The sequence below is a fragment of the Ochotona princeps genome, chromosome 15 (genome assembly GCF_030435755.1).
Source record: "Ochotona princeps isolate mOchPri1 chromosome 15, mOchPri1.hap1, whole genome shotgun sequence".
NCBI classification, from domain to species: Eukaryota; Metazoa; Chordata; class Mammalia; order Lagomorpha; family Ochotonidae; genus Ochotona; species Ochotona princeps.
The window spans coordinates 6,653,627-6,778,047 of NC_080846.1; the positions used below are offsets into that span (position 1 = coordinate 6,653,627).

General features: G+C 57.0%; 7 protein-coding genes across 10 annotated transcripts; 1 reads left to right on the forward strand and 6 right to left on the reverse strand.

The window, feature by feature from the left end:
* The first annotated feature begins 730 nt into the window (after positions 1-730).
* Positions 731-8,735, forward strand: ANKRD54 (ankyrin repeat domain 54). Of its 2 annotated transcripts, XM_058673064.1 has the most exons (9): positions 995-1,145; positions 1,244-1,309; positions 3,478-3,525; positions 5,136-5,234; positions 6,443-6,514; positions 6,981-7,028; positions 7,109-7,233; positions 7,402-7,509; positions 7,630-8,735. In XM_058673064.1, exons 1-9 carry the CDS (start codon positions 1,127-1,129, stop codon positions 7,702-7,704), a joined length of 660 nt encoding a protein of 219 aa, XP_058529047.1. In that variant the 5' UTR covers positions 995-1,126; the 3' UTR covers positions 7,705-8,735. The 2 variants fall into 2 exon arrangements, with proteins under 2 accessions (XP_004589573.1, XP_058529047.1); XM_004589516.3 differs by having other exon boundaries at positions 731-1,309.
* A 6,422-nt stretch (positions 8,736-15,157) lies between these two features.
* Positions 15,158-16,973, reverse strand: GALR3 (galanin receptor 3). The gene is made up of 2 exons (XM_004589758.2): positions 16,564-16,973; positions 15,158-15,930 (listed from the first exon to the last, which is right to left on the reverse strand). Exons 1-2 carry the CDS (start codon positions 16,920-16,922, stop codon positions 15,162-15,164), a joined length of 1,128 nt encoding a protein of 375 aa, XP_004589815.2. The 5' UTR covers positions 16,923-16,973; the 3' UTR covers positions 15,158-15,161.
* Positions 16,974-21,264: 4,291 nt separating this feature from the next.
* GCAT (glycine C-acetyltransferase) lies at positions 21,265-26,830 on the reverse strand. Its single transcript, XM_004589518.3, has 9 exons — positions 26,457-26,830; positions 25,286-25,416; positions 23,707-23,808; positions 23,229-23,375; positions 22,576-22,730; positions 22,407-22,489; positions 22,077-22,248; positions 21,670-21,791; positions 21,265-21,496 (listed from the first exon to the last, which is right to left on the reverse strand). The coding sequence occupies exons 1-9, from the start codon at positions 26,650-26,652 to the stop codon at positions 21,345-21,347; spliced, it is 1,260 nt and encodes a 419-aa protein (XP_004589575.2). The 5' UTR covers positions 26,653-26,830; the 3' UTR covers positions 21,265-21,344.
* A 1,166-nt stretch (positions 26,831-27,996) lies between these two features.
* Positions 27,997-28,816, reverse strand: LOC101529056 (histone H1.0). The gene has a single exon (XM_004589519.2). It carries the CDS (start codon positions 28,783-28,785, stop codon positions 28,189-28,191), a length of 597 nt encoding a protein of 198 aa, XP_004589576.2. The 5' UTR covers positions 28,786-28,816; the 3' UTR covers positions 27,997-28,188.
* A 14,941-nt stretch (positions 28,817-43,757) lies between these two features.
* On the reverse strand, positions 43,758-98,460 carry TRIOBP (TRIO and F-actin binding protein). Of its 3 annotated transcripts, XM_058673207.1 has the most exons (23): positions 98,403-98,460; positions 97,072-97,246; positions 89,326-89,465; positions 87,873-87,954; positions 87,085-87,244; positions 79,485-82,191; positions 74,937-75,051; positions 73,411-74,412; positions 71,531-71,611; positions 69,161-69,298; positions 59,185-59,241; positions 57,133-57,201; positions 56,949-57,038; positions 56,520-56,629; positions 55,069-55,594; positions 54,432-54,542; positions 48,709-48,856; positions 47,149-47,251; positions 46,568-46,727; positions 46,369-46,476; positions 45,461-45,547; positions 44,688-44,856; positions 43,758-43,953 (listed from the first exon to the last, which is right to left on the reverse strand). In XM_058673207.1, exons 2-22 carry the CDS (start codon positions 97,183-97,185, stop codon positions 44,695-44,697), a joined length of 6,270 nt encoding a protein of 2,089 aa, XP_058529190.1. In that variant the 5' UTR covers positions 97,186-97,246; positions 98,403-98,460; the 3' UTR covers positions 43,758-43,953; positions 44,688-44,694. The 3 variants fall into 3 exon arrangements, with proteins under 3 accessions (XP_058529190.1, XP_058529187.1, XP_058529189.1); XM_058673204.1 differs by lacking the exons at positions 69,161-69,298; positions 71,531-71,611; positions 73,411-74,412; ... (5 more) ...; positions 97,072-97,246; positions 98,403-98,460 and adding an exon at positions 63,466-63,771; XM_058673206.1 differs by lacking the exons at positions 43,758-43,953; positions 44,688-44,856; positions 45,461-45,547; ... (12 more) ...; positions 97,072-97,246; positions 98,403-98,460 and adding exons at positions 53,686-54,220; positions 63,466-63,773.
* A 5,088-nt stretch (positions 98,461-103,548) lies between these two features.
* On the reverse strand, positions 103,549-106,344 carry NOL12 (nucleolar protein 12). Its single transcript, XM_058673586.1, has 6 exons — positions 105,932-106,344; positions 105,554-105,659; positions 105,359-105,407; positions 104,846-104,988; positions 104,082-104,176; positions 103,549-103,767 (listed from the first exon to the last, which is right to left on the reverse strand). Exons 1-6 carry the CDS (start codon positions 106,189-106,191, stop codon positions 103,605-103,607), a joined length of 816 nt encoding a protein of 271 aa, XP_058529569.1. The 5' UTR covers positions 106,192-106,344; the 3' UTR covers positions 103,549-103,604.
* Positions 106,345-109,248: 2,904 nt separating this feature from the next.
* Positions 109,249-113,843, reverse strand: LGALS1 (galectin 1). Its single transcript, XM_012928284.2, has 4 exons — positions 113,718-113,843; positions 112,389-112,468; positions 109,923-110,094; positions 109,249-109,449 (listed from the first exon to the last, which is right to left on the reverse strand). The coding sequence occupies exons 1-4, from the start codon at positions 113,721-113,723 to the stop codon at positions 109,303-109,305; spliced, it is 405 nt and encodes a 134-aa protein (XP_012783738.1). The 5' UTR covers positions 113,724-113,843; the 3' UTR covers positions 109,249-109,302.
* Positions 113,844-124,421: the final 10,578 nt, after the last annotated feature.

A 124,421-nucleotide genomic window follows, 5' to 3' on the forward strand; every position in this document is an offset into this window, starting at 1 on the left:
GCTGGGACGTGTCCCACTCATTTCTGTGTGCCAGCCTAGGGACAGCCCTTCCCCCCGTATGGCACAGGTGTGAAGCCAGAGGGTGGACAGTGCTGCAGAGACCAGCACTTCTTGCTGGACACAAAAAGGGTCCCAAGAGCGTTTGTCCTCTGACAGCAGCGCATTGCATGTGACACACGGACCTTCGTGCCCAGCTTCTAGAAGTGTCTATGGGCTGTTCTGTCAGGACATGGTCCACGCCTGACAGCACACTTCCCGTTTTCAGGGCCCGTTTTTCGGTGCCGAATGCAGTGACCAGCCCTTGGCCTTGACCGCACCTAAGACATATTTTACTTGAAGTAGATCAGGGATTGATGCGGGGGGTGGTGACGGACATAACCAAATACAAGGAAATTTGCATTTAGAAACGTGTTCATAGTTTGTGGTAATACCGTAATATCTCAAAGTTTCACCACACTTCCCCTATCCTGCTTACATTATGCACTTGTGGGAAGTCTCTTTCCATTCGTTTATATATATTAATATAAATATATATATATGTATCTCGAGAAGAGTGTGGCTTCCTCATTTTTCTTTGTGATTGGTTGAGGCATCTGCCCGTTATGTTCATCACGCTGGGGGATGGGAATAGAGAGAAGAAAGCGATTTAAACTCAGCTTTTATTGGCTCCGGTAGTGACGTCTGGCGAAAGACCTTGGGCATCTCTAATTTCGGATTGGTTATTACGTCCGCCACTCACGCTGCCGGGAACTCTGTCCAATCCTCTTATTCGTACCAGTTTCCCTTCCCGATTGACTTCTGGGAGTTTCGGCTAAGGCGTTGTCATTGGTCACCAGACGGCCAGATCTCGCCCACGCCCGACGGTAGGCTGTAAGCCCGGCCCCCCAGGCGAGTGACTGACTGTGAAGCTCGGGGCGGAAGGAAGTGGATCCGATCCTGTGTCGGTCAGGAACGAGGCTGCGGCGGCCAGACCGGCGCCGAGCTGTTGCCATGGCAGCTGCCGCCGGGGGCGCGGACGAGGAGCCGCGCTCGGGCCGCTCGAGCTCGGAGGGCGAGTGTGCGGTGGCGCCGGAGCCCCTGACGGGCGGTGTAGGCCTCCTGTCCTTCGTGGGGTCTGCGCTGGGAGATGGCCCACGTCTCGAGTTCCGGCCGGCCGGCGGGTCCCAGTCCCCGGTGCGCTACCTGCACGTCGTGTGGCAGGAGGATGCTGAGCCGCGCGGCGAGCTGCGCTGCAAGATGCCCGCCGGCCGGCTGCGACGAGCCGCCAGGGCCCACCGGCGCTTCGGGCCCATGGGCAAGGAGACACACGGTGAGACGCGCGGGGTGGAGCGCGGCGGGGCGCGGTGAGCCTGCTGGCGTCGTGCGGGCCACCCTGGAACCCGCGCCCCGCTGGGTTCTTGGGTCTCGTTTTAACAACCTTTCCACATGTAGTTGCTGTGCGTCCTGCATGTTTCAAAGCACCAATTTCTTTTCACTGAGTTATTCCTGAATCTTCACACTCTGGGCGCTTCTTAGTAGCTGGTGAACTGAGAATTCCTAATCGGATCCAGTGCTTTCAGTGTATCCAGGAGCAACCCTTGTCACCCTTGGGTTTGCCATCTGTAAAATGGACACAGCGCCCGCCTTACAAGGGTGTGACAGGAAGACCATGAGACCCCCGCCATTTTAGACCCACAGCTGCCTTAAACAGTTGTTTCCCTTAGGTTTCATTTCCCTGTAGTTTCAGTTGTGATTTGATTTTTGTAAATCTCGAGCTCATTTTAGTTCCCTGACAGCCCTATCCACCAATCCCTTGTGACCCATATCCCTGGCCCCGCCTACCACCATGTCTACCTATCCCCGCCACCCTCTACTGCTAGTACCTGCCCCTATACTAGAAAAAGCACACTCCCTATTCTGGCTGCTCCTGGTTCTCCTCTTCTCCGTGTCCCACTGCACAAATAAAGACCTGTGTGTCCGCTGTGTCTGGTGCTTGGGTTTGGGCGCTATTTCCTACCACCAAGTGAACGGGCTCCTGCATCCACATGGGAGACCCAAAAGAGGCTCCTGGCTCCCAGCTTCAGTTCTGCCCAGCTCCCGCTGTTGTGGCCATTTGAGAAGTTGAACCAGCGGACGAAGGAACTCTGTCCCTGCTTCTCTTTTTTTTTTTTTTTTAATTTATTTATTTTTACTGCAAAGTCAGATATTTATATAGAGAGGAGGAGAGACAGAGAGGAAGATCTTAGGTCCAATGATTCAACCCCAAGTGACTGCAATGACTGGAGCTGTGTCAATCTGAAGCCAGAATCCAGAAACTCTTCTGGGTCTCCCACATGGGTGCAGGATCCCAAGGCTTTGGGCCGTCCTCCACTGCTTTCCCAGGCCACAAGCAGGGAGCTGGATGGGAAGTGGAGCTGCCGGAATTAGAACTGGCGTCCATATGGAATCCCGGTGCGTTCAAGGCGAGGACTTTAGTCACTAGGCCACGGCGCCAGGCCCTCCTGCTTCTCTTTCTGTAGTTCTTCCTTTCAAGTAAAAATAAATCTTTAAAAACAACAACAACAAAAGTTTGAGACCTTGAAAATGCTGTATAGACGATGAAGTAGAGAAGTATCTGGCCTGGCATTGCTGGGTGGGATGCAGGGCTGCTTGTCCAGCTCTGGTCCTGGGGCCGCATCCCTGCAGCAGTGGTGATTGGGAGACCACAGGGACGGCTCGAGGATCTGGAAGTCTTGCCACTGAGAGGTCTGGACTAAGTTCAGGAAGAAGCAGAGAAAGATCTGTGGTGGTTCACTGCTCAAGTGGCTGCAATGGTCTACTTTCAGCCCATCTCAGCCCGGAGCTTCAGGGTCCCAAGGCTTTGGGCCGTCCTCTACTGCTTTCCCAGGCCACAAGCAGGGAGCTGGATGGGAAGTGGAGCAGCTGGCAGACGAACTGACAACCATATAAGATCCCGGTGTGTGCAAAGTGAGGATTTAGTCACTGAGCCTTGGGGCTAGGTCCCGGAAATACATTTCTTCTCAGGAATTACAAAATTCAGATGATCAACCTGATGGCCTAATTGTAAATAGTCTATTTGAGGCCAACCTTTTTTGGAGGCAAATGCAAGTGTAGGATGGTCTGTTGATGGAAGCAGCCTGCAGAGTCTCCACATGCAACAGCTCATTTTGTCCTCAGAGCCGCTCAGCTGGCACAGCCACTCCGCCTCCTTTACTGATGATAGGCCTCAGGGGTTAGCTTGCTCTGTGCTGCCAGCCATCAGAAGGGACAGAGACGAGGTCTGGCTCCCCGAGTTGGGCCAGTTGGCTGAAGAATATGGGTTTAGGGACAGTAGATCCTGTCTACACACCTGCCTGTTCCCAGGGTAGTGCCGCTCATGTCCTGACCCCTTGTTTGAAACCGTGAGAGCCCTGTGGTTGAGGGGTGGGTCACCCAAGATGCTGTCCTGTCTTCATTTTGTCATAGCGGTTTCCTAAGTGACATCTGTACTCTCCACAGCACTGAAGAGGCTGAGGGACTCTGCCAACGCCAATGATGTAGAAACAGGTGAGTAAGCACCAGCGGCGCCGGGGCTGGTAAAGGAGGGAACAAGCCAGGTCAGTGACACCTGGGAAGACCAGCGACCCACTGCCCTGATCACCACCCCCTGCCCAGAGCTGACCCGTTACTTCCTATAGGCACCTTGCAGAGGTCACACTGGGACAGATCCTGTACCCTGCCCACGGGCTCACCTTTCACCTGCTGCTGCCAATGGCAGAGCATTCCTCACTCTTTGGGCTCCCTGGTGTTGACCCTGTGTCTGCTGCCAGGTCCCTGGCACCCAGCACGGTTCCCTTGTGCTAGCCCTATGTATGATGTTAGGTCGCTGGCACCTAGCACGACGTCACCAAAGGGTCGGACATTCCACTTGAATCTTCCTATTGGTGGTACCTTGACTGTGGTGAGAATGGGCCCAGGGCCACCACCTGCTGCTTGGTGAGGACAAGCAACTGGCACAATGCTGAACTGGTGGCACCTGACTCTGACCAGGACTCTGCTGGCTGAGTCCTCCTTCTTGCTCTCTAGCCCTCATTGGTGGCTGGGGTGGTGGCAGACAGCAAGGACAACTTAGACGACCGTTTTCTTCATCCAAGAACAGCCTTCAATTTCTTTATTTTTTTAATTTTTTAAGATAATTTTTATTTGTAGTTCAGATTTACAGAGAGAAGGAGAAACTGAAAGATCTTCCATCTGCTAATTCACTCCCCAAATGACCACGAAGTCCAGAGCTGAGCTGTCCTACTTGTGCGTCTCCCACATGGGTACAGGGTCTAATGACTATGGGCTGTCCTCGACTGCTTTCCCAGGCCACAAGCAGGGAGCTGGATGAGAAGTGGGAGCAGAAGAGATAGAAATTGGCACCGATAGGAATCCTGGTGCATGCAGATGGAGACATTAGCCGCTAGGCTACTGTGCCAGGCCCTAAGTACTTATTTGTGTTTGTGACACTTGGGTTGGGCCAAGCTGAGGCCCGTGGCTCAGGAGCTCCAATCAAGGTCCCTGGGAAGAGACGAAAGTGGTCCTGGCTGTAAATGATGATGTTGGTGGGCAGCAATTTGGTGCACTCAGGCTGAACGTGACCATTAGTGCATAATGCCGGCCATCTTCCTGCCTCTGTGGCTTTCAGTAGGGGAATGTGCGTCTATTCCTCATCCTAGTGGCACTCAGGGGTGGCAGGACTGCGCTGATGGCCACTCCCCGGGGCAGGGGCAGTGGCTGGGGAACTGGGCTCCATGTCTAGGCCTTTACTCTCCCCTCCTGCTCTCCCTGCTGTGGACAGTGTGTTTATACAGGGCCTGTGCACTGTCCCCAAGGAGCAGAGTCAGACTCAAGAGTTAAGACAGGCATTTGGGTGACCGAGTCCATGTGGGGGTCTGTGTGACTCAAATGGCCTCATCATGAGGGCCAGGAGTCCCCAGTGACTTTCTGTCCCTACAAAGATCAGGGACCTCGGGCCACGCCCTTGGGCAGGACAGCCCTGTCACCAGGCAGCCAGCCCTCAGGAGGGGCCAGCTCTCAGCCACCTGCAGGGCTTGCAGCTGGGCTAACCCTGCCGCCTGTCCTGCCCTCCCTCTCTACCACCTTGTGCCTTGTGCCTTGTGCCTTGGTGAGGCCAGTGCAGCAGCTGCTGGAAGATGGCACGGACCCCTGTGCAGCCGACGACAAGGGACGCACAGCTCTCCACTTTGCCTCCTGCAATGGCAATGACCAGATCGGTAAGTCTTTGGGGGTTGGATTATGCGAGACGTTGCACCCACATGGCCTCCAGTTGCCGAACTGCCAGAGCTGGCACCCAACTGAACTGCCCTGCACCCTCCCTCAGCTTGTGCAGCTGGTACTGCCAGGTATGGGAAGCAGGGAGCTGCAGCTTGGGGAGACCCCGGAGGGACACAGCCCAGGCCTTGAAGTTAAACTTTGTGACCTAGCTTCTAAACCGTGACTCTCTGTGTGTGTTTGTGTATGTGCGTGTGTGTGTGTGTGTGTGTGTGTGTGTGTGTATGCCTGTGTGTGCAAACTGGCTGGGGCGGGGGGAACTGCCACCAGATTAGGATGGTGAATGCCTCTCAGGCTGTCCCCTTGCACGTGTGGTGTGACCTACCTGTGGAGGTCACCTCAGTGGAAGCCCTCCTGCCTCCTTGTGTGCTCCATTGCACATGCTCTGTTCCTCCACTGCTGTGTCTGTGGGCACCATGCTTGGGTCTCCCCGAGTTTGCCTTTTGCTGTGCTGGTCCCCACATGAGGTGACACACCCCTTGTCCCATCCTGCTGATGAGGGACATTTACATCATTTCCTGGATTCAGCCTTTACCAGGCCATTCCATGACTCACCTGTAGGAGGCGAAGCGCGGTGTGAGCTGCCAAGGCATGCCTGTAGCTGTAGCAGGTGCCACCAGCCTGTCTCCCAAAGTAGCTGGGAAGCTGAGAGACACACCCTCACCCAGCTTCTCTCTGGGTCTTTCTGGGTTAATAGCATCTCCTGATGGTTTCATTTGCATTTCCTAGGCAGAAACTGGCTTGTAGGCTGTGAATTTCTCTCGTGCGTGAAATGTCAGGTCAGGACTTTGGCCCGGCAAGCTGGCTCCTGTACCTCAGTACTGGGTGTTCTGGACACGGATGGCAGACCACGGGTTCTTGGTGTTCTTGGTGTTCTTGGTGTTCTTGGTGTTCCCTGAGTGTCACCTTTCAATTTATTTAAGGCCTTCATCCTTAGCAAGTGCAGCTTGCGGGCACGTGAGTGTGAGTGTGAGTGACAACTGGGGAAGCAGGGGTGGGTTTTGCCATGCATCATGTCCCACACTCTGAGCAAAGCTGCTGGCAAGGCCGGGTCCCTCATCGGACCTGGTGCTCAGCTCTCTCCCTCAGAGACAAATGGTGGGGGTGGACAGACACCCCTCACAGGCCCTCTTGGGATCCCTCCTTGCAGTGCAGCTGCTCCTGGACCACGGGGCCGACCCCAACCAGCGAGACGGGCTGGGGAACACTCCACTCCACCTGGGTAAGCACCTCAGAAGTCACTGGGGAACACTTGCTTGGCTTTCTGCCCCTGCACACTGTCACCATGTGTGGGGACAATCCAAGCCCCGAAGCAGTGCTCCTAGCAGCCTGTGTCCCTGACTTTCCCATCGTTTGGCAATCAGCTCTGCACTGGGCATTACTGCTTGGCAGCCACAGCTGGCTCAGTTACACCCTTCCCCGGGCAAGTATAACTTGAGGCCTGAGCTGGTTGTGGCCTCGCTGACTCACTATCACTCATATTGGGACAGGTGGCAGGCGAGCCTCAGGGTGCTCAACTGCACGGGAACGGAGGTAGAATCCTGGCCAGCTGCTGCCCTGCTGACTACTGCTCAAGGGGCAGAACTTGGCACAGGCATGCTCAGAGACCCAGCCCTGCCCTGCCCCAGCGTGAGGACACAGGGCCAAGACCATGGTCACTGAGCTCTCCCATCTGCTTTCTTCCTCAGCGGCCTGCACCAGCCATGTCCCCGTCATCACCACACTACTCCGAGGAGGTGGGTAGTCTTTTTGCTTTCCCGCCCCACCCCCGGTCTCTCCCCTGCTACCCAGGGTGCTCCTCTGCCTGCTCTCCCAGGGGCCCGTGTGGATGCCCTGGACCGCGCTGGCCGCACGCCCCTGCACCTGGCCAAGTCAAAGCTAAGCATCCTGCAGGAAGGCCACTCCCAGTGCCTGGAGGCCGTGCGGCTGGAGGTGAAGCAGGTGAGGAGTGCCAGACACCTGGTGAGCCCTTCACACAGCTGCCCTCCCCACCTCCTGCACACACCTGCCTCTGGCTCCTGGTATGGTTCCTGCCTGCATGGGCCTGGGGCCCTGTCGGCAGGGGCCCTGAGTGGCACCCAGGCAGCCTGGCTTGCACTCTCATTCCAGATCATCCACATGCTGCGGGAGTACCTGGAGCGCCTGGGGCGCCACGAGCAGCGTGAACGGCTCGATGACCTGTGCACCCGGCTACAGATGACCAGCACCAAGGAGCAGGTAGGCTGCGGCCTCGGGCTGCACCCTACATCCCACCCCCAGATGATTGGATATGTGACATTGGGTCGGTGAGTGAGTGTCCCTGGCACCCTAGTGCAGACCCCGGGTTCTGTTCCACAGGTGGATGAGGTGACTGACCTGCTAGCCAGCTTCACGTCGCTCAGTTTGCAGATGCAGAATATTGAAAAGAGGTAGCAAGAGGGGACCCTGCCGCTGCCCCTCCCTGTCCCCAGTGCTCTCATTACTAAGTGACAGCCCCGGGCCCAAGCCCAGGGAACTGCCCTTGTAGGGCCAGAACCTTTGTCCCCACATGCTGGGGGACAGAAGCATGATTTCCAGGACCTCAGAACTGAGCTCACCCCATCCCACCGCCGCACACCCCACCCCTGCTCTCCATCCTCTCTGTGAGCTGGGACCATTATCCCCCACCTGCTTGTCCGGCTCCTGCAGCATCGGACTAGTCTCTGAAGCCACACTTGGGTCCTGGGTGACTTGTGACATGCTGTGTCCCAGTGGGCCTCACACACCTCATAGCATCCCAAGAGCTGTCTCTCTCTTCCTTCCCCACAATAGAACTGTTGTAGTCCACACAACACAGGCTTAGGGTAAACCAAAGACAGCCACCAGGGCCTCCCGGTTGGCCCTAGGCCTGTCACCAACGCCAACACTGAGGCTCGTCCCCTGACCCTGTAGGAGTTTCTGTGTTTGTAAAGGGAGGGTTGGCAGTGCCCAGGCCCTGCCAAACCCAATGCAGCCTCTTGCCCCTTTCTTCCCAGCCCCTGACCCCCAGGGACTGTGACGGTTGGCAGCCAAGGGACAGGAGGCAGAGAGTGGTCTCTGAATGTCCATTAGGAGTTCCAGGGTATGTGACCCTGGCCGAAGTTGGTGGAGGGACTCTAGCTGTGGATGTCCCTGAGGTACAGGGCCCCAGGTGTTCGGATGGGCCGTGCAGTCACCAGGGTCCCATGGAGGGAAGCAGGAGATGGGTGAGGAAAGAGGAGTAGGCTGATTATCGGAAGCAAGAAACAGATATCGCTGCTGGAAGGGGCCGCGAGCCAAGGAGTGCAGGCTGCCTCCATGAGCCAGGAGAGGCAGAGAAACAATCGGCTCTGGCCCCACAGATCCAGAAGAAGCTGACCCTGCTGCCATTTGGACTACAGCCCTTTGAGAGTGCTTCCAAAATTCTGCCCTCCAGAGCTGTAAAAAAATAAAGCTGCGTTCGGGCACCCAGCTGTGGTCATTGCCTCAGTGCACATGCTGCCAGAGTGAGCACAGTTATGGTCCCTGGGAGACGAGCCTGGTGGGGAAGGTGGGAGACTGAAGGCAGAGATGAAAGCTTTGGTCCTCCCAGGAATGGCCACCCCAGTCTGCAGGCACAGCAGCTCCCCTTGCTGTAGGCAGGGTCACTGGGGCGGGGGTCTGGGCTCTGGCTGCAAGGGAGGCCAAAGGGAAGCCTGAACCTGGCCTGCCGCTCTTTCCTGGGGAGATCTCCGACTGCAGACCTCACAGATGACCAGTCTCCTTGGAGACGCGTGCTGCCCTGCCTCAAGCACCTCATTAGAGACCCCAGCTGCCTGCGGAGGACAGCATGGCCCTCAGCTCTCAGTTCGCTGGGACTCAGATCCAAACTACAGAAGCATTTTTCTTTTAACATTTATTTATTTTTATTGGAAAGGTAAATTTTTTCACAGAGAGGAGAGACAGATTTTTCTATCTGCTTATTCAGTCTCTTAAGTGGCCATAAAGGCAAGAGCTGAGCTGATCCAAAGCCAGGAGCTTCTTCCAGGTCTTCCATGCAGGTACAGTGTCCTGAGGCAGTGCCTGCTGCCTCAGCAGGAAGTTGATCAGCAATGGAGCTGGGACTGGCACCCTGGCACACTAGTGTGGGATGTGAGCAGCCCAAGCAGCCATTCACCCAGATCTGAATTCAACCCATGGAGCTGGTACCTTTTGTGGGTATGAGATTCAGACCTTGGGCTGCCCCCAGGTCCTATGGGAATGGGGCCAAGCCTGCCAGGACTGCAAGGATGGTGAGGGGATGGAGGTCCTGAAGCTACTGCCAGTGGCAGGGGTGCTGAGTGCGGGACGGATGCAGGGGTGCAGCAGGCAGGACACTTCTCTCCCTTCCTTCCTCACCCAGGTCACTCTTTTTTTTTTTAAGATTTATTTATTTTTATTGCAAAGCTAGATATACAGAGAGGAGGAGAGAGAACCTCTTCCAGGTCTCTCACGCGGGTGCAGGGTCCCAAGACCTTGGGCCATCCTCAGCTGCTTTCCCAGGCCACAAGCAGGGAGCTGGATGGGAAGTGGAGCTGCCGGGATTAGAACGTACCCATAGTGGATCCCGGCGCATTCAAGGCGAGGACTTCAGCTGCTAGGCCACGCCACCAGGCCCCTCCCCAGGTCACACTTGACTCCCTCCAGGTGAGCCTGCCCACTTCCCACCCAGGGGACCTTTGAGCTTGTTCTCTTGCAGGATCCTGCTGGGGCCTGAGCCCCAACACAACTTGCTTCCTCTGGGGAGTCTAGAGCCATGGAGGTTCAGGATCAGGAGGGAGGGGGCCACTCCTCTTGGCACCTGCTCCCTTGGGCCTCCCCACCCCATTCCGGGCTGGAAGGGGTGGCGGGTGAGGGGGGAGATCACCCAGGAGAGACAGTTGAGGCAATATTTCTCAACCTCTGTTGCCAGTGAACAGGTCCCGCGGTTGTGGTGTGGGGGTCTGTGCCCTCAAGTATGTGTGCCTGTCTGAGCCAAAGGGCCACACACAAAGCTGAGGGGCCAGTGGCTGGGATCTCCTGGGCATCCAGAGGCCCCATGGATTCTCTTGGGTCTGTCACTCACTGGGATGGCAGCCTTGTGTCAGCAGAGCAGGGCACGCTGGGGTGACTACCATGTGTGCATGTGTGGAAAGCTAATGCTGGCACTAACTTGCTGATGCCTCTCAGGCCTCCTCCCTCCCAGACCCTCTGGGGCTGGAAGGGGGCATCTCCTGGAACAGCCCCCACCACTCCTAGAATCTACAGACTAACTCCCTCTCTGGCCATCTAGATGGTAAACAAGTACCAGACAAAGGAAGGTGGCTTGCAGGTCAGTCTTCAAACCCCTGCCAGGCAGCCAGCTCGTTGGCCTCACCCCATTTCCAGCCTCAATACAGACTTCCTGTCTAAAGAGCCAGCCAGAGAAATGGGGCCCCAGACACAGGAGTGAGTGGGCTGTGGGTTGGCTGGAGTGGGCTGGGGGCAGGAGTGCAAGCATGGCAGAAGCTATTCTCACGGGTGGCAGACTGGTGGGAGGCGAAGCGGTCACTGACAGTGGGCGGGCCAGGGGCGGCAGGAAAAAGAAATGCACATTTGGGATTTCACTCTCAGTGCCAAGATCCTTTGTTTCTGACTGAACATGTTAGCTGAGCGATTAAGACATGCCCTCAGCACACAGAGTGGTCCCTGGGTTCAATTCCCAGCTCTGGTTGATGCAGACCCTGGGAGGCAGTAATGGGGTACGGGATGTGTTGTTCAAGGTCAGACTGGTCCAAGCAGGTGCCCCTGTAGTCAGGGTTAGTGTCTCCCAAAGCACAGGATCCCAGGCGCTCCTGGGACACAGTTGTTGGGAACAGGGACTCTTCCTGAGTAGATGCCTCTGTGACCAGCTCACACCTGAATCCCTGGGGCAAGGATGACAGACCAACAGCAGATGATGGAGCTGGACTGGTTCCACAGTGGGCTTTGCTGAATGGGCAGAGGAGAGTTCAGGCTGAGCCAGTCCTGAGGGGCTGGAGGACAGGGATGGGGTGACTGAGGGCCAGAAGGAGGGAAAGTCAGGCTGGAGGTTTTATAGTTTTTGTTTTTGTTTATTTCTTTTTTTTTTTTTTTAAAGATTTATTTTATTTTTATTACAAAGTCAGATATACTGAGAGGAGGAGAGACAGAGAGGAAGTGGAGCTGCCGGGATTAGAACCAGCGGCCATATGGGATCAAGGCGAGGACCTTAGCCACTAGGCCACGCTGCCGAGCCCGTTTATTTATTTTCAAAGATTTATTTATTTTTATTGCAAAGTCAGATATACAGAGAAAGGAGACAAAGAGGAAAACCTCTCGTTAGATGATTCATTCCCCAAGGGACCGCAAGAGCCGGTGCTGAGCTAATCCAAAGCCAGGAGCCAGGAACTTCCTCCCGGTCTCCCACGTGAGTGCAGGAACCCAAGGCTTTGGGTCGTCCTCAATTGCCTTCCCAGAACACAAGCAGGGAGCTGGATGGGAAGTGGGGCCACCAGGGATAGAACTGGCGCCCATATGGGATCCTGGCGGGTTCAAGGCGAGGACTTTAACTGCTAGGCCACCACGCCAGGCCTGATTGTATTGATTTTTATTGGAAAGGTAGACATACAGAGAGGGAAGGACACAAAGATCTTGCATTCATGCATTGGTTCACTCCCCAAGAGGTCGCAACAGATTCAGCTGAGCTGATCTGGAGTCAGGAGCTTCTTCCAGGTCTCCCATGCAAGTGCAGGGTCCCAAGGCTTTGGGCTGTCCTCTACTGCTTTCCCAGGCCACAAGCAGGGAGCTGGATGGGAAGCGCAGCAACTGGGACACAAACTAGTGCCGATATGGGATCCTAGGCATGCAAGGCAAGGACTTTGGCCACTAGGCTACCACGCTGGAGTACTCTTGAGGTCTGAAGGTTTGCCAAGCCAGTCAGTCAGTTAGCTAGCCAGCCAGTCAGAAACCAAGCCAGATGTGTCCTTGGTGCAGAGCAAGCACCGGGGAGCTCAGGCTGGAGACGTAGCCTCAGGCTTGGGCCAGGTGCCAGGGAATGCTGGCATGGGAGGGATCCTTTTTCCATCCCCTTGGAAAGCCTGTTCCCCAGCCTACTGCAGGTGCTGAGCCCGAGCAAGGGTCAGGCAGCCGGATGATGCCTGAGGCCATCCCAACTGCCCTCATGTACCCAGGCCACTGCCCACATCAGCACCACAGCCACCCAGAGCCAGAAAAGCCCAGGTTGAGTCTCCTGCTCAACCTCCACCCTCAGACTCTGCCCACTCTCCCTACCCCAGCCTGGGCTGCTTGACTGGTCACCAAGCTGGGGTTCCCTTAAGCCACAAAACACTTTGGCACCTGCTTATCCAGTGCCCCAGACCACATGCCGCTTTGGTTGCAGCCAGTGACTGGCGACTGAGCCTGCCTTAGGGCTGAAGAACAGATGTTCATTAATACGGAGCCTCAGGCAGCTAATTGGTGTGTATTTCTCCAGGTCCACACCTCCACCTTCACAGATGAGGCTGTTGCTGAGAGCCAAGGGCAGGAGAAGCCTTGACTCTCACTTCAACTTCCCTCCCCTGGGCAGAGGGGCAGTTCTGGCATGGTCACTTCCCAGGCGGGTAAGAGAGGTCACATTCTTGACATATTCAAGGGGCCAGCACTGTGACCTAATAGCTAAAGCCACCACCTGCAACATCTCCATTCTGTAGGGGTGCCGGTTCCAATCCAGCTCCCTGCTAATGTGTCTGGGAAAGCAACAGAGGATGGCCCAGATATTTGGGCCTCTGCATCCATGTGAGAGATCTATAAGAAGCTCCTGGCTCCTGGTCTAGCCCAGATCATTGAGGCCTTTTGAGGAGTGTTAGCCAGTGGATGGAAGAACTCTCTGTCTATGTCTCTCCCTCTAACTCTTTTTTTTTTAAGACTTATTTTGTTTTTATTGCAAAGTCAGATATAAAGAGAGAAGGAGAGACAGAGAGGAAGATCTTCCATCCGATGATTCACTCCCCAAGTGACCGCAACGGCTGGTGCTGTGCTGAGCCTAAGCCAGGAGCTGTTCCAGGGTCCCAAGGCTTTGGGCTGTCCTGAACTGCTTTCCCAGGCCACAAGGAGGGAGCTGGAACTGAAAGGAAAATGGAGCATCCGGAATATGAACTTGCACCCATATGAGGTGCATGCAAGGTGAGGACTTTAACCACTAGGTTACCACGCTGGGCCCTCTAACTCTACCTTTCAAATAAATACATTTCTTTTAAAAGGAAGAGGGTAGTGTTGTGACATAGCAACAGCCTGTGACACTGGTATTCCATATGGGTGCCTGTTCTATTCCTGGCCACTCTACTTCCAATCCAGCTTCCTGCTAATGCACCTGGGAGAGCAGGGGCTTGGGGTGGGGGTGATGGTCCAAGTTCTGGGATCTCATTTGCTTCAGCGTTTGTACATGCACATACTTTCCCAGGCTGCTGAAAGTGTGAGCAGCAGCCACACTGGGCTGCTAGACAGGAAGCACCCTCACTGTGGTATGCTGAGCTGGCCATGGGGACCTGGACAGCGAAGTAGACATAGCATAGGGAGCCTGTGTTGGTCCTGCAGGGTTTCTGCCAACTGGCCTCTGTCTCCTGCTGTCACACCCCTGGGTCTATGGCAGGTGGCAGGCAGCTAGGTGAACTGGCCCAAACTGACCTCCCCCAGAGCATCCAGCAGCTGAGAGGACATGGAGAGTGCAGAGTTAACACTCATTATTGATGTGTGGGGAGGGAGGCAGGTGGCTGGCGCTAAAACCATGGAGGTCAGTTTATTGGTTTATTAGTCCATTTCTGCAGCCATCGATGTCCACAGCCAGTTGTGTGTGGGATTAGGGCAAGTGGGGGAGGCCACACAGCAGCTGGGGCCACTGGCAGACCAGACCATGTGTGGCTTGGCGTGTCTTCCAAGCCAAGAGTCCCATGTGGCTGAGGGAGGATCAAGAAGTGTGGGGCCAGGACATGCATCTGCTGGCCTGAGGACTGACTGCCACAGGGAAGGGTCTGGGAACCCTCCAAAGTTCCTAAGGGATCCCATGGGAGGGGGGAGCTGTGGGTCTGGAGAAGGGTCTCAGGAAGAAGCAGGAGAACCTGTGGGAACCATGGAAACAGAGAGATGGAAAAGGACCCAGACAAAATTTAAACAGCCATGGGCGCAGCAGGCATGGTGGTCAAGTGGCTGCTTGAGACACCTGCATCCCAGGACAGAGGGACTGTGTTCAGCTCCCACTGCCCTCTTCATTCTGACTTCCTGCCAGTGCACACCCTGAAGAGGCCACAGGTGATGGCTCTGGTGGGTGGATCCTAGTCACCCACATGAAAGATCCGATCCTGGCTCCTGGCTTCCGCCTGCTCCAGTATTTGGGCCAGGCAAGCATTTGAGGATAAACTAGCAGACAGAAGATCCCTCTTTCAAAATATATATATATATACACACACATATAATTTTATATATAGTACATACAGACCTGGGTACAGCTATGTGACCACGGATAGGTCCCCAAACCCTTCTGACCCTTTATTCCAATAAAATCTGGTTTAACATGGCCACTTTGCAACCTCTCTTCACGGTTGAAGGACTCAGCACCACGTGGGACCGACAGCGAGCTCTGAACTCTTTTGGCTCTTAGCTGCTCATTGCAACTCACCTAGAACAGGCCTTTGGACCTTAACAGGCGGTTGGAAGCTGGGTGAAGGAAGCGAGCCCAGGAGGTGGCCTGGGAGAAAGTTGAGGGACCGCCCTCCCTCCTGCCTCCCGCCAGCCCAGGGGGGTTTGGAGGGGAGCATCCTTGGGGCTCCACGGGCACCCTGTCCCTTGAGGCGAGGGACGGACAAACAGACACATCCTGCAGTTGTCCAAGCGGGCAAGGTTTATTAGGATCTCGGGGCAGGCAGGGCGCGTCCAGGCTCTCCGCCTCTGGCCAGCTCCCAGCCCCAGCCGCCTGGCGCCTGTAGCCTCCCACGAGATTGGGGGTCTGCAGGGCAACTGGGAGGAGCCAAGGCCGCGGGGCGGACGCGCCGGAGAGCATGGCGGGCTGCCGGTGGACAGCGCGACTGGTGGTGCTGGTGGTGGTGGTGGCGGCGGCTGCAGGGCCAGAGCCGGCGGAGGCGAGCACGAAAGTGGCGCGAGGCGAGGGCGTAGACGAGCGGGTTGAGGCAGGAGTTGGCGTAGGCGAGGCAGTGTGAGGCCAGGCGGCAGGCGTAGGTTGCCGGGCTGAAGGCGAAGCGTCCGTACCAGAAGCAGAGGATGAGTGCATGATGCGGGCCCCAGCAAAGTGCGTAGAGTGCGGCCACGGCCAGCATGGCGCGGCCCGCGGCCCGTCGCCGTGCCTCGGCCGCCGCCGCGCCCGCGGGGCCTACAGCGGCCCACAGGAAGCGCAGCGTGCGCCCGTAGGCCAGGCTCACCACGGCCACCGGCAGCAGGTAGCCGGCCGCGAAGGTGGCCACGTCGAGGGCGCGCCTGCGCGCGTCCTCCCAGGCTGGCACGCAGAGCTCGAGCGCGCCATAGCGCACGGTGCCATAGTAGCTGAGGTAGGGCGCCGAGAAGAGCGCCGCCAGTAGCCACACGAGACCCATGGCGGCGCGAGCGTTGCGCGGCGTACGCAGGGCCCGTGAGCGCAGTGGATGGCGCACAGCCAGGTACCTGCGGAGCAGCGATTGGGCACCTGGTCAGCGCGGTGGCGGGAAGCGCCCTTCCCAGCGCCAGTGACCAGTTGCTCTCACGCACCTGCGGCCCCATGGGATGGTGCTGGTGGTGAGGACTAAGGGTGTTAAGCACTGGTCGTGTGCCTGGAGCAGTATCTACCCAGCTCCTAGCAGCGGTCGAATCGCTGTTGGATGCTGATAGACTTATTTTACAAGGAAGTCAAAGGAAGCTCAGAGAGAAGTGACTTGCCTAGACAAAGTCATGGGTTGAGGAGGCAATTGGGTTGGAGCCATGGAGGCAGGTGTGAGTGTAACCTAGCGCTGATGGGATAAAACACCTCATGGTTGCATTCCAGAATGTTCCTTTATGGAACACCTGCCCGGTGCCTGGCCCTGTGCTGATGCCTGAGACACAAAGACACCTTCTGGAAGCTTCTAGTGGTGGGGAGGGAAGGCAGGAGAGCCCCTCTCCAAAACATGCCCTGCAGGTGCCCAGAAGCTGACTTCAAGGGCCATAGGGTCCCCCTCTTCACACACCCTTTCCCTTCTGTCCCCCCTTCTCTGCTTCCTTAGGCCAGTGACAACCTGTCCGTGCCTTCCTCCCCCGCCCTGGCCCCAAGGCACAGCGCACCTGTCCACCGAGACGGCGGCCAGTGTGAAGCTGCTGGCATACATGGTGAGGTAGATGAGCAGGTGCACAGCCTTACAGACGAGCGCCCCGAAGAGCCAGGCATCCAGTGTGTAGATAGTGGCCTGGAAGGGCACGCAGCATAGGATGAAGCAGAGGTCGGCCACGGCCAGGTTGAGGATGAACAGATCTGTACTGGTGCCCGGCTCCTGCCAGGCGCTCAGGCCGGGCTGTAGCAGCACTGCCAGCACCAGCCCATTGCCCACCGTGCCCAGGAGGAAGATGAGGGCGAAGACCACGGGCACCGCCACAGCCCCCACACTCCCTGGGTTCTCCAGCGACATGTTCTGGGCGTCAGCCATATCCCCATCAGATGGGTACCTGGGGGAGAGAAACTGGAGCCCTCAAGCAGGTGCACTTGGTTTCCCTCCCCTACTGGCTGCCAGCCCCGGTCTGGCCAGGTATCCCCAGCTCATGGGAGGGAAGAGGAAAGTCACACGTGAGCCCTTGCTGGTGTGTTGGGGGGTAGATGGGGTGTCTTGAGAGGCTGTCCCGGTTTCCTAGGCAACACCATCATACCCTGAGACTTGGGGGCTGCGTAGGTCCTTGTGGGACACCTTGAACACGAGAGGCAGGGGAAAATGCAGGCAACTGGGGGAGAGGCGACTCCACCACTAAGAGCTGCTTTATTTTCTGGAATTTTCAGTGGGGACTCAGCCCGGAATGACCCTTAAAAGCAGCTGCAAGACTTTTGTGACAAGCTGTGGCCTTAGCAAAGCACAGGGTGCCAGCCCTGTGTCAGGGCAGAGCCTAGTTTGGTGATAGTTCCTATGATGGCAAAGCTGGAAAACCCACGCAAGGGCCCCCACTCCTCTCTCACACATTGAGAACCTGAGGCCCAGAGAGAGCAGGCACATTGGGAGGGGCAGACCTGAGGCTGCCAGCCTCATTCCACCCTGGGCTGGAGGGCTAGTCTGAGGGACAGTAACAGGGGATGACTCGGGCAACCGTGTGTGTGTGTGTGTGTGTGTGTGTACACTGACAACTCATGTGCACCCTGACAACCCACGTGTGTGTGTGTGTGTGTGTGTGTGTGAACATGGGGCACCTGCACGCACCTGTGCCACACCTCACCCTGCCCCTCCCTGCAGCCCTCATCGGTTGCCACCTGTGGATCCCCTTGTCTGCCGGGGACTTCGGAGAAGAGTAGGGACAAGTTAGGGGCCTGGAGAGCCTAACAGTGAACAGGAAGGGAAGACAGTCTGCCCCCTCCACAGCACCCAGCATGCAGCCGGTCCTCTCCCCGCCTCCCCCGCAGGCACAGGGTGGGCCATACCTACCTCAGCCCAGGGCGCTGGGCCCCTGCTGGATGCTGGGTCGACTGGCTGGCTGGGGCTGCCTCCTGGCTCAGCTGCGAGGCTAAGCCGTGCTCTGTGCTTACTTCTTCTTAGCTCTGGAGAGCCCTCCTCCCCTCTGGCCTGCTCAGATGAGCCCACTCAGGCCCTCCTGCCACCGCCTCTGGGTTCCCGATTTCCCCTGGGGCAGAGCAGGGGAGGAGGCACACACTGCTCTCCTGCCTGGCTCCCCTCTGCCTCTGCGTAGCTGGCTGTCATTGATCTGGCTCTCAGAGATTGGCTTTGTGGTTAACCCTTGCGTATCTGCAGCCCAGCTCATCCCTAGCTCACCCACCTCTGCAGCCTGCAGCCTCTGCCCCATCCTCCGGGAGGCCAGCAGAGACACTGCCCAGTCTTGATTGGGGTTTTCGTTTTCGAGGTGGGGAAATCAGGATTTGTTTTTTGTTTGTTTTTTGTTAAAGATTTATTTTTATTACAAAGTCAGATATACAGAGCAGAGGAGAGATAGAGAGAAATATCATCCATCCAATGATTCACTTCCCAAGTGACCGCAACGGCCGGTGCTGCGCCGATCCAGAGCCGAGAACCAGGAACCTCTTCCAGGTCTCCCACGCGGGTACAGGGTCCCAAGGCTCTGGGCCATGCTCAACTGCTTTCCCAGGCCACAAGCAGGGAGCTGGATGGGAAGCGGAGCTGCCGGGACCAGAACTGGCACCCATATGGGATCCTGGCGCGTTCAAGGCAAGGACTTTAGCCGCTAGTCCACACCGTTGGGCCCGGAAATCAGGATTTGAATCCCGTTTGCACACTGTAGGTGGGACCCCTTCTTGCAGACCCATTACCTCCCTCCCCACATATGCAAACTTCTAGGGATTTAACAATGCTGGAGAGGCTGGCTTTAGTCTGAGGGAAACGGGGAGCTAGTGAAGGTTCTAGACAGGGATGTGACTTGTACGTTGCATTTTGTAAGAAGCACATTCGTGGCAGAGGGTAGAGGTAGGGTTGGGGGATGGGAGATATGGCTGTGTGGCTCGGTGGGGGGCTTCTAGCCTTGAACTTCTTGGAGGAATAAGCCAACATAGGGTTGGAACCCAGCAGTTGGGGTTTAGTCACTAGATTTAGCAAGGTGGAAAGGGAGGCAGGAACAAAAGGCAGCCTGCCTGCCTAGCAGTAGAGGACAGCCAAAAGCCTCGAGACCCTGATCCCTGGATGAAGCTCCTGGTTCCTGATTGGCTCAGCTTTAGCCATTGTGACCATTTGGGTAATGAACCAGCAGGTGGAAGATGTCTCCTCTCTAAAAACCCACCTTTCAAAAAAAAAAAAAAAATGCAACCTGTGACCAGCTAAAGAGAGAGGTAAGGACAGAATTCAGTCCTTCCAAAAGCTAGGGCCAAGGGAGGAGGCATTACGGGAGCAGTACTGGCATCCCCGGGGAGCTAGGGAGAAGGCTCCTGGGAAGTGGCCCCTGGCCCTGATGTCAGTGCCCACAGCATGCTGGGAAGCTTAGAGGCTATTGGAAATCAGACCTAGACCTCCCCACACCACTCATGGGGAGATAGACCACCTACCCACTCCATGGAATGGGAACCACTGGGTGTGGGGGGGTGTCCTGAGTCCCAGGCAGGAGCCCAAAATTCCTGAAGAACTCTGTAGTCACACCCAGTTCTCCCACCCCTTAGGAGCCCCCCAGGTTTTCCTCTCATGGAGGGTGGGCTCTGGCAGTACCAAGACAAAGAATAAGTAAGTGCCTGGCAAGGCTGAGCTGACAGTGGTGTGGAGGGGAGGAAGGAGGGCAGAGGCGACCAGACAGCAGTCCTGGCTGGAGCACAGGCATGTCCTGCTGCCACCTTCTCCCATTGCTCCTGGTGCCTGTGGCTGAACAGAGGGCACGCCCTGGCAGCGGGTCTCTCAGAGTTGTGGGCTTGGCAAGATGCAGACCTGCAGCTGATCTGCAGCCAGACCTAGGCTCGTATGACTATAGGGTTTGTGCAACTACCAGTATGTGCCCCAGGCCTGCCAAGGGTGCCCCAAGAGGCTGCTGGGTGCAGCAGGGACACTGAGGCAGGAGCTGGTAGCTTGTGGTGAGCACTGCTCATAGGGGATGCAACCAACAGCAGTATCTGTCACTGGTGGACCTGCCTCATGCAGCCTCATGTCTCCTGGGAGGACCTGGGCCAGGTGTTCTGGCCCCTCTGGGTGTGTCACACCAGCTGCGACATGACATTGTCCTGTGGGTGTTCCTGGCCACTGGGCATGACCTGCCAGCCCGCAGGAACCACCCACATCAAGTTGCTGGCTTGGCACTATCTGGCACACCCCATGTAGCAGTGTACCTGCAGCTGATGTGGCCATGGCTACCCACTCCCCCACATGCTCCCTGTACCCTAGTTTTAATGTTCTCCAGCTGGTAGGCTGGATTCTGAGAATCCCAGCTGTAAAATCCTGGAGATTGGGCCACGGGGGCGGGGGGGGGGGGGGTGTCAGAAATGTGGGCCCGGCTTCCAGTCCTTAACGAGAAAGGGCCTTTGTTATTCTCTCTACCCCGCTCCAAGCAAATGCCGCCCTCACCAAGGCCACATCATGAAGAGGCCGTGACTCAAAATCCACTGCTTGCCCCCACCTCAACTGCACTGGGGCCCATGCGGTTGAGCAGAGGCAGGATCAGGTCCCCCCTCCCCGCTCCCTAACCAGGGGTGGTGACCAGGGGAAGAGAGTGGGCAGCTCCATCTCCAGCACTAGAAAGGTCAGGGGTTGTGGGCAGAGAGAGAGGATTGGCCCTCACCAGTGGCAAATTCGCCCTCCTGGCCTGGCTTGCAACAGCCAGGCTCCTAGCCTACAGGGACAGAGTAAGCAGGCCACATGGACTGGATTCCCTGGTGGCTAATTGTCAGGCCATGGAAAGGGAGCCAGACGGAAGGGTCCCAGATCTCATGGTCGTGACAATGGGGGAAACTGAGGCACATTCAGGGAAGAGGGCTGGCCCAAGGCCAGGAGTCAGGGACAAAGTGGGCTGGAATGCAGGGCTGTAGAGTGCCAGGGGCTAGGAAGTGGAGGTCCATGTTCTCTCTTAACGCTCTGCCTCTCCTGTCAGGTGGGTTTGGGGGTCCCAGCATTGTCTGTGCAGGTGGGGAATAAAGGAAGAATTGCTCACCAGGCAGGGGTGGTGGGCTGGGGTTCACCAGCAGCTCCTGCACCCCCTCCCCACTGCCTGGGGCGGCACCTTGCCTCGGGGATGGGATTAGCGCTGAACTCCCCAGACCCCAGATCAGCGTTGAACTGCCTTCCAGGACCCAGCTCCCATCCGGTTCCACAGGACTGGGCACGCTCTTCAGAGACAAAACACATGAGGCATCATCATCACTTTCACAATGTTGCTTCACACTCGCACCAGCTTCAGACCATCCTGGTCCTGGGACGGGGACTCAGGGCTCAGGGCAATGCCCTGTGCAGCCGCCCCACCTCCACGAAGGCCTCCACGCAGCGGTCAATGTCCTCTTCGGTGTGTACTGCTGAGATCTGCACCCGGATCCGGGCCTTCCCCTTGGGGACCACAGGGTAGCTGAACCCGATGACAAAGATTCCTGGAAGAGGGGGAGCCAGGGCATGTGGGAGCCGGCTGGGCTTGGGAGTATAACACATCACCCCCTACTTTCCTGTGAGCCACAGAGGACACAGCAGGGTGGGAGAATGTTTGGCCTAGCGGCTTCCCTTGCTCTTGTTTCAGCCCTACTGCCAGTCCTCCTGGCACCCTTACCTTTCTTTAACATGTCGTCGGCTATGTGAGATGCTAGCCGGGCATCCCCCAGCATCACAGGGCAGATGGGGTGAGCGACACCTGAGATGGTAAATCCAGCAGCCTCCATCTTGCTGCGGAACCTGTGGACACAGCTGGAGGTCACAGGCAGCTGGTGGCAGGGGGATCAGGCAGTGAATAATCCTATCCACTCCTACGGGATGCCACCCAGCTTTGTGCCCAAGCCCGCTGGGGGGCGGGGGTGCCAGAGACAGAGCAAGTACAAGGCAGACTGATGAGGGAGGCAGGACACGGAGTAAGAGCGGTGGGCAGGCAGGGAACAGGCATGGAGCTAGGGGCCCTGGAGGTCCTGCCCACAGCTCCCGCCTGTGGGCGCCCGCAGGCACTAGGGGTGCCAGGAGCCGCACCGCTGGGTCTTGGCAGCTATAGACTGGACGATGGCATTGCTCTCCATGAGCAGGTCCAGGGCCTTGGAGGCGCAGGCAACGACAGCAGGAGGCAGACTGTTGGAGAAGAGGTATGGCCGGGCACGCTGACGCAGCAGGGCCACCAGCGGCGCAGGCCCTGTGGTATAGCCCCCTGGAACAAGAGGTAGAGGGGGAGTGGTCACGAGCCAGAGGGGACCCCAAGCCCTCTTCCAGGCAGCCCGGGCCTGCCCTTCCCAACCTCCTGAGACCCCACCACCTCCGGGGCCCTGCATGTGGGTAAAGGGTCCCGGGCACAGGAATTTGCAGCACCTGATGCTCCACCCAGTGCCTTCCCCAGGGTGGAGTTGATGATGGTGACCTGGTCCATCACGCCCAGCAGCTCATCTGTGCCCCTGGAAAGAGAAGCCGCTGCTGTCACTGCCACTGATTGCCCACCTGCCCTTCCCCCCACCTGGCTTCGGGTGCCATGCTCACTCACCGTCCCGTGGGCCCCAGGAAGCCCGTGGCGTGGCACTCGTCCACAAAGACAAGAGCACTGTACTGAGAGGCGAGGCGGCAGATGTCCTGCAGGGGCGCGATGTCGCCGTCCATAGAGAAGGCCCCATCGGTGGCTACCAGGCGGAGCCGATGCTTCTGCAGGAAGGATACAAAGAGGTAGCAGGTAGGTGGAGTCAAAGTGCAGGTCCTTCATGTTGCTCGTGGCTCTGAGACTCTACCCAGGCTCCGGCACAGACACAACCGCGTCATGCCTGGGCAGCCTCTCCCTCTTCTGTGCCTCTCTCAGCCCTCCCCAGCTCTTCCAGGGCTATGTACAGCAACACTTCACCCTGGGCAGGGAGCAGGTCTCACAGTCTCATGTCAGGTCCTAGGGTGCAGGCTAAAGCCAAGTCCAACCACATACCTAGCCCGTGTGTATGCCCAGCCAGGCACCTGCCACCTCAAGGGCATTTGCCAAACTCCAGGCAGCATGGAGCAATGGGATGCAGCCCCAGCCGGAGGGCTCTGACTTCCCGCTTTGGCAACCTCAAACTCTCAGGTTGAGTCAGCTACTGCAAGCCTCGTTGCCTCCAGCAGGGGTAGTCTGCCCTACTGGTCCCTGACCCTGCAACCTAGAGGGGCCCTATCCCGGACCTGGGCCTCCTGCAGCTTCGCTTCTAGATCGGCCATGTCCAGGTGGCGGTAGCGATACTTGTGGGCCTTGCACAGTCGGATGCCATCGATGATGGAGGCATGGTTCAGCTCATCTGACAGGACTGCATCCTCCGGGGTCAGCAGGGCCTACAGGGAGGTGGGACAGGTACAGCCAACCACCATGAGGTGCTGGGGTGGTTCTCTGAGAAGGGAAGCCAGGGGGCCTCTGTCTCTAACTGGGTCCCCAGGGTCCCAGGACTGGAGGACAGGTGACCCCAGGCCTTCCAGCTGATGAAAGTGAACCTTTCAATGTTCTAGAAGCAGAGCTCCTTGTAAGCCTCAGGATTTCTCCTGCAGCAGCTAGCTGGCCCAACTTTGACCTCCAGAAGAAACAGGCCCTGGAGCATGGTACTGACATCCCGCCCACCCACCCCCAGGCCTTCCACAGTCCAGCACCCCTGCCCATCTCTCCACACACCTCAAAGAGGCCGGCGTTGGCATCAAAACAGCTGGGGTAGAGGATGGTGTCCTCCCGCTGGTGGAAGCGGGCTAGCTTGGCTTCCAGGTTCTTGTGGATACTCTGAACAAGGTATGACAGGTAGGTGTGACTGCCCTGGCAGGACCCTTCTGGGAACAGAACTCTGGAGGGCCACATCCCAGCTACATCTGGAAGGCGGGAACCACAGCATCACCCTTGAGCTGGTTTAAAGTGGTGGGGCAGGCTCCCACTAAGCACGAGCGCCCCCTCCTGGTGGATCTCCACTGGCCACCGGAGGTCTCAGGTCCAGGTGTGGGCAGGCCATGGGCAGGGAGGCAGCACTGCCCAAGGTTTGACATGGCCTTCATTCTTAGGCCTGATAGCTGAACCCTCCAGCAGGCAGGCAGCCAGGCTAGGAGTCAGGAGTTTTGCCTCTGACACTCACTTTATCCTCTTGCCAATAGGATAAAACCCACAAGGACTTGGGAACGTGGCCCTTGAGTTCACTACCCACTGCCAAATCCCACCATGGTAGGCTGTGTGCCTTCGGGCAAACCATTTAACCTCTCTGGGCCTCCCTGTCCTCTCAATAATAGGGATGTGACCAGCATGGGCACAGCAAAAATACTTAATAGGCTAATCCTCCTCCTTCAAGTGTTGGGATCCCATATGGGTGCCAGTTTGTATCCTGGCTGCTCCACTTCCCATCCAGCTCCCTGCCTGTGGCCCAGGAAAGTGGTCAAGGATGGCCCAAAGTCTTGGGACCCTGCACCCACATGGCAGACCAGAAGGAGGCTCCTGGCTTCGGATTGGCTCAGCTTTGGCCACTGCGGCCACTTGGGGAGTGAAGCAGCAGACAGAAGATTGTTCTGTTTTTCCTTTTCTCTGACATCCAGTTTTACTCCCCCAGACACCTACAACAACAGCAGGGCTGAGCCAGGAGCCTGGAGCCTGCTCTGGGCCTCCCACCTGGGTGTTGGGTGTGCATTAGCAGGAAGCTGGAACTGGATATGATCCAGGACTCACATCACACACTCGGATGTGGTGTCTTAGCTGCTGCATGAAATGCTTGCCTCACACCTAGAACCTTCTCCAAAGGGTACTTGGCAGGTACTAGCATATCAGCCTAAGGCTTCATACAAGTTAGCTGGTAACATTTACAGAGCAAGTAACAGGAACATTTGTGGAGAATTCTGGTGGGCCAAGCGCTATTCTCTTTCATCTGTAATCACCCTAGTGATTGCTATTTTCCTGCATTAGACCAGAGAGGTAAAGACACTTGCCCACAGTAACACAGCAGCATGGGAACAGAGCTCTAGAAAACAGTTCCAGAAACCTCCAACCTGATCCTGCTTCCAACCCTTTTTCCTCCAAGAGTGACAGGTGTTCTGCAGAATTTGAGAAGTTCAGGAAGGTAAAGTTTTTGGCCCACACCCAGCCCTTCTAGAAAGCAGCTCTGGTGCTTATGCTAAGCCTACAGTCCTGGGATGAGCTGAGCTGAACTGGCCAAACCAGCACTCGCTGCTCCTGGGAAGTTGACGGCTGGGGTCGTGCCTGCACCCTCACCCCCTCCGGGTACCTGTGTGCCACAGATGAAGCGGACGGAGCTAAGGCCAGCTCCAAACTCCTCCAGAGCCTGCTGACCTGCCTCGATCACCTTGGGGTGGCTGCTCAGGCCCAAATAATTGTTGGCGCAGAAGTTCAAGATTCCTGGGAGTGAAGGAGAGAGGCACATGGCAGCTGTAGCATGGCAAGGGCCTCCACAGAGGTGCATGCCAGGCCCTGAGGAAATGGTACAGGGGCTAAAGGACTCCAGATGCCCCTCCGAGGAGGCAGCAACGATGTATTCATGGACAGAGACCATGATAAGGGTGGGGGGTGCCAGAGACCCCTGAGCCAACAGCTCCACTGTGAGCAGCTAGTCCCTTGGCTTCGAATCTTGTTCTCCCGGAGCAGGAGTCTGGTCTTCCCCACAGGTTTCTCCTGTCTCCAAAAACCACCCTCACTCCCCATGCTGGTTTGATCCAAGAAGGCTAGGACAGGTGCCCGGACTGCACAAGGGGGCATGGCTGCCTGGCATCCAATGGGCTCAGTCCAAGGGGTGCCTCTGAGCACATGTGCCCCAAGATCCTGCAGCTTTGGGGGCCTGGGAATGACCAGAACCCACAGGTAAGCCAGGCAGTGATTACAGGTCAGAAAGAAACGATGGAGCTGTGGAGGTGCCTGGGATCCCGGCAGAGTCGTGGACTCTCACCTACACAGAGAGGGCCTGGCACCTGACCTCCCTGGCTAGGTGGGAGGTGGACCTTGCAGCTCCAGTACGCCAGCTCTGCCTGGGGCTGCCTGAGGCTGCCTGGGGCTAACCTCCGCATGGCCGCGTTTCTGCACCCTTGGGTTGGAGCAGGAGTGCCCTGTTCAGCGCAGCAGCTGGTCAGCAGCTGTGGGTTAACTTCCCGGACCTCTTTGTGGAGGCCGCTTAAGGCCTGAGTGTATCCTCAGACCCCACCTAACTGCCTAAAGGCACCCAAAGGCAGATCCCCTCCCTTTGTGGAGACAGGTTTAACCAGTTAACCCAGCGAGCGTGAGCGGGACAGGACCGGGCGCCATGAAAGCAGAGGCCGCTTGCCCCGCCCCCAACCCGCTTTCAAGGACCAGCGTCCCAGCGCCAGCCCGTCCCCCGACATCCGGTACGGACCCCAGAACAGCAGAGGAAGGGAGGCCGGTTCCCGGGAGGAAGGAGGCGGCATTACCTCCAGAGACGCCGTTCACGTGGATGTGCGGCCCCTGGCGCGAAGTGATGACCCGCTCACTCTTCCAGGTGCCAGCGTCGCGGATCCCCTCCAGCTCCCTCTCCAGGATGCCCCGCAGCTGGGCCAGCGCCGACTGAGTGCGGCGGCCGCAGGGGGCCCGAGAGAGCGCGGCGCGCCACGCGCCACCGGTCCACATCGCTGCGGCCACTCCACACAGGCCGGCGCAGCCGAGCGCACCGCCGACGCGTGATGTGTGGGGGCCGGTCCCCGCCGACCAATGCGAGCTAGGAGTTGCTGAAGGGGCGGGGAAGAAGGGCCGGGCCGGGCGGGGCCCAAAGTGCACCGATTGGCCAGTGGAGACTGGGGACGTCGGGGCGGGTACAGGGGGAGGCCCTAGCCTCCCAACCCAGCTCCTCAGTCTTCCCGCCCCAGTCAACTCCCCCGTGGCGAAGCAGGGTGGCTGTCCTTGGGATCCCCACGGCTGTAGCCCTCCGGAGGTTTTCCGGTTCCTGTCGCGTCCTCGGCTCCCTCCCCCACTCTCAGGTGCAAACGCCCAGAGAACTCCTCCCCCCGCGTGCGCCGGGACCTCCAAGCAGAAGGCAAAACACACCAATCTGGCTTTTGTGCATTCTCAATTTTATTTTAAAGTTTTAAAATTACAAAGGCAGCAAAATATTCCGGGCATAAATAACACTTGTTCCAACAAAAAAAGGGGGAGTTGGAAGAGGGGGACACGCGCAACTGCGCGATCTTCCTATTTTTTTAAAATAAGGGAAAGAGTTCTGTACAGATTTTTTCTCCCAGCTCCTGATGTGCACGACAAAGTCTAGCCATGTACACACACACACACACACACTCACACACACACTCACATCCCTAGCTCTGCGGGATTACGGGGGAAACAAAGTCACAGGCGACAGGTCTCCTGGGGACTCCCCTCCCTCACCCCTCTCCACCGCAACCTACAAGACTGTGGGAAGTGAAAAGATCTGGCCAGATCACTTGAGCAAAGCCCCCTTTTATAGAGGAGAGGGGGAGGGGAAAAACCTGGAAAAGAAAAGTCCTCCCAAGACACAATCCACCAACTGCGTGGAAAAATCCAAGTCCCCCAGGGCTCATTGAGGCACTGGGCGGGCGGACTCCCTACCCTTCCCCCAAAGTTTCCACTGGGCCCAAGCCACAAAGACAGCCCCCTCCCCCCAGGTGAGTGCCAGCTGCCCCTGGTCTACCCCTCCTCTTCCCTAAGACAATGGGAGGGCGGCTAGGGCAAGGAGAGGGAAGTGCAGCTGTGGGACCCCAAGCTGCTCTGCTCCGGGAGGCAGCCAGGCAGGCAGCCGAGGGATTTTTCCACGTCCTTTCTGGGTTTTGCACTGCTGCCTCGGCTCCGGGCCAAAGGTTCCCAAACTCTCCCAGTGCGGCGCTCCCCTGAGAGCCCCAGTTCCCCGGGACTCTCCCTCTTGTAGCAACCCCTGTACCTCCCTGATGGCTGAAAACAAAAAGCCACAAAGCCACCCCCCAAAAACCAGTTGGATCCGTTGGATCCGTAACAAATCCACAGACCGTCTCCTTGTTATTCGCAACCAGCTAAGGAGAAAGGAAGGACTCCCAATGCTGTCTTTGATGAAGTCAAAATAGAAAGGGGGTACAGGGTTGAGGGGGGCAGGAGAGAGTAAGAGAGAAGGAGTATTTACAGGGAGGCGGGAAGGAGTGTCCACTGCCAGCGACAGGGCTGTCACTTCTTCTTGGCGGCCCTCTTGGCACTGGACTTGGCTTTGGGCTTCACCGGCTTGGCCTTCTTGGCCTTGGCCGCCCTGACCGGCTTGGCTTTGACCGCTTTGGGCTTTTTGGCTTTCTTGGGCGCCGCGGCAGCGCTGGCTGGCTTCTTCTTGGCTTTCTTGATTGGAGTCGCTTTGGGCTTCCTGCTCGGGCTTTTGGAGGACGCCTTCTTGGATCTGGGGGTGGCCTTCTTCGGGGCGGCCGCCTTCTTGACTTCCTTCTTGGTCTTCTTGAAGGCCACCGATCTCTTGGGCTCGTCGCTCTTGGCCAGCCGGAAAGACCCCGAGGCCCCGACCCCTTTGGTCTGCTTGAGGACCCCGGTAGTGACCAGGCGCTTGATGGCCAGTTTGATCTGCGAGTCTGCGTTCTCCCCGACCTTGTAGTGGTTCTTGATGTATTTCTGGATGGACTGGCGCGAGGAGCCCCCGCGGTTCTTCTCGGCCTGGATGGCGGCCACGATCATGTCCGAATACTTGGGGTGCTCCGTGGACTTCTTGGAAGCCTTGGCCCGCTTGGGCTTGGCCGCGGGGGCTGACGTGGAGTTTTCGGTCATGATGCCCCTGCACCTGTCCACCAGGGCACTGGGGGCTCCGACTGGCCGTGGGGCGGTCGGCGCCTCTGCGCCCTAGGCGCGCGTCCCGGGCGGGCTCCGGGTGCCCCGGCCCGGCCCAGCCCCGCCGCTCTGTCCCTGGGCTCAGCCTGCCTGTCTCCGCCTCTTCGGCTTCCCCTTTTCCCAGCTTCGCGTCTGGCGCTCGGGCGGCGCATCCGGGTATTTAGCGGCGGCGGGCGGACCGCGGTGAGGACAGGGCTTCTGGCTGCCTGCTCCCGGCCCAGAATGGCGCTGCGCCGCCGCCATCTGTGTTTCTTCTGCCCGGCAAATCCGATCTTTGGCACCGGCCTGAGCCTCCCTGCTCCCCGCTACCGCCCCGGGCCGCTGCCTCGCCCTCTGGCCTTCCTCAATAGGCCTCCCGCCGGCCCTGCTGCCGCCCACCGCGCCCGCCGCGAGCCCCGAACGGCGCCGAAGACGGTGGATGCGCCGGCACTTTGCCCCTTTGCCCGGGGCTGGGTCCGCGGGCTGGGGAAGCTTGGCTGCGGGAAACCCCTCGTAGGAAACCTCCCTTCTGGGGCTACCGGGGCACCCGGCTCCCAGCTCGCTGCGGGGTCCCCCAGGCCGGCAGGACGGCTGAAAAGGGACCCCAACTAACACACACCACCCCGAGCTGGGCGACTCCCAGCCGGGCTGAGCTGGGATATGGGGAAGGGTCGCTCCCCTGGGGTCCCATCACCTCCCCAGGGACACCCCATCACAGTCTTCCCTGCATCACTACCCTCTTTTTGTCCATGGGGTCCCTCAGGAAAAATTTCCCTGGCAGAGTTGGAAAGCTACTTTTAAACTTCGGCCCTTCCCCCTCTCCTGTTGTTGCTTCCCCTACCGCGCCCCCAGAGAGGACCTCTTCTAAGGTGGAACCCTCAATGCTGCCTGGGTCCCTTGAAGGGTGAAGAGGGGTCTTACGGGTGGCTCCTCTCATAGCCCGCCCCCATCTCACATTTATCCTAGCCAGGAATTCATTTACATGCCTTCCTTAGTCTGACAGTTTTGGAGTGTCAGAAATAGAGCTTGCTGCACCTCCACCCTGAAGCCCAGTCCACACACAAGGCCCTTTGAAAGCAGAGTGTATTGGGAGGGAGCCGTTTCAAAATACTAATCAGAAATAACCCTGGGGGCCTGTAGGAGGAGGAAGCCTAAATGCTTTGAGGACCTGGGAACACTGGGTGGCAGGTGGTGGGTGGTGGGTGGGAACACACTTTGCCAAGTGTGTTCACACTTCCTTGGCCCCACTCCTACCATTTTGTTCAAAGGCGGATGTACGGTGGAGCTGCAAGTGGTCAAAAGGGGCTATAGCTGGACTGGCCAGTGGGACTGTTTGCTGACAAAGTAGCCTGAAGAGGAGGGAGGAGGTTTGGGTAGGGAGAGAGTCCCAGGGGGGAAGTGCAGATACTACTGGACTCCTGGATCTCCAAGGCTTAAGCATAATAACAAGGTCCCCACCACAAATATTCACACACAGGATGAATTAATCCTATATGACCTCGGTGGCACTGGCCAGGAAGGGAAACCATCAAGGGCCAGGTGAGTTTGGTAGGTTTGCTTTGGTACTGATCAAAAATGATACCCCAGGGTTCCCCAAAAGAAGTGGGTAGGCAAAGCAGCAGCCACATAGCCACCCCTACATGGGGGATGTTGACCCTGCACCGCACCCCCCCCCAACAGCTCAGTGTCCAGCGAATCTCAGACTAAGTGCTGAATGGATCCTAGGCCATGTGTGGGGATTCTGCACAGTACCTTACTGCTTGCAAAGTGTTCCTCCTGCAGTTTCCTGGGAACCTATTGGACCAGGAACCTGATGATTGCTACTCCAGCATCCTACCCTCTTCGCCATGGAGAGTGCCAGACTGGGAAGGATGGATTGGAGTGGGCACCCCAGGAGTCTCAGGGACCCCAACCTTCATTGCACGTTGAGGCTGTCACAGCCTGGATCCCAGCCCCTCCCAGCCTCTGGCAAATTCTTTCCCTGAACTGCAGAAGAGAATGGGGAAGGGGTGGGTGGGCTCAGGTCATGGGAGTCCCAGCCACTTACACCCCTTCTCCGGCAACACCGGCTACAGCCGTCTCCCCACTCCCTGCCTCCCACAGTGGTAGTGGTGGGGAATGGGTGGATTGGAAAGGAAGGGTGAGGTAGGGGGCCCGTGAACTAGGGGCAGGATGAGAACAGCTGTCTCCAGGATGGTGAGGCCTCGCCTCACGGGCAATGCAGAGCTAGGAGCTTCGGGGGATACCTGCCTGGTGCTCCCTCCCCGACTCACAGCCACCACAGCCACGCACAGTGCAGACTGCTCCTGGGAAATGTAGTCCCGGTCCCGGACCCTCCTGCGTCTCAGCCCGCCTCCTTCCTGGCCTCCTCCAGAGTCACTGTCCTGGCCTCAGTGTAACACAGGGACTCAGTCTGCCTCAGGGGTCAGTGTGAGTGTGTAATGGGATCCTGCATTACACTGTCCAGGGCACCTGTTTGCAATTCGAGTTGTATTTGTGCCCATGTGTACCAAGCCCTGGGCACCTAAGAGCTCCACTTGAGGGACAGGAGGCCCAAAGAAGCTTCAGGAGTCCCTAGCCAGTACCCTTTCCACACCCCACCTGCAGTCTCGTTTTTAGTACTACTCACTGGGTGTGTGCCAGCCACGACGTGGGCACTGCACATGCCCCAGACCATACAGCCAAGAGCTCTTTGCCTTTGAGGAGCCAGCATTCCTGCGGACAACTGACGACACCAAGTTGATAATGACACAGTGCAGTGCCAAGTATTCACAGCAAAGCAGTAGGGTGAGAAAGCTACAGGCGATAGCAGGTGGAGGTGGCTTGGCGTTCATTATTCTTTGTGTATTCAAGAGGGAGACAAAGAGATCCCATCTGCCGGTTTGTTTTCCAGATGTGGACCATTTGGACTGGGTGGGCACTAAAGCTACAAGGCAATTCCATTCTTCATGTGGGTGGCAACCCAGATAGTTTGGGGCCATCTTGTGCTGCTGTCCCAGGCACTTGAGCAGGAAGCTGGATGGGAAGTGGGGCAGCTGGGGACTTAAACTCATCTGGGATGCTGGTGTTGAAAGTCACAACTTTGTGCGCTGAACCAGTCTCCATTCAGGTTCTTTAAAGGAGAGTTGGGCCCAGTGTGATGGCTCAGTGGCTAAATCCTCACCTTACCTGTACTATGATCCTGGTTCATATCCTGCCTGCTCCACTTCCTATTCAGCTCCCTGCCCGTGGCCTGGGAAAGCAATAGAGGATGGCCAACAGCCTTGAGTCAACTGCACTAGCGTGGGAGACCAGTCAGCCAGACTTGACCATGTCCCATGGTCTTGGCCCACCTCCACATCTCTCTCAGCCATGTTCAGCCTAATCTGATTGATGGAATGATTTTGACAGGCAGAGTGAGTGACAGCAGGGTCTCAGCTCCTCTGGGAGGCTCTGGGAGCGTTCAGGGCCAGTTCCCTGCACCCCACCCACCCCCAAGAGCAGTGGGAGTTCCCCTGAGCATGGGGACCAGCAGGATGGTAGGGCGTGGGCCCCAACTCCCAAGGAATTCCTGGGCCACACACATGCTCTGCCTATGGCTCCTCAGCTGGGGCGCTATGGGTGTTCGGGGCTCAGTCTGTTTCCCAGGGCTGGCATCTGGGGTCCCAAGGCTTCCTGGAGGAGGCAGTCCAGGACCCAGCCTTGAGCCTGGCCTTCCAGCAGGGCAGGTGGTCGCACTGCCTGCACTCTTGCCCACCTCCCCTCCATGTCTTAGGTGGGCTCCTCTTCCTGTTTGATCCTGAAATGCTCATTCCTAGGCCCGTCCAAGGCCTTTCCGCTCTCCCTCCACACTTCCAGGGAGTGTTCCTTGCCGACTTTTCCCAATTCCTGGCTCCAGATCCTGGAGTTTCCTGCCAAGACACCTCTGCCCAGAGCCCTCTAGGATCTGCAAACCCATTGTGGCCAGGAGGCTCTACCCTACCCAAATAGCCTCTGCTGACTTGCCCCTCCCCCTACCTTGGCACCTGGTATTCCTCAGTTTTCTCTCCCTCAACCTCTTCAAGAGTTATGAGTCTGGGGTCAGTGAGATGGCTCAACTGGCTAATTCTTCACCTGTAAGCATCAGCATCTCCTATGGGTGCCAGTTCATGTCCCAGCTGCTCGATTTCCCTTCTGACTCTGCTTATGCCTTCACAAAGCAGCCGAAGAAGGCCCAAAGCCTTGGGACCCTGCATTTGCATGGGAGACCCAGAAGAAGCTCCTGGCTTCAAATCACTAGCTTGCTTTGGCCATTGTGATCATCTGGGGAGTGAACTAGTGGATGGAAGAGCTCTTTCTCTCAGTCTTTCTTTCTCTTTCAAATAAATCCACCTTTCAAATAAAAATAACAATTAAAAACTCTTTTAAAAAAAGTATCAGTCTAACCACCTGAATGTCCCTGAAATCCAGCCCTCATCCTCACTCACTCCCCAGGGCCTAGACAGACCCCGTTGTCCTAGGGGACACCGTTTCTTTTTGTTTTGTTTTGTTTTTAAAGATTTACTTATTTTGGGGCCTGGCGGCGTGGCCTAGTGGCTAAAGTCCTCGCCTTGAATGCCCCGGGATCCCATATGGGCGCCGGTTCTCATCCTGGGCAGCCCCACTTCCCATCCAGCTCCCTGCTTGTGGCCTGGGAAAGCAGTCGAGGACGGCCCAAAGCTTTGGAACCCTGCACCCGCATGGGAGACCTGGAAGAAGTTCCTGGTTCTCGGCTTTGGATCGGCGCGCACCAGCCATTGCGGCTCACTTGGGGAGTGAACCAACGGATGGAAGATCTTCCTCTCTATCTCTCCTCCTCTCTGTATATCTGACTTTGTAATAAAATAAATAAATCTTTTAAAAAAAAGATTTACTTATTTTGGCCAAGTGTGTGGTGGACAGAGACCCGACTCTCCTCCCTCCCTGATGGGTTGCCACCTGACCAGTCAGGGTCAGCCACAGTGGGCATCAGGAACTCTGGGAGAAGGGGGTATGCCCAGAAGACCCAAGCTCAAGGTCATCACCATGTGTGACTGGGCTGGAAGCCATGCCCAACTCCCCTCCTCACCCACCCCCCTCACCTTTCCTGCTGCGGGCAGCCAAGGCAGAGGTCATGATGGGAAGGAAGAGGGACCCACTGGTGCTGCAGTAGAACCTGCCTCCTTTCAGTGGAGGCGCTCAGCTAGTTCTGAAAGAGACCTCTAGAGGGAGACACTGAACTGCATGCTACCAAATGCAGGAAGTCAAGGGCAGGTTACAAAAAACACAGAGGACCTGGCACCATGGCTCAGTGGCTAAAATCCTCGCTTTGCAAGCACCGGGATCCCATGTGGGCACCAGTTCATGTCCTGGCCACTCTGCTTCCCATCTGGCTCCTGCTTGTGGCCTGAGAAAGCAGTAGAGGATGGGCCAAAGCCTTGGGACCCTGCATCCACATGGGAGACCCAGAGGCCCCTGGAGCTCTGGACATTTGCAGCCACTTGGGGAGTGAACCAGTGGATGGAAGATCTTTCTTTCTGTCTCTCCTCTCTGTGAAGCTGCCTTTCCAATAAAATAGTGCAGTGTATATGTGTAAAGCCAGTGTGCATCCATGTGTGCACGTGTGAATGTGTGTGTGTGTGTGTGCGCACATACTCCACATCACTAAGGAGAAGTACAGCCAATTACAGCAGGCTTCAAGTTTTCACTGTATATGCTTTTACATTGTTTTGATTTAGAAATATGCATCAAGTATAAAGCCAAGGACAGCCAAGAAAGGAGCCGTTGAGGGGTGCAGGGGCAGCGGGTGAGGACAGGGCTCGGCACTGGCCCTGGTACCGGCCCTGGCACTGGCCCCGACACTGGTTCTGGTACCCACAGGAGATAACAGCAGTCCTCAGGCAGGAGGGTGGTACCAGGTCCTTCCTACACAGGAGTTAGTTTGCACAAAGGAACAAAGGGCTACAGCTTTAAACACCATGATGCTGTGATTTTGCTTTTTTTCAATTAACAGGAGCTGGTTTGGAAGCACAGTAGCTGGGACTCAAACCAGCACCCATACGGGAGGCCAGCGCCACAGGCAGAAGTTTATGTTCCAGACAAACTACGATTTTTGGAGATGATAATAGTGTTAGCCAGAGTAATATTAACACAAATACCTCATTACCTACCTACAGGATCAGGTATTCAATCAACACATATAAAGTTTAAGATTTACTTATGTATTTGAAAGGCAGTACCAGAAAGAGAACTTCCATCCTCTGCTTCATTCCCCAAATGGCTCTTATGCCAGGGCTGGGCAAGGCCCAAATCAGGTCTGCCACATGGGTGCCGGGCCTCAAGCACTTGGGCCATCATCTGCTTTCCCCGGGCACATTAGTAGAGAGCTGGATGGAAAGTGGAGTAGCCGGGACTTGCATCAGAACACACAAGGGATGCCCACACCGTAGGTACAGCACTGGCCCTGATCCATGTGTTTGGACAACAGTTTCCCACTGCGCACAAGGGCCTCAGATTGTTCAACCCCAGCGTGGATCCCCTGAAAGGCAACCCAACCTGAGCGATACTCAGTGGGGTGATCAGCCTGGAACACAGTCACAGTAGGCTGAACTGCCCCAGGAGACGAGGCGACAGAAGTCCCCTGCCACCCACGTGTAATAAAGCTGGACGGGACCCAGCAGTAAGCACCGAGGGAGGTGGATGCAGATTGACTAAAGAGGTAGCTCTGGGTCAATGCCACACTATGCTTGGCTCTGTTTTCTAGCGCACAGCCTGGGTTCCAGCCACGCAGGCATGGGACTAGGAGGGGACGGCATGAGGTCATGGTCACCATCCCTCACAGCTTCTTTAGGAGAAGCCCAGGTCAGAGGTGAGGGGACTGAGGCCCAGGGAGGGGTGTGTGGCACACTGGGGTCACGCAGTTGATCAGCCTGCAGGAGGCGCCTGGCGTAATGTGTGCCCGGCCAGGGTGGGGGTACATGGATGTAGGCACCCCGGCGCATCTCCAAACCTCATGTAAAGTGCATGGTGCCCAGCGGGAGGATTTTGCAGGCGTCGGCTGGCTCTGTCCACTCTGCCCCCCATGCCTGGGGCGCCTCCTCCCCCTGGCCTCCTGGTTATGCCAGCTTCTCTTGGTGGAGGTGCCATTCCAGCCAAGCCGCCTTCTCTGGTCCCTGCAGCTGGGCTGTGCCATCAGCTTCCCCGCCCTGGAATTGGCCTCTTTCCTCGGGCCCTCGGGCAGGGATGGGGTGTGATCCTTCACCTCTGCGTCTCCTGGCTGGGACAGTGGCTGTGATGGTGACGGCTGCCCTCCACACGCATACCCCACTCCCTGGCTCAGGGCAGGCAGGCAAATTGTGGGGGAGGAGCGAATTGAGGGTACTGTGCTTGGCCCTAGCCAGGCTCTCCCAGCCAGGCTCTGCTGGGGGCTGTTTCGCTACTCCAAACGCTTATTTGCTTCGGACTGGAGAACCCACGCACAGGGTGTATGACAGTATTTCGTGTCCGCATCAGTATGCTCTTGATGTGGCCCCTCCCTGAGGAGGACACACTCCTCCTGGCTCCCACTTGTTCAGGACTCCTTCCCACTGGGTTGGCTCCCTGGGATGGAGTGTATGTGTGCACGTTTCATGCTGTGTGGTGTGTGTATGTGCTATGAGTGCAGGGTGTATTGTAGTACATGGATGTACACACTTGTGGCATATCTACATGCATGCAATATATGTGCATACGTGCATGTGTGTGGTTTGGTATGTGGATGCATGTATACCTGTGGTGCAGGGTGTGTAAGCATGTTGCATGTGTTGTAGTTGTGTGTGTATACAAAATATGTATATGCATATATGCAGTATGTGCACATGCAGATGTGTGTGCCCTTCCCAGGAGGATGTTAGCATCTGTGAACACGTATGTAATCTTGGGTCAGCCATATTCCTGGTTTCCTTCTTTCACACTAACAGGGGCCACGCGCTTTGTTCTGCTGCTTCCCAGCACAGCCTGGCACTGTGTCTACACCACACACTTGCTGGCAGGAAGCCCCTTAGCTCCACCCTTCTGCTGACGTGGGCGTGCAATGTGGCTATAACCTAATGCCGGTACAGCAAGTCCACCAGCAGCCGCCTCTCACACCCCTTTGGCCAGCACAGCCTGCCCTTGGGTGTATGGGGGAGGAGACACAGCCTCATAGGGGTGACCGGGGCCCAGCTATGGGGATGCCCCAACCAGGTCCCAGGGCCATTGGACAGCCAAGCTGGGATGGACTTTGAGACACAAGGTCTTCCTTGTGTGCAAATGGAGGCTGTGGCAGTCAGGGATGGCCACGGGTCTCACCGAGCCTCAAGGGAGCTCACGGAGGTTTGGAGCAACTGTGGCCAGGGTAGTGGGAGCTGGGGTGGGTCTGGCCTGAGTGCTGAGAAGGCTGGGGACGGGGCCCTGGGCAGCTCAGGAGCTCTAGGGAGAAAGTGTGGTTGATTCAGGTTGGGGCTGTGACTGGAAGTGGATACTGACACTCCTGGTGTACCCCTCGCTGTGACACATTAGCAGGGAGTTGGACTGGAAGTGGAGCAGCCAGGACATGAACCAGTGCCCTTATGGGATTACACAGATGGAGGTTTAGCTTGCTATGCTACCATGTTGGCAACTCTGCAATATTAGGTAAACTGAGGCAGGAGAGCAGGATGGCTTGTTCACGTTGGCCCTATGGAGCTGCCCTCAGATCTCCCCTGCCCCTCAGGACCTATGAAGCACTTGGCTTCCAGGGGTCTCCAATGGGAAAAACTGGGTGAGCTCAGGGTTAGCCCAATGGCTGTAACCTACAGTCATGAGGCCTGGCCTCTCAGGGGAAGAAGGAGAAAAAGCATGTGGGAAATGCTCATTCCAGGGCCAGGCCCACCATTGGCAGCCATCAGCACTTGTCAGGGAGGGCAGCCTAAGTGAGCCAAAAGCTTGGGCTCAGTCAGGCCTTCTGGAAGGCAAGGCATTAAATCATTAACCTGGGTGAGTTACAACCCTCTAAGTGCCTCAGTGTGCTCCTCCAAGAATGGGAAGACAGCAAGACTTCAAAGGTTGGGGTGGGCACCCAGCCAGGGAGACGCCTGGCCCCATCAAAGCGAGCCCCGCCTCACCCCTCCCCGGGCCTCAGCCCCCGCCCCGGACAGGACGCTGGGAAGACAAACATGACTCACAGTGACGGCCCCACCCTTGCCTGTACCGGAAACGCCAGCAGCTTCCTGACCCTGGGCCGGTAACCCAGGCTCGTGCCATTTGGCCTGGAGCCTCTGTCCTTCCTGGAGAGTGCCTGGCTCTGGATCAGTAGTCTCCAGCCAGCCAGTCGGCTGGGGTGAGACCACACGAAGTGCTGTGTGGGCACTGGGGACCCCAGGTGGTTTCAGGGGCCCGCAGCCTGGGGGAGCCATCTAGAAAGCACCTCCCCCTTGTTGGGCATGGGGGGTGAGCCCTGGGAGGTGGCAGATGATGACTGAGCCAAGTCCTACCAGAGAGGAAAGTGTGCGTATGGGAGAATAGTGAGGGCAGACAGCATGGCTGAGCTGGGGGACCTGCATGCAGCGGAGGTCCAGAACTCATAGGACCTGGAGGGGGGGATGGGGTGGACAGGCAGAGGGGCTCACAAGCCAGGATCCAATCCTGAGGTCTCAGGGGCGAGCGGGATGAGGGTCCCCTGAAGCCCATGCACTGGAAAGGGAGGGCCAGAGGCTGGGTGGGAACTTGGGTGGAAGCTGCACTGGGAAGAGGTGAGGTCATGGTTGTTGGGACAAGGACAAGCAACAGTGTCCCGGAGAGGCCAGGGGTGGTTGACTGGGGGCAGGGGTGGGAGGAGTCAGGTGGCACCCAGTGGCCAGATGGGGACATTCAGACTGCCAGGGCCACTGTCCCCCCTGCCCCATTTCCCCAACCACCTCTCCCACCCACCCTCTTCCCCCTCCCTCCACCCTTGTCACCTGCCAGGGGCCAGGAAGTTGCGGGCTCCATAATTGCAGCCTGTGGCTGGCGATAATCCACCTCTGAGACAGCCCTGATGGGTGACAGGTGGGAGGCTTGCCTCCTCCCAGCCAGGGCACTGGGAGCAGGGCAGCCAGCTGGCTGCTGAGCCTCTTCATGAAAGGCCAGCTCCTGTTTGTGGAAGGTCTGCATTCTGGGCCCCATGCCAGGCATCTTGAGTCCCTCAAGGAGTTTATCCCTCACCACGCCCCATCTCAATAACAACCACCACGGGAACAACAGTGCCAGTTCATGGCGGTGTCACCACCAGCTCGGTGCCAGGTGCCCTGCTTTGGCGTCTTACACGTACTGGACCATGGTTTGAACTGTCACACTAATGCATCGTGGGTACAACTAGCCCTGTTTCAGAGACGAGGATGTTGAGGCCCAGTGAGGCTCTGTAACTTTCCCATGTTGTGGAACTGGGAACAGAGAGGGCCATTTGCCCCGCTGGACTGGATGAATCTACCTCTTGGGGGCACCTGTGTAAGGGTTCACCTGGGTAAAGGGGGTAAGGATGGCAGAGAGAGGGAGGTGACTTCTTGGTGACCAGAGAGGGCTGAGGGACAATGACCTCCAGGAGGAGAGTGGACTGGACTGCAAACAGCCCTGGAGAGGCAGCTCGGTCTCCAGACCTTGTACCTGCACCAGGCTGGCTTCCTCTCCCAGCCACACCATGTCCCCACCCTCCAGGTCCTAGTGAATCCTAGCTGTCCTACCTGGCTTCTTTTCTTGCCCCACCCCATGAATGCCCCTTCCCAAAAGCATTCTGTGCCCTCCTTGGGTACTATCCGGCTTTCTCCACCTGCCGGGGCTCTGTGGCTTCCCCCTTCCTCTGCCATGAACCATCACCTGCTGCCTCCCAGGGTGTCCATCAGCAGGAAGCTGAATAGCGAGCAGGGCCGGGACTCAGATGCAGACACTCTGGGACGTGGTGTCCAGGGTGGCCTCTGCCTATCTATTTATCTATCTATTATCTATGTATCTATTTATTTATTTATGAGAAAGAGGCTTTCTATCTGCTGGCTCAGCCAGAGCACAGCTGCGTCAGTCTGAGGGCAGGAGACCCAGATGAAATTCTCCAGTGAAATTGCACATGGGAGCTCAGTCTCTCTACCTCGCCATTCTGGAGCCAGCCTGGACTCAAGGGGTGAGACAGTGTCACAGCCTGAATGCAGCCATCTCTCCGTCTCTGTAAGCTTCTCCGCCTTCCTCTGTCTCTTAGGAGGAGTTCCTCTCTGCCCCGCCCACTCACAACACAGCCATGTCTTTCCTCACAATAACCTTGACCTCCTACATCAGGCTTTTGTTACTATCTGTGCTAACCACCCGCCTCTGTCTGAGGAGTTCCAGGTCACCCCTAGAGGGCCTTGTCTTTCTGCACCCTGCTGTCCTTCCATGTGTGCGTTGGACCCCTGCCTGGGCCAGTCTCTAGGGACACAACCCCCACCCTAGCATCCTGTCTTCATGATGTCCCTGCCTGGGAGGGAGGTGAATGGGGAGTCAGGCCATTTGCTAGAACAAACCACGTCAGCAGAGCACAGAGCAAGTATAGCCTGGATAGGGAGACAGGAGCCAGGAGCTTCTTCTAGGTCTCCCAGGTAGATGCGAGGTTCCAAGGACTTGGACCATCCTCTACTGTTTTCCCAGACACATTAGCAGGGAGCTAGATCAGAAGTGGAGCACCCACTGGTGCCCATACAGGATTTGATGCAGCAGGCGGTGGATTACCCGGATATACCACTGCACTAGATGCCCAGATGGCATTTTAACCACTTCCCCCTGGCACCGGACTCTGGGACTGGCACTGGGCTCCTGTGATGAAAGCGATGTCCCAGCACACCTAAGCCTGACCCATAAGGTGTGTGCAGTCTGGCTGGAAACTCCCTAAAGGAAGGAATGCCCATGTAGGAATCAGACTTAAGGCCACCAAGCTGTCAGGAAGCCCCAGGGAAGGGGCGCACATGGAGAAGAGGCGGAGTGAGGTGGGGAGGGGAGGTGGGGTGCTCAGTCAGCTCCCTGCTCACATAGTTGCTGCACCGAGGCACCAGACATAGGAGGGACAAAGCCATCTAGGGCGTCCAGCCCAGCAGGGCCAGGTCAGCTGGCTGGCACGTGCGTATTACAGGCTGCAGCCCGAGCCAGAGTGTGTGTGTTTCTATGTGCTGACTGTTGACTCAACAAAAAGGTAATACGTGATTTAATAGGCATGCCAGCCTCTGGGGTAGATGTTATTGTTCCCACTTAACAGACAGGAAAATAAAGCCGGGGAAGGATGTGACTCAGCGTCGTGTAGAGCCAGCAGTTGGGGGTATTTTGCTTTGCACTAATTTATTTGAGACACAGAGCACATTCCTCTGCTGGTTCACTCCCCAAACTGCTGGCGCCTGGGGGAACTGGAAACACGATCCTGTGGGTGGCAGGAGCCCATGCTGCTGGGGTTTGGGGCAGGTCAGCCCAAACTCTGTGGCACACTTCCAGCTGCCTGAGGCTGTGACCATCTCTTGGAGTCAAATCAGGTGGCCCTGGTGGCATTCCCTAGCTGGTGGCGGCCACTGTGGAGTTCCCCGCTGTGGCTCGCCAGGGCATCGGCTGCTGTTGTGTTCTAGCTTGCTGTGTCTCCAGCTTGTTGTGTTCTAAAGCAGGTGCTTGTGTTTTGCTATTGATAAGTGATGATGACTCACACATTGGGAAATGCAGAAACCTAAGTTCACATCGTGCTCGCTTCTTTTGTGGGTACATGCCTACGTACACACCACCCACATCCAGAGAGTGGACTCAGGGCCTGGTGTAGGGGCACTGGGAGGTTAGGCCACTGCTTGAGACCGTGGCATCCCCTATCAGGGTGCTAGAATGCTGTCGGCTCTGCTTCAAATCAAGCTCCCTCTGATGTGCCAGGGGTGACAGAAGACAGCTCAGGAGCACTATGCAGCACTCAGCTCTGGCACAGGTATTCCGGGAGTCAACCAGCAAACAGTTCTCCATTCTCTGTTGCTTTGCCTTTAACCCAATCTTTTATAGAGCAGTTCTGGCACTGAAGTGTTGCTCTGTGCCACTGGGAGGCCTGGACCCCTCCCTGTCACAGCCCACAGCTGCCACCTCTCAGAAGAGGATGGTTGCTGTGGTGACCTTGGCCTATCTTCATGGATCTTGTGTTTGCAGCTTGTGGTCCTTCTTGGCTGCCTCCTCCTTTGACTCAGTGTCAGGCGTAGGTTGGACCCGTAATCCTGCATGCAGCAATAATCCTTTCCAAATCACCAAGCAGGCATCTCATATGGGAGTGCGACCTGGCCTGGGACACTGTGACCTATTGCCCATGGACACTCCTGGGGTCTGGCTGCATGGGCTGCTGGGAGCAAGGCCAGGCAGATGGCCAGGCCACGTACTTCTCTGCGGTGGTGCCAGGCCGTGTGCTGCACACAGGCCTGACTTGACAGGCAGGAAGCTGCAGGCTGCCACAGAAGCTGGAGGGGCGGCAAGCTTCCATCCTCCACACGTGTTGCCAACACTTGACGTGGTCAGTGCTTCTCCTGAGACTTGCTCCTGGCAGGGGCGTGGGGATGCCTTGTTTCAGTGGCTGACAGGGAGGCAGGAAGAGGCTCTCACAGCCCATGGAGAACCCCACCCTGACCAAGACGTCCTGTGTACCTCATAGCTGGACTCACATCACAGTTGCAGTCCTGAACCAATCAGGTGCCAGCTGCTCCGCAGTCTCAGTGGATGCTCTGAGCTCCTGTTCGTGAACTCTCCAGGGATATGGCACTTACTCACACTGGGCTTGCCTTTTTTGCTCTCCTCTCCCCATCCCGAGAGGGGTCCTAGCTCAGCTGCTTCCTGAAGCTTCCCACCAGGTGGCTGGCCAAGTTAGGGTTTCCTCTGGGGCCGCACCGCCTCCTGGGCCCGTGGTGCAGGAGCAGGGTCATGGCCAGCACTGCCAGTGATGAGGAGGACACCTGGCCTTGTGTGCCTGGCTTTGGGGGGCCCCATCCAGGCTCAGGCACAACCTGTGGGCATTGCCTCAGTATAGGACCGAGTGGAAAGAAACACAGACCCATAAGTTGGAGAAGCAGGCTGGGTGTCAGACAGGGAACGTGGCTGGCCCAGGGTCATGGTCAGGGTCTTTCCAGGCTGGGAGGAGCCCCAGACTCTTGGCACCAAATCCAGGAAGCAAAGGAAAACAAGGAGCCGGTGCTTCCCCTAGCCTTCTCGGTGTGGCTGCACCATCAGAGGGCTTGCCCTGGCCTCACAACTCCACCCTCAGAAGCTGCAGCTTCGGGAAGGACCAGGTCCCACAGGAGTGCGGGGGTGTGGGTGCAGAAGTCACCTTCACAGGGAGCCCAGTTGCCTCTGCCCACCCTGCTTGCCATCCAAGATGCTAAAGCTGTCAGAATTCTTTATTACAACAAGTAGGTCCCCAGGGCGAGGCGAGGAGTCTGCAGGGCCAGAGGCTCCAGGGCCTGAGCCCGAGTGGTGGGACCAGGGGCACCTCCCTCTGTCCGTGTGTCCCTCGGCCAGAGTCCCAAGGGGTGGGTCTACCCAGGACAGGAAGTAGTCAGTAGGAGGTAGGGCAGGAAGAGACACTGGCACCTGCCTCAGCCAGCAGTCAACTCTGGGTCTCCCAGAGTCCCTTGGGGCAGGGCCATGGCCCAGAAGCCCAAGCGAGGGGTACAGAGGCGGGAGCAGGGGGGTGGGTGGCGGTGATGGAGGCACACAGCCACCAGGAATGGCTTTTTAAAAAAGTATCAAGTGTTTCTGGGAAATAAACAGGGGAAAAATCTATATAAAAAATCTCTTCACATATAAAATCCTGGAGAAGGTGCAAGGTAAGACCCAGTGCGAGGGGTGCGCTCAGATATGCAGAGTGTATGTCCAGGTATGCGCCTGTGTGTCCGTGTGTGCATGTATGTCAGTGTGTATATGCCAACGTGTGTCCATGTGTCAGTGTATGTATGTCGGTATATATCAGTGTATGTCTGTGTTGATGTGTGCATGTCCTTGTGTATCTGCGTGTGTATGTCCATCCGTGCAGGGTCAGGGAGTGCCTGTGCAGCCCACAGTTGAGGAAGGACCCTTGGCTCCTGACTTCACACTGCTGGGCAGGAGGGTGACGGGTCACCACAGGCTGGTGGGTCTGCAGCTCAGCTGGACTTCAGGGACCTGCAGGACAGGGAGAAGGCGCTGAGGGCCGGAAATGCCTGAGCCCCAACCAGGCATGGACCAGGACAGGTGACAGTGTGTCCCTCCACCCCTCTCAGGTCTGATGGCTGGGTCACTATTGCTTCTCTGGGCAGCTCTCCAACAGCCATGCCCGTCCTGGGTGCGTCAGCAAGCCCTGAGGACCTGGCAGCTAGCGGAGGCTCCAGGTAGATGTGGCTGTGGAAGGCACAGTGCAGATGGTGCCAGGGCAGTGGCTGTTTGCCTGGCACCCAGGAGTGCCTGGGCTGAGACCCAGCTTGGGCTCTGACTCCAGCTTCTTGCAGGTGCACCCTGGGAAGCAGGAATGATGGCTCGGGCAGCCAGACTGAAGTCCTGGCTCCTCGTGATGGCCTGAGCCTAACCCTGGCCCTTGGGGGCATCTGGAGAGTGACCCAATAGATGGGAATGGTTCTTATGACTCAGATAAATAAAAAATTTCAAAAAAAAAACCAAAAAACCAAAAAAACCAAAAACACTTCAGGCCCTGCAGAAGTGGGAACGACTGGCAGGCAAACAGGGGTAGGGATGGCCACAATGGTGGTGGGGAGGCTGTGGGCAATGTGCCCATCCTGGGTTAGTGCTGGCCGTGGGACTCCCTGATGCACAGGCAGTGCAGGTAGACATACAGCCGCTGGCCTGGGGTGGAGGAGACCAGTGAGTCCCACCTCCAGGCAGCCCACCTACCCAGCACCCACCTCTCCTCTACTCAGCCAGGCTGCCGCGCACCGCCTCCTTCTCCTGCAGGGCAGCCATGGCCAAGCGCAGGTGCTCCTTCAGCTGCCCAATCTCCTGTTCTGAGCGTGTCTTGATGTGATTCAGCTCCACGTATACATCCTGGTACTTTCCTGAGGTGAAGCGCTTGTCCTAGGGGGTGGGGTGGGAGCCGTGAGGCCAGAACGCCCCATCAGCTCTGCCCCGCCTAGAGTCTGCAGGGTGCCCACTCAGGCACAACCCTCCCACACCAACCCGGAGTGGCCTTCCAATCTCCTTGGGGGATTGAGGACGGGGGCTGAGGAAGGTCATGTCTGCCCAAGGCCACAGCCAGTACCTGGCTATGAGCAGAGAACCAGCTTGGCCAAGCCCAGCACCAGGACCCTGTGCTGAGTCTTCCAGGGCAGCCCCCACAGTGCCACCAATGGGTCCCCTTCAGGGCAGGAACATGGCATGGGGACACTGTAGCCCAGGGGGTAAATCTCAGCTTTCCCAACCACTAGCAACCAGGCTTGTTTGGCAAGGGGTACAGTCTGTTTTGTCACCCAGGACGGTGTTTGGCACCTAGGAGGTGCTTAATAAATTCATAAAATAACACTGAATCCATCAGAGTCTTGGTCTGTCTCCTTGTCTGTGACTGGGGCTGACAACCACAAGGGAGGGCAGAAGGCAGGCTAGGAGGGGGTGTGGCACAGAGCAGGTACACTGGCGCCTGTGTACAGGTGGCATTGCCACCTCCTGCCCCGACTGCACGCACCTGCTGCAGCGTTTGCAGCTCGTCCCGGAGGCACTGGACCTGCTTCTTCAGGCACTGCAGCTCCTTTTCCTTCACCCGCAGCAGCACCTGGCATCACGAAGACACGGCCACTCAGGCACAGAGACCAGGGCTGCACCAGCACCAGGTCCCCAGCACCCTGTGGTCTAGCTTCTCCCCACCCCTATACCCCAAGAACACAGCCCAACCTGCACAAAGACCCACGGCATTCCAGAAGCTGACTCCTCCAGGAAGTCCTCTGTAAGTCTCCACTTTCATCCCACCCCACCCACACAAGCAGGTTCTCTTCCCTACACAGTCCTGGCCCCCAGCTGTGAGGCTTGGGGGACATCCTGGGGCCTGATGGGAACCTCAGCCGCCTGGGCCTCTACTTGTGCCCCTTGCACAACCCGAGGGGCAGATGTAGCCAACTTGACTGAAAGGGGATGGGCTATGCTGGGGCTAGAACACTTGCAAGGAAGATCCTGGTCTGCTCCTGCACCCCTGGGCCCCAGCACCAGATGCCCCGTGTGAGCTGGCAGGGCTGTGCGGGAGACAAGGGGATAGTCAGGACAGGCTCACAGAGGCTCCCTGGTACACAGAGCTCTGTGGAGGTGGCATCTATCAGTGAATGAAAACATCAGGAAGACGCCGGGAAGGCACATGCACGGACCCACTCTGACCTCTCCCAGGCTCTCAGAGGCACTAACGCAGTGCCCACCAGAAGAAGGAGTCTAAGAGCAGGCAGATGACTGGGCAGCAGCGGGTGGGAAGGCTGCAGGTGGGCGTGTGGCAGGAGATCCCGCTGTGCCTCCTGGGGCAGTGACCCTCCCAGCCTGCAGGCAGCTCTCCTTACAGCCCCAGGCCCCAGGAGGCTGCTGCCAGGTCAAGGGAAGGTGGGGTGTTCTCACCTCCAGCTCGCAGGAACTCCGCTCGCTGTGCCCTGAGCCGCCTGTACCCTGTGAGGCCATGAAGCCCCGCAGTCGGTCAATCTCCTCCGACAGGCGGGCATGCAGTTCCTGGTGGGGTGGGGAGGAGTGGTCAGGGTTGGGGCGCAGAGGCAAGGCCAGGCCACCTGCACAACATCCCACATCCTGGGGCTGGGCCCACCTGGTTGTGGCGCAGTAGTTCCTGGCCCTCCTGTTGGCAGCGCCGCAACGTGTGTTCCCGCTCTTCAGCCTGCCGTGTGAGCGCCCCAATCTCGAGGCACTTCTGTGAGTACTGCTCCGACAGCACCTGCAGCTCCCGTTTCAGCGCCTCCACGTCTGACCTGGGCAGTGGGCACAAAGAGACGCTGCCGCGGCCCTCTGTCTCTGCCCAAGCCTGGGGTGTAGTCTGGTGGGCTCCCTCCCCAATGTGTCAGCAATGGCCTCCCTGGACTCCAGGGTGAGTCGGGGGTCCCCTGTAGGCCCACGTTGTCAAACTAGGCTGTAACATGGGAATACCTACTGGTCATAAGTGACATAGCAGCTGGCTCTAGGGAACACTGTGGAAGCGACGAGGCACAGGCCAAGACAGGCCTGACAAGGAGGGGCCTGAACCTGCGCCTCCAAGCACTGGCTTGAGAGCTACCCAAGCCCCGTGGCTATTCCTGGGGTCTGGGATGCTGAAGGGAGATTCTGCAGTGGACACTATATGGACATTTCTTCTGCCCTCTGCACCCTCCCGTCCTCCCAGGCCCAGTGTCTTACTGGTGCTGCTTGCGGAGCCCATCGGGTCCCTGCTGGAGACAGCGCGTCTTGCTTAGCTCGCGGCTCAGCTCTTCCTGGTAGGCCTTCTTCATGGCTTCAATGGCTGGAAGCAGGGCAGAAAGGAAGAAGAGGAGCGGGAGAGGAGTGAGCATCTCGCGGCTGCACGCCTGGGACCCCAGGGGCACCAGTGCAGAACACCAGGCTCTGTGCGTGTGTGCGTGCATGCATGCAAACAGCTGTGGAATCCTGGCAATGAACTGAACCCCCTGAACTGTCTGACCCAGTGGACACTGCTGGAGACACGCCTCAGCCTCTGTCCCTGGGAGCCCCTGCTGGCAGTGACTTCTGGAGAAGACCACCCCCCATGGTGTGTGTTCCCTAACAAGGCCCACCTCCACCTGCACAACGCAGCCTCGGGCTCTGCAGTCGGTACAAGTCTATATGTGACTATGGACAGGTGACCACCCCAAAGGGCCTCGGACTGTCTTCTCTGGAGACTGCGGACCTTTCCTTTGGGGGGGGGTACCAAAAGATGGGGGGGCAGGGTCCTGGGAACAAGGCCTACCCGCTGCCCGCTGGCTCCACCCCTTGGCCGTGGGCTACAGAGGACTGGGTGGCTGTGAGGATAATACAGGACACCAACTGGGTTCCGTCTGCAAGCCCAGGATGCTGCAGGCTTCCCATTGCTCTTTCGGGCAGAACTGAGGCCAGAGCAGCAAGAAGCTGTTGATAGTCGGCCTTGTTCCCCCAAGGTGAGATCTCTGTCCACATGACAGCCGGAAGGTCACAGTGGAAGGGCAGGGCCAGGTGCCAGGGTGAAGGCCGTCACTGCTGGGGAAGGGGCTCTCACACACGGTTCCTGCTCAAGGGCCAGGGGGCACAGATGGGGCACCGGCAGGTTGGAGGTCACCGTTCACAGGCCTCCCACCTCTTTGTGCTACCCTGCAGACCCCTCCCGCAGCAGGCGTGCAGACCACCCAGGGAGGACACTGCAGGGTGGGGCTCAGAGCATGGCTTTGTATCACTGTGCTACAGAGGCTTCTGCCTCGGCTCCGCCACCTCCAGCTGGTGTCATCTGGCATGGGTTGCTAACCTCTCTGAGCCATCCCAGCTGTGAATTGTGGACACTCCCTGGCCACCACAAGGGCACTCTTATGGGGGAACATATTGGGGGGTGCAGAACCTGACTCAGGCAGCAACCTTGCCGCCCCGGGGTCTATGTACCCTGCATATCTAGGGGAGATGATACCCTGCAAAGATAGGGTCTACAGCCAGTCAGTCACTGTCCCAGGGTGTGGGCAGCTGATGGGCATGAGGGGACCTTTCAGTGGCTACAGGGGACAGGGTTCACAGCCCATGGCAGCAGTCAGGGGACTCTTCTGCCTCAGTTTTCCCTTCAGAGACTTGCTCTGGGAGCTTCTGGCTCCTCTTGCCCACCTGCTCCATGAGCGGCACTGAGACCCCTGCCTTGTATTCTGAGGCCTCCCGAGTCCAGTCAGGTGGAAGCCACCTTAAGGCTAGGCCCCCCATGTGTCGTGTGCCCCTGCCAGGGGTCCTCACCCGCGGCCGTAGCCGCCGTCTCCTCGGCCAGGAGCCACTCCTTCTCCTGCTGCAGGCGCTGCAGCTCCCGCTCGTGGTGCCGCTGCAGCTCCTCCATCACCTGCTGGTGTGAGGACTCCATCTGCGCTAGGCTGCGCTCACACGCCTCCTGTGGGCCACAGGCCGGCAGGTCAGTTCCAGAAACCTGGAAGCTTCGGGGGTAGACCCGCTGACCAGCTCTCCTAGACCCCACCCTGCCCCTGCTCTCTCCCCTGGCACTTCAGAATCTTCTCCTAGGCTGACCCCATGGCCTCCATCATGCCCCTTCCCTGCTGAGTAACTTCACAGTTAGAAAACAGAACTTGTGACAGGTTCATGCCTTTGAGTGTCAGCTCATGCCGTTTCCACTGCCTGGAATGTTCTATGGCAACTTTCTCTTCCTGGGGAACTCACTAGGCTGCAGCCCCAACTGTAGATCTCCCAGCTCTGTGCCCAGCAGCCTCTCTCGTGTGTCTAAGGGTTTCTTCCCTGCCAGACCCAGGTCCCTGAAGACCTGGGACAACAAACCCAGCATGGTCCCAGGGTGTCAGCCAGAGTCTACCCCTTGGCAGGACTCCAGGACTGAGCTAAGTATACAAGGGGATTTATGGACATGCATTTATCTATAGGCAAGGATTTACAGGACTCGCAAGAGGTAGTGCTGGCAGCACAAGCTGGGCAACTGTGGGGAGTGGCCGTTTGGCGGCAGGATCACACGGCTCACCCATCATCTGCTTTTGATCTAGTGGGTCCACCCCTGGGAATGACCCCCGGGGAAAGGCAGGCATGGTTCCTCCCTACGGCAAAGCAGGCAAGGTGGAAACTGGCAACAAGCTCAGTGTCTCACAGGGAAAACTTCATGAATAAATGATGGGATCATTACAGAGGAGCCCAGGCTGCTGTGAATACTGTTGCTGGGGCAGGCATCATGGCTCAGTGTGTCAAACCACAGCTCGGGGTGCCTATGTCCCCTATCAGAGTGTGAGTTCAAGTCCTGACAATTCTTCCAATCCAGCTCCCTGTCAATGTGCCTGGGAAGGCAGCAGACGATGACCTAAGGACTCAAGTCCCAGTCACCCATATGGAAGACCTGGATAGAGCTGTAGGTTCCTGGCTTTGCCCTGGGCTGGCTCTGGCTGCCATGGTCATTTGGAGAGTGAACTTGTGGATGGATGATCTCTCTGCTGTTGCCACTCACCCTTTCAAATAAATCTTAAGACAGAGTTGCCTGTGTAGACAGGTGTGAGAAAGTTGGATCTTCACAACTCCTACGGGGTGAGCCTCTGGCGGAAACTGACAGGAATGAACACGTGCGGGTATTACCTCTGAGCACATGTTTGTTAATTTCCAATTTTCAAGACACAGAGATCTCCCATCTGCTGGTTTACTCCTCAAACGTTTGCACTGCCAGGGCTGCGCAAGGCCAGGATCCCAGAGTCCAGGCCACCTTTGTGGATGGCAGGGGCCCAGGGACCTGCCTTGGGAGCAGGCATTGGAGGCAGACCTGCACTGGCAACAGGCAAGGTGACAGGGAGGCGGAAGTCCCAAGCGGCTGAAGTGCTGCACCAAATGCCGCTTTCCGTCAGTGAACATTTGTAGAAACATGGAAAACAAGGTGGAAGGGAGTGGTGGGAAGAGACCAGCATCCCCCAAAGTTTCTCGGGGCTTTTCCCCAGAACCCGTGACCACTGGGCAAACGGAAATGAAGGCTGCCAATCACTGGGCCTTAACATCAGGGGATTACCCAGGGGTCATAGAAAGTGAACCAGGGGGAAGAAGAGCACAAGGAGAAGGGTCAGAGAGCTGGGAAGGGCCAAGGACTTGACTTCCCTTTTATGCGTCTGAAGAGGCTGGCCAGGGCCATGGGCCAAGGTGAAGTGGGCATCCCAGAGGCTGGCGACTCCTTGAGCTGCCCTTCTGCCCCCACCCCAAGGCCTTCACAGTGAAATAGCCCAGACAACCACTCTGCACGAGACCACTTCTGGCCTAGCAGTCCGCAGGATGGCAGCTGTGTGTCACCAGCCCTGGGCCACTATGGCAGCCCTATGATCGCAGCTGCAGTCACTGAGCTGGGCCCGGTGTACGGGTCCGACCTGGAGCTTAGTCTAGATTAAGGATGGACTAGAGCAGGAAGGGAGAAGCCAGGGAAGAAACCAAGGCGCAGAGGGCCAGATGAGAGATGGCCTGCCTCTCCAGCAGCCAGGCTTCAGTGTCAGTCCCTGCTTAGCACAGTGATGGACTGGTGCCTCCTCCCAGCTGTGCCATGGCAGGCAGCTGAACAAGCAGCTTTCTGAGTGCTGGTCCAGCCCCTGGAGACCCTGGACACACAGGCAAGGAAGCCGATGCCTGCCAGTGGTGGTGGAGAACCCAGTACTATGGAGGGGGCAGCAAGCTGGTAGGCAGACCCAGCAACTCACAGGAACGCAGGACTGTCAGGAGGCGGGAGCCAGCGTGCGAAGCCAGGGTGCTGCTCTCCACCCTCCCTTCCTTGGCAGGGGCAGGTGCCCCAACAGTGGGTGCTACCTCTGACACAGACATCCAAATGGATAAAGAGGCACCAATGGTTCCTCACTGTAACAAGCTAAAGGCTGTCTTTGCCAGAGGGGATGAGGCCCCAGACCACACAGTGGCTGTCCCGCAATTGCAAGCTCCCCAGCTCTGGGACTCTGGCCAATGCCACCTCCTGTGCCTGCGGGGGACGCAGGTGACAGCTCCTCCTTGAGCCGCCCCCGAGCCCCACCTTTAGCTGCCCCTCATCACTCCCTTAGTGTATCCCACCTGCTGCCCAGACAGGTGAAGGTGCAGTGCCCAGCAGGTGTCCAGGCTCCTGGCTTCCAGACACGAGTTGGCTCACAGCCCCCTCTAGGCCTCTGTGCCCTGGTCCAGGAGCTAAGAAGCCAGAGCTAGTGCGCTTTTCCAACTTCACGTTAATGGCAGAAACTTGTTTCCAAAGGAAACCTAGAACACATTCTAAGAATACAGGAGACAAAGACAGAACTGCTCCAATCAGAGGCGATGCAACTGTGCAGCCCCCTCCCTCAGGGAGAGGGTCTGAGATTGTCCCAGCTGCCTTGGGCCACGGGGCCTGGAGAGGTCCCAGCGACCCCCCTCCCCAGCTTCAGGAAGGTTGTGACAATGGCTGTCCTTCCTTCTCCCCTCCCCAAACCCATGTGATGCCCCAGGTAAGCCTTCCACACCAGACCCCAACTCCCCCCTCCCAGGCGTCCTTCAGGCCTCGAGGGCCCCTGGTCTTGCACAGCAGCCTCTGTGGGCTGACCACTGCCTTCCTAAATCCTCTTCCCTCCAACCCAACTCCTGTTCTAGCCCCCTCCCCAGCTATCCACCTCTCCAGCCTCACTCTCCTGGTGTTGCTGGCTGACCCCAGCCTGCCTGCAGTTTATGAATGGGATCCCACCTCCCCAGGACACACTGAAGATGGCTCCCCCTCCAACGGCCCCCCCCACCCTTTTCAATTCAGGCCACAGCCAGACCCCCACCCACACATCCCCACTTGGCTCAGCATCTGCCCCCGTCCCCCCACCAAGAGGCCTTCCTGAGACCTTGCACTGTGGCCTCACCATCTGGAAACTTCTAGAAGGCTCATCTTGCCCAGGACCTGGGACTCTAGCACCCTTCTCCCCTTTAGGCAATAGTGTACTGAGTGCAGAGGGCAGAATGTGAAAATGCTAGGAATTCTGTGATACAGTTATTAACCACAGCCGTTGTTAAAAATAACATTTATGAGCCCAGCGCTGTAGCCTAATGGCTGAAGTCCTCACTTTGCATATGGGCACCAGTTCATGTCCCAGCTGCTCTACTTTCCATCCAACTCCCTGCTGTGGCCTGGGAAAGCAGTCAAGGATGGCCCAAAGCTTTGGGACCCTGCACTCACATGGGAGACCCAGAGGAGGCTCCTGGTTCTTGGCTTCAGATTGGCTCAGTTCCAGCCATTGCGGCCACTGGGGAGTGAACTAGCAGAAAGAAGATCTTTCTTTCTGTATCTCCTTCTCTCTCTAAATTTGACTTTCCAATAAAAAATATACAAATTTTTAAAAAAATTTATACAGTTACAATTAAATTAGCTACATTAAAAAAAAAAAAAAAAAAGGTCAGGGCCCAGCACAGTAGTTCAGTGGTTAAAGTCCTCGCCTTGCACATGCTGGGATCCCATATAGGCACTGGTTCATGTCCCGGCAGCCCCGCTTCCCATCCAGCTCACTGCTTGTAGCCTGGGAAAGCAATAGAGGATGGCCCAAAGCCTTGGACCCTGCACCCACGTGGGAGACCCAGAAGAGGCTCCTGGCTCTGGATCGGCGCAGCACTGGCTGTTGCGGCCGCTCAGGGAGTGAATCAGCAGACGGAAGATCTTCCTCTCTGTCTCTCCTCTTGTATATCTGACTTTCCAATAAAAATAAATACATGCATATATATTTAAAAAGGTCATAGATATTGAAAAGGCATGTATGGAGCTGCCACCTACTCCACCTGCCTGCTGCAAACTTGAGGAGGGGCGCACGTCCTCTTCTAGCCCCGTGTTCAGCACCTCACACCAGCCATCCTGGGAGGATGGATATCCAACCTGCGGCATGGATATTGGCGAGCCTCACAAATCAGGGCTTTCAATTTACTATTCTGTTGATTACGCAACCTCAAGCAAGTGAGGAAAGTCAGGCTGGTGCCAATCCCAGGGCACAGCAAGGCGGCTTTTCCGCAGCCCTTCCGCAGCACACAGAACCAACAACTGCACAGGTGTTCCTGGGAGAACATTTTCTCATCCACTCAACAGAGACCTCTCATCCTGCTCGGCCCAGCAGCTGCTCACGGCACTGACCAAGGGGCACTTTGGTTTGTCTTCTCATCTTCTTCATCAGCCCACATGTACAGCAGGGCCACACGTGTCTACAACAGGGCTGTGACCCGAGAGCGCGTAAGGCCACGGAGAGCAAGCTGAGGACAATCCACCTGCTACATGAACTCACAGCGCAAGGTGTTGGTGTCCTTTTATTTTGTAAATTGTGTGTCAGACAATTTACAGTTTGTTTACAACACCAGTGAAATTCACAGTAAACAAGGGTAGGTATCTGTGTACACACACACACACACACACTTCTGGAGAACCTCCTGTCCCAGTTGTCATAACCAGAAGTGTCTGTGGACACAGCAAAATGTCCCAGGGCACCAGATGCCCACGCCCCGGCCTTGGACCCCTGTCCTGCAGGGTCTCGGATCGGCCAGCTGGGCCCAGAGCTGCCTGCATTTAGGGAGCGACTCCAGGGCCACTGGCTCCCCGCTTCCCCAGAGGGGGGATGCAGGGGAAGCAGCCCAGGTGCAGTGTGTCACACGGGGACTCACACACGGGCTCTGCCGTCAACCGGAGCCTGGCTCAGATCCCACCTCTGACACCTGCGGGCCGGGTGACCTCGGGCAAGTCACATAACCTCTCAGGGCTCAGTGGTCTGGTCTGTAAGATGGGCACAGTGACCACGCCCACCAGCTGTGGGAAGATGGAGATGATGGCACGTCAGACGCCTCACACGGGCCCAGCACACAGGTCCCAGCATGTGGAACAGGACCCTTTCTGCGCCCTCCACCCCAATCCCTAGCTCTGCTGGTCTCAGCTGTTTTCTGATCACACAGCAGCCAGAAAGCTGTCCCAAAGTCCCACAAGACAAGATGACCCCGACCCCCGCCCCGACGTGCCTCACCTGGGAGATGTAGCCTGGGGGAATGGGGATGTCTTCCTGTGATCTGGGTGAGTGCTGGGGCGCCTCCCCTCGGGTCCGCCAGGCCTCCAGCTGGGCACGGAGGGACTGGACCTGGAAAGAGGAGGTTAGTCAGTTAGGGCTGGCGGCTGTGAGCCCGGCCACCCAAAACTGCCAGGAAAAATGTCGGGTATGAATGGGAGATGAAGGCAAGTGAAGGGTCCCAGCTGTGGCTTAGGTGACCAGGCCAGTGTCATGGGACAGCCATGGTGCAGAGACAACAGGATTGGCAGTGGGACATTGCTGAGACAGCTCCTGGCAGCCTGTAACAGGGTCTACCCTAGGAGACCATGAAGTGGCTATGGGGATTACATGGGCCGAGGTAGGCAGAGAGCCAAGCCTGAGGTCTGCATGATAAATGGTCCCTCTGCCTGCCCACACACCTCCCCATGGCTATAGAGGGCAGGACTAGGAAGAAGACAAAAGGCCACGTTTGGGGAAGATTCCAGTTCAGAAGGCGCCCAAGGTGCCAGTGATTGAGGGTGAGCTCCCCATTGCAAAAGGTATGTAAGACAAATGCCAGAACTACAGGGGTGCTGTGGGGCCAGGGGCTCCCAGAGAGGCCAGCCTGGGTGCTTACCTCCTTCTCCAGTGCCTCGTGGCTGTCTCTGGGAGCCGCCCGGCGCTCCCCGCGGCTCTGGTTGAGCAGGGCTGTGAGCGGCACTCGCTTACTGTCCCTCAGAGGCAGCTTCTCCAGTTCTTGCCACTTCTTCTCGATCTCCTCGCTCAGGCGGCTCTGCTGGTCCTCGGTTAAGGGGGCGCCCAGGCCCCTGCGGGGCCCCTCGCTGGTGGGCGTTTCTGGGGCCCGGATGTCTGTGGCCTCAAACCACTTGCGCCGCTCCTCGGAACGCTGGGCCAGGTCCCGTTCCAGTTCTTCCTGCTTGGCTGGCCGGTCAGGAGCCTTGGCCGGGGTGCGGGCCCTCTGTGGGGAGCCTTGGCTCAGGGGGGACAGCTCCACGTAGTCCAGGGCCTGCCGCTGCCCATCTACCTTGCGGGGGCCGCCCCGGCTGATGAGCTCAGGGGCCGCCCGTTGCTCCCCTGCCTTCAATGAGCCCTTTGAAGTGCCGTAGCTGTGTAGCGTGTTCTCCTTATTGCAGTCCGAGAGCCTAGGACACCAGCAAAATCACATCAGGTGCAACCTGGCCCCCCTCATCCCCCAGGGAGCACTTCCAGGGTGTCACCTGGCAGGCAGGCCCTAGGCCTAGACTAGGGCCACACCAGGGGAGGAGGCATGCCAGCATGGACAGGAAGAATGCCAGCTTCTTAGCATACCCTGTGGTATGCCAACTGCATTCTCATCAGCAGAGGGACCTGCCTATATGGCGTCCCCTCCCCTTTGCACCCCAGTACCTCAGCTGTAACATGGGAGAGCAGTGCCTCTCCCAGGATGAACATGAGGGCTGAGAGAGCAAACGTGTCCACAGAGACCAGGGAGCCTGCTATGCTGTTATCATAAATTAGAGGTGAGATAAAAACAGAATGAGGCTTGGCCCTGGACTGCAGTGGCTCCTGGTGGAAGAGGGTGAATGATGGGATGAGGTCAGTGACCCCTGGGTGCCTAGAGGACACACAGCTGAGACTTGGAGCAAGTGTAGTGGTTCTCGTCCTCCTCTCCCTGCTACCGGCTGGGGACATGGGCCCTCAGCAAAATCTACACTTCTGGCAGCTCTGGCAGGCATGTATGGCCATGTGATCCATCGTATTTGGTCCAGGGTGTGAGTGGCAGCTACCTGGGAAGCGCTGGGACTCCAGGAGTGCCCGAGCAGTAAGTTCTCTGTGACCTTGAGGGTCACAGATAGGCCAGTGCGTCTTGCACTTTTTCACTGAAGCAGCTGAGCTTATTATGCACTAAGTAATGGTCCAGCCACACAGCACTTCAGGGCTCTGCCAGAGGTTCTGGGTGTAGGTGCACACACACATGCACAAGTGCACACACTCACAGAGCACACATGTCCAGGCGTGACACAAACATGACTCAGGAGAAGGCAGAAACCCAGAGGGGAAAGCCACCGGCCTAAGCTCAGCACTCACTTGGTGACATCGGGGGCTGACGCTGGACGCACAGTCTTCCTCAGAGCCTCAATCCAGTTCCGCCGGATGCCGGAGGTCATGGCCGACAAAGTATAGACAGCATCCTTGGTCTGCAACAAATCCACCCAAGGGTAGGCTGTCTTGTGGCCAGCCTTGAGGCTCCCCTCCCAATGTGGACCCTGGGGGGGCGGGGGGCAGGGGGAAGCGGGACATCCCTAGGGAGACTGTCCGCAGTGAGCAGAGGGGACGCACACTCTGCCCGGTCAGCTCCCAGCTCTGCCCAGGTGGAGGGCACAGGACACCAGAGCTCTGATGGACCCTGAGGACGAGGGTCTCTGAGTAAAGGAGAGAAGGGGAAGCACTGTCCACACTCTCCCCTGTGTCCCTCTCTGCCTTCCATCCCCAGCCCCTCCATGGCCCCAGCCTCACGTGGATCTGGAAGCCATAGTTGCGCTGCACCATGTACTCGGTGACATCTGTGCAGGAGCGCAGGTCAATCTCGCCATCCAGCTCATCTGCCTGCAGCAGGAGGGCCAGCCATGGTTCACGCAGGCTTGGGAGACCAGTCCGCTGACTCTGCCCTAGCCCTCCCGACTCCCCCACGTGGTCTCACCTCCTCAGCCGTGGAGTCTCTGTAATACTTGAGGCTTGAATCTGTTAGCACAAACCAATGCTTCTTCCACTGTGGGGCACAGGTGCAGGTACACATAAGTGGGGAGGGTGGGAATGGGGGTGGGAGACAGCATACCAGAGCCATTGCAGGGAAACCGCTCAGAGTGAAAAAACAAAAACAAAACCAGCTCTGAAGGTTGGCCTCAGGGGCAGCACCTCTGACACGGCTGGCTCCTCCCCCACAAGCACAGCTCCCCAGCTTCCCCTCCTGGAGCCTCTCTCTGGTTTGTGGAAGCTCCCATTCAGGCCCCTTCAGCCAGCCTCACCCCATCCCAGATCCAGGAGGGGTTGGGACCTGCGTCAGGTCAGTGCCCAGCCAATTCAGAAGTAGAGCCAGAACGAGGCAAGAACTTTCTCTCCAGTGTTCTCTTGAGTCAGCATGGCGCCTGAAGACAGAGGCCTCGGAGGGGGCAGGATAGGAGCTGAGGCAGGCGTGTCTAGCTTTATGCCCTGGGTGGATGTTGGCGGCCGGGCACTCACCAGGACATGCACATCTGCTTGAGGATCTGGCACTTTACCATAGTGCCTCTTTCTGCTCCCACCAGGGTTGGGTTGGCAGGACCCATTGGAAAGAGCCTGATGACATTCCAACCCAGCTGAGCTCAGCCACTCTGAGCTTCTGGTCACTCCACTGGAATGCCAGCTACAGTCCACCCACTGCCAGGGTCACTGCTTGTGGCCCAGTACCCCGCCCCCAGGTCTCCCTCACGTCAGCAAATCCTGCTGTTTAGTTGTGCTTCTCTGAGAACTGCTATTGTGAGGGAGACACATGCTCCCCAGGTAGAACTCCTCCCTCGCTACCTGTGGGCTTCAGGCCAGCGTCGCCCCTTCTGTGAGCTCCAGACTTCTGACCTCTACAGGGGGTTAGTAAGTCCCTAATAAGCCTTCTGGTCAGCAGTGCCTGACCCTCCCACACTTGACACGGGGACAAGCACCAGGTTGTCAGGGACTGTCCCAAGACAACCGTCCGCTCTCGCCTAGTGGACCAAGCTGCTATCCAAGACCTCAATCACCTGTCTGCAGAGTAGGGTGGGCCCTTCCCAGTCTGGGTTTGGACTGAGATGGGAGTTGGATGGGACTCACCCTCAGTTCTAAGCCTGGGGTTGCTCAAGGTACTGGACCAGCAGGGGCCAGACAGTCCTGTATGCCGGCCTATGTACCAAGGGGCTGGGCTGGCTGAGCTCCCAGGCTCTCCTAGCTTGGACATTCCAAACCCTGTGAGGGGTGCTGAGTAACAGCCAGTTCTGGGCGGGGCCCATCATCCCTCTGCCCTGTGGGTGGGGAGGCCCGGGTGGGGGTCACTTGCAGGGTACCAGGCCTTGGGTGAGCCTGGAGAATGGTCACCAGGGCACAACGGGCAGGCAGCGGGACAGATAGAAGGCTGGGGCTGCAGGCAAGAAAAGTGTGTGGGCAGCAAACACAATGCGACTTGCTTTGGCTCTGGGCCATCCCAGCAGGCGGGCTGCACACAGACCCGCGCCTCAGGCACACGCGGGCTGACCTGGCCAGATGTCCCCTCCCGGGCAGGGCAAGCAGAGGGCAGCTCCAGCTTCCGGCTGCACCCTGGCAGCCAGACTGGTCAAAGATCCAGGTCCCACTAGCTCTAAGGAGAGACAGGCTGGAGGAAGGCAGGGAAAGGTCCCTGCTGAACCCCAACAGACCTCTTCCCTGCTTCACCTCTGCCAGTGCCCCCCGCTCTGGAAGGAACCCTCTTTGTCCAGCATGCCCCACCATTGGTGTGACCCCTGATGTATACAGAGGCTGTGACTCGGGCGAGAGAATGGACATCTCGGGTCCATCTCTGACTGTCCCATGGCCTGCAGGTAGAAATGACCAGCAAGCAGCCTCTTGGCCTTCCATGCCAACAGTCCAGGACTCCCCGCCCCAGCTTTTACCCTGGCCTCAGCCCCATCCCACAAGTCAGGGGTCTCTCCAGGAGGATGAATGAGCCGCTCAACCTCCTGGGCTGCCCTAGGGGCCCTGGCCCTCCTACCTCTCCCGGTTCGTCCAAGATCGACATCCATCCTTTCTTGAAGTTGAGCAGGTCAGGCTATGGGGAGATGAGGAGGCAGAGGGGTCAGCCCCAGCTGGGAGCCAACCAAGCTAGGAAGACTGGGGAGAACCACCCAACCCACCCCCAGGACTAAGCTCCTGGGAAGCCAATAGAGATTGTTAAGCATCCCGACTGTTCCTCCCAAATGTAAGAAGGCTCCCCAGCCTCCAAGGCCCCTGTTCTCAATGTTCACCATTCTCTGTGAGTCAAGTGGTTGGGCTAGGGGATGGTACTCAGTGCCCAGACAGCCAAACCTTCTCCCCACCATTCTTTCTCTCCCCTGCAACAGTGGGACACAGGGGGCCAAGAGAACCTCATCTGTGCCAGCAGCCCCTCTGGAGAGCCTAGAGAACAGCCCATTCCAGCAGGGACACATGGTAACAGTCGTCAGCCCCAGCTGCTGACCCTCTGTGACACAACCTGTCCCATCCCCTCCCTCATCCCCTGAAGACCCTGAAAGTTAACAACTGGTACTAGGCTGCAGTAAGAGACCCTATGGTTCTCCCCACCCCACTCCAAGATGTCTCTGGGAAGGTCAGGGCAAGGGCACCTCTGTGCCATCCACCCTACCGTCCAGGTCCTGTGCAGGTGGGCGCCGCCCCGAGCTCTGGGGGCTCCCAGCTGCAGCATGTTCCACGGGGACCCAGGAGCCACACACCCCCAGCCCAGGACTAGAAGCAGTGGCTGCTCATCTGGGCATTTCTCTGGGTGCACCTGCTGGGCGCCCACTGCCTGTCGCTGGCCCTCCCCGCCCTCTGGGGAGATGGTGCCTGTCTAGCGGCCAGTCCCTCTGCAGCACAGGTTGCTGCTCCCGGAGCCAGGCTGGCAGGCAGGTAGGAGGTGGCCATCTGTTGCCATGGCTCTGAGCCCACCTATCAGCACCCACATCACAGCCTCACCAGGCAGAGGTGTCTGGTTGCAGTGGAGGCAACTGGTGGCGGCACAGGGCGGCAGGCTCCAGGGCAGCAGCTAGAAACCAGAGCCACCTGACCTGGCCGCCTCTCCTGAGCCGCCCTCCTCCCCCAACCCTGGGAGCCCACAGAAAGTGGGCTGAGGGTGGCTGAGACCGGCAGTCTGGGCATTGGGACCATCCAGGACCAGGGGCTGGCAGCCACACCTGCTGGGCTCCATCATAGCCCCTCCTGGCATACCTGAGGGTGGAGACACAGGCTCTGCTCTGAACCACAAAACCTTGGGGCTATGTGTGTGTGTGTGTGTCCAGGCTATTCCCTCTCGTGCCTCTGTCTCCCACCCAACAGTCTGTCCAGAGCCAGGAGGGAAGATAGGTGACCACACCTATTTGTTTCCCATCAGCCTGGGCTGGCCCACAGCTCCAGGGTGTGGCCATGAGCAGCCCTCAGGGAGAGTCTGAGGAAGCAGAATCTGCCCTCCTCTACCTCCCCGGCAGCTCCTAAAACCTCCAGGACTGTAGGGAGAGGGTCCCCTCCCTTATGAGACTGGTCCAAGGCACAGACCTCGGAAGGCCAGGCAGACCCAGGCCTGAGCTGGGAGTCAGGCCAGGGGCTCCCGCAAGCTGATCAGGGCCTTTGCAGGCTGGAATCGGAGGTCGAGGGGCTGTGACACCCCTCCAATCCCACCCCATCTCTGAACCCTGGCTCACGACTGTGAGGAGGGATCCTGTCCCCTCTGTTCTCTCTCTAGCTTCCCCAGAGGATGGAGAGGGCCAGCAACCCTTCAAAGGCTGACAAAGACATACCACATGGCGCAGTAAATGCAAAATGGCACTGCAACCTCAGGGTGAGGAGGCCACGCTCTGGGACCAGAGGGAACCCCCGCTAACAGCTGTCTCTCCAGCCCCTCTGCCATCTGCAGGACCTCAGCTCCTTTCTCCTTCAGGAGCATCCACAGCCCTCCTCCCTGACCTTGGCTGCAAGTCAGCTCTGCCTCCTGCCTGCTCCCAGCACCAAGTCCCCTCTTAGCACTTGGCCAAGGGCCTGAGAAAAGCCTCATGTCTCTAGCCTGCTGCTTTAGGTGGCTTCCGAACAGCGCAGCTTCCCCAGGTCGGCTTGACAGCCTCCCCCCACCCTTCCAGCCTGGCCTGTCCATGGCTCAGGCCCCACGTTCATATCATCACAGTCCTCCTGGCCCCAACACGCCAGAACTCCAGCCCTTGCACCTGCCTGGGTCCTTAGCTTGAATTACTAGGCTGACCAGACATGCCCTACTCCCCAGCCAACTTAATTACCACCCCTGGGCTCCCTTTCCCAGCATGCACAGCGCCCTGGCTGCCGGAGGGACCTCAGTGGCCTCATGAATACCTTGAGGCCACTTGCTCAGCCTGCACACGTCAGGACACACTGCTCATCCCAGGGCTAGGTGCAGAATTGGAACGGGGTGCTCAGGAAAGGTTTGTAGTTTTGTAGATTCTTGCGGGGGGTTGTTGTTTGCAAAAGCACCAGGCAGTGGGCTCATCAGCTGTGAACAAGGGCAGTGGCTCTCCTGCCCTGGTGGGCCTCGGCAGAGAGCCAGACAGTAAACAAGTGACTGGGTACATATTTTGATGCTGGGCATTGCCTGGGGAATGAGGCCCCCGGGTCAGGGCTCCAGGCTCAGCCCAGACTGCCAGCTTCCCAAAGGCTCTGGGCATCCACCCACCCACAGCACCTGTGTTGTTGCCTCTGCAGGGGTCTCCGATGGGCGGGGACAGGAAGTGGAGGGTGAGGAAGGATCCAGTGGCAGCCAGGGTGCACCTGGCCAGCCTCGGCTCTGTCCCCCAAAGCCTTTGCAGTTGCCCACTGCCGGCCCCTTCTCCCCAGGTGCCTTCCCTCTCCTCCACTCTCCACAACAGCCACCGGTGCTGTCCCCACAGCTTCCAGTCCACCTGACCCGTGGAATACATGGTGCCTCCTCCAGCCATGTCCACCCCCCTCGACTCTTCTCCCAGCCTCATCCTTGCTCTCACACTGGACTGACCCGTGGAGGAGGCAGCCAGGCACACAGCTCTCCCAGACAAGAAAACTGGGGCACACCTGGGGCCAAACTGAGGCCCGGCTGAGCCCCAACAGCATCACCTGGGACCCAGCACCCCCTCACCTCTTAACATCTCAGCCTCGTCATCTGTCAGCCTTAAAGGAGCCAATCTGCTAATGAGCACCCAGTTCAAGGCCTGGCAAGCACCCAGTGGGCAACGCAACACCCCCACCCCCGCCCCGCGCCAGGACACTGACTCAGCTCCCCTCACACACACATCCCCCTCTGCTCCCTGAAAGGGGAGGCTGCTGGCGACAGGAAGGGCCGGCAGGAGGTGGCAGGATGTGCGGAGGCTGAGGAAGTCCAGGCCAGTAGCGGCAGCAGCTAGATCATCACATTCAGGGGGCCAGGGGGTTCCGCCGGCCACGCCCCCTCCTCCCCAGCAACCCAGCCGGCTCCTCACCAAGGCACCTGCGCATGCTCAAACACACCCCCTGCTCGGCCTAGCCCCAACCCCAGCCAGGGTAGTCAGGCTGCCAAGAGCGTCCCCCCCAAGTACCAGCCAGTAATCAAAAGCGGCCCCACCCCTCCCTTCCACCCTATCCTGTCCGGAGACCTGACTGTCCTGGAGCCGCTTTACAACATGCCTCCCCCAAGCATCAGTTTACCCAGCTGTACAATGGGCTACAGTCAATTCGGCTTAGCAACTGAGGCACAGATCTTGACCAGGCTTGGGGGAACCGGGGAGGAGGAACTGGCAAAGGCAGATTTCTGCTGCACTGGGTCCCCTCCTTCCCAACGGCCAGCCGGCTGGCCCCACCCACGTCCTACCTTAGAACCCGGTCATCCCGCCGCTTCGGGACGCCCTAGGAGGGGCTCCGTAACCTTGGGGTGGGGCAGCCCGGCTCCTGCTCACCCCGCCAGGCGGGAGGCCAGCTTGTCCTGCTAGGTCAGGCCCACCCCCGCGATCCCCTGGCTGCGTGGGGCACCGGGTGTCCACCTAGGGGACTGGCAAGATGGAAAAGGGACACCCGAATCTGTCCATGCGAAAGTGAGAAGGGGATGCCCAGGGATGGGTGGGGTCACCTGGACCCCTGGAGGTGAGGAAGAGGGTGTGAGGGAGGCTGGGCCAGGTGCTCCGGGGCTGGCCTGTGCCTTTTGGGGTCGCTTCCGGAAAGTGAGGCAGGGGCTGTCCGGCGGGGAACAGCTCGGATCCCCCTCAGGCGGTGGTCGCCCTCCTCCTCGCCTGGGCTGCCCAGAGGGGCAGCCCCGGGGTGGGAGCGCACTCACCGTCATGGCGGCGCCCCGGGACGGCGGGAGCTGCAGGCCGGAAGGTGGAGTGGGCTCTCGGGCTGGGCTCCGAGGCGCGGCCGTCCCGCAGCCGCCGCTGCCCCTCTCGGCTCCCAACAGCCGCTCGTCTAGCCCTGGGCTTCCCTGACGCTGCCCCAGCCCCTTCCATCCGCCCATAAAACTTTTTTTTTTCAAACTTCCTGGGAGGACCCGGACGAACCAATGGGTGGCGGGAAAGCCAAGACAAACAGCAGCGGGGGCCGCGGCGGACCAATAAGAAGGTCAGATGGGCCTGGGGGCGGGGCATGCCACGACGGGACGGGCGCGCGGGGCGGCCCGGGCGCGCGGAGGGAGGCGAGGGCGGCGGCTGCGGGGCGAGCGGGGTCCGTCCGCGCTGGGAGGAAGGAAGGGCCCTGCGCGCAGGTGACTCCGGCCGGGGGGTGTGCGGCCGGATCGAGCCGCGCGTTGGAACCCAGCGACGGCCGCGAAGGGCTTGGGCGCCCCAGTTTAATGGGGACGTGGGCAAAGCAAGCAGTCACCACGTCTCAGACCTGAGGGGAGGTGGCCTTGGCCTTGTTTAACAGGGACCTGGAGAGGTGCACTGGCTTTCCCGAGGTCACACAGTAAAAAGAGAGCGGGAGACTCCTAGCAAGTGCCCTGTGCATACAGAAAGGCTGGCCCTTTCCCCAAATGTCCCCTCCTCCCAAGCAGCTGTTGTCCTGGTGTCCCAAGTGTGGGCATCCACCTGCGACTCCTGGAGTTCCTAGCCTGTGGGAGCCCACCTTAGTCCTGCAGGTGACAAGGGAGCTTGGTGTCACTTGTTGAGGAATGTAGGAGGTGACCTATGTGGCATAGTGGGTGAACCCTCTGCTGCCTCAGGCAAGGTTACCTGGCTTTTCTGTGCCTCAGTTATACCCTCCGGAAAATGGGGGGAGGGTGATGCTACTAGCTGGTGAGACTGTCCTGAGGATTAAGTGGTCATTCAGGTGCCTGCCTCAGGTGCCATTGAGACATTGTGCCTTTTCAGTTATTCTGTCAGCGTGGCTTGGGGTTCACAGAGGCCCTAATGACCACGATCCCCACTTTACAGGTAGACAAATGGCATCCCCCACTGGCCTTCTCTCCCCCAGGAGGAGTGTAAGGTTAACTCCAGAACCAAGGCCTCTGGCACTTGGTGCCATGTTTCCCATCTGCCCACCTGCTCTTAGGCATTCAGTCCTTGGGAGGGTAAATGAAGGGACAGAAGACCTCTTCTACCATCAAGGCACCTGCCCAGAAGCCTGGGCCCCTCGCAGCCATCAGCCTCCTGGCCTTTGGGCTTCCCTCTTGTCCCCAAGCTGGGAGGGGGGTGGATTAGAAGTACTGCCTGCCCCCAGTTCACCAGCGCCAGCATTTACTCTGCCGCCCTACCCCAGGCAGTTGGCCTCCATCATGACAAGGCTCCTGCCCACTGTCCCTTATCACACACCAAGTGTACACACTGCAGCTCTCCCGGGATTTCCCAGGATAAGCCAGGTCCCTTGCACTTCCTGCCTGCCAGGTCTAGGGCACTTCTCTTCCTGTTCTCTGTACCCCAAAACTTTCCTTCTGTCTCTCTCCACTTCTTTCTCCAAATGGCTGTTTGCGTTCAGGTCTGAGTTCAAGGGAAGCCAGAGTACCTAGAGGCCCCTGCCCAATGCTCCTGCACCTGACTTCTTGCACAGTGCTCCCTACAGTTGTCTATTTCCCCCACAGTCCCCAGGGAGACATCTATGCCATGTTCTAACTGGCTCCATCTTAGTGTCACCACCTAACTGTGCTCCTCGGGAGCAGGGATGGAATGGATGTTTGCACATCCAGGACAGATGTGGCACAGCTGCAGGAACTCAGAAGTGAGCTGTTCAACTGGCAGAGACCAGGACCACCTCACACTGGGTCAACCCAGTCCCAGAGCAGTCCTCTGTTGAGAAGGATCACCAAAAAAAGATGAGGGCCCAAGGCACAGAGGGTGGGGGCAGAAAGAGAAGTGGGAGAGTCCAGGCTCTCTGGCTCATGGCCCTGGACTAATTTAAATCAGCCCAAGAGATGTTTGAAGAAGTCTTTTTTTTTTTTTTAAAGATTTATTCATTTTATTACAGCCAGATATACACAGAGGAGGAGAGACAGAGAGAAAGATCTTCCGTCCGATGATTCACTCCCCAAGTGAGCCGCAACGGCCGGTGCGCGCCGATCCAAAGCCGGGAACCAAGAACCTCTTCCAGGTCTCCCACACAGGTGCAGTGTCCCAATGCATTGGGCCGTCCTCAACTGCTTTCCCAGGCCACAAGCAGTGAGCTGGATGGGAAGTGGAGCTGCCGGGATTAGAACCAGCGCCCATATGGGATCCCGGGGCTTTCAAGGTGAGGACTTTAGCCTCTAGGCCACGCCGCCGGGCCCTGTTTGAAGAAGTCTTAAGAAACATCTGGAAGACCCCACTGACAAATGCACCCCAACTCCTGATTTTCCTTATTCCCACCTGAGGGAAGCAGGTGCAGTCAGACTCACCACCCGGCCTCACTTGCTACTTCTGTATAATGGGGGCAAGCATCAAAGACTTAGCGCTCCCCATGAAGAGAAGTGCAGGTTCCATGGTCTGCCATGGAGTACAAGTGCCAGAACCGAGCGTCCTAAGAGGCTCAGACAGAGCAGTGGAGAACAAACCAGGTGCACATGGAGGATATGGCAGTCTGTCAGAACCTGCACAGGATACCTGGCACCACAGAGAACAAAACCAGGTGCACATGGAGGATATGGCAGTCTGTCAGAACCTGCAGAGGATACCTGGCACCACAGAGGACAGAACAAATCAATCAACTACCCCAGCCATATGTTGGCAGTGAAACACTGGGCAAATAGACTCTAAGGTAGACTATGTCAATCAGTGGATTCTGCAGCAACCTCGTCGTGCTTGGAATGGCGAGATTGGCAGCAATTCATAACTGTTGAACTATCAAAACCACCTGGGCGGGCCTGGCAACATAGCCTAGCGGCTAAAGTCCTCTCCTTGGACACCCCGGGATCCCATATGGGCGCCGGTTCTAATCCCGGCAGCTCCACTTCCCATCCAGCTCACTGCTTGTGGCCTGGGAAGGCAGTCGAGGATGGCCCAATGCATTGGGACACTGTACCCGCTTGGGAGACCTGGAAGAGATTCCTGGTTCCCGGCTTCGGATCGGCGCGCACCGGCCGTTGCGGCTCACTTGGGGAGTGAATCATCGGACGGAAGATCTTCCTCTCTGTCTCTCCTCCTCTCTGTATATCTGACTTTGTAATAAAAATAAATCTTTAAAAAAAAAAAAAAACCACTTGGGCAAGACCCTCGGAGCATGCCTCATGTCGGGGACCTGGGATGGGTGGGAGACTGGGTGGGGCTTATCCCTTTATCTCCCCCTTTAGCCCAGATACAGGAAAAAAAATGTGGAAATAATAGTCTTACCCACTTTCATGTAGCCCTTGAACCTTTGTGCCCTAATTAACTATGTAAAGATTGTCAAAAATAAAGAAAAAAATGAAGGAAAAAAAGAAGACTAAGGGCTCCAAGGAGGTCCTCTGGTGATGCATGTGGGGATGGCGAGGTGGGTCTGTCAACACTTAGCCCTGATTTCAGCTAGCACCCAGTGAGACCCTTAGCTCTGTCCCTTGTGCCTTGTGTGACCTGAGAAAGAGGAATTTCTTCGCCAAGCTTCTCCTGCACAGTCTGGATCTAAAGATGGTGAGGATCTGTGTGATCAAGCGTACCATGTACTGCACACGACACCAGGCATACAGTGGACACAAAACAGGTTGGCGTTGTGGGGCAGAGACGCCAGCATCCCGTATCGAAGTATCAACTGTAGTCCTGGCTGATCCATTTCCTATCCAGGACCCTGCTAACTCACCTGGGAAAGCAGTGAAGGAGGATGGTTTAACCACTTGGTTCTTTGCCATCCATGTGGGAGACCAGGGTGGAATTTCTGGCTCCTGGTTTTAGCCTGGCCAAGACCTGCCATTGTGGCCGTTTGGGGAGGGAACCAGCAGTTGAAGTTCTCGCTCCAAGTCTCCTTCTCTCTGTCACTATAATTTTCAAATAAGTAAATCTATTTAAAAAAAAATAATTGCTGGTTGGGCTGGTACTGTGGCAGAGTGGGTTAAGTCAGGGCCTGTAGCCTGCATCCCATATGGACATTGGTTTGAGTCCCAGCTGTTCCACTTCTAGTCCAGTATCCTGCTGATGCGCTGGGGAAGCAGCAGATCGCTCAAGTGCTTGGAACCCTCCTGTCACGTGGGAGACCAGGAAGAAATTCCAGGCTCCTGGCTTCTCCCTGACAGAGTCCCAGTTGTTGTAATCATTTGGGGAGATGAAAGATCTCTCCCTCATTCTATGTGTGTGTGTCCTGTCTCTCTATAACTCTGCCTTTCAAATAAATAAATTAGTTAAAAAAAATAGTTGCTTGTTTTCATCATCATCCCAGCTTTCTTTCCTCCACTTCTCTCCCTGTTCTCCCTACCAAGAATTTCCTTCTCTTGTAGTTAGCCTGACCAGGTAACCATGCCCACAGCTAGAAGGTCAGACAGTCATGCCTGCCTGAGTAAGTGCCTAGTCTGCAATGCAAGTATGGCCCCCGGAAGCCAGGAATGGGTGGGAAAGTTCATGTTTGAAAGCCCTCCCCCATGGGCCTGGTGGTGTGGCCTAGTGGCTAAAGTCCTCCCTTGAACGCGCCGGGATCCCATATGGGTGCCGGTTCTAATCCCGGCAGCTCCACTTCCCATCCAGCTCCCTGCTTGTGGCCTGGGAAAGCAGTTGAGGACTTGGGACCCTGCACCCATGTGGGAGACCTGGAGGAGGTTCCTGGATCCTGGGTTTGGATCGGCATAGCACTGGCCGTTGCGGCTCACTTTGGGAGTGAGTCATCAGATTCTGTCTCTCCTCCTCTCTATATATCTGACTTTCCAATAAAAATAAAATAAATCTAAGAAAGAAAGAGAAAGAAAGACCTCCCCCACCAACCCCACCAGCCCTGTGTATCCCAAATCCCTGAGCACCAATGATGGGGGTTTGGACTGCATGCAGTCCTGCCCCCATCTGGGGATAAGAGTGAACAATTTCTTACTACCCCAGCAGTGCCAACCCAGGCAAGTTGGCTCCCCACCCTTGGCCTCACTTTTCTCCTTGGGGCAATGGATGTGTTATCCCAAAGGTGTCTGGCTGAGTACCAGGAGCAGAGCCCAGAGTGGTCCACGAGCCAGCCTACAGCCCCTGCGGGAGAGCTAGGCCCCTCCTCCTGCGGGGCAAAGCGGGCCCGAGAGGACAGGTCACAGCTGCTTCCCCACCCTGCCCTTGAGACACCCCAGACATAGACTGTGTCGACAGCTCTCTCCGGGAGGGGGGTGGCTTACGTAACGCCAGATGTTTGTGAACCTGGCTCAGCCCCAGATCTGAGCCACACTCTGCAATCCCAGAGTCCCTTGCAGGCCTCCCTCCCTTTGCCCCTTCCCGTCCCTCCTCCCTCAGCCCCAACCTGGCTCCCTGTAGCCCAGGGCTGAGGAGAAGCTGCTGACTGGACACTTCGCTTCAGTTCAAATAGATCATTCAGCCACCCACCCCTGCCCTGCACCCTGAGGTGATGCAAGAGCAGGAGCTCCGCCTCCTTCCCTGCCCCCCACATCCCTTTCTCCCCTCCCCTCCCCGAAAGCCTACCCTTTGCCACCTGAGGACCCCCAGAGACAGCAGGAACGGATTGAACAGCGTGGGCCGGTCCCCCGGCATCCGCCATGAGGTCACCAGTCGGCCCTTGAGTGAGCTCCCAGCCTTGCCCTCTGCCGGCCTCTGGTCTGCCTGTCAAACAGGGTCCTGTGTTGGCCCCAAGGTACCTTGGGCCAGGTGCATCCCTGCCCACCGCAAAGGCCCAGGGTTTCCATCTTCCTCCCCTCCTGCAGTTGTCAAGAAAAGATCTCCCTGGGATCAGCACTTAGCACAGAAGGCTAAGCAGCCACTTGAATCCTGGCTGCTTCACTTTCTATCCAGCTCCCTGCTTATGTGCCTGGGGAAACCCTGGAGGATGACCCAATTGCTTGGACCCCTTGCACCCACTTGGGAGATCCAGAAGCAGCTCCTGACTCCTGACTTCAGACTGGCCCAGCCTTGGGCACTGCAGCCATTTGCAAAGGGAATCAATGGATGGAAGATCTCTCTCTGTGTCTTTCTCTGTCACTCTGCCTTTTAAGCAAAGACATCAATTTTTTAAAAAATATCTTACTAAGTCGTTCCCACTACTTTGTGTTTGATGGGACTGCTAGGCTCAACGCCCTGGGGGCATGCACCTTGCACCCTACAGTCAAGCTGCAAGTTGGTAGAGTGGCAGGAAGGCAGTATGCAATGGGGTGTGCGGGCTGGGAGGCAGAGCGGGATCTTCAGCCACAGTGCTTGCAGATCGCTTTGCATTGGCTTCCAAAGTTAAACAAGCCTGAATTCAACATCTTAATACACACCCCATTTCTCCTGAGCTATCTAAAGATGCAGATACTTTAGGGCCCTCTGGAGCTCCAGGGTGATACAAGTGCCCCCTTTCCACCCACCCTGCCCCATCCCTGCTCTTGTCACCTTTGGTACCTGCCTGGCCTTCAGGGCCTTAGGTTAGTGACCCCAGCTTAAAGGAAAGGAATTAATCACAGACTTTTACAGACACCCCCCACCCCAGCAGGGTCCCCAGAAACTTCCTTTGGCCTTATCCTTGCCAGGTAAACTGAGGGCCTGCCAAAACAGAGGGCTTACCCACAGCCACCTATGTGGCAAAGTCCCAAAGCCCAGTACAGGTTCACAAAGGGCATTGGTGGTGGGGCACCATAAAATGTGGCACTGTGTCCCTAGCCCGGGCTCCACACTCATCCCCCACCCCCATCGAGGCGCCAGGAGTGAGTCAATGAGAGAGGGAGGAAGGCAGTTAGCAAGTGGGTCCAGCCAAGGCAATCAAGAGTGGTTGGGGAGGTATTCTGTGTTGCTGGAGACTAGGCAGGCCCCCATGTGGCCGTTTCCTCTTTGTTCATAAGCCTAGGGCACCAGGAAATATGAAGCAATCACCCCAAAAGAAGAACGAGCTTGTTAGGGCCTCCACAGAGCACTGGGAGTGCTCTTGGTGACCAGAGTACTGTCTTAACCCCCAACCCCAATTTCACAGGTGGGAAGACTGGCTCAGCCAGCAGTTCGTGGGTGCTGCCTGAGTAAAGTCCAGCAACAGAGCAGGGAGGAGCGGAGAAGCCACGTGGGCCATGCGGAGGGAGCACTGGGGGTCAGTGCCAAGAGCCCCGGATTCTAGTGTGAACTAGACTGCCACCAATTGACGGATCCCCAAGTGCACAGGGAGGGGCTGGGTGGAACACCCCACCTCCCCTCAGCTCTGCTTACCAGCAGGGTCTGACTTGGTGGGGGTTTTAGCACCACCACCCAGATAGCCCACACATACACTGGTTTCTCTGGACAGCAGGACACGAAACAGTGCTTCGTATCCACCTCCCTGTGCCATCCCACTGTGCTGGGCTCTGACCTCACCCCCCCTCCCCAGCAAAGGCGTGGACTGATGGGAAGAGTCTGTTTGGCAGGTGGTGGGGAGGGTGGGGCCAAGTTGCACGCTCCAGCTCCGGCACTCATCTCTTCCACTTCCAGGCCCCTGGAGACCCTCCAGGCTAGGGCCTGCTCCACCTTCAGCTCCCGGAAGCCTTCCGCTTTCTCTCAGCCTGGCCCAGCCCTCAAGAACTGGAAGAACCTGGCTTGCAGAGACCATCCCGGTCTAACTGCTGCTTGCCTGGGGGAAAGGCAGTGAGTACACAGGGAGCTGGAAGCAAAGTGCCAGGCTCCTGACCCCAAAATGGTAGATTCATCCTGGCCCCCAGGCCACAGACAAGGCTGCCCTGTAGCCCAGCTCCCCTACAGCCAGCCCCTCTTCCCAGGGCCCCGTCTTGCACATGATGACCCCATGGCAGTTAACCATGTGGGAGCTCAGCCTAGCCCTCCTCTGGCCTGATTTTCCCCTCTTGTGTCTGACCTATGTGCCCATGCCCAGGACCCAACTACCGAGTCAGCTTGCTTCTGGTCAGTCGGCACGTCTCCGTCTCTGCTTGGAGCCTCTGCCTCTTTAGGTTCTTCTGGCTGGAACTGGAGATGAAAAAGAACCCAGCTTAGCTCAGGTTCCACCCACTTGGGGTCCATCCCTCCACTCACCTTCTTCCTTATCCACCCACCTATATCACCCATCAATCCAACATGTCTCCAGCGCCCAGCATCAATAGATTCGCATGTCTAGCCAACAGCCATTCTACGTTACTCACCCTCTTACATGTCCGATATCAATCCTTGTTCACTCATTCATAGTTCCAACCTGTCATTCATCATGTACCAAGTCATCCAACCTCCACTCATCCAGCCACACATCCTTCCAACACTCATTCATTGGTCATTGTCCAACTTTTCTTCATCCATGCACCATCCATCTGTCCATTCATTACCATACTCGCCCTTCATCTAAGCAACACCCATCAACCTTCCATCTATCAATCATCCATCCATCATACACCTGTTCATCATCCATCCAACATCTACTATCTATCCATCCCCCACTCATCCCTCATCTCCCCATTTCCCTCCCCCCACCTTCCCTCTACTTCCCACACATACTTGGAAATCCATGTATTCCCTGGACCCACTTAAACTGAGCTAGCTCAGCAGGTGTTTGGCAAGTGAAGAAGAAAGGGAAGAGCATCCTACCCTGTGGGATTGGCATGAACCCAGAAAGGGAGGCATGCATGTAGAGGAGCAGCCAGCATCCCCACAGGACCTAGGCCATGCCTCTGCTCTGTCATTTGCTATGAAGTGTCTTTAAGCACCTGCTGCTCCTGCCTCCACCCCAGCCTGTCACCACCTCCAACCTTCCAGAGACCGCTGGGAAGGATGGCCCGCTGACAAGCTGCACTGTGGTAGTTAAGAAGCCTGGACACAGCAGGCCTATTTCTCACAACTTCAGCCTAGTGAGTTGGAGCCTCAATTGTCCTCATCCATAAAGGGGGGACAGTGGACACTACCTCATGTCTGATCGAGGTGCACAGGGCAAAGCACGTAAGAGCTGGCACCTGGTAAGCATTGGTGCCTGCAAGCCTGTGTCACCCCTGGAGGAGGCAGCATTGGGCCACCTCTGTGCACCAACGGGCTGAGAAGGATTTGGATGTGCAAACAGAGCCTTCATGTCACCCTTTCTAAGGGAAGCAGCTGGTCCCATTTAAAAGAGCGAAGCTGAGACCCAGGGAGGCTGAGTGTGCAGAAGCACACACTATGTTCCAGGTGAGCCAGGGGGCTCTCTCCTCTGCCACTCCATCCTCAGTTAGCACCACAGTACTGTTGAGATGACAGATTGGGCAGACCCCTGCTGTGTATTGCTGTGTACTCCTGAAGGCCAGCTCAAGCCAGGGGCACTGTTGTCCCATGTTGGAGTGGAAGGGGTCGGTGAGGCTGCCCTGGACTCTGCGGAGGGAAGGGATACAACAACATGTGAGCCATCACACCCAACCCAAGCCAGGTGTTGTGGGACCCACAGGGGGATGGGCCTGGCCCAAGTGTCTGGCGTGAGGCCCAGTGACCTGTGCTGAGCAGCCCTGGGCTCTGGCCTCCCAGGCTGCAGGTGGCTTAACTCGCTCTCTGTTTCTTCAATGTAGCGAAGAAATGCCTTTCTCCTTGGGTTACCATGGAGACCAAGTGGGGAAAGTACACATAAAACATTCAGATCCAGGGCTGAGCTGGGCCACCCACAGGACACATGCTCAGAGAGGTGCAAGCCAGGGCCAGCACTGTCCACCTTGGTGCAGGCTTGGTCAGCAGGGAGGGTCCGGTCCAAGTCTCAGGCTGGGGTGGGTACAGGAACTGAGACAGGCCACGCCAATTCTATAGGGCAGGGAGTCACTCACCTCTGCTGTGACCGCGCTGGGCAGGTCTGTGTCACTGCTACTCCCCAGTTGGCCCATCTCTTCCAGTTCAGCCACTGCTGAGGTCTCTGGTTTGCTTGTTGCTTGAGTTTTTGGCCACTGGGTGGAGGTGCAGGCAGGGCTGGGTGGCTGAGTCGGGCTGCTGGCCCACTGCCCAGGGCTGCGTCCATTGATGAGAGTGGTCTTGGCCCACCCTTCAGGCTGCCTGTGTGACTCCAGTTCCGGGGCATCATTTGTGCCAGGAGGACCAAGCTCCGGGCCAGAGGCCTTAGCTGGGTCATCCCAATAGCCAGCTGGGCCCTTGTGGGGCAACCGAGCCTGTAGGAGCTCCAGGAGGCCTTCCCAGTTGAGCCGCGGGAGCCGGGCCCAGGCCCCCTCTCCAGGCTCCTGGAGAAGGCCCAGCAGATCTCTCCAGTCAAGTTCAGGGTGCGGCTCAGGGCTGTGTGGCTGTGGGCAAACTCCTTCACCCCCCCAGCCTGTGGCAGAAGGTGTCCTGGACCCTTGGGGTGGCGTGACTTCCTCTGTGCCTGCCCAGGGCGTCTCTGCAGAACTCAGAGACTGGCGGGGACCAGGCAGCTCCTGTAGACTGCCCCAGCTCCTGGGGGCCGGGAACTCCTCCCAGGCCTCCAATTGCCCCCAACCTGTGCTAGGTGGGCCCCCCCACATTCCTTCCGGGGCTCTAGAGGCTCCGGGACCCAGACCTTCCTCCCCGGTGCTCCAGCTCCTTTCCAGATGTCGGTGAGGGCCCTGGGCCCCTGGCAGCTCCCCGTGACCCTGCCACGCTGCTGCAGGTTGTTGAGGACCAGCTTGGCTATTCTCTAACCGCCGCTCCCTCTCACAGGGGCCGACTGCCGTCCTGGGAGCTGGTGTGGTTCCCTGAAGACGCTGCTCTCCCTCAAGCCACCTCTCAGGACTCCTGGGACTGGAGAGCTGTGCTCGGCTCCGCCTAGCCGGGTCCGCTTGCTTGACAGGTGGCTTGGTCACCTGAGGACAAGATTAAAGACGGGTAAGGCCTCAGGGTCCCTAGCTTAGGGGGTCACTATCTTGTCTTAAGGGCCGGGGAAGGGTGCAGCCATGCCCTTAGCAGCCTGGGTCTGTGCAGGTAGATGAATGCAGGGCAGGAAGAGGTCTCCTGGTCTCCTGTCCCGGGTCACCTCTTTCCCCGTTACCCATATCGCTCAGTTCTAGAAAGAGATCTGCACAGAGGTGCTCACTTTCTGGGCTCCTCCACCCCCACAGGGAGATATTGATTCCCGCCTGGGCTATCAGGTGCCCGAGTTTCCAGTGCCAGCATCTGCTTCCTCCAGGGCAGGCTTTGTGCTCTTTAGACATATAAATCCCCGCCCTGAGAGATGTGAGCACCCCTACATTTTGCCAAAAGCTGCCAGCCCTGAGGGAGAGGGGAGAGCTGGACAGCCATGCCCAGAGTGAGTGAATCATGGCTGTCCTGTAGGGGAGCAGGGCCAGTGGGCAGTGGGGGAGGTTGAGGCATGGCTGGCCGTGCTCACCTGCCTGCTGAGGGTTGGGCTGGACTGTCTTCGGAGTAGCTGGCTCTGACCTTGGCTGGGCCGCTGGGACCATCCCTCTTCTCGTGGCTGGAAGGCCCCCGGCGCCTCAGACTTCCTAGGAGCAAAGGCATGCCCTCCTCTGAGGACCTTGGGGACCCTCCCCCTCCCCGAGCACACCAGACCCTCCCCTCCCACCCCTGACAGGAGGAGATCCAGGGACCCACTGCAAGGGCCTCTGCTATCTCCTGCGGCTGGTGTGAAGAAGCTGGGAGGGGAAAGGGCAGGTGAGCAAGTGAGAGTGCAGGGGACAGGCCTTGGCCGTGGTGGTCCCATCAGTGCTTCCTGTCACTAGCCACCACCCACCAGCAGCCCAGAAGAAGATCAGACTGATCTTGTGGGAAGTGAGATTTATTGAGCGCCTACTGTGTACCAGGTCCTTATTCATACGATCAGAAGCAGGGGCAAGGATGGACTGAGCTTCTCCCAAGTTGCAGGTGCCAAGCACTTGTGTGCACGGTCCCATTTCATCCCTACAGACCATGCCGTGGAGGACAAGTACTGTGGAAAGCAGCAGACCCCCACATGCCGTTCTTTCTGTCTGTCCCTTCTCATATGACACATATGTTATTCTCAGGCCACACTTCATTCTGCCCCCCCACCCCCCCGCCAACTAGAATTCCAGCTCTGAGCTGGGAATACCTGAAGCCATCCTGGTGGTTGGCATAAGTGCTCTTAGTGAGAGCAGAAGGAAGAAGGTTGCCCTTGCCAGCAACTCCAAAGGGTTACTGCCACCTGTCCTGGCAGAGGTCATGTCTACACTATCCAGACTTCCGCAAATAGCCTCTAACCTGAGCAGCAAATCCCCAGCTTGCTTAACAATTGGTAGCCATGACTATTAATGTTTAACGTGCTATCTCTGTGAGACAGGAAGGCCAAACAGAACATGGGCACACCCCTCCCTGGCCAGGGGGAAGGGCTACAGCAGAGAACCAAACAGAGCCCAGCTTGATTCAAATTAACAACTGGAGCTCAGCTCTGGCAGCCGATCCAACCAGGTGGAGGAACCCAAAAGAGCTGGTGCTCCTTAGCCCAAGAACAGGGCAGCAGGAGGCTCTGCCTGGGGCCAGGCTGCACTGGCTACCCTGCTCCTGCAGTGGGCCACAGAGAGGATGACAAATATGAGCCTGGGTGGTTGGTGTGGTCCTGTGACTGTGCCCAATAGCTGGAGATCTGGATACATGATGTCACTGGGATTCCTAGCAGCTGCCTCTGGGTTGGGGAGCAGGGAACCCCAGTTCCCCAGAAATGCTCCTCACTTGCCGGATCCAACTTCTAATCTGACTTTGGGGACTGCACAGCCTCTCTTATAAGAAGTTCCCACATCATCTCCATCTGGTTCAATGATCTTGCTTTCCTCCCCTTTCTGCCCCCTGCACAGCAAGGAATGGAGACACAGGCATGAGGGCCCTGAGAAGATGCCAAGACCCCAATGGAGACACTTTTCGGATGCTGGAGCAACAGCATCACAGCATCCCCTTGGGCTCCCGTCCCTGAGGGCTGGCATAACTGCATCGAAGATGGTCAAGCAAACACATGACCTGCAGGAGCTAAGATGGACTTTGGCCTCAAGCAAGGGTTGGAAGATCAAAGCTGTCAGTGAAGAAAATAGAAGACTGAATTCAAGAGGCCACAGAATGTTTAGAGATTGCCAAGGCATCAGTGCAAAAAACAACCTCTCGGGCCGGAAGCCAGGCCGTTTTGAGAAGTGGAAGCTGACCCTTTAAGAAGACTGCCCCATGCTTGGGGCTGGCATGGAGGCGTAGTAGGCTAACCCTCCACTGCAATACCAGCATCCAATTGGATACGGTTGGAGTCCCAGGTCATAAGCATCCTGAACATCCTGCAAGATGACAGGGCAGATGCAATGACACTGACTCCTTGCAGAAACACTAAGTTCCCCTCCAGTTCCCTGCTTGTGGCCTGGGAATTCAGCAAAGGAGGGCACAACGCTTGGGACCCTGCACCCACATGGCAGACCCAGAAAGAAGCTGCTGGCTTTGGGTCAGCTCAGCTCTGGCTGTTGTGGCCATCCGGGGAGTGAACCAGCAGATGCAAGATCTCAATCTCTCTAAAACTGCCATTCAAATAAATAAATAAATAAATCTTAAAAAGTTTTCATCTACTTGGGAAAAAGTCAGGTAATAGGGAAAAAATTAACTATTCAGTACAAAAAATAATCTAATTGGAAGGTGATAATCTACTTCAAAGAAAGCAGAATAAGGGCCTAGCGGCTAAAGTCCTAACCTTTCATGTGCCGGGGTCCCATATGGACACTGGTTCTGGTCCCAGCAGCCCCACTTTCCAACCAGCTCCCTGCTTGTGGCCTGGGAAAGCAGTTGAGGACGGTCCAAAGCCTTGGGACCCTGCACCCGTGTGGGAGACCCAGAAGAAGCTCTGGGCTCCTGTCTCTGGATCGGCTCAGCTCCAGCCATTGTGGCCACTTGGGAAGTGAATCATCAGATGGAAGATCTTCCTCTCTGTCTTTCCTTCTCTCTGTATATCTGTCTTTCTAATAAAAAAAAATCTTTAAAAAAAAGTAGAATAAGATCTCTGGAAGCAATTTTATAAAAATAAGTCCTTAGTTAAAGCATACACATATTCCTAATTTCTAGTATAGACTATTTCTCTCTCTAAAAGTCCTCGGCGAGTGTGGAAAAAAAACCAAAACTTTGACTTAAAGATCTTAGTGTCAGGGCTGGTGGTGTTGTATAGCAGGTAGAGCTGCTGCCTATATCAGCATCCCATATAGACACGAGTTCAAGTCCTGGTTGTTCCACTTCACATCCAGCTCTCTGCTAATGCACCTGGGAAAGCAGTGGAAGGTGGCCCAAGTGCTTGGGCCCCTGCATCCATATGGGAGACCCAGAAGAAGCTCCAAGCTCCCAGCCTCAGCTTGTCCCTCTGCAGTCCTTGTGACCATTGGGGGAGTGAGCCAGCAGATGAAGATCTCCCTCTTTCTCTCTGTAACTCTTGCTTCCAAAATAATTTGATGAGTGCCAGGGACTCCTTGCATGCAAAGGGGATGGTGCTTCCTGGATAAGGACAGCTGAGAGATAGAACCTCTCACAGCAATTCAGCGCTAGGACAGACAGGGGACCTAGTGGGAGGAGGCCAAGAGGGACTTAAACGCTGGAGCATCCTGGAAGATGACAGGGCAGACACAATGACAGCTGACTTCTTGCAGAAACACCAAGTCCCAAAACCACACCCAAAGGCCCAGTGAGCCACCAGGCCTGCTCTGTTCTTTTCACCTCTCTGCTGCTTAAAAACCCCTTCGGGGGAGGGGGCGGGGAGAATCCCAACTCAGTCCAGCAGACATGCTTTCTCTCCCAGCCAGGCCTGGGGCTTCTGACCAAGGAGGCCCGCAGATGGTGGTAGCAGCATCTTGTCCCAGGAAAGTAAAACTTTCCTGTGAGTTCCTTTATTTTAAAAAATATAGCTCTAGCTATTTATGTTCTTTTTAAGATTAATTTTTTTAATTTGAAAGATAGATTTTATAGAGAAAGAAGGAGAAACAGAGAGAGAAGCCTTCCATCCACTGATTCGCTCTCCAAAGGGCCACAACGACCAGAGCTGAGATCAAACCAGAAGCCACAGGAGCCTCGCCCACAGGGGACCCCAGGTGGGTGCCGTGGCCCAAGCACTTGGGCCATCCTCTGTTGCTTTGCCAGGTCATAAGCAGGGAGCTAGATTGGAAGTAGAGCAGCTGGGACTTGAACTGGTGCCCATATGGGTTGTTGGCACTGACCCAATGCTATTTTTCTTAAAGTGATACCTCTGGGGTGAGCACTTGGCGCAGTAGCTGAAACACCATTCAGGACACCCACACCCTCTCCAGGTACCCTGGTCAGGTCCTGGTTGCACTCTCAGCTCCAGTCTCCTGCTACAGCATAGCCCGTGTGGACACCCAGACCAAGTCACCTGCCTCCTGGCCAAGTCCCAGCTGCTATCAGCACGTGGGGAACTGAACCAGGTCTGTCTGTGTTTCCAGTAACTAAAATAAACCTAAATAAATACATTAATGTCTTGCACCAGGGCAGGGTGGGGGTGATCTGTGTGTTTCCTTACTTAAGGCAAAAGAGAATTACCGGCATTTGCTTAAACCCCCCTCCTTAGAGGAAAAGAACATGAAACCAACTTGTGTCTCTAAATTCACACAAGGGTTTGTGAGTTTCACCTCATTTACACAAATGTGCTTTTTCCCCTATTTTACAGACAGGGAAACTGAGGCTTCAAGGAGGTTGTAATCACTGTAGCCGCGGTGGGTTTGGCCAAGATTTTGTGCCCAATGTGCCTGGTTCCTCCTATCTGTTCTGTTTAGGATACCGCCTAATCTGCGGCAACACAGCAGTCAGGGCCACACAGCCCCTAAGCCGCAGGCTGCGGATGGAGGGTGAGCCGCTGAACCCTTTCTTCCTCTGGTAGCTTCACCCTGACAGCCTTCCACCTGTGCTGTCTCCGCCCCTGCCAACGCCGCCCTGGGCTCACCTGCGCTCTCTCCCGAAGAGGCGCTCCACCTCTGCGCGGCCAGGGCTGCGGGTGCGGCCCCCGTTGCTGCCCTGCGCCTGCGGCCCTGGCTCCCTCCGGGCCAGCCTCCTGGGCGGGGGCAGGTCGGCCAGCATGGTGTACTCCTCCCTCTCCAAGCTGTGCCTGGTCTCCCCAGAGGGCCCCGAGCCCCGGGAGCTACCCGGCGTGGGGGAGGATGCCAGCGGCACCGTGTCGCTGGGCGGGTGGCGGGGCGGGGAGGAAGCTCGGGGGGCGTCGCGATAGCCAATGCACACTTGTGGGGGCAGCAGAGGGCAGCCATGCAGGGAGTCAGTGGAGGGGGCCAGACTCTCGGTGCTCGTCCCCGGGGGATCCTGGAAGAAGAGAGTGGGCTCCGGAGCCTGGCGTGGTGGGGAGGAGAAAGAGGGGGCATCGCGGTGCCCGATGCACACAGGGACGGGGACGTGGAGGGGTTCGTGCAGGGAGTCCGTGGAGGGGGCGAGGCTCTCAGTGCTGGCCCTGGGGAAGTCCTGGAACAAGAGGGAGGGCTCCGGGGCCTGGCGTGGCGGGGAGGAGGCCCGCGGTGCATCACGGTACCCGATACACACAGGTGGGGGGAGCTGTGGAGGGTCGTGCTGCTGCGGGGGCTGAACCTCCGAATCTGACGTGTCTGGTAGGAAGGGGAAAGGGTCGAACTGGGTGTGGCGAGGGGGCGAGGAGGCCCGGGGGGCATCCCGGTGCCCAATGCACACGGCAGGCGGAATGTAGGGGGGCTCGTGGTGGGGCAGTTCACTCTCAGTTGCTCGGGTTTCTGGAAAGAAGGGGAAGGGGTCGTGCTGCAAATAACGAGGCGGCGAGGAGGCTCGAGGGGCATCGCGGTGCCCGATGCATACAGCACAGGGGGCCTGGGAGGACTCAGCAGACACCTGGGGAGCTCCCCGAGGGACAGTGTATGCAGCAGGGACTGCCCGGGAGGTGGCTTGCTGGCCAGGGTTGTGGGAGGAGGAGGTGACCCGGGCCGGTGAGTGGTGCTGGGCGGAGCCAGAGCAGGACTGGGGTGCATCCCGCTGGGCTGCTCTGGGAGGGGAGGACGACTGACACCTGTCACCTTGAGTTGGCCGAAGAGCAACGGATGCCCAGGGCACCTCGCTTGGCTTGGAGCGAGCTGGGGAAGTGGTCCGGGGGCCGTCACTGCGAGTCGGCCGGAGAGGGAAGGAGGCCCAGGGAATGTCCTTGTTGGTACGGTGTGGCGAGCATGGCCGGGGGTGGCTCTGAGGGCTGGAGCTGTGGGGAGATGGTGGTGTGAGACGGTCCTTTGGGGTACAGCACTGCGTGGAGGCCATTCCGGGATTGTCCCGACGTGAGGAGGAAGTGTGTGGGTTGTTCCTTTGGGTACAAGCAGTCCTGAGATTATCCCATCTACTGCACTGGGCTTTGGGGCCGTCCTGGGGGGCACAGGAAGCCCTGGGGGCGTCCCGCTGAGCAGTCGGGTTGGGAGAGGAAGCCCTGGGGGTGTCACGTCTGGTGGTCCGGCTGGGAAAGGAGACCCTGAGTGTGTCCCGTTGGGCACAAGGAGTTTTAGGGGTGTCCCACTGGGCATAGGAAGCCCTAGGTGCGTCCCATTGAGTGGCCCGGTTGGGAGATGAGGCTCTAGGGTTAGTCCGTTGAGTGCTCCGGTTGGGAGAGGAAGTTCTGAGGGTGTCCCGTTGGGTGCAGGCAGTTTTGGGGGTGTCCCGTTGAGTGCTCCGGTTGGGAGAGGAGGCCCTGGGTGTGTCCCGTTGGGCGCAGGCAGTTTTGGGGGTGTCCCGTTGAGTGCTCCGGTTGGGAGAGGAGGCCCTGGGTGTGTCCCGTTGGGCACAGGCAGTTTTGGGGGTGTCCCGTTGAGTGCTCCGGTTGGGAGAGGAGGGTCTAAGGGTGTCCCGTTGGGCACAGGCAGTTTTGGGGGTGTCCCGTTGAGTGCTCCGGTTGGGGGAGGAGGCCCTGGGTGTGTCCCGTTGGGCGCAGGCAGTTTTGGGGGTGTCCCGTTGAGTGCTCCGGTTGGGAGAGGAGGCCCTGGATGTGTCCCGTTGGGCACAGGCAGTTTTGGGGGTGTCCCGTTGAGTGGTCCGATTGGGAGAGGAGGGTCTAAGGGTGTCCCGTTGGGCACAGGCAGTTTTGGGGGTGTCCCGTTGAGTGGTTCTGTTGGGAGAGGAGGGTCTAAGAGTGTCCCGTTGGGCACAGGCAGTTTTGGGGGTGTCCCGTTGAGTAGTTCTGTTGGGAGAGGAGGGTCTAAGAGTGTCCCGCTGAGTGGCGGAGCCTCTGGGATGGCCTTGCTGCCTGTCACTGGGAGAAGAGAACGGCTGCTGTGGATGGCTTCGCTGGGTGGCTGAGGCACCAGGGTTATCTCGCTGGGTGATTCTGGAGGAAGAGCTGGCTCTGGGGATGTTCCGCTGGGTGGGCGAGGTCCTTGCAGTGTCCCGTTGGGCAGGTGGTGAGGTCTGAGAGGTGTCCCTGTAGGTGTTTCGGGGAGGAGAGGTGGCGCGGGATACACTGCGCTGAGCAGAGGCAGCCTGGGCAGCTTCCCTCAGTGAGGTGGAGCTCCGGGATCCACTGTGTGGCACGGTGGAGGGAGCCGGGGTGGGTGCCGCCCGGGGCTGCTCCCAGAAGGCCCCGCTTTCTCCCCGGAGCCTGGCCCAGTGTTGTCCGGCACTCCGACTCCCACCACCAGGATCTGGAGTGAGAAGAGTGAGGTTAGCGCTCCGTGGAGGAATCAGTGGCTCTCCCACCTGGCTTTGGGGGAGCATGATGAGGGCAGACCCCACTTCTACTTCTTAGAGGTTCCCTGCTGTCTCTGCCAGGTGACTTCACCCCCATACCCCAAGGCAAAGCTGACACCTCCCTGCGGCTGGGACCAGGAACTTGAAATTGACTCTGGCACTGGGGCACCTCAGGTCCACAGACAAGTCTAGAAGCAGACTGGAAGAGAATGGGGACCCCAGAGACCCTTCCCCATGCTGCTGCCTTAATCCAAGCACTCCCGTTAGTTCCCCTCATGGTGACAGCTCTGGAACCCTGGCCCCAGAACCCCCAGGAGGGGGGTGCGGAAGGGTAGTCCCTTGGAGTCCACCAGCTAGGCATCTGCTAGGCATACAGTCTCGGGTCCTACCCCAGGCGCACAGCCTTAAGGTCTGTCCCCACCAGATGCCCCTAGACCTAGCAGGCACTTCACTGTCCCCAACAGTGAATGTGACTGCCCTGGACAGCAACTGCTTCACCGCTCCCAGCCCCACAACTAGGCCATCATGCTTGCGTCAACTTCCACTCCCTCCACTGTCCACCCCCATCTGTGAGTGGTGTTGGGTGCCAGTCCTGTGCATGTCATTCAGGAGAGAAGGGAAGGACATTGTAGCTTTGAGGAAGCCACCACTTCAAGGCCATGCTCTAGGCCACCGGTCCCCCTGGCCACAGCCCTTCCCTCATCTGGGCCCAGTCAAGTCTGATTTCCTAGCACTCAGCACAGCCCTGAACACATAGCTTCACCCTTAAATGTTGATTGTTACTGTCTGATGGACCAGTGCCCTGAGGCCACCCTAAAATGCAACCCTGGGGCCGATACTATGGTACAGTACTGGTTAAGTCTTGGCTCATTGCACTGGGATCCTATATGGGTACTGGGTTCTCTCTCTCTGTAAACTTTGCCTTTCAAACAAACAACCTTTAAAAAAAATGCAGCCACAATCCTGCCTCTCTCATACTTCCATCTGCTCCTGGTGCAGCAAGTTCCTCTCCCCACCACTCTGCCCCAGGAGACTCCTTCCTGTCACTCTGCTCACACCTTTCAGGGACATGCTGTCACAGATTAGGGGAGACAGGGGGACAAAATGTAATGTGGGATCCCGGGACAGAAGAGGGGGTTTAACAGTGACCGAGCAACCCTGGAGAGAGCCTGCAGCTGATACCCCTGCCACCCACCAGAGCCCAGTCCTGGTTCCCACGGACACTTGGCAGCCCAGGGCTTTTGCACCTGCTGCTGTCTCTGTCCAGAGCTCGCTTCTCTCTCTCTGCCTGACTCCTCGTCCTTGGGGAGTATGCTCCGAGAAGCCTCCTGGGGCAGATGGGCAGGGGCAGCCCTCTGTCCATTTCTTCTAAGTCTGGCTGGTTTATTTGCCTGTTCTCATCCACGTGTAGTAGGGGACTGGCGCTCGCATTTCCCATCATAACCCTGGGGCTTGGAGAACCTTAAGCACACTTAGCCTGGCATCAGCCCCTGGTGTTGGTGCTGGCTTCACAAGGTGAGCTTGGCCACCAATCCTGGGCTTTGCAGACCCCCAGCCTCAGAGTCTTCCCTTTTCCCCCAATCCCAAACCTCCCTTTGAGTGTAGCCCATTGTGGATAGGCCTGTGCACCTGCAGCTCCTGTGGTGGGTGCAGTGGGCAGGCTCCATGGATACCCCTGGGCACACTCTGCCCTGTGGGCTCTGCAAGCTGAGATGTGCCCAGGAAGAGAACAGGCCAGCTTCTCCAGCACCTTGGCTCTGTCTGCAATAGCAGGAAGCTGCCACCAGAGGGACAACGGTGCCTGCTGCGGCCCTACGACCACCCACTGCCTAGCGAGTCCAAGAGCAAGAAAGCAGGCACATGCAAGGAATCAGAAAGTGATTGGAAAGAGTAACTCCTTCCCATACACCCCCATCCCACGCTGGCTTGGCAGGAGGGTGGGGGAAGATGACCAAGTTTCATTGATTGATTTATCATGGGAAGGGCTTAGCCAAGTGTAGACTTGGAAACTGCAAGCAGGGTCAGATTGGGGGCACGTTTGGGAGGAGGCTTTGGGAACTGCTGATGACTCAGACAGGAAGGGCGAAGAGGGAGAGGGTGAAGGCTCAAGGTCTAAGCCCCTGACCCCTGGGGACAGGGAATACTGTGGCAGAGGGAGGAGCAAGCTGCCAGCCGGCTGCCCATGCCTCTGCTGCAGCTGCCTGCTCTCTGTTCCAGGAACCCAGCACTCCTATCTTAAGCCCTGAGGCCCCTGCACTGGCAGCTCCTCTAGCCACCTGGAGCCTGAGCTCCACAGAAAGGACATCCTTGCCTGCCCAATCTCTCCACTCTATAAACACCACGTGACACTCTGATCAAGTTCATGCCTCTGCCCACGTGCCCTCTACTGGGTATCGGCTGCACAAACACATGACCTGGCCTATTCACTGCTGTTTCTCCCACACTGCTCAGGGCCTGCACACAGCACGTGTTCAATAAGCACTCGCTGAGTGAAACATGACGTGGCACCCTACACTTCCAGTGGTAACATCAGTTATAGAGAATTCAGGTGAGAGGGACCGGTGCTATAGCGCAGCAAGTCAGAACACCGGCTGTGACACCAGCATCCCTTATGGGTCCAGAGCACTGGTTCGAGTCCTCGCCACCCCACTTTGTGAGGTGCTAATGATGCTCCTAGGAAAGCCACAAAAGATGAACCCCAAGTATTTGGGCCCTTGCCACCCATGAGAGAGACTGAGACACAGATCCTGGCTCTTGGCCCAGCCCTGGCCGTTGCAAGTGTTTAAGGAGTGAGGCAGCAGATGGAAAGAAGTCACTCGACACTGCCAACACAAAGAAGCACAGCGCATTCATGCACAGGCACCACAGGGGATGTCACCTTGGAACTGACACGCCCTGCTCTGGTCCCAGCTGGGTGCTGTCCACAGGGTTCACAAATCCTACACAGCCAGCACTGCACCTTGCACCCCTCCCAGATCATGTGCCCTCAGCCCCAGGCACTGCCACCCACCCACACACCCCAGCCCAAAGTGTGACAATGAAGCTTTCCATCCTGAGTCCCCTCCAGGGCACATTTGGCTTCTGCCTGCACCCCCACAACCATGGTCGTATTTCTACTTTCTTCACCTCTGACTGGGATGACTGGGCCACCCATCTGGCTGTCTTTCCCCACAGTCACCAGTTAACTTTGCCTCTTGTCCATTTTACTCTATCCATCTATCCTATCTCTCCCCATCGCTCTCCCATGTGTCAATCATCTATCTAACCCACCATATCCCTTCCCCCTTGCCTCACAGGTGTTCTTGGCCTGCCCACCCATACCCCGCACACCTCCTGACCTCCTCTTTCTGGCCCTGAGAATGCGAGGAGGTGATGCGGCTCCCCACGCATCGCCTCAGGACAAGGGCATTCTCTCGGCTGAGCACAAGGTCATTATCACCCTCGGGAAACAGTAGTGATGCGTCACATGTGCCACTGTCCCCTAACACACAGTCCTTAGTGCCCAGAGGCCCCTCTCCCCATTTGTCCAGGGTCCAAGCAGGGCCACATGCAGCAGCGCCCCACATCCCTGCCTGGTTGCCTGTTAGTCCAGCCCAAGTCCCTGCCCTGGCACAGTTCCTAAAACACAAACTCAGTCCCTCTTCCTCAAAACCCTTCCATAGGGGCTGGTGTTGTGGCATGGCAGGTAAAGCCAACACCTGTGGTGTCAGCTTCCTGTATGGACACCGGTTCTGGTCCTTGCTGCTCCACTGTTATGCATCAGTTAAGATGGCCCAAGTGCTTGGGTCCCTGTCACTCACATGGGAGACCCGAAGGAGATCCTGAGTCCAAATTGCTTGACTAGGCTTTCAGCCAAGTAGGGTCAGGCTGAACCAACGCCCCCCTGCCACACACACACACACACACACACACACACCCCTATGCTCAACGTACTCCAAGTCATATCTCCAAACCCTGCCCGGCAGTCTCCCCCGCTGGCATTATGCCCCTCTCAGGGACTCGGTCCCCTGTGCACCAGGCCTGCCTTGATCGCCTTACCCCTGCATCTATTCTCTGCCAGTCCCAGGCACCTGATCACTCTGGTCAACCTGTGTCCTGGAGCATTGCTGCCTCCTCCTGGACACCCTTGGGATCCAACACCAAGCTTTACACATAGTGAGGGCCTATGAGACTGGCGTCTGCTGCAGGAGCCTGGGCTACTCAGGGCCGCCTCTGGGCTTAAGCTATGGATGCCCTAACGCTACACTCCCGAAGGATGCCAAGGCTGTAGACACAGGCCAAGAGGCAGGCGGGCAGGGCAGAGTGGCGCTTGGTGATCCACCCGAGCAACGAGGCTGGCCTCCGCAGCCTGGCCCGACTCCGCTCCCTTGGGGACAGCATCCTCCTGGCTTCCCTCAGAGAATGTCTTCTCGCCCAGGACTGGACTACGACCTTGACTTAGCACCCAGGTGGGCCCAGGAACTACACTCGTGGAGATTTAGTGACCAGGTTTGGAGAGCAGATAGAATGCAGCCTGGCCTTGCTGGTGGCCCTCGTACTGGAGGGTCTGGCTGAGAATGAAACTGTAGCAGAAGGAATGGGGACAGAGGCCAGAGTCCTGCCAGGACACCTGGATCCAGTCACACCTGACACTAGAACAACTCCTTCCTGGACTTCTTACCGGTATGAATCACTCCACTGAGGCTCAGCCCCAGTCTCTGTCATTCACAAGCTTCCAGATCCTAACCCACCAGGCGGAACCAGCAGCCAGGCACATTCCGGCTGCTGCATAATAATGTGGAGCAGAGCTGGCACAGTGAGCCCCACCAGGGTCCCGAGATCCTGACCAGTTTGGCAGAAAGACTCACCTTCCTTTTTTGGGCTTGCAGAGTCTCCTCCCACATGGGGCCTAGCGGTGACCCTCCGGGCACTGTCAGCCCTGGGCCCCTCCTGCAGCCTCCGAGGGATCATCATGGGGGGTTCGTCCCAGCTGGGGATTGCCTCCTGCCTCTCCACAGCGTTCCAGTCCTGCTGTACAAGGGGGAGGGGTGCAGAGCAGATGTGGGAGTGCAGATGTGGGACCTGGGCTCTATAGGCCCTGCCTGAGGGGCAGGAGGAGCTGGCACCAGAGGGGCCCTGGTGGTGTGCTGGGCTCCCTGGAGGGGCTAACTCAGCAGGTAGGGGAGCCTTCCCTGTGCCCAGGCTGTGTCTCAGGGTGCCCATGTGGACAGCCAGCAGGAGGAACTCCCAGCAAGGCCCTTTTTAGTGAGAATGCTGGAGAGAAACCTCCAGCCTGCCCCTGGTCCTTGCTACACCTGGGTCACCTGCTCCCTTTCCAGGGTTGGCAGTGGGGCTTGGCCTGCTGTGAACAGAGCAGGATGCTGTGCCAGCCCCATTCTGATCTTGCACACCACAGCCCAACATATAGGCAATGCAGGCAGGTAAGAGTGACCCAAGAGTCTGGGGACGGACCAGGGAGCCCCTGCCTGTTCATACCCCTTCCTACAGCCTCTCTCCTCATCCAGCCAGACTTGCAGCCTGCCCTGGGGCCCAGCTTGCTGGCATCCCCTCTCCCCCAGCTGCCAGGCTGCCAGGTCAGGGTAGCCCCAGGATTGGAGACAGAGGGGTTCTCCCGCAGCTCCCAGTCCCAGCTCACCACAGAGAACGAGTTGCTGGTATCATCGGGGGTGCTGCACCCGGAGCTGGAGCTGCCTCCACAGTCAGGTCCCTGGTCACAGCTGCCACATGGGGAAGATGTCAGGCCCTCCAGACAGGGGAACAAGTAGCCATCCTGGCCCCTGCACCTAGGGGCAACTGAAGGGTCTGGGCCCCTGGGAGCAGAGACAGACCCCAACCTGAAAGCAATGAAGGCGTGACCCCACTCCCAGAGGCACACATGCGCTCTCACGGGCATCAGAAAACAGGGAATCCACCTGCTAACACAGAGGGCTGTCCTTGCCCTGGGCTCGTTACACGGGTTACCTCACTCACCCACAACGACCCCCTGTGAAGTAAACATGATGGCATCCATTTTACAGATGAAAAAAGTGAGGCCCTCACAGGACAAGAGACCAACCTCTAGACAGCAGAGGACGGCCCAAGTACTTGGGCCCCTGCCACCCCTGGGAGAGACTCGGATGACGTTCCTGGCTCCTGGCTTTAGCCTGACCCAGCCTTGGCTCGTGGGGGGCATTTGGGGAATGAACCGATGAACAGAACAGTGCATCCTCTACTTCTGTGTCACACTGCCTTGTGAGTAGTTAAAAACAAACATGAAAAAGAGTGCTGTTGTTAAAAGTAGTTTCGGACACACTCCTACTTCCCCTAGCCAAAAACAGCCACGCCTGCTTGCAAACTAAAGGCTCTGACAAGTCCTGCAGGGAAGATGATGAACTTCATGACCCAACCCTGCCTGAAAACAGTGGAGCTGATTGGTGTTTTCAAACAAAGTTCCCTTGGAGGAGTGCATATTCGCAAAGCAATGCTCATTCAAGTCCAGCCTTCTTCTACAAACAGACGGAAGCAGAGCTTGCCCAAGGTCCCAGATTGTGGCAGACCCGAAGCCTTTTCATTGTCTCAGGCCTTGTTTCTGACTTTCCAGGACCCCAAAGGCAGCAGATTGGTGGTGCTGTGGAGTCTCAGCAGCCCAGGCCTGGGGGCAGGGGAACACAGAGCCTAGAGCTGGCACCTCAAGTGGGTGCTAACAGCAACACCCCATGCACAAAGAGAACCCAGACACATGAGTGGGCTGTGAGCCCTGCCCATGGCAAGGCAGGCACCGTGGTGCTTCCCTCAGAAGCAAGGCTGAGCAGGCTGCATTGTGCTGCATGGGGCCCCTGGGAAAAGCAGCCAGGGTTGGGGACAGCAAGCGTCAAGTCCAGGGTGCACACAGAGACAGTCCGCTGGGATCTCTCCCAGTGGGCCTAGTGGACATGCCCCCTGCCTGCCTATGCCCAGATGGTGAGGCTGGAGCACGTGACCCATGCCAAGAGCTACACATAGACATTGCCATCGGGATGGGTGCAGGCAGGGAGGATGGAGCCTTCCCACCCTGGAGAGCCATCCCTAGCCCTCAGGGCAGCGGAGCGGGGGTGTACCTGGTTACCTACCTCTGAGGCCCTGGCCCAAGATTCTGGTCAGCTGCACACTGCAGGCTGGAGGTGGAGGTGGCCGACAGAACCCCCAGGGCAGCTGGGCCTCGGGGCAGGTCACAGTAGAGTGCCTCAGCACTTGAAGAATTCCAAGAGTCCTGGGAGACAGAAGGCAGCTCAGCGCCCACGTGGGGGCAGCCCCTCCCAGCCCTGGGCGGGGTGGGCGAACCTCCAGGCATCTCCTGGGATCTCACACTTTCCCAGGAGAGCTGCTCATCATGCTGGGAGCACCCCAGGGGACTCGAGCTTGGGGGGGGGGGCAGGCGGGGAAGCGGGTGTGTGCAAGCATGCGTGTGCGGGTATGCAGGTGCACAAAGGCTGGTGTGTTTGGAGCACACGCACGCACAGGTGTGCTGCCAGCATGTATACCCAACGTGTGCTGGTGTTCCTATAGGGGCACCACTGCAAGTCCATGGAAGTGCACCCAAGTGTGTGCGGAGGGGGCAGGTGCTTTGAAAGGGACATTGCACAGTGGGACACTGAGGAGAGCAAGCTGACTTGTAGAGGTCCGAGAAGGAATAGGTAGTCTGATGGAGGAGGAAACTGGAAAAGATGACCTTGGAGGAGGGTTGCCAGCTTACAGATAGGCAGGGGAGGGTATAGGGATGAGCGGTCAGGAACTCCGGATGGGGCCGGGGGCCTGGAGCCAGCTGCCTGCTCCTCTCGCCCTCCTGCACTCAGCAAGGCCACACCCTGCAAAAACTGGTGCAGGGCTTACCGGGGGAAACAGCTGCCGGCCTCCGAAAGGCCCCCCCAAGTCCTTCCCCACCTGCCAGGAGTGGCAGGGCCCTCCCCTGGCGGTGGGAGAAAGTGGCCTGGGCACCCCGAGCCCGCCTCCTCTCAGGTTACCTGGGCAGTAGGCTCTGTGGTGACCGCAGTGACGGCTGGCGGCTGTCAGCACCCTCGTTGCCGGGGGGCTCCGGCTCAGGCCCCCACGCTGCCACCCTCCCAAGGCCCTGACTTGGGGCTGTGGTGGCGTGGTGGCAGCAGGCGACACAGCAGAAACCTTAGAGGGGCCAGCTCCGGGAGCAGGGGCCCCTCATTACTGTTTCATAAGCCAGGACTCAGCCAAGAACAATGCAGGACATGAAACCGCGGGAACCTGATTCCCGTGGCTCACCTGAGAGCCAGGACGGGCCAGCCGCCTGGGCCAGGGCTCCCTGGGGACTCCAAGCCCAGAGCCGTTCCAGGGACCAAAGCCGAGGCCATGGGTTTGATCAGCACCTCCCCCTCCCCGGCGGGTGAGCCCATACACTCCAGGTTCCAAAAAAGCCTCACATGGCAGGGTCTGGGTGGTGCCAAGGAGCGGGGCCGGGTGCCTGCCATTCAGCTAGGCCAACGGCTGCCAGTCGAGCTCTGCTTGCCCTTGCCCAGCAGTCTGATTCTGATCAGAACACACACAGCAGCAGGTGTCAGATCCACGGCCCTGCCTGGCCACCCAAGGGACAACATAGCACCAGTGGGGAGAGAGCAAGCAGCTCCCAGGACATGATCGAGGGGTCCCAGTGCAGCCAGCAGACCTTCTGGCACCCATGCTAACATGGCAACTTGCCCCTGCTCATACCCCAGAATGATCACTCACTACCACAGGACCAGGCTCAGCCGGCAGTGCCCAGCTCTGATTTCCTGTCAGGCGGGCCAGCCCAGGCTCTGGCCTCCAACAGTCCTTGGGGCCCCATCCTGGCTCTTCTGCTTCCCAGCTGGGTGACTTCAACCCCGTGGCCTACCCTCTCTGATCTGTGAAATAGAAGCAGAGGCAGCTGAGCCCTGGGCTAGGGGACTGTTTTCTGTCCCCTAGCTCATCAAAGCCCCGTGACATTGGCACCTGCCGAGCGTTATAAACATGATCAGATGACAGAAGAACATCACATTGGATTTCATGCAGGTGTAATCTGTATGTCAGTGTTCAACAGAGTTCAGAATGAAAGTGTAGACAAAGCAAGGGCAGTGCCCAGACCTCCTTCCCTCTGAATTGGCAATGACCTGGCTTGATCTCTTTCCCCCCAGAGCAGCTGAATCAGAGGGGTTTTCAGAAAGTTTGTGGAAAATGCAGGTTAAGAAAATGCATTTCTGCATTTGGGCAGCCAGGTAAACATCTTTCAATTCCATCCTCCACGGGCTTTTGCGGCGACCCTCTGATGTCAGAGCCAGACCTGCCCCCCACCCCCTGAGCTGCAGAAGGCAGCTTTGCCAGTGCTCCAGTGCTCAGCTTGCAGCCTGGTGGGGGGTGGTCAGGAGAGAGAACAGACAGAGAGAGGAGGACAATCAGAGAGAGAGATCTTTCATCTACTGGTTCACTCCCTCAATGACCATAATGACCACAGCTGGGACAGGCCAAAGCCAGAAGCCAAGAGCTCCTGTCTGGTCTTTCACAGGTATGGCAGGAACTCAAATACTTTGGCATCTTCTGCGGTTTTCCCAGGCAAGGAGATGAACAGGAAGTGGAGAAGCTAGGGCTTGAACTGGAGACACAATAGAGAATGCTGGCCTTGTAGGCTGTTTGTATTCTGTTGACCTAAAGCTAGGGGCAAACAGAGCCAATCATCCAGAGTCCTTAAAAGGCAAATCTGACCAGACATGGCTCCACGGGAATCAGCAATGACAGCAACAGGAGGGGACAGAGTAGGCCAGGGGCCAGGACAGCTTGGCTCCCTGGGCAGCAGCAACCAATGAGCGAGCAGCACAGGACAGAGCTCAGCAGGACATCCCGGATGCCAGGAAGGCACATGGAAGTCCACGAGACATTTGTCATCACAACTGGGACACAGGGGATCATCTCTTGCTCCTTGGCTGGGGGACACAGTCACCCTCCTTGCCCTTTTAAGGGATGTTTTCCAAGCAAGGGGAACCTCAAGATTTCACACCAGTGCCTTGAAATTTCTCAGGATCACACAGCCTCTGGCCACTGCTGTCCTTCCCTAAGGCTCTGCCTGTATCCTGTCACATGCTGACTGCGCAGTCCCCCAGCAGCACCCCCTGCCACACCAGTCCTCTTCTTGGCCCACTCAGCACTCTCTTCCATACACAGTCGGCTCTCCCGGGAGCAAGACTTTAAGCAGGGACCAGAATCTGATGCCAGACAAGCCCCTGCGCTCCAGGTCCGGCATGTTCCAAGGACACCTCCTGTTTGTCATGTGCCAAACTACCCAGAGAAGCAGCTCAGAGTCAGCAACCCCATCCTGCAGATCCGCCTCCCACTCAGGGATTTGGTCTCCCAGTACCTGTCACCTCTGGCACAAGCAAGTACACGAGCTGTTTCCACGTGGGTCACCCAGATTCACTCTGCCCTCCAGAGACTATATCATGCATAGCAATCAGAGCGACTCAGACAGCACACCATCTGCCTCCCTCCCTCAGCTGCAGTCTTCCCCTGGGGGAGCAGCAGGGGTCGGGCACAGCAGTCCAGACACAGCCTCCTGGAATGCTTTAGTCCTGCATCAGCAGCACCCAGATTCAAGTTCTGACTCCACTCCCAATTCCAGCTTCCTGCTGGTGCACGGTCTGGGGGTGGGTGGGGGCGGTAGACAGCACGTTGGGCTCCTGCCACTCATGGTAGGTCAGGCCGGGATGGAGTTCTAGGTCCCTGTCTTCAGCCTGGTCTATCCTCAGCTACTACAGACATTTGGGGAATAAACCAATGAATAAGATCTCTTTCTCTCTCTCTCTCTGGGCCATGTTCTTAAGCCTCCACCTGTGATGCTGGCATCCCATAGGTTCGTATCCCGGCTGCTCCACTTCCCAATCCTGCTCCCAGCCAATGGTCTGGGGAAAACAGTGGAAGATGGCCAAATATTTGGGTCCCTGTCATCCATGTGACAGACCCAGAAGAAGCTCCTGGCTTCTGATCAGCTCAGTTCTGGTCATTGCAGCCATCTGAGGAACGGATCAGTGGATGCGAAATCTCGCTGTGCCTCCCTTTCTCTGTAGTTCTGCCTTCACAACAATTGTATGAATGAATATTTGAAGAAAAGAAAGGACCCAGCAGGATGTATCTCTCTGGGCAGGAAGGGGAAGACAAGAAACAAATGTTGAAGAGCCACATATATCTTGGCAAAGCAGCACCCCATGTCCTGAGGGAGAAATCTGCTTCCCCCACATGGTACGTGAGGTGGGAGATGCCAGAGAATGCCAACCATTGCGATCCCACACCCAGTCAATGACAAGCCCAGGTTGTATCCTGGCCCACCTGGCTCCAAAGCTAGGTGGCAGCCTCAACAGTGACCAGTTCTTGGGACCTGCCCCTTGGTGGAAGGTTGGCTGCCAGGCCCTGGGGCAGTCTCAGAGCTCCCTGGGGACAATGGAGCCCAGGACATTGGAGCCAGCAGGGCCTCTGGAGGTGCCAGGGCACCCTGCTTTTCAGGCGCATAGACCAGGTGCTCTGGGCTCAGCATCAGATCACATGATCACACAGGGAGAAAAGGGTTTGCCTTTCATGCCTTCAAGAGGAAAGTTTCCCATGGGAGACGGCCTCTGTGGAACCTGTTAATCGACAAGTAGCTTTCAGATGGAGGTTCCAAGTCCTCAGTCCGTAGCTCCCCCAAGGGAGCATTTCATGAAATCACTGAATTTCTTTTTCTAATGCTCTCTCTGTCTCTGATCTATCTATCTATCTATCTATCTATCTATCTATCTATCTATCTATCTATCATCTATCTATGAGATTTTTTTTTAAGATTTTATTATTGGAAAGCCGGATATACAAAGAGGAGGAGAGACAGAGAGGAAGATCTTCATCCGATGTTTCACTCCCCAAGTGAGCCGCAACGGGCCGGTGCACGCCCATCCGAAGCCGGGAACCAGGAACCTCTTCCAGGTCTCCCACATGGGTGCAGGGTCCCAAAGCTTTGGGCGGTCCTCGACTGCTTTCCCAGGCCACAAGCAGGGAGCTGGATGGGAAGTGGAGCTGCCGGGATTAGAACCAGCGCCCATATGGGATCCCGGGGCGTCCAAGGCGAGGACTTTAGCCGCTAGCCACGCCACCGGGCCCTATCTATGAGATTAACAGAGAAGAGAGGGAGAGTTAGAGAGCCCTTCCATCCATTTGTCTGCTCTGGAAATGGCTACCATGGCCAGGCTGAGCCCATCAGAAACCTAGGGCCCCGTGCAATAGCTCAGTGGCTAAATCTTCACCTTGCAAGTGTTGGGATCCCATAAGGAAACTGGTTCATGTCCTGGCTGCTCCACTTCCCACCCAGCTCCCTGCTTGTGGCCTGGGAAGGCAGCAGAGGAAGGGATCCTGCACCCACATGGAGATCAGGAAGACGCTCCTGGCTTCAGATCAGCTCAGCTCTGAGTGTTGTGGCTGTTTGGGGAGTGATAGGAGATTTTTTCTCTTTGTCTCTCTTCTCCATAAATCTGATTTGCCTCTCCAATAAAAATCTTTAAAAATCTTAAAAAAAAAAAAGAGGGGGGCCCAACTAAAGTCCTCGCTTTGCACGTGCTGGAATCCCATAGGCGCTGGTTCTAATCCTGGCGGCCCTGCTTCCCATCCAGCTCCCTGCCTGTGCTTTGGGAAAGCAGTCAAGGATGACCCAAAGCCTTGGGACCCTGCATGGGAGACCCAGAAGAGCTCCTGGCTCCTGGCTTTGGATGGGCTCAGCACCAGTTGTTTAAGTCACTTGGGGAGTGAATCATTGGATGGAAGATCTTCTTCTCTGTCTCTCCTCCTCTCTGTATATCTGCCTTTCTAATAAAAATAAATAAATCTTTGAAAAGACAAAAGGAGCTGGGAGCTTCATCCAGGTCTCCCACATGATTGGCAGGGGTCCAAGACTTGAACTATCTGCTGCTTTTCCAACATGCATTAGCAGGAAGCTGGATTGGAAGTGGAGCAGCTGAGATGTGAGATCAACTCCCATAAAGGATGGATGTTAGGATTGCAGGCAGTAGTTTTATGCACTGCACCACATGACAGTTTCCCCACCTACCCCGGCCCTTGTGAAACCTTCTAGCCATAGACATTATCTGAACTTTGTATTTGTGGGAGCGATGTAAGGTTTTGTCTCAGCACAAAGAAAGGGTGTTGACATTGGCAGGCCAGGATGGGAGGCGTGGCTGGAGGGGGTTATTGTGGGTCGCCCCCACTGGGCCACAGCTCCCACTGGTTGAATAAAGGGCCGAGTGCGTGCTGGGCAGGGCCAGGTCTGACTGCAACACCCATTGGTTCCAGTGCAAGTCGGGATTGAGAGCAGAACCAACCCAGCAACTGCAACCACCAGCTGATCATGGAGATGGACTGTGCCGGGCCCTGTGCTTACTAGAACATACGGGAATCTGATCTGGGAATACCTCAAAGTTTCTTTGGGGATCTCCCCAATCAAAATGCCGGACTCAGAACCCTAACCAAGAAAAGACAGAGGACAGAACAAGTCAATCAACCACTTCAACTGTATGTTGGCAGCGAAATACTGGGCTTATAAAGACTCTGTGATGGTTTATGGCAGTCAGTGGATTCTTCAATGACCTCATCGAGCTGGAAGTGGCGAGATTGGCAGCGTTTCACAACTGGAGAACTAGTACAACCACTTGAGCAGATGAATAAATGAAGATACAGAAAGGCAACTACAACCTTGTTAATAAGTGGTTGATTCTTAACAATCAGGCATTCAACAGATGAACTTATCTGGACAATATGATGCTGGACTTTATGCTTGATAGATGCTTTCATTGAGAGAACCTCAGCTGAATTTGAACTGTGGTAACGCAGCGGGGTGGAGGAATCCACCATTGGGGGGGGGGGTTGGGGGGTTTGGGGGGGTGGGGGGAATCCCACTGCCTATTAAACCTTGTCACATAATGCAATGTAACCAATAAAAAAAAAAAAAAGAAAGGGTGTTGAAACAAAGAACAAGAAAGGAAATGGTAGATCAGATGAGGCTGCAATAAAAACCACAAGAGCAGAAGGAACATGCTTGTAGATGGAAAATGCTAACAAGCACCCCAGCCACCTCACAGGCAGCCTGGGAAACCAAGGCTCTGTCCAGGAGGGAGGTCGACAGCTGGGCAGGTGCTGAACTGACTCCTCAGCACCCAGCAGCCCCCAGCACACAGGGACACCAGTCCACCTGGTCCTGAGTCGACTCCCAGCACCCAGCAGCCCCTAGCACACAGCAATGCTGGCCCACTTGGTGCTGAGCTGATGCCCCAGCACCCAGTACCCCCAGCACACAGAGACACCAGCCCACCTGGTCCTGAGTTGACGCCCCAGCACCCAGCACTCAGCAATGCTGGCCCACCTGGTGCTAGGCCAACTCCCTGGCACCCAGTGCCCCCAGCACACAGGGACACCAGCATACCTGGTACTGAGCCAACGCCCCAGTACCCAGCACTCCCAGCATGCAGCAATGCTGGCCCACCTGGTGCTAAGCCAACTCCCCAGCACCCAGCAGCCCCAGCACACAAGGACACCAACCTACCTGGTGCTAAGCCAACTCCCCAGCACCCAGCAGCCCCAGCACACAGGGACACCAACCCACCTGGTGCTGAGCCGACCCCCCCGGCACCCAGCAGCCCCCCAGCACACAGGGACACCAGCCCAGCTGGTGCTGAGCCGACACCCCAGCACCCAGCAGCCCCCAGCACACAGGGACACCAGCCCACCTGGTGCTGAGCTGACACCCCGGCACCCAGCAACCCCCAGCACACAGGGACACTAGCCCACCTGGTGCTGAGCTGACCTCCCAAAATGCAGGGACGCGGGCTCACCTGGTGCTGTGTTTGGTGCGCCACCTTGGGCTGGAAACAGTTGTCACAGCTGCCCTGGGTGGACACACTGGCCCCAGAGTGTCCACTGGAGATGTCCCCAGCCATCTCCGCCATTCCGGGTGAGTCAGGCCAGGGCTGTCCCTGTGAAGCAACAGCTGACTCTTCCACGTGAGATCTGGGGAGAAGCAAGGGGAAGCAATGCCCAGATAACCAGCTGGCCCCCAGGCCAAGGTAATCAGGCTATCCATCTGTTCACCTGTCCAGTTACCCACTCAGCAGATGCTGCTTGTCTCCTGAGTCTGCCCAGATGTTCTGCCAAGCACTGCCCCCAATCCCCGTGTGGGTCAGGAATCTGTATTCCTGCTTCCCGGGATGCTCTTGGTAATGCAATTCTCATCCCACCCCATCCTTCCCCACTCCCAACCTCCAGCAGGAATCTGGCTGCCAATCTCCTAGGTAACTGTAGGACACCCCAAAGTTTCAGTGCCCTTGCCTCATAGTTAACCCTTCCTGCCTACAGTCACAGGGTGTTTGCAGTAGGCTTTGCCAACAACAACCACAAAATCCCACATCCTGACCTGTGCGGAGGGCTCTCCTTTCTGGGTGCCCTAGCGACCACACTGGGTCAGAGGCCCCTCTCACTCACACACTTGCAGGAGCAGGCTGGGGAGTGCAAGCAATGCAAGATGCCAGAACACACATGCATCTCAGGGTATGCCAGCTCCCCTGACCAGGCCTGTCCTTAGCAGGTGTGCACTCCCCCAAACTGTCCCAGGGGATGGGGCCTCTGCTGTCAATCAGCTAGGAGCTGAGGAATTTCACTCCTCCCTGGGGCCTTCCTCCCCCACAGGACCAGGAGGGGTGAGTGAGTGGGAACCTGCATGCTGGGGGAGGCACCCTCTGGCCCCTCCTTGGCCGCGGAGGGCCCTGGATTCTCCCCCAGCTGTCAGCTTCCGGGGAGGGTGAAGTGAACCGCATCCATCCAGCTGGGGCGGTGCTTCTCCAGCCACATAAAGGAGCATCGCCTTGAAGGCAGGACGCCGTGCATTTCGCTGGAGGCGGGCGAGGCGGGCGGGGGGCTCTGCTCCACGTGCCACCTCTCTTGCTCTCCCACACCCGACCCACAGGCAAAATCTTCCTCTGAAATACGCTTTAGGGGGTGCATATAGCGATGGAACCCTCTAAGCGGACTCACACATCCCTCTCTGGCGGGCGAGGTGGGGCACCCCGACTTTTCTCCAAGCAGCCGGCCCTTCCCCGCGTCTCTTCTTCCACCACCCCACTGTAGGCCTCCCCTCTCTACCTCCTCGTCCACGCTGCCCTGCACCAACCTCAGCTCGGGTTTCCACGCATCGGGGCTGCAGCCCGGGGAGCTCCAGGGTCACGGCCTCCCTATTTTAACAATGAAATCAGAACCTCACCCGGGAGGTGGAGGAACACCACACCCCTGTCGCGTTCTTATAGGCTCTCTCGGGTGCTTCATTTACATGTCGACCGTGGGATTGGCCAAGCTGGGGACGAGGGGCGGAGCGGAGGAGGGCGGTGCCCAGATGCCTTGGAGCGCGGGACTCCTCGCACGTTTAGCCTGGGCTGCCCAGTCCCTCACCCCGGCCCGGCCCCTCCGCAAAACCCAGGTGCCCTAAGGAGGGGCTGACCCCCTGCGAACCTGGCCTCTCTTCTCATCTCCCTCCGGTCCACATTCCTCCTCTAGACTGGCTTCAGCCGGTCACTGGAGCCAGAGACATCCCCTCTTGTCTGCGGAATGGCACTACTGAAAGGGAATCAACCAGCAGTACTACAGCACTGTCACTGATTTCCAACCCCACTCGCACATTTTCGCACACTTGGAGCTCACTTCCCAGATATTTACCTCCTCCCCCCGTTTTAAACTAACGTTTATTTTGCACTACTTATACTAGCTCCTATCCCAAAGCGTTTACATCCATGTAGACACAAGGACCTAAATAAACTTTAAAGCTTCATTTGAAAGGCAGTTACAGAAAGGGACAGACAGATCTTCCCAAACGGATATGATAAGCAGAGCTGGGCCAGGCCAAAGCCAGCAGTCTCATCCAGTCTCCAACATGGTGCATGGGCTGTTCTCTGCTGCTTTCCTAGGTACATTTGCAGGGAGCTAGACCAGAAGTGGAGCTCTGGGACTCAAACTGGTGCCCATATGGAATGCTAGTGTTGCAGACGGAAGGTTAACTTACTATCCCATAACTTAGGCCTCAGCAACGGAAGCCCAGAGGAGTTAACTAAGCTGCCAGTGTCACACAGCTAGGAGGTAGCAGAGCCAGGACTAAGACGGGAGGGTGGGACTGCAGAGCCTCCTCCTTCTCTCGCTCACTCAGGGGCTCTGCTGTGCCTGATATACTCTGCTGCCGGATGTACACACAAAACAACCACACACCAAGAATATCCAGGAAAAACCGCACCTGTGTAAAACTTGGTTTTCTTGTCACCACTCCCTGAACAATACAGCGTGACAGTTCTTTCCCACGGCAAGCACATTGTCTTTGGTATTCTAAGTAGAAATGAACAAGTGTCCTCAAGGGTCTATCCTACAAGAGACTTGAGCATCTGTGGTTCCGGTGTCCTGGATGCAGCCCTCCGGAGCTACAGAGCGACAGGCCGTGTGGGACATCAGGGAGGTGGTAAAAGGAGCCAGTGTTGTGCAGTGGGCGGGGATGTTGCTTGCAACACTGGCTACTCTGCTTGCTAGCCGGCTTCCTACTACAGCACCTAGGAAGCCAGTGGAGGATGGCCTGAGTGCTTGGATCCCTGCACCCACTTGGAGATCTAGATGAAGCTCCTGGCTCCTGGTTGCGGCCTGGCCCAGCTCTGACTATTGCAGTCATTTGGGGAGTGAACCAGCAGATGGAAGATCTTTCCTCTAACTCTGACTTCTAGATACATTTTTTTAAAATATGAGGAGTCCCGCTCCTCATGAGCGGTGGGAAGAAGTCCCATCTCATCAGGGGCCTGGCTGAACCACAGTTTCTCCACAATTTCCATGTGCTTCCTGCTCAATCTGAGCACAGGTTCTAGCACATCCGGGCTGTGTGGTCTTGAGAAAGCCACTGACCTCTCTGAGCCCCGGGGGTGGGGGTGGGGGCTGGAGTTTTAAGCAGAGTAGCTGACCCTGGAGTCAATCCAGGCTGGTGCTCCTGACAACTCATTTAGTACTTTCAGAGAGGCAGATACAGTGGTGCAAGTTAAGTCACCAGTCATAGTCCCAGCATTCCCTACTGGAGTGCTGGTTTCAGGAGAGGAAGATCTTCCATCCGATGATTCACTCCCCAAGTGACCACAACGGCCAGTGATGCGCCCATCCGAAGCCAGGAGCCAGGAACTTCTTCCAGGTCTCCCACATGGGTGCAGGGTCCCAAGGCTTTGGGTAGTCCTCAATTGTTTTCCCAGGCCACAAGGAGGGAGCTGGATGGGAAGCAGGGCTGCCGGGATTAGAACCGGTGCCCATATGGAATCCTCGTGCATTCAAGGCGAGGACTTTAGCCAATAGATCACCACGCCGGGCCCGGGGCTCCACTTCTAATCCAGCTCCCTGCTAATGTGCCTGGGAGAGAAGATACCCCAGGTGCTCAGCCCGTGTCCATGTGGGAGACCTGATGGAGTTCCTGAAGGCTGCGGTTTCAGAGCCTGTGAGAAGGCAAGGCGGGGCTGGGGTCAGGGGTAGGGGGGAGGATAAAGGGAGAGGAGTTCTGGGGCTGCCTACTGGGCCTCTGTGGGCAGGGCCAGCATGCTGGAGGGAGGCCTTGCGAAGAGAAGGGGCTGATGCAGGGCAGGGGCATACTGAGACTCTCAGTAACCTACACAGGAGTGGTGGCACTGTACTAGGAGGAAGGCAGATCCACTCTCCTAGCACACAACGGAGGAGGGTGCTTACCCGCCCACACCCCTGCCATACCACAAGGCTCCTCCTTTAGACCCATTTCTCTAAAGGCATGCACAGGATCAATTGCGTAGCCTAAGGCCCATTGTCAGTCCACAGCAGAGGCCAGCGGGACACAGAAGGTCTCGGCCACTGTCACCATCTGGGCCCCCTTAGCTTGTGCTGCTCCACTGGGCTGGGAGACCCTTGTCAGAGGGCAAGAGAAGCTGCTGCGTCACCTGTTAAATGGGAACGGCCCTCCTCGCCACCCACAGGCTCTGGGCAGGTAAGGCAGAGGTGCTGGGGCAGGAGGGCACTGGGCTCCACAGGGGGTCACCCGAGGTGGTGCCAGCCTGCAGCCCCCCCTTTAGAGTAAAGACCCCATGTGGGCAGGTGTACTCTAGAAAGCTCAACTTTCACATAAATTCTCAACAATTCTTTTCTTAAAAATCCATTTTATTTGAAAGGCACAGAGACAGAAGGAGAAACATCTTCCACCTTTTGGTTCACTTTTCCAAAGACCTGCAACACGTGGGGTAGGTCCAGGGGGAAGTCAGGAGCACCTAGTACCCACTGGGTCTCCTAGGTGGGTGGCAGGGAGACGCCACTTGCCCCCTCCCGAGTCCTAAGTGTTGACTTAACCACAGGGCTGCAAGCCTGCCCCAGCCTGAAAAATTATACTATTGGGTCAATTGTTTTTAATACACTGCATGAACAAAACCAGACCCATTGTCAGGCCTGGCTTTACTCAGAGCAGCCCTGAAATCAGTTGTCCCATCTCCTTGGTGAGGGCTCACATGCCACCTCCTCCATGGCTTTCTTACCCTTAAGTAGGGGCTCACTCTGGGGGTGAATTCCTCACATCTCTCAGGGGGTGAGGTCACCCCCCGAAGGCCAGTTTTGGGGCATGAGCTTGCTTAGGGTCCCTCTCTCCTGCAGATGGCTCCCCATGGCTTGGGCACCCTTCCCTGAGGATATGCATCATCCAGAGAGGCCACCCACAGCTTAAATCCTGACTCCAACCCAGAGGCGGTGAGCAGTCAGACTGGTTGCCACAGTGGCTTAGTCAAGGGGGCACCTCACCTCAGAGCAGGCTTCAGGGCGTAGCTACCGTGACCACTCAGTGGGTAAGCCATGCCTCGGTATAGCCAGCACTCAGAAACCGGTAGCTAGCACCACTCCTTGGCACCCCCACAGCTGTGCTCCCTGGAGCAGTCACCCCCATGCCTGGGTGTTCAGGCAGGGCTGGGGAGGGCCCTGGCCTCCTGGGCACGGGGCCCTTCCTGGCTGAGCTGAACCTCTGGGACCCATGGTCATTGTTCTTGGCAGCACAGCCCAGGGCCTAGCCTCTTGGGAAGGTTCTGACAAGGGCCACTCTAGGCCTGAAGCTGCCTGCGCTCCAGCCAGACTGCATCCTGCAGGGTGTAGCCCAAGGCCAGCAGCCCTCAGCTACACCATGGGCCTTGAGGTGGCAGGGTCCCCCACCACGCCTTGGCCTTGCTCCTGGCCAGTACAGGACACTGTCAACCAGTCAACTCTTCCTTCACCCCCTCCCTTCGCTGCTGGCTCATGAAGCCATCACAGAGGTTACCAAAGACAGAGCCCTGAGCTCCAGGCAGCTACTTCTGGCCTGTCAACCAGAGCACTCGGACGTCATCCCGTTCATTTTCAATTTGAATAGAACAGCAGCTGAACCGAACCCTTCTTGCTAAAGCTCCTTGGGCCTAGAAGAGCGAGCCCGGAGTGGAGCCATCTGGAGGGGCTGCCAGGAGGAGGGGCTCTCCAGGGCACACCAAGCCCACCACCCAGTCCACAGGATTAGCCGTGTTATTTGCCCAGAGTCTTCTGGAAGAATGGGTGGCACACACACGAAGTGACAACGAAGATTTAACACTGAGAAACATTACAAACTGGGGACAGCTTCCTGTCAGCAGAGCTGGGAGAAGGCGCTGGGGCCAGCCTGGGTGGTGGCGGCCACACACTGAAAGGTAAAGTGGCTGAAGCCCCGGGGTAGCCCTCAGATCACCTCCACAGGTCCCAAGAGGGCAGCCAGCAAGCAGCTCACTGGCTCAACAAGCTGTAACGTGAGGGTCACTGGCTGCTTTGTTGGGCTCCGTCTGGAGCAGTGGAAGTGCCCACAGCTGGGGGGAAGTAACCACCTCAGTGCCATCAAAAGGCGCTGCCAAGGTCTGGGAAGAGGCCCAGACCCAGGCCCAGGCGGCAGGGCAGGACCGCAACAGCCCAAACCACCCTGGCTACCCGCCTGTGAAAGCAGCAGGTGGGCCATGCATTCTGCCCAGCCTGCCACAGCCGGTACGGTCTGTGCCCACAGGGAGGCATACTGGACAGAGGCAGGGCCTCTCTCCCAACCACTTCCCCCTGCCCAGACATTCCAGTGGTGTGTGGCCCAAGGCTGAGGATAAACCAAGCACCAGGTGTATACCTGGTGGGCTTGCCATAGCGGTGGGGGTCCAGGCAGGTTACCCATCAGGGCAGATGCCCCATACCTGGCTTGCACAAGTCCTCCAGTGGGTTGGGGGGACAGCAGCCTATCTCTGGTTGGAAACCCAGCGTGCCTCAGCTCACTCCCTGCAGGGCTGGGTTTCAGGCATGGACCATGCCTTCCGGGCTCCTGAAGGGCTCACTCCCCACTGGACCGGGCTTTGCCCGTCAGCCGGCGCCGCTGTGTCTTGCTGGTGCGTGTGGCACTCGGAGGTTTCTTGGAGTCCTGGGTGCGACGGACATGCTTCCGCTTGGCCTTCCTGCGGCTGTGCGCGTGCAGCGTCGCAGTGAGGGAGGAGATCCTGAGAGCACAGGGAGGGAGGCGGGGCCTCCACTGACCCCTGGGCACAGCGCCAGTGGGAGGCTGGGCTGGGCGGGTAGTGACCCAGGTGACAGGCCCTGATGCTGGGCGGGCTTGCCAACGACTGCTCTCCAAGAGCAAGCCCTTCACCCAGGCATCACAGCACCTATGCTCGGATGCACTCGGGTGGGGTAGGCCATGTGCAACGACAGGCAAACGGGGTGGGCTGTTCAGGTCCCTCAGCCGCCTGATACCACCCCTGGGGTACACAAAAGGGGGCCCCCGCTATCCCAGTCCTGTGGGGCAGGAGCTCACCGCTCAGATAGCAGGGGGTCTTTGGACTTCCTGGGTAAGGCTTGGATCGGTTTCTCAACGGAAGGAACCTCCTCCTTGGACTCATCCCCCAGTCTCTGCTCAAGACACACAGGACACAACAGGTACAGGGTGAGGGGCAGGCAGGAGGCCTGGGGGGAACCCCCAGCAGGCAGGTTTCAATTCCTCCCTGCCTCAGCTTCATCGCCCATCAGGAGAGCTCAAACTGGGTGATGGGGGCAATATCAGACAGGGTATAGACACTGTACACCTTCACGCTATAATCAACCTGTAAGCCTCCTGGTTCCTACATGGCCAGGCAGCCCCAGTCCCAGCAGGCCTATATAGCTGGCACCCAGAGAACTGTTCTCCCACTGACCGCCAGAGTCCTGCTGCCTGCCCACAGGGACACCAGGCCAAGGCTGCCTAGCACACAAAGGGAATGACCATAGCCAGCTGCTCTCTGCAGCACCAGCACCAGGTGACCCCCACGGGTTATCCAGTGACTCCCCACAGTCCTACCAGTGGGTGCTCCCTGGGCTGGGCAGGAAGGAGGCCACCCAGGCAAGGACACCCACCCCAGCTTCCTCATCACTCAGGGGCTCAAGGTCAGGCAGTGGGAGCCCAGGGGCCCAAAGAAAAGTAGCCCTGTGCCCTGGGCCAGACTGGCCTCGTCAAGACAACAGCCTGTCTCCAAGCCCCTCCTGCCCTGCCACTTTTGGGGGACGATACATCCCTGTTCCCCCCAGTACTGGCCCGGGACCCACCTCAGGCGGGGACAGCCCGAGCAGTCGGGCCCCTGAGAGGTCCAGGTCACTGATGGTGGTCACGGTGACAGTGTGGTTAGGGTGGTCGTACTGCACTGACTCCGTCTTCGCTGTCACCAGGCGCTCCAGCTCATCAGCCTCCTCTGCAGACAGGCAGAGCTGAGCCTCAGCCAGCGAGGACAAGTGCCCGCCTGCCTGGCCTTCGGCTCCCCTCCCAGTCCTGGGCACAATAACCCCTCCCACCAGGAGTCCCTGTCACTGCCTCAGAGCTGCCCCTCCCTTTGTGCTGTAGGCGAACCCCCACTTGAGACAGCTCCCACGGGACACCAGGCACCGCCACTGGTCCTCAGGGACTGGGCTGCTCGGCCGACCACGAGGCCTGTCTCCTCCTTGCCTCTGGTCCACCTGTACTTTGAGGCACACTCCTGGGCCCTGGGGCACCATCGTGATCCCTGGCACACAGCCCTCGTGCCTCTCCCCACCCGCCCAGCGATAGGTGGGCGCCTCACTCACCCAGCGCCTCCTCCCTCTCGGCCAGCATCTTCAGGTACTCCTGGTGGCGCTGAAATTACACAGAGCAGGCCCTCTCAGCCTATCACAGCCCCTTGCAGGAGGAGCACCCAGGAGGACCTCTCAGACCATCACTGCCAGCCCCCATAGCCCTTTCCGGGAGGAGCACCCAGGAGCCCAGGAAGACGGAGACCCCACCTCCTCGCGCAGCTTCTTTTGCTCCTCCTTCAGCCGCTGCCGCAATTCCTGGATGGCCGCCCTCTTGCGCTCCACCTTCCGCTTGTGGAAGCCTGTCAGGTACTCCCTGCAAGGAAGGGGCAGGTCAAGATGGGGTCCTGAGAGAGAGGGGCTCTCCCCGTCTCGGGGTTGCCCGGCGGCAGCTCCGCTCCCGCTTCGCCCCGGCTTCCCCCAGGGCTGGCCGGGCTCGGGGCTGGGGTCCGAGCCGCACCCCACTCGCTCCCTCCGGATGCGGACCGGGGCGGGGGTCCCGGCAGGAGCAGGTGCAGGCCGCGCACTCCCGGGGTGTGCCGGCAACCACCCTCCGCGTGAGCGACCCGGGCCCGGCTTCGCACTCACCGTCGCTTCTCCTCGTCAAAACTGAGGACGAGCCGCGGCCGCCGCTCTCCGCCATCTCGCTGCTGCTTCTTCTTGCGGCCCATGGCAGAGACACCTCCGACGGGATGGCTTCCTCTCTCCGGAGACACTTCCGGGTGCAGCGTGTGCAGCCTCCCGGGCGCGCCCCGTGTCTCCGCCGCTCCGTTCCGGCCGGCCGCGCCGCGCCTTTTAAAGGGGCCGCGCAGCCGGCTTCCTGCTTCCGGCCCCGGAAGGGTGCACATCCCCGCGCTCTGGGCGACTCCCCCATCCTGGCTTCAGGTCCCAGGCCCCACAGCCCGGGACAGTGCCTGCCAGCCCAGAGAGCTTTTCGTGAATGACCAGAAGCTACTGGTTCTGGTTGGATTTGGATGTCAGAGCCCAGCGCCTGCACCCACGTGGGAGACCTGGAGGAAACTGGCTCCTGACTTAGATCGGCTCAGCTCCGGCCGTTGCGGCCGTATGGGAATGAACCAACAGAGAGAGATTCTCTGTCTTTCCTTTTCTTTGTAAATCTGGCACTCTAATAAAAATACATAAAATACAACGCCGGCTGTGTGGCTCGGAGTGACGGGGAACCAAGCTTCCCCATGGAGGAGAGGGTCAGCCGAGGGCCAGGAGCTGGTCAGCGTGCATGTATGGAGTGCCAGCTGTGTGCCAGGTGCGCAGACAGCAGATGTACCCTCTGAGACAGGAAGGGACTGTGGTGTGTGTGGGTCTTGAAGCGGGATCTCTGGTCTCCCACTCCGCTCTGTGGAGACTGCTGGCCTGGCCCATCCCCACTCTGGGGTTCAGCAGGAGGGACCCTAAAGAGAAGCCAGGTGTGGTGTGGCTACCACTGGAGTCGCCTGCTTGTGGGGGCTCCATGCCCAGAGGGGGCCAAGTGGAAGTGACTCTCCAACTCCCTCTCCCCTGCAGGGGGTTGCCTTTGGGATCTGTCCTTCCCTCACCCAGCTACTTGTGCCCCTGTTAGCTGTGCCTTAATGCTGCCTCCAGGGGACCCTCGCCCTGGATGGCAGTATCTTCCTGATGACCATGCTGCCTGCACTGGGGCTGTCTCCCATCTCCCTCGGGGGTCTCAGGTTGCCCCGCTCTGGTTACCAGGGTCCCCCCAGCCCACTCATAGCCCTGAACCTCTACAAGGCTGGCTCTCTCCTCTCTCACTCCTGCCCAAAAGGCCGAGGAGGCCCAAGCTGCTAGGACACAGTGACGCTGCCCCCACCCAATATAAGGAGCCATGCTCCATGTTCCAGAAAACAGCAACAGGGACTGCCCAGCACCCTTGGTGGCTCAGTTTCTCCTTGGAATAGTTTTGCCATTGTGCATTTCTTGGTTGAGCTGCTGCCGTGAGCCTGGGACATGCATTGTCCTAGTGACAGGGACACCAGCTGCAAGGCCTGCGTTCGGTGCCCAGCTGAGCCACGAACTGTGGCTGCAGCGACGGGGGTTTCTGGGCCCCCACATGTAGGACCTGAATCGTATTTCTGGGTCCTCAAGGATTGGAGCCAGCACATGGGAGTGGCTTCCCCTGCCTAGTAAAAACAAAACAAAAGCAGGTTCTATGGACAGAAATGACGACGAAGCGAAAGAGGACATGAAAAAATATATAACGCAGCTGGTGTTTACCTGGTTCCTTCCATGAGAACCTCTTGGGAGGCCTGGTTGGGTATAGTCACCTGCCCAAAATCACACAGCTGAGGGGACCAGGCACAGGGGGAACAGGCCCAAGCCAGCTGGGGAAAGAGCTCCACCCACTTTCTCCAGATCCGGATTCCTAGGCTGGTGAGACACGAGGAATCAGAAAGGGGGTGAAGGAACCAACGTGTCCTGAGACCCCTGCCATGGGTGGTGCATGACCCTACCTCATGTCCACAGCCCCAAGGGGTAGCTACTAGGATTCACTCAAAAGGTTCAGAGAGGCGGAGGAGCTGGTCCAAGGAAACTCAGGTCTGTCAGAGTCCACTTCTCTCCCTGAAGACCTGATGGTCTCTCTCCCCTGCCCCACATCTCCTGTCCCCTCCGTTAACCCAGCTATGATTGTCCCTATCCCGTCTGGACAGTCAGGTTGGGTGCACTTTCTCCAATGTCCAGCAGAGGGCGCCCGTCAATAGCCAAGTTTCCAAAGCCCTCACTGTAGGAGGTGGGGGCTACATGGGAGCCCCAGGAGAGAGCCAGGAAAGTGGGTGTGGCTAGTGAGGAGCAGGTAAGAAGTCCATCCCAGATTCCCCAGCCTCACCCCAGGTCAGCTGGTGCACACGTCTTTGGAGAATGAGATGTGCTGTACTCCTCCCCCCCCACACACACACACTATGCCTTGGGCCTGATGTTCTCATTCTGAACCTTCCAGAACTTGGGCTAGGTTCCCTTAGCTGGAGCCCAAGTTGGAGGGCCCCTAGGAAAATTTTGACTTTGTCAGCAACAGCAGAAAAGTTGAGGGGACCTAGCCAGCTTCAGGGTGCACTGGCATCGCTAGGGGCCCCGCCCAAGGCAGTCTCTGGTCACCGCCACCCCAGCTCTTCCTGCCAGGCAGATGGAAGGGGTGCTGGCTGTGAGGAGGGTCAGCACCCTTACCCAAGTCCACATCCCTACTGTGGAGGGGAACACACTTGCTCATGGGGCACAGAGCCAGCGACTTGCATGTGGACTCCCTGGACAGGGTGTTCAGCGCCAGAAGCCCCCACAGGGTTGCCGGGACCCAGTTCTGATGGGGGAATCATTTCACCACTCCAGAACCTGTCTCTTCCCCCTTGGGATTGGCGTGATAACGTCTCAAGCTACAGTGAAGGAGGAATTGAACTTGGGGGATTGAACTTGATCTCCATGGGAAACCTTAGTCTTACAACCTCACAGTGGTGAGTGTTATCCCCACTGGTGAGTTTGAATAACCAGGGCTCAGAGGGGTCAGTGGCTGAGTACGTGCTACACGTCAGGCATCCCCCCAGCCCCGTCTACCTGTCCCCCAGGTCTCAAGGCAAAGGAGGAGCCCCTGGGTGTCCCTCCCTTCACCTCCCTCTGTCCTGGTCTCCTGGTCCCCAGTGGGCCATCTCTAGCCTGTCTTCCCCCTTGGTTTAATTGATGCATCTTCTTTTGAGCACCTGCTGTTTGTGGGATGCACTGGGCTGTAATTAGTTTTGAGGGCAGGGATGGGGTCTTAGCTTGCACAGAGTCTCCTCTGAGTGGCGCAGTGTCAGAGGGGATAACAGAAGTGAAGCGAAGGCTGGGCCTGGATTACAAAGGAGTCTCCCTTACATGCTCACACACGTGTGCACACACTTGTATACACACACATGTACACAGGCTGGTTCAGGGGGCACACAGGCAACTGCCTTTATTGGGACACCTTGAGCCTGCAGGCTTCACTCGAAGGTCACAGCTTTAATCTTGAATTCGCCATTGGCTGACAGGTAGTTGATGGCCTCCAGATTGAGGCGGTTGGGGAACTTGAACGTGTACCCATCGGGCAGCTTGATGGTCAGCTCGGCCTTGTCGAAGGTGATGGACACCTGGGAGCAGAGAAGAGCCTTGGGTAGGAGCCTCCCGCTGCCCCTTTCTCCTCACGTGGTCCAGAGGAGATCCCACAGTGCGCAGCGGGCGGGGCCTAGGTCTCCTCCCACCAAAGCCCCGCCCCTTCCGCGCCCACGTGAGAACCTCGCCCATCCCACCCAAGGCCCCGCCCCTTTGGTCGCTGCCCCGCCCCAGGCCAGTCCACATGGGATGAAACACTCCCACCCCAGGCCCAGTCTCATTGATCCCAGCCCCGCCCGGTCAGCTCAGGCCCCACCCCATCCCAAGCCAGGCCATGTAGGGTGAAAACCCCACCCAGGTCCCGCCCCATTGATCCCCGTCCCAGGCCAAGCTCAGGCCCCGCCCAGCCCCGGTCAGTCCATGTAAGGTGAAAACCCCACCCAGGTCCAGGGTCCTGGCCCCGCCCCATTGGCTCCAGCCCCGCCCAGGCCATGGCCCCGCCCCACCCCACCTCCACGTCGCTGCCCGGCTGGAAGGGAAAGGCTTGCTCCCGGTGCTCCTTGCCCCAGACGCTGTTCTCCTTGCTGTTGCACACGATGGTGTTGGCGTCCCCGTGGCAGTTGAAGCGGGGGTTGAAGTGCAGGCACAAGTTGTTGCTGTCTTGGCCCAGGTTCAGCACGAAGCTACAGGGTAAGCGGAGGGCATGAGGCTGCTGGAACCGGCTCCATTCCCCCAGCAGCCTGCCTCGCTGGCCCCCAGTTCTGCGTGCCCCCGCAGGGCGCTGTGCTCGACACTCAACAGGGAGAGGAAAGCTGCGCTCCACTTCTGGGCCTGCCACCTACTTTGGGTTTCTTTCTTCCTCCCTTCTTCCCCTCCCTCTTTCTTTTTTCCTTTTTTCCTTTTTTTGTGAAGATTTATTTGTTTTATTTGAAAGGCAGAATTTGCAGAGACAGAAGGAGAGACAGAGATCTTCCATTCACTGTTTCACTCCCCAAATGGCTGTAATGGTTGGAGCTGTGCTGGTCTGAAGCCAGGATCCAGGAACTCCATCCAGATTTCCCATGTGAGTGGCAGAGCCCAAGGACTTGAACCATCTTCCACTGCCCTCCCAGGCCATGAGCAGGAACTGGATCAGAAGTGGAGCAGCTGGGACAGGAACTGGTGCCCATATGGGATATTGGTGCTGCAGGAAGAGGCTTAGCTTGCTATGCCGTGGCACTGGCCCTAGAGACAGCTGACTTTTTAAAATCTGTTTATTTATTTGAATGTCAGTGTCACTGGGTCGGGGAAAAGAGAGGTCTTCCATCTTGATTGCTCACTCCCCAGATGGTCACAATGGCTGGGGTTGGGCTGGACTAAAACCAGGAGATAGAGGGCCCGGCGGCGTGGCCTAGCGGCTAAAGTCCTCGCCTTGAAAGCCCCGGGATCCCATATGGGCGCCGGTTCTAATCCCGGCAGCTCCACTTCCCATCCAGCTCCCTGCTTGTGGCCTGGGAAAGCAGTCGAGGACGGCCCAATGCTTTGGGACCCTGCACCCGCGCGGGAGACCCGGAGGAGGTTCCAGGTTCCTGGCTTCGGATGGGCACGCACCGGCCCGTTGCGGCTCACTTGAGGAGTGAATCATCGGACGGAAGATCTTCCTCTCTGTCTCTCCTCCTCTGTGTATATCTGGCTGTAATAAAATGAATAAATCTTTAAAAAAAAAAAAAAAACAGGAGATAGAAACTTCTTCCGGGTCTCCCATTTGGGGGCAGGACCTCAAGCACTTGGGCCATCCTCCTTGCTTTTCTCTGGTGATTAGCAGGGAGCTGCATCAGAAGTGGAGCAGCTAGGATTTGAACCCGTGACCACATGGGATGCTGTTATCACAGCCAGTGGCTTCACCTATGGTGCCACAACTCTGACCCCTCTCTTAAGGTCTTTTTTTTTTCCAGTTTATTTTATTTATTTGAGTTACTGAAAGAGGAGGAAAGAAGAAAAAGATTTTCCATCTGCTGGTTTCCTCCCTGGTTGGGTGCAATGGCTGGGGCTAGGCCAGGACAAAGCCAGGGCCCAGGGGCTTCTTCCTGGTCTCCCACGTGAGTCTAGAAGCCAAAGCTCTTGGAGCATCTTCTGCTGCTTCCCCAGGTGCATTAGCAGGGAGCCAGATTGAAAGTGGAGCAGCCGGGACTTGAACTGGCACTCCTTTGTGATGCCGGCACAGCAGGTGGTAGCTCAATCCACTGCACAACACCAGCCACATCTCTTAAGCTCTCTGGGCTGGCAGCTGAAGACTATTACATTTATTGTGCCCTGGCCCCTCCCTCCTTCTGTTCCCCTTAGAGAAGGCTAGTGCCTGGCTGTCACAGAGCATGACACGCAGCAGCAGGGGGTCATCAGGGTAAGAGGCAGATGAGCAAATCATAGCCAGGCATTGACTTCAGGGCAATTATGGCAAGACCTAGCTCTATGGTGAGAATGAAGTGCATAGTGTACATTTCCTGTGCAGTTCCTAGAAGCACTGCCACCTCCTTCCCCGCCCCCATTCTATTGATGAATAAATTGAGGTCCAGCAAGGGTGGCTGATTGGTCTGAAGCCACACAGCTGATGAGATAACAGGCTCACGAGCCAATTGAGCAATGAGCCGGAGAAAGCCACATGACAAAAGGGCACAAGACAATGACAGAAGGCTGGACGCAGCAAGGGGCTAGGCCAGCGGGTAACCGCCCCCGTTCCCCACTGCGGTGAAGGGAGGAGGAGGCAGGAGGCCTGCAACAGCTGGTTTAGTTTAAGAGGCCCCAGCAGAATGATGGGGCGCCCGGACTCAGCGGAGGAAGTGACTCACAGAAAAACGCTGCGGCATCAGCTGGCCCGTTTGAACGTGCTGCCTGCTGGGAGAAGCTGCTTTGGGCAAGCCATGCCCAAGTCAGAGAGACCCTAGGTGCCAAACTGAGTCCCTGGCCTGCCGCCCCACCATCACACTCCTTGGAGCCTCACCTCTTGGCATCAGGGGCCACCCCGCCTCGCACACAGATGCTCTGTCCTGGTTGCAGATTGAGGTTGCTGGCTTCAAGACCCTGCACAGAGAAGATGCAGTCCAGCGTGTTGGGGGACGCAGCTGCTGCCTGCCTGGACCACCCCGCCCTGGCAGGAGATTTGGGGGTGGGAGGGAGGGCTTCCCTGATGTCTCATATGGTGCCAGGGGGAGTCTGAGGGACAGGACCCCCCCAAGGATCTGTGCCATCCTGGGAGAGATCCCATACACCTGCAGGGTCTGCTTGTATCTGTCTATACTGAGGGACTTTGGATTGAGGGGCCTGGGAGGTGAGGTGCTGGGTCCCATCACCCCCTTGAACAGCTGGAGAAGGAGCAGGCTGCCCATGGGGTACCCACTCAGCCACCATCCTGGGGAACAGAGAGAGGATGGCCTGAGGCTGTGGGGCCTCCGCCGCCTCAAGCCCCTGTCTTCAGAGACACAGGACCAGGGAGAAAGGGAGACATGGCCAGGTCACTCTGTAAAAGGGACAGCAGCCAAGGTCGGGCCTGCAGCCAGGCCAGCTCAGGGTTAACAAGTCTGAGCCAATGTGGGCACTGACAGGCGCTGGCGCTGGGGCAGGTGGGTAGGAGTTAACTGGTGAGTGATAATTTCTGCCAGAAACTGGCACCCTTCCTGGGGGCCTGGGAGAACAAGAGACTCCTTCTGCTCCCCTCACCACCTTCACCTGCTGTACATTTGGGGGTGTTGTGGGAGCACCCCCAGTCTCTACCTGCCCAGGCTAGGTCCACCCACCCTCCTCCCCCACCCCTCCAGGCAGACCGCAACTGGGCAGTCCCCCTAGAGCCTGGAAACTTTCTAGAGCTCTCTGGAGCAGAGGGTGACTCTGCCCTGGCCCAGCGACAGGGGACAGCTGCAGCGGGGGAGGGGACGGGAGGCTCACGGCAGTGGAGGACAGGGCTCACCGTCTGCTTCCCCACCCCCATGCTGACCGGCCACGCCCTTCCTACTCCCACTTCTCACAGAAACTGCAGAATGTCAGACTTTGGCAGAAGTAACTGTGCTGTCAGACCTGGAAGGAATCCAGAATATTCTTAAGCCAGAGAAGGCCTTAGGGGACCGTGGTCCCCACCCCCATTTTACAGATGTGGTCACTGAGGCCCAAAAAGAGAGAAGGAACTCCTTCCAAGGCACACACACAGCTGGGATAGAACCCAGCCCCTGCTCAGCCCCTGCTCAGCCCCTGCTCAGCTCGGCTCTCTCCCCACCCTGCTCCCACTGGCTGGCCCCACACTCTCCCCTGGACTTTGGGGTGGGGGCCCCACACTCACGGCCATGACTGAAGCTAGAGGGTGATCCTGCAGCACGAACTGTTCAGAAGAGACTCCACCCAAGAGATGGCCCCTGACCGGTGCTCAGCCCTTTTAACTGGACCAGACTTTCTCTGTGTCCCGCCCCCGGCTTTCCAGCCAATTGCAAGTCAGAACAGGGCTAGGGGCCACCAGAGGTGGAGTCCATGGAATTTTGAAGCCAGTTCTGGAACAGAAGGGACCAATCAGAGTAAGGAACCGCTTTCTTAGCCACACCCCCGGAGCCCAAGCTCCACCTGCTATTCTCCTCCATCCCGCCCTCCCCTCTCCAAAATTGTGCTGTAGCAGAGATTGGAGGAAGACTAATGGAAAATAGTTTGAGAATGAGCTGGGCCCCAGAGCTGGTGGGAAAGGGCCCGGGGCCAGGAGGCTGAGCTCAGGGGGCGCCCAGAGAAGGCGGCGTAGGAGGGGGAAGGGGAGGGAAGGAGGACATGTGCTGAGGGCTTCAAGGAGTTAGAGCTGGTGCGTGAAGCTGCTCCAGGGCAGGGCCAGGGTTGGCTTGTCTGTGGAGGGGCTGGGGACCCAGGACCACAAGGTCTGGTCCCCAACGCCCAACCCCCAACCCCCAGACGTGGGTCTGTGGCCGCGCCAGCTGCTGCTCCTCTCTTCAATCTAAAGAAAGGCTGGGCCAGGCGCCAGCCTTGGCCGTACCTCCAACCACAGACTGCTGAAGGGCCTGCTGGGGCTTCTCGGAGGGGCCTGGTCTCACCAACCGCCGGCCTGAGGGGGCCAGACCTGGGAGAGGGCAGGGGCACAGATCTGGGTGGGCCGTGAGGGTTTGGGGTCTCTGCTCCACACACTAAAACCACAAGCTCCATCTCCTGGCATGTGGAGTTGATATTCTCACAAGCACCTGTGTGAGCCTAACCTTAGGTATGACTCGCTCCCAGCCTCCCTCACGGCTGGAGTGGACTCTGACCATGGCAAGCCCTGCGGTGGGATGGAGATAATGCAGGAAGGTGGGTCTTCAAGGACGAGCTTTGCTGCTTGGGCAGGAGTTCAGAAGCGAGTCTGGCGCACAGCAAGCATTTGACCCCACAGGAGAAGTTTGTGGGACGAAGCTGCAAATCCAACAGGACCCGGATAGTGAAAGGGCCCACTAGGGGCTTGACTGTTGTGTGATCCAGATGCTGTGGAGCCACAGAAGGTTCTAGAATAGTGAGTGTGGAGACAAGGCTGTGGCAGCAAAGTGCACTCCTTTCACACCCAGGAAGCAGGTAGACAAAGGGGCAGGGGAAGTTCCAGACAAAGTGAAGGTGCCCCCCAACTTCCCCCATGGCCATCCCCCATCTGATACAGCCAGCACCCCAAGGAGGAAGATGCGGACAGGCAGTGACTCACACTGGAGACTGCTCCTGCAACCGCCCTGCCTTGCCTTTCTCACCAGCACAGCGCCTTTGCCCCCACCCCACAGGCCAGGCTGCGAGCCGAGTGTGGAGGCAGGAAGGCTGAGCAGGGGGCTGGGTTGGGCCGCCCCAGAGCCCCCTTCCCTGTCTTCCCAGACCAGTGGCTGCCTCAGAAGCTAGCCATAACAGTTTCATTTTTTGCTTTCAGGCCTCCCTGAACCTCAATCCACTTAGGGGTGGGTGGGGCCGGCCCGGCTTCTGTCAGGCCTTCCCCTAGGAGTCCCCTTTTCTGCTAGAGGAGGAATGGGGGCTTTTTTGAGCAGGGGGATCAAGGCCTCAGGGTCCTGGGGAAATGTATGCCCCAACCTCAAAAAGGGATCTGACTTGCAAGTGTTAGCCACAGAAGGGGGTTATCACCATACCCCTTTTTGGGTCTGGCCAGCCCACCAGGCTGGCAGAAGGGCGGCACTGCTTGGCACCTTGGTCCCCTGAAAAACCCTGGTTGGGAGTGTGGGGACTCAAGGCATGGTTCTAGCCCTCCTGTGCTTGCCTCAGTCATCCCATCTGCCAACTGGGGAGAGAAGTCCTGCTCCTTCGCACAAGGTTGAGACTGGTCAGGATACTAAGTCAATGATTTACATCCTAGAGGCTCAAAGCACGTCACGGTCCCACTTGTGTCTTTGTTTAATGTTGGGGTCCGTGCAGTGGATGTGGGCAACACGAGGGGTGAGGACATTGTTCCATTGTAGGCAGGGCCACAAGGAACTTCCCGCTGAGGCAGGGCCCGGCAGATGTCTACAGTCACCTGGATGCAGCTCCACCTTCCTTTGCTTGGATACCAGACCACCCTGTGGAAGAATTCTAATCTGCCCAGGCATTTTAGCTATTGTGAGACTGGCTTTTTACACAATGTGAACTTGGAGGTTAATGTCAATGATAATGTCTTACAAAAGGGCCTTCTATTATTCCGACTGTTTTGGCTGTCCCCATTGACCTTATGCTAATCAAGGGACCTGTATTTAGGGTTTCATTCTTTCCTTAATCTTTAGGTTCTCCTTTGTGATACAAGATTAGGTTGTAGGATAAGAATTGTAGCAGGAATTTCTATTGTTTTTGGATAAAGCAGATGGCAGGGTTGTCCTTAGAAACACCCATTTGACCATGACTGGAAAGTCTGAGCCAGAGTTTAACTGATTCTGTATAAATAAAGCGGACGGTTTTATTGCTATGTCCACTATCATCATGGAATCCTAGTGGTCCGTCTCTTTCTTTCTGCGCCTCATCCACGCACCCTTCCCGAGTTCCGAAACCCAGGCTGGAGCTGGACTCCGGCAGTTTAAGGTGAGTTTAGCTTTCTGGGATTTTTTTGATTTTATTATTATTATTATTATTTTAAGAGCCGCAGAGAAAGAGAAAGAGACACATAGATCTTCCATCTATTTCACTCTCCAAATGGCTGCAAAGACCAGACAGAGTTCAGGCAGGCCAAAGCCAGGAGCTCTGTTCCTCAATCTCCCACATTCTAGCACTGGGCCATCCTGGACAATCTCCTGCTGTTTTCCTCAGGCCATTAGCATCCAACTGGAGCAGCTGGGACATGAACCAGCACCATCATGGGGGGCTGGTGTCAGAGGTGGCAGCTTTACCTGCTTTGCCACAATATTGACCCCAGTACCCTCCTCTTTAAAAAAAAAAAAAAAAAAACAACAACAAAAACGTTTTTACTGAGGCCCAGCGTGGTAGCCTAGTGGCTAAAGTCCTCGCCTTGCATGTGCCAGGATCCCATATAAGCACTGGTTCTAATCCTGGCTGCTCCACTTTCCATCTAGCTCCCTGCTTGTGGCCTGGGAAAGCAGTGAAGGACAGCCCAAAACCTTGGGACCCTACACCCACATGGGAGACCAGGAAGAAGCTCCTGGTTCCTGGCTCCGGATAGGCTCAGCTCCAGGCACTGCGGCCACTTGAGTGAACCAGCAGACAGAAGATCTTCCTCTCTGTATATCTGCCTTTCCAATAAAAATAATTTTTAAAAATTTACTTTTTAAAAAGGATTTATTTTATTTATTTTTATTGAACTGCAGATCAGATTTATGGAGAGAAGGAGAGACAAAGAGAGATCTTCCATCCATGGTTTACTCCTCAAATGGCTGCAATGACCACAGCTGAGCCAATCCAAAGCCTGGAGCTTCCTCCGGGTCTCCCACACAGATTTAAGGTTCCAGGACTTTGGGCCATTCTCTGTTGCTTTCCTAGGCCACAGGCAGGGAGCTGGATGGGAAGTGGAGCATATGGGACATGAACTGGTGCCCATATGGGATCCAGGTGCTTTGCAAGATGAGGATTTAGGCATTGATCCATCATATCAGACCCTACTTCTTATTATTATTGTTGTTTTAAAAATGGACAGCCAGAGAGACAGAGAGAGAGAGATTTCATCCACTGATTTATTCCTCAAATGCCAGAAGTAGCTTGCAGCTGGATCAGACCTAAGCCAGGAGCTAGGAACTTAATCTTGGTTTCCATGTAGATGCAGGGACCCAAGTACTTGAGCCATCACCTGCTGCCTTCCAGGGTCACATGAGCAGAAAGCTGGATTGGAAGCAGAGCCCAAACCTGAATCCACACTCTGATAAGGGAGGTGGTAAACTAAGGAACCAGCTGGAAGCTTTGGAGAGCTTCCTCTTGCTAGGCTGGGCTGGGGACCCTCTCCAGATCCCAGTATCTCCCATAACAGGAAAAACTCTCCCATCTGTGAGGCCCAGTGTTCAGCACTCTGCTTCCATACACTGTCTGCCCATCACCCCAACGCCCAACTAAGAGGAGTTAAAAAGGGTGGCACCGCAGCACGGTAGGGTAAGTTTTTGCCTGCAATGCCGGTATCCTGTGTGGATATTGGTTGGAGTTCTGGCTGCTTCACTTTCTTTCTTTCTTTTTTTTTTAAGATTTATTTATTTTTATTACAAAGTCAGATATACAGAGAGGAGGAGAGAGAAAGATCTTCAGTCCGATGATTCACTCCCCAAGTGACCACAATGGCTGGTGCTGCATCGATCCAAAGCCAGGAGCCAGGAACCTCCTCCAGTTTCCCATGCGGGTGCAGGGTCCCAAGGCTTTGGGCCATCCTCGACTGCTTTTCCAGGTCACAAGCAGGGAGCTGGATGGGAAGCAGGTTGCTGATTCAAGTCCCGGCTGTTCCACTTCCAATCCAGCTCCCTTCTAATATGCATAGAAAAGCAGCAGAAGATGGCCCAAGTGTTTGGGCTCCTGCTCCACATGGGAAACCTGGAAGAAGCTCCAGGCTCCTGGATTGGACTGCCCCAGCTCCCAGCCATTGCAGCCATTTGGGGAGTGAGCCACAAGCTGGAAGGTCTATCTCCCTCCCACACATACTTTACCTCTCTCTCAGAGTAACCTTGCCTTTCAGATAAACAAATCAATCTTTAAAGAAAGAATTAAAGTTGGGTGTTGGCAACTTTTTGGACTGGATTGCTTCGTCATAATAACCCACACCTTATCCAAAAAGAGGGCAATGGATCATATGAGGAGGTTGGTAAGGGTCATATTCAATGCCGACAAGCGCTCTGGAGGCAGGCCAGGCTGCCTTGGCTCCTGCCCGTGCCAAGACCACTGTGAGTGGTGATTTCAGTTCTCTTGCTGGGACTGAGCTTCCAGATTCCTTGTGTGAGCAGGCTCTCAGTCAGGAAGTTCCAAACGGAGGTACCACCAGACCTCCCCCCAGACAGGCCATCCCATCAGGGACCCTTGGTTGCTGCCCCACTTCCCCGTTCTGCAGCAAGAAGCGGCCAGGTCTAACGTCTGGATTTGCCATCTGTCAGCAGAGAGATAAGCCTGTGTGCAAGGAAGGACTGCGAGGAATTACAGAGAGAGGTACAAGGCTAAAAGAAACAGTTTCCCAAGTCATTCTGGGTTTGCATCCCTGGTGCCCGGTGAGCCAAGATAAGGCTTCTTACTGATGCCAGACCAGACACCTTCAGCAGATCAGTTGTTGGCCATGAGGCATTTCTCTTTCTCTCTGTTTAAAAGATTCATTTGTTTAGAGGCAAACGCATTGGCATATGGGCACCAGTTCATGTTCTGGCTGCTCCACCTGCAATTCAGCTCTATGGTCTGGGAAGGCAGCAGAAGATGGCCCAAGTCCTTGGAACCCAGCCCCCAAGTGGGAAACCCTGAGGAAATGCCTGGCTTCAGCTCAGCTCTGGGGAGTGAACCAGCAGATGGAAGACCTTTCTCTCTGCCTTTCCTTCTCTTTCAGTAAAGTGTGCCTTTCCAATACAAATAATCTTTTTTAAAGATTTATTTATTTTTATTACAAAGTCAGATGCACAGACAGGAAGAGAGACAGGAAGATCTTCAGTCCAATGATTCACTCCCCAGGTGACCGCAACGGCCGGTGTTGCGCTGATCTGAAGCCAGGGACCTCTTCCGGGTCTCCCACGCAGGTGCAGGGTCCCAAATCTTTGGGCCGTTCTCGACTGCTTTCCCAGGCCACAAGCAGGGAGCTAGATGGGAAGTGGAGCCACCGGGATTAGAACTGGCAAACCATATGGGATCCCGGCATGTTCAAGGTGAGGACTTTAGCCGCTAGGCCACAGCGCTGGGCCCAAAAAAAAATAAGTATTTTTTAAAAATGTATTTACTTATTTGAAAGTTATGGGGTGTGGAGCAGAGGGAATCTTCCATATACTTGTTCACTCTGCAAATGGTCACAATGGTCAGGCAGAAGCCAAGAGCTACTTCAGTGTTTCTTCCGGGTCTCCCACGTGGAGGGAGAGGCCCAAGCACTTGCATCATCTGCTGCTGCTTTCCCAGGCCATTCGCTGGGAGTTGGATTGGAAGTGGTGCAGCTGGGACACGAACCGGCATCTATATGGGATGTTGGCATCACAAGTGGCGATTTTGTCTATTATGCCACCACACCAGGCCACATAAAGCATTTCCCAAGGCATCAGGAAGACAACATACCTTCATCAGAGACCCTGGTCACTTCCCCTAAAGAATGTCAAAGAACAAAGCCGATGAGCAGCAACTATGTGAAAACCTTGTCAACTGGAATCTTATTTCCTTAAAACTTCACCGCAGGGCCCTTCTGGCCTGCGAGGTCTCTGTTTTCCCAATAAGATCCTGCATTGGCCCGGCCCAGCTCCTCTCACTGCCTGCATTGCTGTGGGGACAGGAACCGACCTGAAAGTCCTGTACTTTGTGTCTGCCCGCTGAGCTGAACTCTACAGTAAAATGATGCATCCATCCCAATCAGGACAAGAGAAGCAAGGTCCAATGTGGAGACTTCAGGCCACCACCACATCTAAGGTCTCAGGCCCCTGTGAGGAACTTGATCCTCTGGGCCTGGCAGGTGGCAGTGACTTGCCAATCACCAGCTGCTTGGCAGGGCACAGGAGGGATGCTGAGGGCTCAGGGCTCGCATTCCCTCCTGCACACGCTCCCTACAAGGACCACAACCTGCCACTCCACTTTTGGCTCCTGGGCAAGGTGGTTAAGAAGAGCTTTCTGGAAATTTCTCCATCATAAAAGCAGGACCGTGGCTGCTGCTGTGAGAAATGACCCCAGCACGTGAGGGCATCACTTCCAAGCCAGTGCAGCCCTTCTCTGGTCCAGGTTCCCACCTGTTCCTGTTACCAGAAATGCCCGGTGAGTTTTTTCCTCAGCTTAGTAAAGAAATAAAAAGCCAGGAATCTGTTGCAAACAGAAAAGTTTATTTGTGAAGGGACCAGATGAGCAGAGAAGGGAGGGAAGAGGAAAGCACCTCCGAAAAGCCGAGAGGTGGGGTGCCTCTCAAAAGGGGAGGGGGAGAGAGACACCTAAGGTTTGAGGAAGGGTCTTGGGATTTTAAGCCTTCCTTGACCCCCCCCCTTGTTGGGCGGGGAACCTACAGGTAAGATGTTCCCCATTGGTGGTCTCTTAATTAATTACAAAATGGGTGGGCAATGCTGGTGCCGCCCATCTGAAGGTGTGGCCAAGACCTCAGCAGGCCTGGATGGTCTCAGTTTCCACCTAATGGATACTGGGTCTCATCCAGCTGTGCCCACCAAAACACTACACACCCCCTTCTTGCACCCTAACTGCCCCAGCTGGAGAAGGTAGGGGTGGTCAGAGTGACCCCCAGCATCTTACCTGTTCCCCATTTATTTTTTGAAAGATTTTATTTTTACTGGAAAGGCAGATTTACAGAGAGGAGAGACAGAGAGGAATATCTTTCATCTCTAAGCTCATTTTGCAAATAGTTGCAATTACTGGAACTGAGCCAATCTGAAGCCAGCAGCCAGGAACTTCCTCCAGGTCTCCATGGGTGCAGGGTCCCAAGGCTTTGGACAATCTTCCACTGCTTTCCTAGGCCACAAGCAGGGAACTGGATGGGCAGTGGAGCAGCTGAGACATGAACTGGCGCCCAGGCAGGATGATGGCGCTTAAAGACAGAAGATTAGCTAGTTAACCTATTGTGCTGGCGCTGTTGCTTCCCGTTCAATGGACCACGGTCCCTTGGAGAGTTAAGCGGAAAGCCAGCATCCCAGATTCCTGCACTCCTGAAGGGCTGGAGGGATCTTGGCCTTGGCCCTCGCAGCTGCCTCCCTGCCCTTGGCTTTCCCACTTGGGTCACAGGTCCCTGGGGCTTTCGTCACTTCACCTCCTCCTTCCACACAAGGTCTGGGTGCAGCTCACACCCGCCTAGGATAGAGCCTTTTTTGTGTTTATAACATCTGACTTGTAATTCTAGGCTCACAGGAAGTGAAGAGCTTTAAAGTGCTTAGAAAATATTTGTATCCTGAAGATAAAAAAATGTGCTGGCTCCAAAATGCTAAGGGCAAGGCTGACATTAACAAGCATTTACCGTGCTCTCCCAGCAGGAACTGGCCGGACTGGTCACAGTAACAGTAAGTGACCTTTGCAAACGCTGCAGGTGGGTTTTCTCCATAGCAAGGGGTTCCCAGAATTCCTAGAGCTGCATCAGTTCCTAAATTAGATCCAGATGGATCTACCGTCTTAAAGCCAAAAATCTAAAATACATAAAAACACTTGGAGAAATTTTTAAAGTTTTTATTGGAAAGGCAGATTCATGGAGAGGAGAGACAAAGATCCTCTGTTGGCTCACTCCCCAAGTGGCCACACAGTTGGAGCTGAGCTGATCCAAAGTCAGGAGCCAGGAGCTTCTTCTGGGTCTCTCATGCAGGTGCATGGTCCCAAGGCTTTGGGTCATCCTCTATAGCTTTCCCAGGCCACAAGCAGGGAGCTGAACAGAAAGGGGAGTATTTGGGATACAAACTGGCATGCGTATGGGATCCTGGCACTTTCAAGGCAAGGAGACATTGCGCCAGGCACACAACACTCGGAGAAAGGTACATTAACTGTGGGATATGCCTAAGGCTTGTGTCTAAGGAAGGGTTTTTTGTTTTGTTTTGTTTTTTGGTTGCATGCAACTCCAATTGCTTTAAGTGAAGGAAACTGCTTATCACCAGAAGCCTGGAGCTAGGAGGCTTCCCTGGCAGGTGAATTCTGCACTCAATAAATTCAACAAAAATCTGGGTTCTTGTATAAGCCTGAAAATGGCAGCATAGACACTCCTTGAGTGTTAGACACAAGCTGATGAGTTTGGGGTGTCTGTGCTAACATGTGTTAGGATTCAAAGCATGTGAATACAGGAACCAACATTAGGCATCCCCTCTGAGTAGCGGCCCATGTCGCAGCTGCTCCACTTCTGATCCAGCTTCCTGCCAACAGAACGCAGCAGATGTCCCAAGTTACTTGGGCCCTGCACTCACATGGCAGACCTGGCTCTGGCCTGGCTGTTTCAACCACATGGAGAGTGAAGAAGTGGATGGAAAATTCTTTCACTGTAACTGGTTTTCCAGAAAACAGTTTTTTTTTTTAATAATTCATTTTTATTGGAAAGTCAGATTTACAGAGGAGATATATTTAGAAAGATCTTCCATCCACTGATTCACTCCCCAAGTGGCTGCAACAGCCAGAGTTTAAGCCCATCTGAAACCAGGAGCCAGGAACCTTTTCTGGGTCTCCCAAGTGGGCCCAGGGTCCTAAGGGTTTGGACCATCCTCAACTGCTTTCCCAGGCCACAGGCAGGGAGCTGGATGGGAAGTGGAGTAGCTGATATACAAATGTGTCCATATGGAATCCCAGTGCATGCAAGGCAAGGCTATTGCACTGCACCTGGAAAATAAAATCTTAAAAAAAAAAAAAAAAAATGGGGCTGTACGGTAACATAGCAATCTAATCCTTTACCTTCAAGGATGACATCCCATAGGGGTGCTGGTTTGAGTTCTGGCTGCTTCACTTATGATCCCTCTCTCTGCCAGTGTACCTGGGAAAGTAGTGGAGGATGTCCCAAGGCCGTGGACTCCTGGACCCACATGGGAGACCTGGAAGAAGTTCCTGGCTCCAGCCTGGCTCAGCTCCAGCTGTTGCAGCCATTTGGAGAAGTGAACCAGTGGATGGAAGATCTCTCACTTGTTGAAACTCTTTCAAGTGAAACAAATTAATCTTTTTTTTTTTTTAATTGGAAAGTCAGATTTATAGAGAGGGACAGAAAGATCTTCCACCTGCTGGTTCACTCCCCAAGTGGCCACAACGGCTGGAGCTGAGCTATCGAAAGCCAGGAGCCGTTTTCGGGGCTTCCACATGGGTGGAGGGTCCCAAGGTTTTGGGCCATCCTTTACTTTTTTCTCAGGCCACAAGCAGGGAGCTAGAAGGGAAGTGGAGCAGCTAGGATACAAACCAACGTCCATATGGGATCCAGGCACACTCAAGGCAAAGATTTTAGCCACTAGGCTACCACACCAGGCTCCGAAACAAATAAATCTTAAAAAAAAAAAAAAAAAAGGTAAACATAGAGGCAAGGACTTGGCATAGCTGGCAGCCAGTACATCCTGCTTGAGTGGCTGGCATTTAGTTCCACTTCTTGCTAATGAGCACCTGGGAAACAGCAGGTGTACTGGACCACTGCCACCCACATGGACGACTTGGAGTTCCCCGCTTGCGGCTTCAGCCTGACCCACACACTGGGCTTCCGTAGGCATTTGGGAGAGTGAACCATATACAGAAAAATCCATCTTGGGGCCTGCATGGTGGTGTAACAAGCTAATCTTCCCCCTGCAGCACCAGCAACCCTAGGGTGCCAGTTCAGGTCCTAGCTGTTCCATTTTGCCTGGGAAAGCAGCGAAGAACGGTCCAAGTCCCTAGGACCCTGGACCCACATGAGACCCAGAAGAAGTTCCTGGTTCTTGGCTTTGGGTTGATTCAGCTCTAGCTGTTGTGGGCATTTGGGGAGTGA

What these genes read in the sequence shown, in the direction of transcription:
- ANKRD54 (XM_004589516.3), top strand. Translation starts at nt 991, where the DNA reads ATGGCAGCTGCCGCCGGGGGCGCGGACGAGGAGCCGCGCTCGGGCCGC. An exon ending in CAATGGCAATGACCAGATCG is followed by an intron (nt 5,235 to 6,442) that starts GTAAGTCTTTGG and finishes CCCTCCTTGCAG; the next exon opens with TGCAGCTGCTCCTGGACCAC. An exon ending in TGACCAGCACCAAGGAGCAG is followed by an intron (nt 7,510 to 7,629) that starts GTAGGCTGCGGC and finishes TCTGTTCCACAG; the next exon opens with GTGGATGAGGTGACTGACCT.
- GALR3 (XM_004589758.2), bottom strand. Translation starts at nt 16,922, where the DNA reads ATGGCTGACGCCCAGAACATGTCGCTGGAGAACCCAGGGAGTGTGGGG. An exon ending in GCCGCCGTCTCGGTGGACAG is followed by an intron (nt 15,931 to 16,563) that starts GTGCGCTGTGCC and finishes GCTGCTCCGCAG; the next exon opens with GTACCTGGCTGTGCGCCATC.
- GCAT (XM_004589518.3), bottom strand. Translation starts at nt 26,652, where the DNA reads ATGTGGACCGGTGGCGCGTGGCGCGCCGCGCTCTCTCGGGCCCCCTGC. An exon ending in CGTGAACGGCGTCTCTGGAG is followed by an intron (nt 25,417 to 26,456) that starts GTAATGCCGCCT and finishes CTTCACTCCCAG; the next exon opens with GAATCTTGAACTTCTGCGCC. An exon ending in ATAGCTGCCAAGACCCAGCG is followed by an intron (nt 21,792 to 22,076) that starts GTGCGGCTCCTG and finishes CTGTGTCCACAG; the next exon opens with GTTCCGCAGCAAGATGGAGG.
- LOC101529056 (XM_004589519.2), bottom strand. Translation starts at nt 28,785, where the DNA reads ATGACCGAAAACTCCACGTCAGCCCCCGCGGCCAAGCCCAAGCGGGCC.
- TRIOBP (XM_058673207.1), bottom strand. Translation starts at nt 97,185, where the DNA reads ATGGCGGAGATGGCTGGGGACATCTCCAGTGGACACTCTGGGGCCAGT. An exon ending in CCAGCAACTCGTTCTCTGTG is followed by an intron (nt 87,245 to 87,872) that starts GTGAGCTGGGAC and finishes CTTGTACAGCAG; the next exon opens with GACTGGAACGCTGTGGAGAG. An exon ending in GAGACTCCACGGCTGAGGAG is followed by an intron (nt 57,039 to 57,132) that starts GTGAGACCACGT and finishes CTCCTGCTGCAG; the next exon opens with GCAGATGAGCTGGATGGCGA.
- NOL12 (XM_058673586.1), bottom strand. Translation starts at nt 106,191, where the DNA reads ATGTGCACCCTTCCGGGGCCGGAAGCAGGAAGCCGGCTGCGCGGCCCC. An exon ending in AAAAGAAGCTGCGCGAGGAG is followed by an intron (nt 105,408 to 105,553) that starts GTGGGGTCTCCG and finishes GTGTAATTTCAG; the next exon opens with CGCCACCAGGAGTACCTGAA. An exon ending in GACCCCCTGCTATCTGAGCG is followed by an intron (nt 103,768 to 104,081) that starts GTGAGCTCCTGC and finishes CTGTGCTCTCAG; the next exon opens with GATCTCCTCCCTCACTGCGA.
- LGALS1 (XM_012928284.2), bottom strand. An exon ending in GTGGCCCCTGATGCCAAGAG is followed by an intron (nt 110,095 to 112,388) that starts GTGAGGCTCCAA and finishes CTTACCCTGTAG; the next exon opens with CTTCGTGCTGAACCTGGGCC. An exon ending in AGCCGGGCAGCGACGTGGAG is followed by an intron (nt 109,450 to 109,922) that starts GTGGGGTGGGGC and finishes CTCTGCTCCCAG; the next exon opens with GTGTCCATCACCTTCGACAA.